The sequence below is a fragment of the Paroedura picta genome, chromosome 13, assembly GCF_049243985.1.
Source record: "Paroedura picta isolate Pp20150507F chromosome 13, Ppicta_v3.0, whole genome shotgun sequence".
NCBI lineage: Eukaryota > Metazoa > Chordata > Lepidosauria > Squamata > Gekkonidae > Paroedura > Paroedura picta.
In genome coordinates, this window is record NC_135381.1 from 8,706,847 (window position 1) to 8,828,742 (window position 121,896).

General features: G+C 48.3%; 3 protein-coding genes and 1 long non-coding RNA gene across 10 annotated transcripts; 1 reads left to right on the forward strand and 3 right to left on the reverse strand.

Moving 5' to 3' along the window:
• Positions 1-7,201: 7,201 nt before the first annotated feature.
• On the reverse strand, positions 7,202-17,537 carry GP1BB (glycoprotein Ib platelet subunit beta). 2 transcript variants are annotated; one of them, XM_077308207.1, is made up of 2 exons: positions 9,152-17,537; positions 7,202-8,616 (listed from the first exon to the last, which is right to left on the reverse strand). In XM_077308207.1, the coding sequence occupies exon 2, from the start codon at positions 8,606-8,608 to the stop codon at positions 8,018-8,020; it is 591 nt and encodes a 196-aa protein (XP_077164322.1). In that variant the 5' UTR covers positions 8,609-8,616; positions 9,152-17,537; the 3' UTR covers positions 7,202-8,017. The 2 variants fall into 2 exon arrangements, with proteins under 2 accessions (XP_077164322.1, XP_077164320.1); XM_077308205.1 differs by lacking the exon at positions 9,152-17,537 and adding an exon at positions 8,879-9,145.
• Positions 17,538-18,557: 1,020 nt separating this feature from the next.
• Positions 18,558-64,801, reverse strand: SEPTIN5 (septin 5). Of its 6 annotated transcripts, XM_077308200.1 has the most exons (13): positions 64,557-64,801; positions 64,372-64,382; positions 29,282-29,378; positions 27,517-27,603; positions 26,874-26,997; positions 25,946-26,080; positions 24,756-24,873; positions 23,964-24,065; positions 22,637-22,733; positions 22,293-22,428; positions 21,293-21,313; positions 19,887-19,989; positions 18,558-19,324 (listed from the first exon to the last, which is right to left on the reverse strand). In XM_077308200.1, exons 1-13 carry the CDS (start codon positions 64,597-64,599, stop codon positions 19,268-19,270), a joined length of 1,131 nt encoding a protein of 376 aa, XP_077164315.1. In that variant the 5' UTR covers positions 64,600-64,801; the 3' UTR covers positions 18,558-19,267. The 6 variants fall into 6 exon arrangements, with proteins under 6 accessions (XP_077164315.1, XP_077164316.1, XP_077164317.1 ...); XM_077308201.1 differs by lacking the exons at positions 64,372-64,382; positions 64,557-64,801 and adding an exon at positions 63,534-63,563; XM_077308202.1 differs by lacking the exons at positions 64,372-64,382; positions 64,557-64,801 and adding an exon at positions 60,980-61,002.
• On the forward strand, positions 37,710-40,944 carry LOC143822720 (uncharacterized). Its single transcript, XR_013226237.1, has 2 exons — positions 37,710-37,931; positions 38,885-40,944. It is a non-coding gene; the product is annotated as an uncharacterized LOC143822720 (long non-coding RNA).
• Positions 64,802-70,072: 5,271 nt separating the features above from the next.
• Positions 70,073-121,489, reverse strand: LOC143822717 (septin-2). The gene is made up of 13 exons (XM_077308204.1): positions 121,361-121,489; positions 113,540-113,591; positions 112,540-112,639; positions 110,345-110,431; positions 109,021-109,144; positions 104,203-104,337; positions 102,694-102,811; positions 99,533-99,634; positions 98,345-98,490; positions 95,076-95,159; positions 94,551-94,608; positions 87,229-87,319; positions 70,073-71,123 (listed from the first exon to the last, which is right to left on the reverse strand). The coding sequence occupies exons 2-12, from the start codon at positions 113,564-113,566 to the stop codon at positions 87,251-87,253; spliced, it is 1,050 nt and encodes a 349-aa protein (XP_077164319.1). The 5' UTR covers positions 113,567-113,591; positions 121,361-121,489; the 3' UTR covers positions 70,073-71,123; positions 87,229-87,250.
• Between the last annotated feature and the right edge of the window lie 407 nt (positions 121,490-121,896).

Below are 121,896 nucleotides of genomic sequence, written 5' to 3' on the forward strand. Positions count from 1 at the left end.
TCCATTCAGGTTTAGCCAAGTGGCAAGAGACATTCTTCTTGGCCTCTTGTGCTTCGCTGGCCTTCCGAGAGGGAATTCAGGAGGTCCGGGGTACTTGTCTTGCTGACCAGGTCACCGGGGGACACGTCCTTAACGCCCGGTCACCATGCAGAGGTCACTTCTAGGCCGTCCTCCGGGGCTTTGCCTACAGCCAGCGCCAGGGACATAATTTATAGCCCAGAGAGCCTTCTCAGGAAACTGGCCCATATTAGAGCCCCCAAATAGAATTTTAAGTCACAGGGGTTAAGCAAGCAGCATTATTTTTTTATTACAAGCCTCTGGCCTACCGCAGATGTCAGGAGGTATAAATTTCACCCCAGCCAGACTGTATCACTTTGTGGGGTTTACGGGAAGCGTAAGAACTCTGGAAAACAGGGCCTTTAAGGACGGGATAAAAAATTATTCCTTTGTATTTACACAGGGCCAGAGAGCCTGGGAGTTGTGTCGAACAGTTTGGACGCCGCGTTAAGCCTAAAGATGCCAATCCAAGTGGTGGCTGGAGGTCTCCTGGGATTACAACTCTTGTTTGGATGACAAAAATCAGTTCCTCTGTAGGGCAGGGCTTTCTCAACCAAGGTCCCATGAGACCCCGGTGTTTCTTGATGGCCCTGGAAGGGATTCCTGAATGCCTGAGAGCCAATTAATTGTTTAGACATTTTTTAAATGTGTTAAAAATTTATTGGGCGATATCACACCCCTCCTCCCAAAATGGCCTATGATGGGAGTCAGGGACCTCGAGCAGATTAGCATCTGCAGAGCGAAGAACCTTGTAGAGGGACAAAAGGAGACAGGTGGTTCCTCCGATAAAACAGGGCTCAAGCCACGCGCTGCCTTAAAGGTGAGCACCAGAACCTTGAACTTGATCCAGGCCGCAACTGGCAACCAATGCAACCAGCAGCCTTGGTCACCTGGAGATCCATTGTAGCAGTGGGAGATTTCCAGGTGGCACCTGGACCCCAACACTGCGTTCCCATCTCCATTTTTTTCTTCACAATATCAACCCCGTGAGGAAAGTTAGCCTGCCTAGCCAAAGGCCACCCAGAAAGCTCCCAGGCCAGAGTGAGTGGGGATTCGAATCTGGGTCTTCCATTGCCTAGTCCGACCCTCTGACTTCCCTTCCCATCTCGCCGCTCTCCCACCTCTTCATGAACTTCCTTTTCTATTCACCGCAGCTTTTGACGGCCCATATTTACTTTAGCAGCTCCAGCGGGCGAACCACAGAACAAGAGCGCTAAAAACGAGAGAGGGGCAAATGTCAAAGAAGACAGCCTTGTCCGAGGTTCCTTTTGTCCCACCCGCAGGGCTGAGATACCCTGAAAAAGAGCTGGCGGTTTGCTTGGTTAATCCCAAAAGGACGCGAGGGCCAACCGACGGTGACAGAGAGTTGATTTACAAGATAGGGCCTCGATCGCCAAAGGATTGCAATTACACGGAGGCTTCCACGAGGCCTGTCGAGCCAATTGTTTGGCTAAGGAAAGGCTCTTTATCCTGGCCTTCCCCTCACAGATAAGAAGAGAATGCCCCACAGTCATCGGTAAACAGAAGAGCTCTTCCTCCAACCCCTCAGGATGGCAGGCGGCCGCGGGCGCGACCCAGCCCTGGAGATTCCTCTGTCCAGAGCACACAATGGCCTGGATGCAACGGACATCCCTCCGACTGTCACCTTTCCAAAGGGCCTGAATGGCCAATGAAGAGATAACCATCGCCCAGGTAAGGGCCACCAGCCCTACGGACAATGGCCGGACTCAGGCCACAAAGCCATCCGTCATGCGGGGACAAAGCAGTTGTCAACACAGACGGCTGCGTCCTCCAGGCATGTCAGCCGTCGGCCGCGTTGGGTGACAAGCCGGCCGAGGCCTGAGAGGCCAGATGAGGTTTGGAGGAAGGTCTCGCGGTGGGTTTTCGACTCAAACCAGCTAGGGAGATGCAAGTTAGGAGTTTGTCAATGCTTAGATCAGGGGTAGTCAAACTGCGGCCCTCCAGATGTCCATGGACTACAATTCCCAGGAGCCCCTGCCAGCGTTTGCTGGCAGGGGCTCCTGGGAATTGTAGTCCATGGACATCTGGAGGGCCGCAGTTTGACTACCCCTGGCTTAGATGGTGCCAGGAGATCTCCCACTGTTTACAGTTGGTCTCCAGATGACCAAGATCAGTTCTCCTGGAGAAAATGGCTGCTTTGGGAGGGTAGATTCTATGGAGGAAGGAGAAAAAGAAGAAGAGCTGGTTTTTGTACCCCATTTTACATTGCCTGAAGGAGTTTCAAAGCGGCTTCCAATTGCCTTCCCTTTCCTCTCCCCACAACAGACACCCTGTGAGGTGGGTGAGGCTGAGAGAGCCCTGCTCGGCCAGAACAGCTTGATCAGGGCTGTGACTAGCCCAAAGTCACCCAGCTGGCCACATGTGGAGGAGGAGAGTGACAAATGTGCAGAATGTGCTTAAACGGAGCCGAGGAGGCATGCTGTAAGGGGCAGAGATCACCAGAGGAGGGGGACAAGGCAGTCCTGACTCTCCCTGCGCTGTGGAGGGTGTTAGACTAGATGACCCTGGAGGTCCCTTCCGGCTCTACGTTTCTTCGTAACTCTGTGCAGAGCCTGGCAGCAGGATCGGGGCCTGTTTACGCGAACATGTCAAGCCGGCCTCTCCGGTTCAGATTTCTGACTGCTCCCAGAACCTGTCATTTATTCGATTCCAGAGCCCGGTTGTGGGCCCAACTCACATTATGGATTCCAGGCCCCTGCTCCCCCCTCCCCGCCCCCCTCCTTTCCACTCGCCAGAGACTGGGAGACTTTTCTTTTCTGTGTCACATTTCGTGACTCGTTGCTTATTTTTCCGCAGTCGGGAGAGATGCCATGAAGTAGGCGCTGGGCCCTTCCACCCATTAATCAAAAGCCACGAGGAGACCCCGGCTGCAGGGAGACACAAGACCTCTGTGTGTTTTTCTCCCATATTTCTGAGGCGAGGTCAGCAGGAGGCCGGGGGCGGGGGGCCGCGGCCTGGCCCAAAGAACCCCCGCTAGATTAACATTTTATTCCAAAGCCTATTTATCAAAGTCAAGGGTGGCGTGAAGTGGCACCAGGGGAGAAAAATGGCTGGACGGCCATCCAAGGCCTATTTCCTTGTCTCCCCCCCCTCCCCGCCACCCCAATGCATTTGCTTCAGTCACTGCAGGATGGGCTGTGTCAGCTGCTACCTCCAAAGACTGAGGCCTCCAAACATAACATGAAACAGGCATGGCGGGCCAGCAGAGGAACAAAAAGTCAGGATCAAAAGCGTCTATCCTTGCAGAGTCAGCACGGTGTAGTGGGTAAAGAGTGGCAGCCTCTAATCTGGAAAGCTGGGTTTGATTCCTCTCTCCTCCTCCACGTGCTGGGTGACTTTGGGCTAGTCACAGTCCTGTCAGAACTGTTCTCACAGAGCAGTCCTGTCACAGCTCCCTCAGCCCCACTTACCTCACAAGGTGTCTGTTTTGGGAAGGGAAAGAGAATGGAAGCCACTTTGGGATCAGTGAGATCTGCTTGGTGACCTTGGGCCTGTCACTGTTCTCTCAGAGCTCTCTCAGCCACCCCCACCCCGCAGGGGGTCTTGTTGAGGGGAGAGGAAGTGGAGGCGATTGTAAGCCGCTTTGAGACTCCTTGGGGTAGTGAAAGGCAGACTATAAAATCCAATTCTTCTTATTCTAACAGTCCCATATTTCTGACTTATCATCAGTGTCAGGAATTTGCCCCCTCCCCCCCCCGAATTAAGATGAATTTTCTTTTCATAGAATCATCAACTTGGAAGGGACCTCCAGGGTAATTGAATCCAACCCACGGCAGAATGCAGGAAATTCACAACTACCTGCCCCCTCCCTGACCCAGTTCTACTAAATCCAATAAATTCTGCATCTTACAGATTTTAATACTTTTTTATGATGATAATTTTTAGATTTCTCAACCTCTTTGGCTCCTAGCTGACAACGACATAAAGGCCATCTTCCACAGCAACCATTTTCTCAAGGGCAGTTGGGGATCCACTGTAGGACACCTGGAGATCAACTGTAGCATTGGGAGATCTCCAGATCTCCCCTGAAGGTTGGCAACCCCATGGGAGATGATGCACAGCTCTCTTATCAAAGGGTGAGGGTGGGAAGAAGTCGGCTCTGCCAAAGTATAATTTCGGCTGCCACTGAAATATTGGGTTTTTTTCCGTCCCAAGAAGTCCCTTATAAAATAACCATCCAGTGCCAAAGGAAATACTGTACCCTCCGTCAGAGGCATGTAAAGCTTTTGTCATTTATCCCCCTTGTCTACAGGAATCCAGACAGCTGATAATGAAATATAAAAATTGTCATGAGAAAAGGCTTGTGAGACCAGCCAAGGTAAGTCCCTTCATTTTGCAGGCTGGGCTTTCCACAAAAAGACCGTGGCGTTTCATATAAGGGAGCCATTGTCTGGGAAATAAAATCTCCATTTCACCTTTCTTCCCTGGCCACGATCAATAGGAGGAAATTAAAGTTTCGTCCTAGGGGGAAAAATGAGTTGGCTCACATGGTGATGAAAGATCAGGTCATACAGAAGAGAAGGGACAGGTGAGGCTGGAGCGTCCTCTTTTGGATGGGGAGAGGAAGGACGGACAGCGAGCCCACTTGCAAAAACAGATTTGACATCAAGAGAGCCAGTTTGGTGTAGTGGTTAGGAGTGTGGACTTCTAATCTGGCATGCCAGGTTCGATTCTGCGCTCCCCCACATGCAGCCAGCTGGGTGACCTTGGGCTCGCCACGGCACTGATAAAACTGTTCTGACCGAGCAGGAATATCAGGGCTCTCTCAGCCTCACCCACCCCACAGGTTGACTGTTGTGGGGAGAGGAATGGGAAGGCGACTGGAAGCCGCTTTGAGCCTCCTTTGGGTAGGGGAAAGCGGCATATAAGAACCAACTCTTCTTCTTCTTCAACCCTATAGAATTTTCATAAAATCATGGAGTGGGAAGGGATCTCCAAGGTCATCGAGTCCAACCCCCAGCACAATGCAGGAAACTTACAACTACCTACCTGAGGGCCTGGAGGAAATTCGGCTTCCGAGACCAAAGTGGCAATCGGCATTTTCCTGGGCATGCAAGAGAAGACCGCAGAGCCAAGCACCAACACAGCCTTTCCTGCCCATCCTGCCCACTATGTTCACAGAATCAGTATTTCTGCCCGATGGCTACCTAGCCTCTGCTTAAAAACTCCCAAAGAAGGAGAACCCACTACCTCCTGAGGCAAGAGACATTTAGGGATGGTTTGCCACTGCCTGTTTTTGCCTAGCAAGGTGCATTGGTGGTCTCCCATCCAAATATCAGCGTTTGCTGGCAGAGGCTCATGGGAATTGTAGTCCATGAACATCTGACGGACCACAGGTTAACTACCCCTGCTCTAAAATATCCGTTTTCTCCGGGGAAACTGATCTCTGTATTCTGGAGATGAGCTGTAATTCTAGGAGATCCCCAGGTCCCACCTGGAGGCTGGAAACTCTAAAAAGATCAGAGTGGTCCATAGATGGGGGACTGTATTCTGCACAAGCTAATGAGAAAAGTAAACTCAAAAATTGCTCGGGATTTTAGAAAAGCACTGACTCTGCCGTTTGTGCCTCCCTCGTCATTAGGTCATGGTAAAATAAAGGATAAATCACACCTACCTGAATGAGAACTTTTCAAATCGGTGCCCCGTCCTGCCCCCACATGCGCCCCCCCCCCAATTCCGTCACAGGCCAATGAGCATGACAGATGTAGGACCGTGCACGCCCCATAGCCCAGAGATGAGTGGAGAAGTGCAGGCTGTAGATTTATGGACCGGCTGCCTCTTGGGGCTCGCAAATCATTCTGGACCCTGGTGTGATTCATAATCATGTCACTGAAGCTGTTTGGACTCCACAGGAGGTGAAAAGGGGGCCAAAAGGGCTTTTAACCTGGAATGCGCCAAGCTGTAATGATGCCAGCGGAAAAAGAAAGAGCGTGTTTTTGTGGGCAGAAGGTTTCCAGAACGGTGGGCTCTCCTAAGCTCCGACTATCCAGGTCTATCAAGGACTGTCTAAATCAGGGGTAGTCAAACTGCGGCCCTCCAGATGTCCATGGACTACAATTCCCAGAAGCCCCTGCCAGCGAATGCACAGGCCACTCTGAGGGCTACTGTGCACTGGGATGGCTCTTGGAGGCCCTGCAAACACTGAATGCCGACATCACCCTGGTTGTGGCAGAATGTGGCGTTTTCGGGGCCTCCGAGGACCGCTCCAGTGCACAGCGGCCAAGGGAGCAGCGTGCGCATGACAGAGCAAAACCAGAAATGGAAACCGAAACCAAACCTAACCAGAAAAGTTAGGAACCCAAAGGCTGAACTACAAAAAGTAATTTTAAAAAATCAGATATTTATTACCTAAAGTGCACTAATTCAACCTATTCAAAACATCGTCATCATAATTTTAAAACATCACCTTTCTAACTGCACGTGGAATGATCGGTCGCTTGGAGAGCAGCTGTCATCCCAGGACATCTCCAGCCATTACCTGGAGGTTGGCAACCCGACCTACATTGATTTTTAATGGTAGGGATTGTCATGTTTGAGTTATTTAGAACTCAGGTCGTTTAGGGCTTTGAAGATGCAAACCGGCATCTTTGTTTGGGCCTGGAAACTTGAGGCCCATAGAACTGATCCAGAGTCAGAATTGTTGTTACATGATCTTTATGCATGTGTCGGCTCTATGCAGACATTCGACTGAATGCATGCAGGTTAGGTACAGAGGCTGTTATTGCACACCCATTCTCCAACTCATGCATGTCCATTCCTTGTGGTTATGCCCCTTCTTGTTGCAGAGCCATCTTGGTGTAGTGGTTAGGACTGCAGACTTCTAATCTGATGAGCCAGTTTCGATTCCCCACTCCCCCACATACAGCCATCTAGGTGACCTTGGGCTCACCAAAGCACTGAGAAAACTGTTCTGACCGAGCAGGGCTCTCTCAGCCTCACCTCCCTCACAGGGTGTCTGTTTTGGGGAGAGGAAAGGGAAGGCGATTGGAAGCCGCTTTGAGGCTCCTTCAGGTAGAGAAAAGCGTCATAGAAGAACCAACTCTTCTTCTACTTCTTCAGAGGAAATGTATAACAACCACCACCACCCTAATCCTGATGCATTGCAATGGGAGGAGATCTTACACTCTTTTATTACTCTTTATTAAAATTGTTTTTAGGCCATCCTTCCATACAAAACTCATCCAGCAAACAGAAGCCCGGGACATCCTGTGTGCAACTCATCCCTCCATGGTCAAGACTTTCCCCAAACCTGAAAATGGTTGCCAGGAACCAGAAGTGCCGCTCTAGGAAAAGCCTTCAGCCTCCTCTACTGCTCTGCTTCAGCTGATGAATGCTTTCCCCTGGCCACAAAGAGAATCCAGAAGAATGAGTTGCAAGATGGCTGAGACCCATCATGGCAGCCCCAGGCAAAGATGGCCTCTGGCATACCCTCGCCCCACCCAGCTGCAATGCAATCATCTTCTGAAAACAAATCACATGACTTGCCCTCCCTGGTGGGCACCCATAATTTTGTCTCCCAAATTAGGAGGCAACAGATCTTCTAAGGACCATGAATCCTACCACCAGTCTCATCAGAATTCTCACAACTGAGTCCAGGTGCAGAGCCAACTTCCTGGGTAGAGAGAAGACTGCTTATGGTGGGTCCTGAACAGGGGAAAATCCATCATTCATTGGCCTTCCTGTGAAGACCCTTGGGAGGTGCCCACAGGGGACAAGCGCCAATCATCTTGTGAGCCCACAATTGCTGTTGAATTTTGCCATTTCACAACCGTCCCAGGGAAATCTGCCCAGTAATGGTTAACATTTAAAACCCAAAATCTGCCAGAACCTCCACAAAGCAAGAGGTTAGCCGGAAAAACAAATGCTTTCGTTCACGGGGAGAATTTCCTTTGTCAAGTAGCTCATCCACAGCTCTTCCTGTCCCCCGGCGTCCCCCGGATCAGTCGCTATGGGGTGCTGCCCACGGGCTGACATCCTCGTACAGTTCAGTGGTGGCCCTCCAGGCTGATTTGACCAACTTTCGGAACCTCCTCAGGTAACAGAAGATGGAGACGAGCAAAATGGCTTGCAAGAGGATGAAGATGAACAGGCAGATCTGGGCAATGAGAGCCACGCTGCAGTACCACGACTGGCACGTGGCCACGATCTCGTCTTCGGACAAATAGCTGATGATCCTGCCTTGAAGGTGGGGCGGGGAAGAGCACATCACGTTCCGGTAGAAGCTGCGGTTCTGTTGCCACTGCAGCCACGTGCGCAGGTAGAGGATGTCACAGTCACACTCCCAGGGGTTCCCCCACAGGTAAACCACCTGGAGGTTCTGTAGGTTGTCAAAAAGCCCATTGGGGATGGAGGTGAGGTAGTTGTTGGTGAGGTAGAGGTAGGCGGTGGAGGAGCTGAAGGAGGCGGGAAGGGCCTCTTCCGTGAGGTCTGATGAGCGGCAGTCGATGATATTGGAAGCGCAGCGGCAGGGGGGAGGGCAGGTGGGGGAAACAAGGGGGAGAAACCCGAGGAACAGCCCGAGGAGCTTCATCTTCTGCCCTGAAACACAAAGAGCCTTAGACTGCACCAGACAGTGTGGCATGGAAGGAAACGAGGGGAGGGGAATGGAAAGCGATTTGAATTATAGAATCACAGAGCTGGAAGGGACCTCCTGGGTCATCTAGTCCAACCCCCTGCACTATTCAGGACACTCACATCCCAATTGCTCATCCACTGTAACCTGCCACCTTCCCAGAATCAGCCTCTTCGTCAGATGGCTCCCCAGCCTCTGTTTAAAAATCTCCAAAGATGGAGAACTCACCACCTCCCGAGGAAGCCTGTTCCACTGAGGAACCACTCTCAATGTCAGGAACTTCTTCCTGATGTTTAGACGGAATTTCTTTTGCATTAATTTCATCCCATTGGTTCTGGTCCGTCCCTCCAGAGCAAGAGAGAACGACTCTGCTCCATCCTCTACATGGCAGCCAGCCTTGAATTTCACCGTGGGGAGTTGGCACCAGCACAGTAATTTGAATAGCAATCCCCACCACCATCCTCATTCTATCCCAACAAAGAAAAAGGACTCTGGACTTACTGTTTCCAGTGAGCTTCCCTCTGAAAGAAATGTTGCAGGCAGGCAGGCAGTGAGAGAAGCAGCTCCTGCACAGCTGAGCAATCCAGATAATGACCCAGCCTGGACCGGAGAGATAAGGGGCTGCCTCTTCCTACACACTCCCTGGCAATCGCAGTGTTGTCATGCAATTGGGGTTTTATTTATGTTTTAACCCCACCCTCAGGGATGTACACATCATTCTCCTTTCATCCATTTTGCCCACAGAAGGACTCTATAAACGAGACTGAAAGAGCAGCTCTAGTTCTCATGAGGATCAATAGACCTAGAGAATGGGGCCCGGTACAAATACGGGTTTCTGCTGCAGACCTGAGAGGCCATCCTCCCCAGGTCTGCAGACAAATGTGTGAGCAAAACAAAAGCCTTGGATGAAAACCTTCCAACGGAGGAATATTGTGCAACCTGAGTCTTTCAGACCCCCATCTGACTCCTAACCACACCACCAGGTTGGTGGTCACCAAGTTCTTACCAGCTGGATGCAGTTAGTTTACCAACTGAGAACAGGGCAGCAAGCCGTGACCTAACCACTGAGGCAAGGTTTATTGGCAATGTTATAGGACAGCAGCCTCTGAAGTTGGCTGAGAGCCAGCTTGGTGTAGTGGTTAGAAGTGCAGACTTCTAATCTGGTGAGCCAGGTTTGATTCCATGCTCCCCTACATGCAACCAGCTGGGTGACCTTGGGCTCACCACAGCCCTGATAAAGCTGTTCTGATCAAGCAGGGATATCAGGGCTCTCTCAGCCTCACCTACAGGGTGTCTGTTGTGAGGAAAGGGACAGCGATTGTAAGCCCCTTTGAGACTCCTTCTGGTAGAGAAAAATGGAATATAAGAACCAACTCTTCTTCTGAATGGATCCTACTTTGTTACTTTTTCTGAGTCAAACAAGGCTATGACACCTTCAAAAGTGCCTGTAAGGGATTCACATTGTAAAAACCCACACTGTGAAATCCTGCACTGTCTTCTGCAGAGATGCATTCAGGTACCAACCTCCACCAGAGCTTCCTTGAACCACTTACAACAACAGAAAAGAGAGAGATGCAATGAACACTCTTCTGTCCAAGTGGGATCACTGCAGAGCAGCCAGGCAGGCCATTGGCACTGGATGTTGTGCACTTGTGCAATTCCATATGGGAATTGAGCTTCCATGGTATTGCACAGAATGTTCCTGCTTTCCTCTGATAGATGCTGAAATGCTGACAGCCACAAAAACATGTTTCCCTCAGTTAAAAAGGAAGGTCTTGCCACATCTCAAGGAAGGAGGAAGCATGCTACAGAAAAGATTACCAGAGCTGTCCATCTCCAGGTTTAGCAAATGACCTTCTTTGGGCTTCCTCATGCATTGCGCATGCCTACGGGCCCACATGGAGACACATGCCCTCCCTTCTTGTTATGGAGTGGAATATCACTGGAGAGTTCCTTCAAGTCAAGTCCGGTCTGATGTGACTCCAAGGTGGTTGAGGGACTTGAACCACATGGTTCTGGGCAGCTCTCCAAAGCAGCAAAGAACTCTATGGCCCAATGGCCGCCATGACAGTGCATATCTCAGATCAGAGCATTCGCTGGCAGGGGCTCCTGGGAACTGTAGTCCATGGACATCTGGAGGGCAACAGTTTGACTAGTCCTGTCTCAGATCTAGCTGAATGGAACACCCAGGAAGAAATACCATGAGGTGTGCTCATCCAACATATTTACAATTTCATTTAGAGTGATCGTTTGCCCTGGTCAACAGGAGGAGCAGTAGGTCCTCTGAATCCCTCTGTGAGACCTCACCAACCTTGAATGTATTTGGAATGAACGGCCAAGAGGAGAAACAAGCGCAGATGCACCTGCAATATATTTCAGGACTGGGGATTTCAAAAGAATGAGCCCTTCGGACAATCCCAGGACAATAAGCTATCCTTTGGGATCTATCGGGGGGGGGGGGGCAGACAATATCCTGCAGCAACAAAAGGCAGAGGGAATTCAGAACAGGGGTGTGACCTTGATTCCTCCTCCCCACTTCAAAGAGAGATGAGCAGTTGCCAGTAGCCCAGTGACAAGGGGGTCCCAAGACTGATAAAAATGTTGGAGGGAGGGAGGAGGAAAGTGAAAATATCTGCAGAGAGAACTGGAGGGGCCCATAGCGTGAAGGAGAACGGTTCAAAACATCGATCACATCCTCACATCGTGTTAACATCTCCCCTCTCATCGGAGGAAGGAGGTGGCTGTAGAACAAATCGATTTCTTAACCAGATGGACAATGGATATCTTGTGATTTTAATGATTATGTTTACACTAGTAATCAAGCCCGCTGTAATTAAAATACAGCGGGCGCTAGGCAAGGGAGCCCCCGGCAGCCACGCCTCCAGACGCGTCAGGCCGCCGGCAAGGGAGCAACTGTGAGCTGCGCTCCGCGCAGCTTGCAGTTGCTTCCTTGTCGGCAAGGCGGGAATCGGCCAGGCCAACGGTCTGTCGGAAATAACTTTTGGCAATCTCACCTGGTGGGAAGACTGTGAGTGTTTGAGACACTGGAACGGTGTTAACCTGGAAAGCAGCCCTGTGTAATGTGAAGCATAAGGCTGCCTTTGAAAATTCAGTGGGTGCAGAACACAATAGCTTACCTTTCTGCAGGGATAGACCCTCAATAATATCTGATAGCAACATCCTTGTGTGCAGACCAACTCCGTAGCTTCGATCTGGTTCAGAGATGCTGCTGATAATGACTTTTGGCTTTTGAGCCAACCCCTTCCTTCCTATAACTGCAGGGCTGGTTTGTCCATGTAGCGCATGCCACAGGGCCCGCGCTTTCCAGGGCCTCCACAAGCTGTCACCCCACCCCAATGATCAGGGCTATAGCTTGTCTCTTCCCCTCTTTTCCCTGTTTAAGAGCACTTGGAAGGACACCTCTTTCCACTGTGGGGAGCCCCTCCGCCGCCAGTCTGGCTGCTCCTGCCGCAACTGTACTCTGCTAGGGCCCTGCGGATCCTTAAACGCACTCTGGTGCTAGGGAACCCGGAAATCCATAAACCGGTCCTGATAAGGAGGCCTCGTTGATAGACACAGCAGCTCACCGAGTTGGGATCGCAAAGCCCCGAACCGCAGGGGAGAGAAGTGAAAAGTTCGGTTACGGATATTAATTCGACAGAATGATCAACGACGGGGATGCCGCATTCGGTTGTTTTGATTTTTTTTTTTTAATTTACTTCATCAAACAGTTCAGGTAGTAAATGTTATTCATAATAATAATAATAATAATAATAATAATTTTAATAAAATGGATATGTTTCAAAGGTTCTGTCCTCTTCCATCACAATGACAAAAATGTTCAACAGAAATTGACCGAAGAGAGCGAGCAAGCGAGCAGCACGGAACAGCACAAGCAAGGCATGGCGAGGGTCACAGAAGCACTAGCAAGCCGCAGGGACGACATGGCTGCGAAGACGGAGGGCAGGGAAGGAAGGCGGAGAGAGGCGGGTGCCAGCATACAGCACGGAGAACGCGACTCCAGCACACACACGCACACACGCACACACACGCACGCACACGTGTGTATCACCCCCCCCCAGGGTGCAAAAATGCATGCGGAGCAATTAGTGAGGACAAGCACAATGCAAGTACCATGACGTGGCCATACAGAGATCACAGGCACCAAAAACTGGCTCGTGCGGTCTCCTCCTTGGGCAGGCTCAATGAACCTGGGGCCTCTCCTCCCCTCCACATCGCTCATGGACGCTCCGGGTGTGGCTCCCCAAAGCGATTCCAAACCACAAGAGCGCACCTTGGAGCATGTGTGTGTTTGACAGTGCAGAAGCACGCAGGAGCGATGGTGGGGAGGGGAGAAGGAAAGCAGCGAGCCAATTTGTGCTCTTTGCTCCGGGATCCTCCAACGGTAGGGCTGGGCTGGCCAGGCCGGGCGTTGGAACCTAACTCCAGTTACCGCAACTGACAAAACAGGACTTTCCCCTGCATGAAGCCGAGGGAGGGAGGTGGCGGAAAGCGAGCATGATGAGGTCTACGTTATCTCCAGGGCCACCGTGGTTTTCCTCCAGCGGACACCACTAGGTACAGGCATTTATTTATTTATTTTATATGCCGCCGCTCCCAGCCAGCTATTAAACCATCAACAGAACCTATTATTTCTTATTCCGCACGTGCTGGATAATCCACTTTCAGTGCACTTTAGAAGCAGACTTTCCTGTTCTGCATGGGAAAATCCTGCTGCTAAGCATATTGAAATTGCATTATCCAACTTGTGGGGAATGAGCCATCTTGGATTCGTGTTGGTATACAGGGAAGCGAAGCAGCATCCTTAAGGCAGTGTCCATCCATACCCATCTCCATCCCCCCCCATCCCTATCCCAACCACCCCAAAAAGCTACCACTGTTTCTTTGCTGACAGCCCTGCAAGTTAACCCTGCTACTTTACATGAAGGCCAAGAATTCAGATTCATGCCCTGTCCTGCACCATGGCTCTTTTGGCCTGCCAACCTCTGCAATTCCAGTTCATTATCACTTTTACAGAACGGCAATTACATCAGCGTTACTTTTCTCTTTTGGTTTCCCCCTAGCCTACCAATTCCACATCACAGTGGAACGAGCTGTGTGGGTTTGAATTAGGACGCGACTCCACAGTCCAAGGGCATGTTGGGTTTTTGACTTTCTATAAACCTGCCGGGATGGTCGCCAGGATCAGCTGTGAACTTGCAAGTCAAAGAAGGCAGTCACCGGAAGCATAACATTTCAAAAGTTGGGAGAGACTTAGCAGCTTAGCAAGGCAACACGCCCTCTACTGGCCACTCCCTAGAACCACAGGTGTCTCCAAAGAGGAGGGGCAGCTCCACCGCCCACTTAACCCGACTTCCTTTAAAAATGCCTTTTAAAAAAAGTTGAACTTTGTTTTCCATTTCATTTCGCTTTCTCTGAAAGACAATTGTGAACAGAAGCCAAAGGGATTACTTGTCCTGTGAATCATTCACATTTATAGACACTTTTTGTTGGGTTTGTAGACCAACCAAAGACCTGAACTCAAGGTCCGAGGCAGGATCACAATCCCGCTATCGAGACTGGCCAACGCACGGTTGGATCCCAACTGCCGGATCCTATTAGTTTGGACTGAAATTGACCAATAGCGCTCACTGGCAGGATATTCCTTTGTTCTCCACTGTATACACTGGCCATTTTTCGGTTTTGGTCCTCTGTACCTTAAAGCTAGGGTCAATAAAGAGCTGAAACGAACTCCCAGTGTCTCTAGCATAGTTTCCCCAGCATAGTTTAAAGTCTTTGTCCAAAAACAGGCAGACCTTTGCCTTTGTAAAATAGCATAAGGACTAAATAAGCGGGTAGTGAAAGCATCTCTCCTTTTTGTCATTCTAACAAAGCTATACACCTTCATGTTGTCCGAATGCCAGTTATCTGAGTGGTCAAGAGGCACAAAAAGGAAAACTGACTTAACTGGAATGTCTTGAGATCCATTACGTCTTCTTTCAGAAAAATCTGTGTTTAGTGTAGTCAAGTGCTGACTTTTAGACTTGGAGTTGCAAGAACTAAGGAGCCGGACAAGGAATAGATGTCCCCTCTGGTATATGGGAATTGTATTAAATGGACATAGTATAGTAACATCTCCTGCACATACTAGATCCAGATTTATGAAGAGCCTATATGCCTGCCCTTCTACAAGGCTCATGGTAATTGTAGTCCACGGACATCTGGAGAGCCATAGTTTGGCCACTCCTGTCCTAGCCGAATCCTCGCTTGGTTACCAGATGGGTCTCTGCAGGGCAGGTGGAGGAACCAACATTGGTGAAGACAAAGTCAACCAGGGTTTCTCAACCAGGGAAGTGTTTCCCAAGTGGGTGGGAGTTAATTTTTTAAAAACTTATTAAACATTTATCTGATATGATATATGGCCACGTCCACCTGCCCCCCCCTTCCCCAAATGGCCAATGATGGGCCTGGAGGGGCTGGGAAGGGGAGGGGCCCCCAGTGGGCGTGTCCACAGCTCAGCTTCCCAACCCTATTCTGCCCAATCGCACCACTTCTGTGGTTTCTCAAAGTTCACGGATTTCTCAAGGGTAAAAAAAGTTGAGGAAGGCTGAATAAGACTTTGAAGAATGGCCTCCAAACCGAGACCTGGTTTCACAAATTCATGATAAACCATGACATGAACGACCCTAAATAAGATTGAGAGTTTGAGCCTTGTGCCCGGGGAACTGAATTTCGGATGACCGGGAGCCGCAGACCCAATGTGGGCCTATTTCTTTAATCCACAGAGTTGCTCTCCCCAAGGACTGCAGTGTGGTCACAGAGGTCCCCTGGCCTCCCCCAAGTGCATACTATATTATCAGGGACAGCCATACTGCTGGTGATGTTCTTCAATAGCTGTGAGGTTAAACAAGCCAACAACCGGAGCGGCAAGTCACTGCCGCAGAAAGAACAATCCTTATCGCTGTTCAACAGCTCTCTCTGCTTTCCTGGCCATGAGGAAGGCCCGGAAGCTGCCACAAGATGACCTGTGTACTGGGATGGAGGCTGGCAGAACTGCGAAGGGCAGATAGCCATCCGTGAAGATTAACAAACAAACAAAACGGAGAAGGGCATCCTACTTGCAAAGCATCGGGAACAGTCATCCGTACATCCCAGGGGAACACAATGGCTTTCCAATGATCTATTCTGCCAGGGCTAGCTGCATGTCACATGTGAGCATTGGCAACTAAGTCTGTGCACACAAATGCACATATATCTTAAAAAAAACAGCTTTGAGGAGGGGAAAATGTGGAAGAGAGAAATGACAGGTGAGGGTTTGCTTAACCCTATCCCGACACCTTTGGCCATGTCCAACCCACTCCACCCTGCATGTGTACATGTTCCTGCAAGTGCCAACTGGGCACCTGGCACAGCAGGAGAAGAGGCTGGAGGTAGAGGAACTTGGAACAGAGAAAAAACAGGTTGGGGAAAAGGGTTCAGCACCAATTCCCTGCCATTCCTTGATCTTCCCCATCTGCAAACCCAGCGCCAGGACTCTGCTGTAGACAGCGGCGTGTGACATCAGCCCCTTGAAAGAGTCAAGGTTCTCAAAGTGGGCGGCAGGCCTCTCCGAAAGGGCAACCAGGATGCCTGGACTTATAACAGTTGTTGATTAACAGGCGGAGCTTTGCTCCTCCTTAAGGGAGCAAGCTTGGAATTCACAATGTAAGACTCCGTTAAGGCATCAGATGCTGTGTGGTTTGATTCTTTCACACTGCATCCAGATGGAACTGAGGTATGGGCCTGGATGCAGCTGACTTAGAATCAAAGAGGTGGAAGGGACCTCCAGGGTCATCTAGTCCAACCCCCTGCAGAATGCAGGAAATTCACAACTACCCAATAGTGACTCCAATTTCGTGACCAGATGATGGGACCCTAGAGACCCTTTGATCCAAGTGAAGAAAAGGAAACTCAGTATATTACAAAACCCTGCAGCACAGCTGGGTTTGAAACCATGTGGGCACTCCCTAAAAAATTCCAGACTATCAAGGGCAGGGGATGTTAGGCCTTACATTAACTCCTACGCCCTCCTCCTTCCCCAGTGGCCATCAGTCTTTCTCTGTTTGCTTCTCACTCCCTGTATTTCAGGTATCACCCCCATAGCATTTCTTGGAGGCACTGCCAAATTCTGTCTTCGAAAACTCTTAGGGTAAGGCCATGTAAATGGAGCTTTCAGTGCAAAATGGGAACACGTACGCATGCCGCAGCTGAACTGTGTGCAGCGTTTTGAGTTTTCTCAGTTCCAAATGTGATGCCAGTTGGGTTGACAACCTCCAGGCGGTAGCTGGAGATCTCCAGGGGTCACAACTGATGTCCAGGTGGTGCAGATTAGTCCCCCTGGAGAAAACAGCTGATTTGGAAGATGAACTCTCATAGAATCAGAGTTGGAAGGGACCTCCTGGGTCATCTAGTCCAATCCCCTTCACTATGCAGGACACTCACAGCCCTATCGCTCATCCACTCTAACCCACCATCCCCTTGAATCTTCACGGAATCAGCCTGTCTGTCTGATGGCTGTCCAGCCTCTGTTTAAAAATTTCCAAAGATGGAGAACCTACCACCTCCCGAGGAAGCCTGTTCCACTGAGAAACTATTCTGACTGTCAGGAACTTCTTCCTGATGTTTAGACAGAATTTCTCTTGAATTAATTTCATCCCATTGGTTCTGGTCCATCCCTCTGGGGCAAGAACATCTCTTCTCCATCCTCCACATGGCACCCTTTTAAATACTTGAAGATGGCTATCAGATCCTCTCTCAGTCCTCTCCAGGCTAAACAGACCAAGCTCTAAACCAAGGGTAGTCAAACTGCGGACCTCCAGATGTCCATGGACTACAATTCCCAGGAGCCCCTGCCAGCAAATGCTGGCAGGGGCTCCTGGGAATTGTAGTCCATGGACATCTGGAGGGCCGCAGTTTGACTACCCCTGCTCTAAACAGACCAGTCTCTGTAGAATTCTATCCCATTGAAGTCCCCATCACCAAGCTGCACCCCCAAAACAGCCAGGTATTTCCCAACCCGGAGAGGGCAACCCGAGGTGCAAGACAGAAACGATCCCTAGCTGTGGGATAGAGACAAGCCCAGAAATGGCCCCTTGCAAACATTTTCACGAGCCGGCATAGAAGATCTGCTTCCCTGACAGTGTTATTTGTACAGCAGTGTATCTAATAATTACAATTGCACACATCCAGTTACAGTCCCTGGGTGTTTTATGCATGTGCATTTTGCATCCCGTCTGACTGAGTGACGGGTGACGTAATCGTCTGCATGTCATTCTCACATCCCGTTTTGCTCGGAGTTAAACTGCGTCACGCGGTTTGCAGCGGACAAAGCTAACACAGACGTGTGCAGGCTTAAAAACTACAAAACCCATGATGCAACGCGACTGCGAGCCACGAGCCAAACAACACACCAAACATTTCCAGAGCGAATGTTTGTACCCGTGGACGTGACGGACGTAGTGCAATTCTCAGCCGGCCCCCTTTCCGTTCCACAGTGCGACTCGAGGCTAGCAGAACTCCCCGTTTTGCATCGATGTCCCCCCTAGGTGGAATTCAGCAGGAGCCCTAAAGAAGATCCAAAGCTGTTCCTTTGAAAATCGCCCCAAGTGAATACACTCAACAGCACAGGAACCAGTTGGTCCTTTTCCCCGGGAATCCAGTTTGTGCTACGTTTGGCAAGAGAGTGAACCCAGACCGGCATGACGGAAAGACACAAAACCCTCCGAATAACTCCTTTCTTACTATTAGCAACAACTGGTACCTAATTCCATTTAAAACAGGGGCCCTGGAGCTCTTTGTAGGAATAGCTCTCAGAAGCAGGCCTCTGCTGCCTTCCCCAAAGTGCAAAAGAGCCTTGGGGTTTCTTGGTGGGGGGGGGGGGGAGACACAATTTGGAATGTTTCTGAGACCCTTTGGAAAGCATCCCTCCCCCAGACCCAACCAGCATTCCCTTGGGGATCTGGACACCTTTCCGTTCGTCCCTTCGAAGTGGCAGGAAAACCAGAGAATCCCCCGGGGTGACACTCGGACCGGATCCGTCTTGTGAGCCCCGAGATCCGAGCGATTGATGGCCCTGCTTGAACTCAGAGAGGCAGAGGATAAACGGGGGGCGGGGGGGGGGTGGAGGGGGATCGCAGCACCTTGGTTAGGAGTAAACAAGTACGTGCCTCCACACAGCAAGTCCTCGACTTCATTAGCTGTCGAAACCGTGACTTTACAATACCGAGGCGTTCCCTAAACAGGACTTGGAGAACATCTGGGGGAAAGAGTGAGAAATGGATGGTTTTTCTTGGGTGGGGGGGGGGGAGGAGAGAGAGAAATAAAGTAGCCGGATGAGGTTGCATTCCAAACGTGGGAGGGGTTTTCGTCGACCTGACCTCCTTCCCCCCCTGTCCATCTCTCGGGGCAACCTGCCAACCACGGATGGGCTTGTTGAATACGAGAGAGAGAGGTGGGGCAGCTTCTGCTCACAAGTCCTTGGGGCACGGTGGGAAGTCCTTCCTAGAGCGCTCACGATTTCCTGCTGACCTGCTGGTGGCGGCGAGGCGGAGTCCCTTTGCCCTCCCAGCCTGCTTCCTCTCACTGGTCTTGCATCTGCTGCTGCATTTTCTGCAGCATCTCCTGCATTCTTCTCAGCTGCAAAAAGACAAGAGGCCGGCGGTGAGGCTGCTTCGGCCCGGCAAGGCATCAACGGCGACGGTATTCACAAATGGTCGGGGGGGGGGGGGGGAGGTAGAATCGGGCCGGGCTGATCCCGCATCAACGAAGGGTGCTTTGGCTCTCAAAACCTTGTCCCCCGAAAGGCAGAGGTATAGCTGGCCTCAAATCCAGCTGTTTAAATGCAGACCAGCATGGTAACACAGAAACCCCTCTTTTCTTCCCGGCCCCTCCAGGGATGCAAAGAGGCTTACAAGATCGTCTTCTCTTCCACCATTTAGGCTGAGCCAAAGGTCAGCCGGCCAGCTGCCATGGCCGTGTAGGGGATTCGAAGCTGGGTCTCCCAAACCTATGTTGCACATGCTAGACCAGGGGTAGTCAACCTGTGGTCCTCCAGATGTTCATGGACTACAATTCCCATGAGCCCCTGCCAGCAAATGCTGGCAGGGGCTCATGGAAATTGTAGTCCATGAACATCTGGAGGACCACAGGCTGACTACCCCTGTGCTAGACTGTAAACCCTCTTCATCCTTCATCTTACCTCTTCATCCTTCATCTTGATCAACTTCTCCGTTTCGGCATCCGGTGTAGGCAGAGGCAGGATCGGAATGGGGCTCTCTATCCTGTTGTCCTGAGTCAGCTTGCTAAAAGGATAGCGAAAGAAATATTCTCAAGAGGTGGAGGCTTTCGGACATGCTGGATCTTATCTCAGGCTCCAAATGGGTGAGCACAGAGGCATGTGCACCCGGGAGTGACAGACAGCCGTGAAGCAGACCGGAGACCTCCTGCCTGGAGGTCCTTAGAGCAGGGGTAGTCAAACGCTGGCAGGGGATCATGGGAATTGTAGTCCATGAACATCTGGAGGACCACAGGTTGACTACCCCTGTTCTTGAGGACAGGTAGAGGTCACTCTTACAATGAATCACACTTTTTACTTTGTTAATTTTTTTAGGGTTAAAGTCCGGAGGTTTAGCTTCAAAACACAAGGCCACATGCAACAGAAACCATTAGATCAGTGGTTCTCAACCTTCCTAATGCCGCAACCCTTTAATACAGCTCCTCCTGTTGTGGTGACCCCCAACCATAAAATTATGCAAGTGTTCTTTCACAGAAATGAAACCGAAACTGACCAATGGTGTAAAGATCCATTGTCCATGATTGTATATAAATTGTTTTTTTCCCGGGGTTTCTCAGTTCAGTTCTACCTCTTGTCCCACCATGCCGATCTCATTCTTTTCCGCTGCTCCAGACAGACGAACGCTCTATCTTGATCTACCCTGCAAGGCTGTTGTGTGGATGGCGCCCCCCCCCACCCCGGCCAAGCTGCCTGCCCTGCCGCAACCCCTGTGAAAGGGTTGTTTGGACCCCCAAACGGGTCCCGACCCCCAAGTTGAGAACCACTGGGTTAGGCTGACGGAGAACAACTGACCCAAGGTGAGCATCAGGGCAGACTGGAGACAAAAGTTTGCTAGTAGATATTTTCAGAGGAAAGGGGCTGTGTGGGAGGGGTGAAATGCCCTCCAACCCTCCTTTTCATGTGTGTTTCCTTATATCCACAGCCTTTTCACAGTCATTTCCCAATGCCTGTACCTTTAAATGTAAATCTGAGGTATCTAAAAACTATCTACTTCTATACGAATGTCCCCATTCTCTAGCTACAGAAGGCCCACCTTCAGGGTCTAGGTGAATTGTGGCCTTCTAATGGTGGCACCCCAGTTACAGAATATCCTTCCCGGAAATGTTTCGCCTGCTGCCTTCCTTGGTTTTCAGGCATTCTAGTGAAGATTACAGTATCTCCTTGTGGTTTTGAACAACTGGTTTGTTGGCTACTGTTGCAGCTGCTTTATTATAATTTTGTTAGTAATTTTATTTGGTTTTATTTATTTGCTGTTAAGGTTTTGAATGGAAAGCGGGGTTATTTAAAAAAAAAACAAATAAGTAAATTACCATTGATCTACTTCTCCAGTTCTAAAAAGAAGAAGAAATTTTAAAAAGAGATTTCAGAAGAAGCTCGGACAAGCAGAGTAGAAGCAGCACAAAGACAGTCTTCAGATGAAATTGTAACTCGGGGGGGGGGGGAAAGCTAGGGTGGATCATGTGATCCTCATTCATTGGCTGTATTAGACGGCACAATGAATAAGCCATCATAGATCTGACACTGGAGATAAAACTTTCACATCACCAGATATCAAAGCAGTGTTTTTCAGTGGAGGAGGGACGATGCTCGCGTTTCATGCCATTAACCGAGGGGGGTCAAAGGCCGAGTCATTAAGGGCTGCTTTACATATGCATGTCTGTCATTAGATTTCTTGATCACATGCACTCAGCCCTTGAATTACTGGCTGAAGAACTTGAGGGAAGACTCCACTGAGAAGCAGCACACTGGAGGGTATACCAGATGACGCTCAAGTTCTATCCAGTTCTCCGATCTGCAATGGCGCATCCGTGCATACCAATCAGCACATGATTTCTGCAGCCAAGGGGCAAACGTGTGTGAGCAGCCTGCTGAAAGCTCCTTCGCCCCTCCTGTTATGCTACATTGTGCCCTGCGTTCTATTCTACTTATGTTACGATAGCAGGACTTTTTCTGGGAACGTGATCTAAAAACACAAGCGATTTGACTGAGAACAGGAAGGCAAGGCCATTCATAACATGTGCTTTGGGAAGCATATGTCATTTCCCTCTTATTCTACAATGGCTAGATCCCATTAAGCCTGAACCAAGATCTCTGGGAAAGGCTTTTGCAAACCTGAACCCAAAAGCTGCTCATCATATTTTTCAGAAGGAGCTCCCAGCATAATATTCCCACTGTGGTTCATGCAAACATGGCCCTCTAGGTGACAGGGCCTGAGCCTTGGGACTCCCATCTAGAATCACAGAATCACAGAGTTGGAAGGGACCTCCTGGGTCATCTAGTCCAACCCCCTGCACTAGTCAGGACGTTCACCTTGTCATCTGCTGAATGCACTGTGCTCTGTAGTTCTCGTAGTGAACGTCACAGGTCACATCCTTCAAATCGTGCATGTGCGTCCGGATCAGCATGTTCCTCAACTTGACGAAGTCGCAGTGCGCTTGGTTTTCCACTGTGCAAAACAGAAAACAGACCACACAGGCAAGTGAGCTTTGCAGCCAGAGCAGGGGCTAAGTTTACCTTTCTTTCCGGGGACTGGCTACGGAACATGACGGCAGCGGCATACGTCCTCTGAACCAGGAGACGCTACTTCTCTATTGAGGCTAAAAGCTGTCAGGTGGTACGTTCCTCCATGAGTCTGGCCAGTTTTCAAAACGCACCTTCCACGATGCCCCAGGGGTACAGCCTCCCTCGTAGTCTCTGGCCTTTGGCTTCCACCACTGTGTTGCTGCCAATGACGGCAAAGGGAGCGCTCTCCTAGAATGAGAGGAATGGGGATTCAGCCTTGCCATGTATCTGGAGCAGTATCTCATTTCACGTTGGGACAGATATAGGAAGCAGAGCCCAACTTTCCTGATTTCCTTTTAGCCCCATAAATGTCAGCAGGGCCAAAAAGAATGTGAAAGTCCTCTTCTGCTTCCTCCTCTAAGAGGGGAGAGCATATATATATGTACATGCACAGTGAAAGCAGTGTCCTTAGTAGGGTGGCCACTAGAGGGCATATGGTCGAAGATCCTCTTAACTAGGGATGTGGGATTCAGCTCTGTTAAGCCTGATACTCAATACGGATTCTGGTATCTTGCAGACTTATCAGAGCTGAATTGCTCAACCCTTTCATTTAAATGTGCCAAATCAGAGAATTCTGGATTGAGTCAGGCTTGATTCGGCTGATTTATAATTCGGCTGATTGGTGATTTGGCCTCAGCTGTTTGTCAGGCTCTGCGCTACAGGGGGAGGCATTTACATTTCCCCCGTGATATCCTGGAGTGGATATAAGCCTCGATATTTGAATGACCATCATGAGTAAATGTGTAGATGGCTCCTTTTTGCAAATTAATTTACTGCTCTGTGGCAGAGCAAAGCAGTCTTCCCTGATTGGCCAGGGCATCAGTTCAAGGACTTCCTGGTCCCTGGTTGCAAGGCTTCCCTTAAAGTGACTGGGCTCCAGAAACCCTAACTTCTCTCAGCAGAGATTTGCTTCTTGGATTTATTCCCTCTCCTCTGCAGAACACTTTCTGTTTCAATGGGGGGGGGGGGGGGTAGAGGAAGACCCGAGTTCAAATCAATCTGAATTCAGCAGGATCCACACCAGAATAATCAAAGTAAGTGCAAAATCAGCCCTGGTCTGTCCGGCCCCTTATAGTCAATACGCCCCGATTCAGGACTATGTAGCCATGTTAGGGCTGCACTGCAGGAATGAACGGCAAAATCCTGAAACCTCTGCTCAATGAAAACAATCATTCTCTATTGTCTAAAGTTGCCCATATACTTTGCTCAGTATGAAAATTCAATTTTTTGTGTTAGCAAGAAGTCCAGACTGTGCATTGGGCTTTTGTGTACACCACCTACATTCATCTGAGCTGTGGCTATCTGTATCTATTTGAATTTTATGCTATTAAAGGTAATCTATATCCATAGCTATCTTGTTGCAAGCCACCATGAGCCCACTGGTTTAAAAAAATCATTATGGAAAATCTTCACTCCCACCTTCAGCTCCCTGTCTTGTTGCTTGAATTCATCATCTTCATCTGAGTCACACTCTGGAAACTGGTAAACTTTGATCCCAAATTTGTCAATCTCTTCCCGGATCTGTGTTGAGAGACATAGGAAGGCAAATGAGAATAGAAGCAGGACCATTGGAACACAAAACCCTGTTGAGGCCACAAAGGGGTCCCAGAGACCATCCCCAAAAAAATGAGGGGGCATTTCCTGTTCACTAATGGCTGACTCAGGTGGGCCCAGCCAAATGTTGCTCACATCTGCATATTTTGAGAACCATTATTTCAGTGAATTAATCTGAGACTCTCAACAAAGAAACCCTTCAAGAATCAATCCATTGGATGACTTGCTAAGTCAGACTTTCTCAACCAGGGTTCTGAGAAACCCTGGGGTTTCTTGACAGCCCTGGAAGGGTTTCCTGAATGGGTGGGAGTTCATTCATTTCTATGTATTTTTTAAATGTGTTAAATACATGGTCATGTTGACTCACCCCTGCCTCCCCAAATGGCCAGTGTTGCGCCTAGAAGGGTGGGAAGGGGAAGGTTCCCAGGTGGGTATGAATACAGCTCTACTTCCCAACCATATCCTGCAGGATTGTGTCACTTCTAGGGTTTCTCAAAGCCTGAAGAATGTTTCCAGGGTTTCTCAACAGTAAAAAAGTTGAGAAAGGCTGTGCTAAATACTTATCATGTTTCGGCTGATCCTGCACTGAGCAGGGGGTTGGTCTAGATGGCCTGTAGGGCCCCTTCCAGCTCTATGATTCTAGGATTCACTGCTCACCCGCTCTTTTAGCTTCTTGATCTCCGAAGGGATTAGGCAGTCGGCTTTGGCAATGAGGGGCACGATATTGACTTTCTCGTGGAGGGCCTTCATGAACTCCACATCCACTGGCCTCAGCCTGAAACAAAGAGAAGGGAGGTGAGGCTCGGGCCGGACTGGTGGGAAAGCAGACTGTCAGGGTAAAGCAAGCTCAGCCCTCCAAACAAATGGAGCTTCCACATTTATACCCACAGGTAAAGCCAGATCCAGGTTTTTTTTTGGGGGGGGTACCCCGGCAAGGCACCCTTTGTTGCCCATCCCATGATGCATGCACAGTGGGACTCTGACACACTCCATTCAGCCCCATCAGCAAAAAGGACGCCTCCGTAAGCCTCTCTCTCTTCATGAAATGGCAAATTGCCCCAGAGGTCACTGCAGAGGTCATCTTTCATCCCTGGAGGAAGCAGATGAACTGATCAGCAGCTGACCCACTGTAGGATGGGGTTCCCAGGGGATGCATCACCATGCCAACCCCCAGCACCGATATGGAAATCTATCCATTTCGGTCCCACCCTTCCTCCGGTGAGCTGAGGATGGCGTACACGGCAGCCCCCCACCCCTGCATCTTATCCTCGCACCATCCCAAAAGGTAGGTGAGGCAGATAGAGTAATTGGCCCAAGGTCACTCGGTAGGCAACAGCGTAGAAGGGAGATTTGAAACCTCATTCATCCAGCTCATAGTCTAGTCCAGGGGTAGTCAAACTGCGGCCCTCCAGATGTCCATGGACTACAATTCCCAGGAGCCCCTGCCAGCATTCGCTGGCAGGGGCTCCTGGGAATTGTAGTCCATGGACATCTGGAGGGCCGCAGTTTGACTACCCCTGGTCTAGTCACTACACTGCCCTCAGGAACCTCGGCATGCAAAGCTTTTCCGCTGAGCTATAACCCATTTCCGGTTGCACGCTAGAGTGCTCCACCCATCAAGAAGGCCCCTGCCATCCTGATTCAACCACATTCTTTTGCTCCTAAAGCAGGGATAGTCAAACCTGTGGTCCTCCAGATGTCCATGGACTGCAATTCCCATGAGCCCCTGCTGGCAGGGGCTCATGGGAATTGTAGTCCATGGACATCTGGAGGGCCACAGGTTGACTACCCCTGCTCCTAAAGCACCCCTAACAGCCTGATTGTGTGCGCAGAATGGAATGCCTCACCCATGCCCAAACGGAGAGATGAAGTAGAGGCAGCAGTGGACCCGGTTGTCCTGGATGTTCTTCCGATTGAGGCCGCTCTCGTCACGGAAGTACTGCTCAAACTGCTGGTCGATGTAATCCGTGATAGGCTTCCAGCTGGGTTCAAACATCCCCATGGGAAATGTGAGTTGTTTTCAAAAAGGTAGGTGGTTTTTCAAAATTATCACGCAGCATACGGAGAGGACTGGGCTATCATGCTAGCTATGTGCAGTGTTCAGATTCTGTGTTTCTGACAAAGGGTTCACACTAACACAGGAGGATAACTTATCCTGGGACCATCTACCTGGGACAGTAATATCTACTCCAGGCTTTCTCAACCAGAGTTTCGTCAAACCCAGGGGTTTCTTGACGGCCCTGGAAGGGTTTCCTAAATGGGTGGGAGTTTCCCAAAATGCAGCCAATTTATGTCAAGACAAGAGATTATGAGTGGTGGATTGTTACTGCCTGCCTTTGCACAGCAGCCCTTGACTATCTTCATGGTCTCCCATCCAAATGCTAACCAAGGTGGACCCTGCTTAGCTTCCAAGAGCAGGCTAGCTGATGCTATCCAGGGCAGGGACGTGATCAGCTACCGGGAGATGACAGGGACTGAACATGGGACCTTCTGCTTGCTCTGCCAATGAGCCCCAATCCTGTTTACCTTTCAGCCAACCAGGACCACAATTTCCTTGATTTGGGACGGGGATGGCAGGGGACAAGCCAGTACAAATATTTCCAGCTTAAATTTATATTGCAAATGGAAGAAGAGTAGAATAACAAAAAGCAGATGACTACCAAAAGGGAAACTGGAAGGGACAAAGCTCAAAATGTCCCTCTCCTTTCCTCCCACCTCCATCTCGCCTCTTCTCACCCTCTGGCAAACAGCAGGAACAGGGGGGTAACCACTCACCATTCAGTGTTGTTAACAGCATCCCCAAAACCCGGAGTGTCCACTATCGTCAGCTTCAGCTTCACGCCCTTCTCCTCAATGTCCACCGTGTGTTTGACAATCTCTACTGTCTGACTGATTCTTTCTTGATATACAAACATTTTTAAAAAAGAGAGAAAGCATATCATGCAGGTTAGGGTCAGGAATACCTTGCCTCCCTCCCTCAGCTAAGATCTGTTTGTGTAGGGTAAAGTTGGTGATGGCCAGAGAACAGGGATTGAACCTAGGACCTCCTGTATCCCAAGCCAATTCTCTACCACTGAACGATGGCCCCTCCCTTAAATATTCAGCCAGTGGCATTTCTGACAAAAGGAATAACATTAAAAAAATACTTTTTCAGGCTTGCAGCTTTCAAAGAAGAGATGGCACAAAAGGGAAAGGAAGCATTTCAGCAACAGTAATGGGAAAACAGGAAGTTACAGAGGTACTTCCTGTGGCAAAGAGTAACCGCTGCCATGACAGTTTGGGGCACCACAATCGCTCTTTTCCCAATAAAAAGCACGGCTGGTCCATCCAGACTAGCAGCAACGTGGACAAGGAAGCCATCTATTTGGTCCCCTCCTATAAAAAGTTATATTAATTCCTCACTCAGGATTCAACATACCCTCCGCGTTGAGAAGCTTCCGGTCTTTGTAGAGGTCTGTCAGGAACAAGCTGTTCACCAGTGTAGATTTGCCCAGACCTGACTCACCTAAAAGAACAAATCCATACACTGAATGAGAAGGACATCTTGGGACAGCGTTTCTGCGGCTGAATTCCGAAACAATGTTTTGTTACTTTTGGGGAACAAAAGGCATTCCATTATCTTTCACAAGCAGGAAATGTTCTTCCTTGGGATCCCCCGTCCTTGGTTGGATGTAGCAGCTCAGCTTTAACCAGCCAAGTTTTATCTCGCTTTGTCCCCATTCTTGATGGCCACCAAAACATCCTTATGTTGGCAGAGAAGGACTCGCATGTGTGTTGTCCCTGATGAGTCCTCCCTCTGAACAAAGGCACTCCAAGCTCATATTCACACAATCGCAATAAAGGGAGTTTCATCAAACCACAGTCAGTTGTAACAGAAATAACACACACCAGAGTCAGAGGGCACCAGAAATAGAATTTCCCAAACTAGGGGTTGCAGCTGGTTTGTTCACCAGCATTTGTGGTTTATTGTTGTGTTGTCTGTACCCACAAAACACAATTTTGGTTTATACCTGAGGATGCATATTCAGGTTTGATCCTTAGCCCTGGTGGTGGTTCTTGACTACTTTGATTTTTTTATTATGAGCTCTACATCTAAAATTATTACAACATATTTTGGGAGCTTCACGTTTTATGATTATGTTACCTACCAGGTCTTATTATTATATATACTATATGCATATAGTTTACTTGACCACTGATGAAGTCCGATTAGGTTGAAACATGTCTGGTTTATGATCATACCATGTGCAGCCATTATGTGCAATATTGCGCAGACTGTGATTTTAATTCTGTTTTTCACCTGCTTCATGTGCACTTAATGATAAATATTTGCCTTGCAGTTACCTGGACACAGAGCAAGTTGCTCATGGAAGGAGACCAAAAAGAGGCAAGGAACACACCACTTAGAATGTACACACAAACTTGGTTTCGTTAGTTACAAAAGGGAAACAAACCACAGTTTTTACAGCCTGAACAAGCCACAGTTTAGTGGAACGTCTGAATGAAAATTTCCCAAGCCTCAGCACAACAGCCAGAGCTAGGATTCCCAACCAAGGATCTGCAGACCCCTGGGGAACGCTGCCTTTCATCTCCTGCCTTAATGGACTCAGCCACAAGCTAAGAAACTAGCCGCCTCCACTGTTCCCTTCTCCTCTCTGAGCATGAATAAATTCTGAGCCTGGGAAGGGGTGGAGCCTACATACCTTAAACTGCCTCCTGTCTCTCTTTCCTTCCCCCCACCTCCTCAAGCCTGCCTGTCAACATGGGTGATGATGTCACTCTCGGTGACATGTCATTTCCGGGGTGTGGCAGGGAGGCGTGGCCAGCTGACATCACTTCCAGGGCTGTTCGAAACCTGAAAAGTTATTTCAGGGGCTCCTCCATGGTCAAAAAGTAGTATAGTATAGTATAGCATAGCATAGCATAGACCAGGGTTAGTCAACCTGTGTTCCTACAGATGTTCATGGACGATTCACATGAGCCCCTGCTAGCAAATGCTGGCAGGGGCTCATGGGAATTGTAGTCCATGAACATCTGGAGGACCAAAGGTTGACTACCCCTGGTATAGACCACAATCCCTAATAATTCGCCCAACTAACTTTGTGAATCGTTTTGTGTTGTGCAGCCTTGTGTACTTAGCAAAGCCCAAGAGGGATCCCACCGAGGTGCCTGCAGGTCCTCACCTGCCACCATGAGAGTGAAGTCAAAGCCCTTCTTGACAGATTTCCGGTGCACCTGGTTGGGCAGTGTAGCAAACCCCACATACTGCTTTTCGTGGTCCTGCAAGAAAAAGATAAGCAGCGGTTGGTTACACAGAACTGAAGGAAATCTCAAATGCCTTTGGAACAAGCCAAAGCAGCAGAACAAGGGAATTCAAGGAATTGGCAGCAGGCGGATGCTGGGACAATCATAAATTCAAGAGCAATAGTAAAACATGAGAAAGGAGGGGGAGGCCGCAGAGCTGATAATTTCCTGGCATCTCTCCGGGAAGCATATTAAGTTATCTGATGAATGGACGAGCTGAAGAGGGCCTTTGTCATACACATTGGCTACACTGCCAAGGTTAAAAGAGAGAGAGAGATGGATCGGTCCCTATTATCTCCTTTCGTAGCCTTGCGATGGGGACTTACGGCTGATTAATGAGAAACAAAGTGTTTCTTTAATCAGCTGTTTTGAGAGAGGTCCAAATTTAACAAGGTTCGAGAGTGACATTAATGAGTCTAAGTACAAGTTAATACGATAGAAATTATCCGTGCTAGGATCAGGATAGCAGAAAGCATGGGTATTTCTAGCAATGCGGTATAAGACAGTAAACTGGCTAGCCCCTTGTGTCCATGACAAAAGCCAAAATACTGGTCTATCCCTGCCAAGGGGATCTTTCAGGTATGACTGTGTGGTTTAGCTTAAAGAAAATGAGAAGGGAGACCACAAACATGGATAAGATGAGGGGAAGGAAGAGATGGAGGGGAATGACATCGTGCTGTTGGTGAGATGTCATTTCTGGCAAATACCCAAACCAGTTTTGCCCAAACCAAAGAGCATTGGATTGGCATCCTGTTGGTGACATGAAGTCACTTCCGGGTATTTGCAGGAAGTGACATCACAGCATCAGTCCGACACTCCTTTTTAAAACGTTTCTTGCCCTGCTGCTGAAGTGGCAAATCTGGTTTCCTTAGCGTCAAGCTTGGCCTAGGAAAGCAGCAGCATGATGGGACCAATAAAGGGATATAACATGCATAGTGCATAGACTTCCTTTTGTAAGAATTAAAGTTGTTTGCTTACATTCAGGCAAAGGTTTAAGCACAAAGATTTCACATTAGCTGTTTCCGCGGAGGTAAAATATTGTTCGGGGAAACAATTTCTTCCGGAGATACTATTTCTCTAATACACAAAACGTATACGCAGAGAGATCATTTTTCACTGTCTGAATAGACTGAATCATGAACAGAGAAATTCTCGTTTTCCCTCACTTTAACGCAAATGGCCGCTCATTGTCAAAAACTCAATTGCTATGGAATGCTCCCATCATGCACTGGAGCAGGGGTAGTCAAACTGTGGCCCTCCAGATGTCCATGGACTACAATTCCCAGGAGCCCCTGCCAGCGCATGCTGGCAGGGGCTCCTGGGAATTGTAGTCCATGGACATCTGGAGGGCCGCAGTTTGACTACCCCTGCACTAGAGAGTGCACATTTGAGCATTGCACAGAGAGCATGCAAGGATGTTAAGCAAAACTCCAACAACTATGCCAAATTATAAAGAAGAGACAATACGTAAACTAGACAGATCTGCAGGACTGGACCAAAGATTTCCCCCAGCCGAAACAAGCATGCTTCCCAGAGTCTTCGCAACCTTCACACAGCGGAGAAGGGCAAACCCACATCCCCAAAGGGGACCATTCCCCTCCGTGTTTACATTGGCTCTGAAATTACACCGGCCACTTCCTGTTGCCCTCCGGGAGACGGGAGATTCATGGGCCTCCTCATGCCAGTGGAATTCTGGCTCCACACAGGAGGCACCCTGTGAATGCGCCATTCATAGCTCATGATAACTCAAGAGGTCCTGTTGGCAGCTCTGCGCTCCGACGACACAGAGGCGTCTTTCTCCCGGGCCAGCTCCATCATCGCTTTAAGAACCGTTTCAAAAAGGGGAGGGAAAACAGCTCAGAATATCTTCCACGCTTGAACCCATTCAGGTGTCTTCATCCATCACTTCTCTCCTCGGTTCCAAAGCGGGGTGAGGAGGTGCGGACGCGAGGCCTCGGAAAAGACGCCACACCTCGCCTTCGCGATCGGCACCAAGAGGAAATGAGTTTTCATCACCCCCTGGAGCGCAAAGAGCATCGCCTTGAAAGGCTGCCTTTGGCTGGCAGACGCCAACAGCCAGGGTGCCTCGCCTCGCGCATAATTCAGCGCAGCCAAGGGACTCTTTTAGGCCACCTACACCCAGTCAATATTTTCAGCCATTTGGAGACAGCCGTCCTTCTGGCTCCTCGGGTAAATATGCCAACGACAGCCGTTCCTGCTCAGACGCAAGCTGTGGCAGGCACCCACTTCGGCTGCAGCTCCCGTCTTGTGACAAATCCTCCCCACCCCCACATTGCCATTGATAAAGGCCGCAAAACAAGCTACTGCAAATCCTTCCTCCACCCGTAGCAGACACCCTGTGAGGCAAGGCTGTGATGATCCCAAGGTCACCCAGCTGGCTACATGTGGAGGAGCGGGGAATCAAACCCGGCTAGCCAGATTAGAAGCCACCGCTCTTAACCACGATATAAGGCAGGCTCTTTTCTGGATAACGTAATGGCTTTTTTCCTAGGAGGGGGGAGAAAATCCTATCCCTCTGCATGTTGTAGAAGGGACAGCAAAAACAAAACAAAAAAGACATGCTCCAGGAGTTCCCCTTCTCCTGTTGCACATGGACCAGGCCACTCTGAATATGGGATTCTTTAATATTTACCTTCTAAGACAGCTGACAGCAATGCTGAGTGTATGTTTATCTGATATGCAGAGCATCAAGCTGAAAAAGGTTCATCGCTGGAGGCATCACACATCTAGACTTACCAGGCAATACAAAATTAGTGTATCGGGGTAGTCAAACTGCGGCCCTCCAGATGTCCATGGAATGCTGGCAGGGGTTCATGGGAACTGTAGTCCATGGACATCTGGAAGGCCGCAGTTTGACTACCCCCGGTATTGATGCTTGATCTTTTGAATCCTCTGTTCTACATGAGTCTTTGCTTGCTTCATACCTAGCGTCAGAAGAGCGCTGGGAGAAAAGCCCGATCTCACCAATTTATTCTCAAGAACTGTGATTCACTTCGGCAGGAAAGAATCTTGAGCAATCAGAAGAAACAGACCTTTTCCGGAAGAATGTATGTTAAGCCACTGGAAAACAGATTGTATGAAGATCCTCATCTCCATTTTCACAGTACCTGTCTCCAAACGTATCCAAGCATTAAAAATGCAAGGAGGAACCTGAAGAATTGCCTGGAGAAATTTCGATTGCAGTTTCTCTAGATGGAGAAGACTAGATGTTGCAAAGCCTGAGTAGATATTATTACTAGGGGCCAAGCCCATTGCATTCAGGAATACAACAAGCACTAGATTAGGTGGGTGGAGTAGAAGAACTCTGTGGGTGGCCTCCCCTTCTCTCCAAAACCTGGACAGGCTGCAGGAAGCTGTTATGGAACTCACGGGCAGGGGCAGCTCTCACGTGGCAGGGATCTGTAGCCTCCAAGCCTCAGAGGGAAGTGGGAGGAGGAGGGGGTGGTCAGGGATGGGGGATGGAAGGCGATTGGCTGGCTGCTGGACAGATAGGCAAGCCAGTTGGAGGAGGAGGCACTCAGGGGCAGGACAGCCACCCTGAGTGGCACTTAAGCCATGAGACACACTCCTCCTCCAAGGCCTTATGAGAAATAATGTGGAAAAGATTATTGGTGATGATGGTGATGATGGTGATCAATTTATTGACCACACCCTTCCCGCTAGTGGACTTGGGGACGTTCAATGCATTTAGTGCGACTGAGGCAGAATTTCAATACAATTTATGGAATTGTATCTTTTGAAGTGCTTTAGACAGAGTCTAACAATAAAATTACGGGGACAGTTCATCCAGGCCAGAGGATTTGTTATCCCCCCCCCAAAAAAAAATCATTACTGTTTTAACTTCCACAAGCAACATTTTTAAATTGAACGTCCATTGCAATTGGTTCCTACAAGCCGGTCCGGGAAAAAATTATTTGTTCAAAAGCCAAATATTTATTAAAGAAGATAAAAAAGGCTTTGTACTTGGAAGCATAGATCAGCAACAGGAAAAGTTTTATTGTGCATGCTGAAAAAGAATGCACTTGCGATCCCTGATATATGAGTTTATATTCTTCCTGATATCTCAAAAATGTTTGCTGTAGTCTAACTCCCTAGAATGTTAAAACCCAGGGATAGTGAAGCTGTTTTCAGATACAATATGTCTTCTTTTAACACGGTCAATAATCTCCATAGCACACAAGGGAAAAACAACCACTGCTTCTGAGACAGTAGCCTTAAATGCTGTAGAATCATCGAGTGGGAAGGGATCTCCAAGGTCATCTAGTCCAACCCACTGCTGAATGCAGGAAACTACCTGCCTACACACAGCGACTCTAATTCCATGCTCAGATGATACCCACCAAGCCCCCGCAAAACAACAGAATCATTGGTCAGTCTAGCCTGGAAGAAATTTGCCTCCCAATTCCAAAGTGACGATCGACATTTCCCTGGGCATGCAAGAAAGGGCCACAAGAGCCATGAGCCAACACCATCCCTTCTGCCCACCCACTCACAATCTGCCTAAATGCATATGTAAATGCTACCCTGAACACAGTTCTCTCTTGTTGCTATAGAAAAGCGTGCAAACGCCAGGGCTCTTTCCAGGTTTAGGAGCTGTCAGCAAGATGCTGTCCAGTGGTCCTCCCCCCCACCCCTGCAAGCTATGACCCCAAGACAGAAGACAAGTAAGAGGAAAACAGCTGCTGTTCTTGAATCAATTCTGATTCTTGCACGCTTGGTCACGCTGATTCAGTAAAGTGAAGGTAGGGAGCCCCTATTCTTGCAGACATTTTCAGGGGCATTTTTGATGGGGGGGGGTTGTTTCCAATTGCTCCTGCTCCACAATAGAAGTTATTCCTAAGGTCAGATCTGATTTTAAAAGTATTGATTATTTTAAATACATCGATAAATCAGATGACAGTCCTAAATACAATCACAGATTGTCAATTCTTGTCACAGATTAGGGCTGCCATCTCTGGGGTGGGAAATACCTGGAGAATTTAGGGGTAGAGCCAGGAATGGGCAGGATTTGGGGTGGGGAGACGCTGTGGTGTCTGTCCTACAAAGCAGCCATTTTCTCCGCGGAAACTGATCTCTTTAGTCTGGAGGTGGGATACCCAGGACCTCCCTGGGACAGCGGCCCTATCACAGATTTGATTACAGGCTTTGAATCCACAAAAATAACAGAACTGAATTTGTGTTACTGTCATCAGATTCATGTCTTCCCCCACCCATGCATTCTAAGAAACAGATCTATAGGGATATTGTACACTTGTGCTCCAGCACTGGATTAAGATTTTGGGGTATTTTCCCCCACAGAGCGTTCAGTCACAAAGAAGCAACCAGAAAAATATTTCTCTTGAAATCTTTAAGGTGCCACTAGACGCCTGTCATATTTTGCCGCTACAATGGCTACCCCTCTGGAATTATCTTTCCCAGCAGAAACCATTCCTGCCTCTCCACATTTTCTCTCACATTCATCTTTCACCCGACATCCCCTCCACATAGACAAACCATGCAAGACTCATGACCCCGATGTGCACCCACCCTGTCAATGTGAACACCCAAAGGCCATCTGCTTTACCTAATAATGCCATGACTTTGCATATGCATTTTCAACATTCCTTCGTATATTATCGCCACAATAATCCTCATTACAGTCCTGTAAAGTTGACCAGTGTCTTCATCCCCATATAGCAGGTTGCCCACTGAAGATAAAGTAAGTGAGCTGTCCAAGGTCACAAGCTGGTTTGGGGCAGAAGCACCAGCTCAACACACAACCTCCAAAATCACCGCTAATGCTCTTAATCGCTACCCATCTTGCTAATCCTTGCTTCTGTGCATATTCCTAAAGTTCTTCTGAGACAAAACCCATAATATTCAGAGAAAATGCTTACAGGCATCCTGCTTATCTCCAACCAACACCCTTTTCCTTCCCCGGGGGAAGCAAAAGATCTCCTTAAACTGGAAACCAAGGGCTCCAAAGGAACTGGCTGAGTTATAGGACCATTGTGCACAATCAAACATTTTCACATTACAATCCAAAGTGCTGGTTCTTACCTTCAAGGCCCTCAGTGGGTTGGGGCCCAAGCACCCTGTAATCCATTCTATTTATTTATTAACAGGCATGTCTATATAGCTCACGGGTTTCTAGACAAATACAAAGTTTAAGTCAAATTTAAACCCCACAAGCTGAGTAAACTCTTTGGCCAATCTCATGCTGACAAGGCATCCAAATGAATCCATACAGAGATGCTTGGCCCACCTCTTCCTGCAGTGTCCAGTCCACCAGCTGTAATTCGCTTTGCAAGCCAGCACCCCTCCCTACAGGGGTGGCACTTCTTGTCCTGGGGCCTCGCTTTTGGAAATCCCTCCTTCCTGTGCCGTACCTTCATGTCTTTTAGGCATCAGGCCAAAATGTTTCTTGAGAACCAGCTTGGTGTAGTGGTTAGGAGTGCAGACATCTAATCTGGAGAGCTGGGTTTGATTCCCTGCTCCTTCTCCACATGCAGCCAGCTGAGTGACTTTGGGCTCGCCACTGATAGAGCTGTTCTGACAGAGCAGGAATATCAGAGCTCATTGCTGGAGACATCTCTGATGCAGTGGGAGACCCAAGGCAAGTCAAATGCTCTCCGGACCACCCTTGCCACTCATCAGCAATGCCGTATAAGAATATTGGCCTACTTTGCCGGAATTACCAAATAACCTATGCCAGGGGTAGCTGAACAGTGGCTCTCCAGAGGTCCATGGACTACAATGAGCTGGTAATTGCAGTCCATGGAGAGCAACAGTTATTTATTTATTTACTTATCTATTTATTTACTCTGGGATTTATCTACTGCCCTTTCTTCAAGAACTCACATTCCTTGAACACTGAAACCAAGGTATATAAATGTGAAATATTGATATTCACAGCTTAGGAAGGGTCGACTGGGGGTTCGTCTCTTGCCGTGACTTGGCCAATCAGCGCTTGAATTACTGAGGCTTAAAGGGCCTTCACGCCCCTCTCCCCCACCCACACACACACATACACAGGGTTCTTCCTTTCTTTCAAAACCAGAAAGCAGAGTGACGACACAACAAAACACCCTTGTGCAACGCGCACCACGTCTCCCAGCTGCCTGCCATCTGCCTTTGAACCCTGTTCCAACACGACCTCTGGCTGATTGTCGCCTGCCAGACCCAACAAGGTCTTTAAGCAAAGCTGGACGGAACGCAGGAACGACACTCCCGACTTCACACCCGAAGCCATGCGCAAGGCCGAGAGCGTGGGAGCAATCCAATGCCTCCCGCTTCCCCGTTCGGCACTCTTCTTTGGGAGAACATAATTTCTATATTTAAATCAAACGGAACAACACGAAGAAATCCACCCACCAGAGCCAGGGGAGGAGACTGCAGTGGTCTCAGAAAGGCACTTCTGCAGCAGCAGCAGCAGCAGCAGCAGCAGCAGCAGCAGCAGCAGCAGCAGCAGCAGCAGCAGCAGCAGCAGCAGCAGCAGCAGCAGCAGCAGCAGCAGCAGCAGCAGCAGCAGCCCCCCCCCCAACCCACACTCACCATTTGCACATGTTCTGTATTCAGCCCCGCTATTCAGACAGACATGAATCCAGGCAGCCGGTCAAGGTTGTCTCCCTCCCTCCCTCCCTCCCAGGCCAGCAGGAAACGAGGTGGGGGGGGAGCAGTAGACAATCCCCCAGCGTGGCAGAAGGAAGGGACCCCGGTCCAAAACCGGACCCGGGGCAGGCCCACATCTAGCGCATTCATTCAGTCAGCGCTTCCCCCACCTCCACACCCACCCAAGTCTGAGCAGCAGGGAAGCCACAGCTAGCAACGCGGAGGCTGCAAGACGCCCAGATTGCAGGGCCGGCCTTCTTGTCCAGCCTGGCCGCCTCTCCGGCTCCAGGCTGCGGTTTCCGCCTGCCCATCCCTCGGCCCCCCTTACCGGCTCTCTGCTCGGGCTCCAGGCTCGTCCCCGGGCACCCTCCTCCCCTCCCCTCCCCTCCCCTCCCCTCCCCTCCCCTCCCCTCCGTGCGCCGGGGCCGCTCTAAATATACCTTCAGCTTGACGGAGTGGCTCCTCTGGAGCGGAGGCCGGGGAGAAAGCAGCCGCTCCACCAAGCGCTCCTGGAGAATGATTGAATCCATCCGACCCCACGGGCAGGCGAGGCCGGCAGTCAGCGCCGGCCCAGAGGAGCCAGAGCCCAGCCCATGCCTGCCCGGCCGCCGCCCACACGGAAGGGGGAGAGGAGAGGAGAGGAGGCCGAGCCCGCCGGCCAGGCCAGGCCAGCAGCGCCCACGGCAGCCAGCTGGAGAGGGTTTCCTGCGCCGCTCTCGCCGCCTTCCTCGCCCAGGGCGGAGCGGGCGGAAAGGAACGCTGGCAAAGGCGGCGGCGGCGGCGGCGGCAGCAGCGGCTGAAGAGGCGGTTCACACGTGACGCGCCTGCCTTACGTGTCCGTGCGGGGAACGAAGGGGGGGCGCGGCCCGACCTGGGTTCGAATCCCGGGCAACTCTAAGCCGGAGTCCTTTTTTTGAGGTAGGTAGGTAGGTCCTTTTTTGGTGTAGGTAGGTAGGTTTTTTGTGTAGGTAGGTACGTAGGTAGGTAGGGGGTTTTTTTGTTTCTTTAGGCAGACATCAGATGTGAGGGGCAAACAGACATCAGATGGACAAATAGACAGGCAGATGGCAGATGACTGACAGACAGACAGATATCAGATGAACTGACGGATGGACAGACAGACAGATGGCAGGCAGATGAAAGACGGCTGTCAGACAGATGGATGGACGCACAGACAGACACATAGATACCATAGTAGTCATGTCAACCTGCCCCCCTCCTCCCAAAAGGAGGGCCTGGGGGAGGAGGGGAGGGGCTGCAAGTGGGCGTGTCCATAGTTATGCCTGCTAACCGTAATCTGCTTGATTGCACCACTTCTGGGGTTTCTTGAAGTCTGAAGAGTGTTTTGGGGGTTTCTCAAAGCTAAAAACGTTGAGAAAGGCTGATTTAGGTTTCATGTAAGTATCAAGAATATACTGGAGTTCAATTTAAAGTGAATAATTTAAAAAGTGTTTGCATGACACTGTCCCCCGCACATCCAAATTTTGACAGGGAAACAATTTTTTCCCAAGGGGAAAGAAAAGTGAACCATCCACTGATTTATAAGCAAAAAATTACTGGAACAGCAACAAAATCAGATCAGTTTTTGAGGCAGGATGAAAGGGGATTGACCCTGAAACCGGGTTTTACTCAGAATTAGAGTCTTGCCAGAATACTTTCTACCCAAAAGAGGAGCATATTTACGGTTCCAAGAGGAACAAGAGTAAAGAACCACCGGGGCTACTCAGGATGTCAGAGGAGATGTATTCTTGCAAAGCAGGCCAAAGCTGGAACAGCCAAGAGCACCGGTTTTAGCCTGTGAAAGATTTCCATTATGCTATAAATCGAAAGGGTGCAGACAGCTGTTTAATCTTTCATAATGTTTCCGTCAGGTAAATCTACTTTGGACGCACTCCTGCGCCTCTGTGGTTTCATCCGACTGATCAGCAACCTGGCAGGACTGGAGCCCTGAAGCCGAGACAGCCTGTATCATCAATTCTCATCTGAACAATGAAGTTACTTTCATGACAATTTTCAGATGCACAAAGCCCACTCAATCTGTCTGCATGGAAGCCTCAAGAGGCATGGGGGGGGGGAGAGCGATCAGCTTCAGATACGAAGTAATATTGATTACTGACAGTCTAGCACAGTGGTTCTCAACCTATGGGTCGGGACCCCTTTGGGGGTCAAATTTCCCATTTCACAGGGCTCGTGGCAGGACAAGCAGCTTGAACAGGGGAGGGGGCGCCATCCACACAACAGCCTTGCAGGGTAGATTGAGATAGAGCATTCATCTGTCTGGAGCAGGAGAAAAGTGCGAGATCAGTGTGGTGGGACAAGAGGCAGAGCTGAACTGAGAAACCCTGGGAAAAAAGCCAATTTATATACAATCCTGAACAATGGATCTTCACGCCCTTGGTCAGTTTTGGTTTAATTTCTGTGAAAGAACACTTGCAGAATTTTATGGTTGGGGGTCACCACAACAGGAGGAACTGTATTAAAGGGCCGTGGCATTAGGAAGGTTGAGAATCACTGGTTTAGCAGGAAACCAGTTGCCTGTAGAACATAATCTGTAAATATAGTGACCTGTTTAAAAAGAGAAAGACTGAGAAAGAATACACCAATATTCAAAAAGGCCTTGTAGAATTGCCTTGTGCAGAGTTGGAGCATCTGGTCCACTATGAGCCAGTGTGGCGTAGAAGTTAAAGAGCAGCAGACTCTAATCTGGATGGCCGGGTTTGATTCCCCCCTCCCCCTCCCCCTGCACGTGCTGCCAGCTGGGTGACCTTGGGTCAGTCGTACCTCACCCTGTGAGGGAGGCTGAGAGAGTCTCAAAGTGGCTTACATTCACCATCCCTTTCCTCTCCCCAAAACAGACACCCAGTGAGGGAGGTGAGGCTGAGAGAGCCCTGAGATTACTGAAGAAGAAGAGTTGGTTCTTTATATGCTGCTTTTCTCTCCCCGGAGTCTCAAAGTGGCTTACCATCGCCTCCCTTCTTCTCCCTACAACAGGTACCCTGTGAGGTAGGAGGGGATGAGAGAACCCTGACAGGACTACTGTGAACATTGCTCTTTCAAGAGGATTGTGACTAGCCCAAGGTCACCCAGCTGGCGGCATGTGGACAAGTGGGGAATCGAACCCAGCTCACCAGATTAGAAACCCCCGCTCCTTTGTAACTGTGGCAGCTCCTGCAGGGCCCGCATCTCTTCCGGGAGCTCATGCATGAAGACGGCAGAACTGTCCAGCACTTTTCCACAAGTCTGTTCATCATGGGGAGTTCTAAATTTCAATACTGTCGAAGAAAGGCCTCCGCAGGGATATGAAGAACAGAAAGTCAGGAGGCCAGTAAGTTGTCTTGGTTGACAAAAATAGATTTCCCCCCACCCCATAGAAGCAGAGCAGACGTAAGAGAGAGGGGAACTGAGAGATGTGCCAAGAGCTAGAAACTTCCTTTTGCATGACAGCTGTTGCATCACATAAAAATCACCCTTGCCTGGTTCACGGCATCCGACAGTGTGCTTGATTTACAGTTCTGTTTCACCCCATAAGTTGGCCTGAAATCTGCTGAACTACACGATGCTAGTGCCTGCCTTTGGGGATGGTCCGAGAGGCAGCGTCTTCGGAACCAAGTCAAAAGATAGACAGAGATTGGGGGTATTCCCCCACCCTTGTCTTCTGGGGTAGATATCACAGACGGCTCCATCATCTGGCAGAACTAGGTCAGGTTTGTCCTTTATAAAGACAGCCATCGCACCAGAAGTGAGAGCCTTTGATATGGCCCGTTTACAGACGATTTAGAAGATGGCAGAATATCGTCGTGGCTTGTTCTGTGCTCTCCACAAGGGGACCATCTTAAGGCTGCCTTCTTCTATTTCAACCTTCTCAGCTCCTTAATTTGTTCATATGTCCCTAAGTACCTTTTTCTTCCGATAAATCACTATATTTTATCTACCTTTGGGGGCTTCTATCATTTGAATATGTGTGAGATACTACAGTTGTTCTTTAGAATCTAGTGCCATCCCCAGTTCTGTACTATATTATGATCTTGGCTCTCCCACCAAACATAACAGGAGAGTACTAGCCCACAATCCTCCAATTCTGTATGGTCACCATTTTTTGCAAACAAAGCCAAGTAGCTACCTTTCAGCTTTGGGACATGCCTGTCACCTTTCAGCTGGGCAACAGGGGCAGGAGGACGCTGGGGACTTACCTTTTCAGCTGTTAAATGAAGGAATTGGCAGACAGGAAATGATGTCATAACAATAGTGCACCACTGAAAAGGTAATCCCCTATTCTCTCACCTCCAGTGTTTCATGAGCTGGCAGAGTATTGACAATGGAGGGATAGAATGACAGTTCAGGGTAGATGAAAGAGTGCTCATTTGCTGGCAAAACAATGGTCAGTTTTGACTACTGAGATAGTTCCTTCCTTCCTTCCTGTCTCTCAGAGTTGCAGGAACAAGGACCTGACAAGTTCTAATATCTCGGTTTCAGTCATGCTAATTAGGCTGATAAAAGGGAGCCATGGAGGACAGTCCATGTGGGAGCAACCGTTCACTCACACTGCTCTGCAGTTCAAGTCTCTTGGTAAACAGTGCTTTACTTCTGCCTTGTTGTTAACTCTGTGCTTGTTTTTCAAAGAGGTTCCTGTACCCTGAGTCCCTCCCTTTCCCAAAAACCATCCTCCTCAGTCTTCACCCCCAAAACCTCCAGGTTTTTCCAAACCTGGAGCTGGCAACCCAACCTCCATACCATGCCACTTTCCCTCCTCTTATATACACTGTACATAAATTATAGATATTAGAAGATTACTCTCTGTGCAAAATTGCATCCTAAAGCAACCAGGAAATTGAGTAAGATTGAGGAAGTGAGAGTTACACACTTCTCAGTGACAAACGACAAACAACTTAGCAGGTTTTGGTTTGCCCAAAATGGAGTTTTAGTTCTTTAACACGGCTGAAAGGGAACCCCACCTGGACCCATGGCAGGCTCTGTTGACCAAGGAGTTATTTTGCTCTACCTGCAGTACTCAGATTAACTGGCTCTAATTTTTGCAGAATGTTGTTCTTCCACTAGAGGGATGTACAAGACTACAGTACAAACAGCTCCTGCCTTTCATGGGTGGCAAATTGGCCATTTGCGGGATTAGCTGGTTTGGAATTAAGGATTTCCTGGAAGAACAAGAGGAACGGGCCAGAATTCCCAGTTCTTGTGTGTAGTGAGCCCGGGGGAAAAGATGAGTTTTTAAGATTTGTCATTGTGACAGGAGTACTATATAAATACTGCAAAGATAATCATATACCACAGACATAGACTGGCTCCCCTTTGGATAGATCTCTGGCTAAGTATACAATTCCTGCCGGCATCCCGTTTTGTTTTCCCACCGGAAACTTGGCCACGGTCCCTACGGCAAATCCTTCCAGGCCTCCTTTGCTGCAGCATTTCCGGTTATCAGGGCTGTCCTCAGATCTGATTCACACGTCTCTGAACCTCTCCCGTTTCAAGCTCCCCATTCATTTCTGCCTCAGCCCATCCCCAACAAGCCACGCAGTGGAGGCCTGAAGGCAGTTAATTCATTCAAGTTTCTGCTGCAGAGAAGCACAAAATTTTAAACACTTGCTGAGCCCCATCCAGACCTCAAACTGAAGCTGCCCTTGACCTCAACAGGAAGAAAATCTGGTACGAAGTGACAAGTATTATGGTACGAAGTGACAAGTATTGAGATTCCCCGTGCCAGGGATCTCAAAGCATCAGAGCGACACAAAAGACACCCTCTGCTGGGATGGGGCGCAGAACACAATGGCGATCCTCCTCTTTAGAGCTACTGTCATGCCCACCCTAGCAGGGGGAGAAGAAAAACCATTCCTTTGTCCGGTCTTGGCACAGCAAAATCAAAGGACCCCCGGAGGTGCTTTGTCTTCGGTTGACATGTGGAGTGGAGGCACGATTAAAGAGGCTGTCGCTGAATGAATGAGTGGATTATTACCCAGCCAGCCGTGATCAGCTGAACTGTACACGCGAGGATCTTATTTTGGGACATGGGCTGGGCCCAAGAGTTCTAAGCTTTTACCGGGCATCTCTAAAGGCTGTCATGGAGAATTCTATATTTCAAGGGCTAAAGGGAAAATAGATTCAATTTTTAGCAAAATACAAACATCTTATAAACGAACGCATGCTAGTAACAGACTGGATTGTGGCTTTATAGGACTGGGGAGTAGAATGTTGGCTGGCAAATGTAATATTAAACAAAAATATGATATCTTAGAATCATAGAATTGGAAGGGGCTATACAGGGCATCTAGTCCAACCCCCTGGTCAATGCAGGATCAGCCTAAATCATAGAATCATAGAATCATAGAGTTGGGAGGGGCCATACAGGACATCTAGTCCAACCCCCTGCTCAGTGCAGGATCAGCCTAAAGAATCATAGAGTTGGGAGGGGCCATACAGGCCATCTAGTCCAATCCCCTGCTTAACGCAGGATCACCTTAAAGAAACATAGAATCATAGAGTTGGGAGAGGCCATATGGGCCATGTAGTCCAACTCTCCCTGCTCAATATTGAGTTTATTTGATTTATTGCCCACCACTCCCTTATGGCTCATGGCGGGTTAGAGTAACTGGATAAAACCCCAACTAAAACCCCAATTAAAACCCCAGTATAAAACCACACACAATTAAACAGCTCACAAAAGATACAGGATCAGCCTAAAGAATCATAGAATCATTGGGAGGGGTCATTTGGGCCATCTAGACCAACCCTCTGCTCAATGCAGGATCAGCCTAAGGTATCATAGAGTTGGGAGGGGCCATACAGGCCATCTAGTCCAATCCCCTGCTTAACGCAGGATCACCCTAAAGAAACATAGAATCATAGAGTTGGGAGGGGCCATATGGGCCATATGGGCCAACCGCCCTGAGCCTCCGGGGAGGGCGGTATATAAGTATGATAAATAAATAAATAAATAATAAATAAATAAATAAATCCAGGATAAGTATCTGTCCAGCCGCTGTTTAAAGACCACCAGTGAGGGGAAGCTCACCGCATCCTTAGGAAGCTTGTGCTGTAAGGCAGGAGTAGTCAACCTGTGGTCCTCCAGATGTCCACGGACTTCAATTCCCACAAGCCCCTGCCAGCATTTGCTGGCAGGGGCTCGTGGGAATTGTAGTCCGTGGACATCTGGAGGACCACAGGTTGACTACCCCTGCTGTAAGGGACGGCAACCGGTCGAGCTCAAGATGACGGTTTCATCGTGGGGCCAAGTTGGAATTGCTCAACCTACATCACTTTGGTCTCGACTCAGTACCCTTCCCTCAGTGGTTAATGGTTCCTCTTTCACTGGAATGCAGGCAAATGAGAAGTGATCAAAGAAAGTCAAGAAAATGTGCTTCCTTGCAGATAGAAATGTATGCGGTAATATACGTACTGATGTAATATACCTATTGGTATCATGATGTAGCGATGGCAATTCTTGAAACGTTAGCTGCATGCCAGGGCTCATCATGCTGCTCATCATCCAATGTGTGCATAAAGGGCCCAGGTCTGATAGAAGCAGGTTCTCAGGCATCAGCAGCATAAGCCCTGCAGAGTTGCAAGAGATGTCGTCAGCAGGCCATGGCCCAGGAGTCGACCACAATGGTGCAGTAATTGGCACCAATTTCCATGTGCCATTAAAACAGACGGGTGGGGTGCGTTTCTCTTTTACGAGACCTTGTGTCGCATTTGAGCCATGCTTTTGCAAGCAACTGTTGCATCACTTGAGTGCTATTTTTCCCCAGTCCTGTTAACAGGCAACCACGGGGCCTCAAGAGAGTTTCATCTCCTCCCAGTTCCTGCAGCAGAAATAACATCTCGCCGCCACCCCCACCCCCCTGAAAAAGGGATTTTTTAAAACATGTTTGCAAGTCCCCTCGAAATCCGGCCTTGCCTTTTAAAATGCTTTGACAGAAAAGAAATCAGGGATGCACTAAGTTGTCAGGTTCCAAAGCAGCAAGAACTGAGGCAGCAGAGTTCATGGAAATGTCATCCCCGAAAGGAGGGAGGTGAATCTTTTTAAGGTCTTCTAGATAAGTGAGACCCAAAAGGTTTATTAGAGTAGACAGCTAATGGCACAGCTAGAAAGAATGTTGACATTCCGGAAGACAATCAGGGTGTCTCAAACAGGGCTTGGAAGACTGCGTGTGAAACGCAGAGGGGGGGGGAATCTATTTTTCTACACCGCGTTTCCCTTTGGAAGCAATCCTTGGGAAGGGTCAGAAAAATTGCCACGCTGCCAGAGGGAAAGGACCGCCAGGGGGCTGGTGGGGACAGTTAATTGGAAAAGATCTCTGTGTGCCTCCATCACAGACGATCAATGTTAAGTGACAGAACCAGGCTCAGAAGACTGGGGGAACAGGTCACATCCAAGCACTAATTCCCTCAAGGAACTTCTCTGAGCAACCCCAAAACTTTTGAGGAAACCTGCAAGAATTCTCTCATCGGATCTTGTCCAACACCCAGCCTGTCTGCACTCGCCTCCTTCAACCATCCCTGTTGCAGACACGAAACTACGTGACCCATACCTTCCCTTCCACCGACCGACCAATCACCGTTTCCAAGTCCTAAATGGAGAGCGTCTTATAACAGCTCAAGGCAGATTCCTCTACTGCAAGCGTGACAAATTTGGCCTGGCTGAGTAACAGAGAGGCCAATGTGACGGGCAGGTTAGTCTTGAGTTCGAGCCATCTTGGCAAGAGCTACAAACACCCCTTTTGACTATGTTCTTTGGCAGGGGGACGGTTGTTCCCACCCCACGCTGTCAATGAATGCATTCAACCCAAGTCCACGGCCTAGCTTGATGGAACTTCAGAAGAGACGCTGGCCCCTTATGAATTATTTTGCTCCATTTCCCGTTCGCTGGAAGCAATCGCCTTTAGAGACCCGAGATGCATCCCCCTTCGTTCTTGAGCATAAGGCAGAGTTATCCTGGAATAGCAGCTGAAATAGAAACATTGTGTGCATAGTAAATTGGCCTTAATTATGACTCGGGGAGCAACAGAAACTTCCTGGGCTTCTTCGTGGCATAATCTCTCTTGGATATGCTCTGGGGTCCTTCTCTTATTTGGGCCAGGGCCTCTTCAGCCCTGGCCCCAGCCTAGTAGAATGAGTTGCCATCTGAGATCAGGCCCTCAATGGAGTTATCATAGTTTCACAGCGCCTGTAAGGCTACACTCTTCCACCAGGCCTATGGTTGAAACCAGAACAGCCTAATATCACATGCACCTTCTGCCTCTCCTCTCCTTTTAGGCTCCCCCACCCCTTTTTTTTTCTTGCCTGGGCATAGGATGCTTTAGGATGCTTAGGGCTGATCCTGCGTTGAGCAGGGGGTTGGACTAGATGGCCTGTATGGCCCCTTCCAACTCTATGATTATATGATTCTATATATTCCTGACCTACAGCCAACCCTGCAGGCCAGACTGAAGACGGCTGGGGTCGGTGAAGTGGGGGTGAGAGATTGTTAACTGTTAACGGCCGGGGTCTCCTTGTGAAGAGAAGCGGTCCAGAAATCAAATAATATATATATAAAATGTGAGCAGCTCCAGCCTCCCTTTCCTGGCCATGCTTGAGCATGACACAAACAAAAAACAGAAACAGGGCGGGCGTCCCAGTGCATATACAAATAACATGCAGAATGCCAACAAGCCAAGCTGCCATTCCATAAGAGTGAATTATTGCATGCCTCTTTACTGATGCTCGCTTTCTGCACACGTACGGGATTGTTCCCGGCTGTAGCTGGAATTCCCACACCCTGATGTACCATCCTCCGTGCCACTTGGCTTACTGCGGACCAGGATTAGAGGATGACTGAATCGGTTTTCCAACGAGGCTTGAAGATCTTATAGATACATGAAATAAATTACAAGGCACATCAAAGGGGGAAAGGAGGAATATGCAGGATGTCACATTCCTGGGCATTTCCATAGTGCAGTCATTTCATGCCTCGTTACACGGTGCCACCTTGTCTCTCTTTCTGTGTCCCATTTGAATTACCTTTTTATTTTATTTTTTTTTAAGTCCTTCCTTTGGAGGAGCACAGGGCTGCCGGGCTCTTTGTCCACAGTGCAACCCTGCAGAACAGATTACGTGAATTCGAACCCAGATCTTCCCATTCCTTGTCCAGTCACCACAGTGCGCTGCCTATCCATCATCCTTAGGCTCTTGTTACCAGCACATAAAATAAAAATTGAGTCCAGTAGCACCTTTAAGTTGGTTCTTATATGCTGCTTTTATCTATCAGGAGTCTCAAAGTGGCTTACAATTGCCTTCCCTTTCTCCTCCCCACAACAGATGCCCTGTGAGGTAGGTAGGGCTGAGAGAGCTCTGATAGAACTTCTCTGTGAGAATGGCTTTAAGAGAACTGTGACTAGCCGAAGCTCACTCAGCTGGCTGCATGTGGAGGAGCTGGGAATCAAACTCGGCTCACCAGATTAGAAATCTGAGCTCCCAGCCATTACACCGAGCTGCTACTGGACTCAATTTCTGTTGCACCATTTCAGATCAACACGGCTACCCAGTTGAGTGCATAAAATAGTTCTTGTTACTATTTTCAGGGCTTGTGCATTTTTTAAAGGCATTTCTTTATGCAATGAACAGCACTAATCCTACCAACATTTTCCTGAGTGTAAGAGGCATCAAATAGACTTGAGTGGGTTTCTGAGTAGACCTGCTTAGAACTGCTGACAAAGAGAATTAGGCTTGGTGCACTGGTTAGGAGTGGTTAGGGTTTGATTCCCCGCTCCTCCACATGCAGCCAGCTGGGTGACCTTGGGCTACTCACAGCCCTATAGAACTGTTCTCATACAGCAGTTCTATCAGAGTTCTCTCTCCACCTCCCCTACATCACAGGGCGTCTGTTGTGGGGAGAGGAAAGGGAAGGAGATTATAAGCTGCTTTGAGACTCCTTCGGGTAGAGAAAAGCAAAAGAATAGCATTGCGATTTATGCAGTGTACTTTCAAGGAGGTCAGAACTAAAGGTGCATAGGCACCACAAAGGTTTGTGTTTTTAGCGAGGGGTATAAAAAGGGGGACTGAAAATGTATTCTATTAATCCCTCTTCCCCCCCCCCCCTTGTTGGCATCGGTCCTCAGGGGCATTTGAGGATCTGGCCGCAGCTATCGTGAGACTTCTCACTGTGGCATTTCCTGCATTCCTTAAATGAATGGGGGGGGGGGGATATCAAAAAACTGCTCATCCACCAAAGCATCAGTCGAGCGATTATAGCTCCAGAGGAGAAACAGCGACTGTCAGAGGACGGTGGGATCTGGTCGAGCATTTCCCACGATACATGCCTGGCAAGTATTATTAATGGCCATAATTTATGTATCCCTTTTAACATATAAAGGCCCTACATTCTCAGTTTGGCATTCTTCCCTAGAACAGTCCTATGATTGTGATAGGACATGTCCTCATCTAGAATCATAGAACCATAGAATTGGAAGGAGCCATTCAGGCCATCTAGTCCAACCCCCTGCTCAACGCAGGATCAGCCCAAAGCATCCTAAAGCATCCAAGAAAAGTGTGTATCCAATCTTTGCTTGAAGACTGCCAGTGATCTGATGCAGGCTTGAGTTAAACAGACATTGGCTAAATCGAAAGCTGTTGGAACTTTGTGCTCACGCAAATGTTATAGCCACGCATACAGGGAGCTCGCCGAGAACGTGCAAACGCCAAGGCTCCCAAAACAAGAGCTGCCTGGATTGAGGGTAAAGCATGACTCTCCCAGGTGCCTACTCTTGCCGCTGGTGGACTCCCTGTACGCAGGATCATAAAACGTAGAAAGGGTGACCGTCCTCATGGAAACTAGGTCGCCACCGGTACATTCCATGTCATTTACACCTTAAAACAGTGGTAGTCAAACTGCGGCCCTCCAGATGTCCATGGACTACAATTCCCAAGAGAATTGTAGACCATGGACATCTGGAGGGCCGCAGTTTGACTACCCCTGCCTTAGGTAAAGGTAAAGGTATCCCCTGTGCAAGCACCAGGTCATGTCTGACCCTTGGGGTGACGCCCTCTAGCGTTTTCATGGCAGACTCAATACGGGGTGGTTTGCCAGTGCCTTCTCCAGTCATTACCGTTTACCCCCCAGCAAGCTGGGTACTCATTTTACCGACCTCAGAAGGATGGAAGGCTGAGTCAAGCTTGAGCCGGCTGCTGGGATTGAACTCCCAGCCTCATGGGCAAAGCTTTCAGACAGCTGCCTTACCACTCTGCACCACAAGAGGCTCTCTTGCCTTAAAAGGATGCAAATTGGGTGACAGGTGATCCTGAGCGGGCGGGGAGGGGGATTCCACAACCTTTCTCAACCAGGAGTTTGTGAAACCCTGGGGTTTCTTGACAGCCCTGGAAGGGTTTCCCAAATGGGTGGGACTTAATGTTTTTTATATATATTAAAAAAATGTGTTAAACATTTAAAGGGTGATAGGACCATCATCACGGGTGGCCAAAGCGTTGCTTTCTGGGTCCACAGCACGCTTCCTCAGACCGATTTCACTGTGTCCGAGGAAGCGTGCTATGCCCACGAAAGCTTACACCTTGAATGAAATTTTCTCGGGCTTAAAGGATGCCTCCGGACTCAACTTCGTTCCACTTCCAAATCGGGTTGCCAGCTCTGGGCTGGGAAATACCTGGAGACTTTGGGGGTGGAGCCAGGAGTGGGGCAGGGAGGGGCCTCAGTGGAGCATAATGCTCTGGCATCCACCCTACAGAGCATCCATTTCCTCCATGGGAATTGACCTCTGTCACCTGGAGATGAGCTGTATGTCCAAAATACCATGCTTCTGCCATAATTCTTATTAGCGTTTGTTCGATGTGTATATGCAGAGCCCACGGCCAAGTTTGTTGCTGTAGCTGTTTCCTTTCGTTTCCTCACCTTTCCCGCCTCCCCGCCTCCCACCCATCTCCTCTTGGCTCCAGAATGCGGTGACTTGGCCTTGAACGCTGCACTATCTGGCCCTTTGAAGATCTCCTGTTTCTCCGATTCTCACGGGAGGGGGAGGGGGTTGGGGCGTTATATGCCTTGTCTATCCTGCCAAAGGTATTGCCGGGTTAGCTTGCTTGCTCTCGATAAACCTAGCTTCTCGGTAAACCTAGCCCGTCACACCCAGGCAAAGACTTGTGTTTTTGAGTCATCTGCAGAAACCTCCCACAGTAAAACCAGGGGCAGGAGGATTCCCAGGTCCTACCTGGGGACTGGCATCCCTCCGTCCAAGGACTGGCAATGTTGATGGGTGTATTTTGGGCAGAACGAAGACAGGGCTGGCAGGAGTGGTTTGAGTGGGGATTTCAGCTCCCCCTTGATTTGGGAGGAGTGCGTGAGCTGCCACGGACTATCCTCGACACAGAGATCTTTATCCTCCAAACAGGCTCAGCCTCGCTCTGTACCTACCGCCACTTGTTTACCAAGGGAACAATCCCGCTATTGATTGACATCTCCCCTCCCCAGCGCAGAAGCCAGCAGAAGAGGGAGAGAAGCTGGGGAACCCATCAGCAATTCCAAGCAGGAATGAGCAATAAAAGGTCTTGGTACCGGCTGGAGCCTGCAGGCAGCTGCCCAAAGGGCCAGGGCCCGCTGCCCCGAACAGGAAAGCTTTTCAGAAGGCGCCAGCAAGGACCGGCCTCAAATAATACGATCGCACAGCCTCCCAATGGCCTGCAGCAACCTATTCACACGCACAGCCCAAGCTGAGCAAAAAATAATAATAATACAGTCCAGAGGAGACAGCCAGGAAAGTGGTGCGCTGGGAGGTTTTCCTACTGGGCTTTGTTTATTTAAACAGTTTTGATATGTGAAGTCAAAACTTGGGCGCTTTCCCAGGGCTGGGAGTGCATCGGGGAAGGGTGGAGGTTTCACCCAAGCTGCACTGAGGCTGTTTTTTTCCCCAAAGATGACAAGATGATATCTGCTCTCTTCTTGATGAGTGAGAGTTTTGCATAGATGCGCACGAACACAAAGGATTCGGAAATCTAGGAAGGGCAAAGTCCGCGGTGGATTCGCGCTCGAAATGTCCGGCTGGGTCATGTTGCCAAACCCTCCGATGCCTTGCAACTGGGCTGTGTTAGGCATGGTGGCAAACGCTGGTAGGGGCTCATGGGAATTGTAGTCCATGGACATCTGGAGGGCCGCAGTTTGACTACCCCTGCTCTGGAAGGTAGACTCGGGCACTGCAGCCCGCCGAAGCACCTCCCCTCCTCAAATTCCTTCTTCAAATCTCTAGGACTTTTCAAACCAGGATTTGGCAATGTTACCCTCATTCCCCGCCAATGACCAGGGTATAATTTCCAGGATAAAAGAGGCTCTCCAAAGTTCACACCCAGGAAAACTTGTTTCATTAAAGTGCTGCTGGAGTGGAATCTTGCTTCCTAGGGTTAGGCCTACAGCTGAGGCCTAAAACGGTGTCGAAGTCCTGGCCTCAAGACCCCAGCCAAATTTATACTAGAATGTGAAATCTAGACTTACCGGTGATCTCCAAATCATAGAATCACAGAGTTGGAAGGGAACTCCTGGGTTATCTAGTCCAACCCCCTGCACTGTGCAGGACACTCACATCCCAATCGCTCACCCACTGTCACCTGCCACCCCCTTGAACCTTCACAGAATCAGACTCTCTGTCAGATGGCTATCCAGCCTCTTTTTAAAGATTTCCAAAGATGGAGAACCCACCACCTCCCGAGGAAGCCTGTTCCACTGAGAAACTGCTCTAACTGTCAGGAACTTCTTCTGGATGTTTAAGAAATCATTCATTCATTCATTCATTCATTCATTCATTCATTCATTCATTCATTCATATCATTTGTTCCACTTCTCCTGAGAAATATGGCTGCTTTGGAAGGTGGATTGCAAGGCATTATACCCTACCAAGGTCCCCTCCCCCTCCCTGACCCACCCTCATCCAGCTTCCAGCCTCCAATCTACAGGTATTTCCATACCTAAAGTTGGCCACACTAACATAGAATCATACAATCCTAGAGTTGGAAGGGACATCCTGGGTCATCTAGTCCAACCCCTGCACTGTGCAGGACAATCACATCCCAATTGCTCCTCCACTGTCACCTGCCACCCCCTTGAACCTTCACAGAATCAGCCTACATACTACATACCATGATGTCTAATTCTGCCCTTTCAAAATACTTTAGATACATCAAGTTTCTCTGTTTGTTAACAAAAAAGGGCTGACTGAAAATCAGAATAACAAGGGAAATGTAATGCATTATAACCAGCCCTGAGCTCTTGTGCGGGGATGGGGAGAAACCTGGGTTGTGTTTGTTTACCTCAGATTTTTCATCTGGAAACCAGGAATAAAATGACCGCCTAGCTTTTTTTTCTGCGCCCAACCCCAGGCACCGAGGGACAGAAAGACAGACAGGAAACAAAATAAGGACCAGCCTGCAAAATATGAAGACTAATTATGGGACCGCCCTAAATCTTCTCCTCCATTTCCTCCTCTTCACTTGACATTCTCTTGGGGATTACTGTCGTGTCGCTCCAGTCACACCAGGCCAATTCTTCACCCTTGTCAGTCGTCACGCCCTTCCATACTCCTGCAAGGTTGCCATGAAGCTCCACACCCCACAGTCCATCCCTCTGTGCCCTGCCGTTGGCCCTCCAGAGGAACCGGTTGGCAGACATTCATGAATTCTCAACCCCAACATTTAAAAAAAAAAAAGGCTTATATCTCTGAAATCCTTATTGGCCACCTCCCCTCAAAAACTGCTCCGGGAGGTTCAGCTCTTAACTTAAAAACATTTGCTAAACTTGATCACAAGCTTCAAATACGACAAGAACAGAAAAATGGATATTAAAATACCCTTCATAAAGCTGCAACAGAAACAGAGCTGCCAACTACAGCCTGGGAAATTCCTGGAGATTTGGGGGTAGGTCCTGGGGAGGGCAGGGCTAGGAGAAGGACATCAGCAGGGGATAATATCACTGACCTTCAAAGCAGGTATTTTCTCCAGGGAAACTAATCTCCATGCCTTGGAGTTCCGTTATAATAGCCAACGATGGGATTGGAGGGGAGGGGCCCCAGGTGGGCATGTCCACGGCTCTGCTACCCAGCCATATTCTGCATGATCACGCCAGTTCTAGAGGTTTCTCAACAGTAAAAAGTTGAGGAAGGCTGTTTTGACACAATACACTGTCAGCCCTGTCATAAATTGGCTGTGCACTTGCTGATATTTTACACACAGTGACAGAATAAGGCCTCAAAATGGGAGTGGACCATAGCCCACAAAGGCAGATTATTCAATAAATGTGCAGTCTTTCTGGTGTTGCAAGACTCCTCCCTGTTTTGGTAAACTCAACAGCAGTTTTGGGGCCTTGGCAGCCTGGATCCTGCATTCACTCCCTGCTCTGTGTGAATTGCATCGAGGCATCCTGGGCAGTCAAGGGAGATTTCAAAATCATTTCTCTAGGAGGAATGCATGAGAGTAAACAGGCAACATTTTTTTCCCCTGGTGCTTCAAGGCTAAACATAGTGTGGATGTTTGGGAGAGGAAAATCAAAGAAGCCCAAAACCACAGAAACCCATAGCAGTGACCGCATGGGAAATGCAGTACATACTAAGGAACTCTCTGACAACATGCGTTAATGCAGATCTCAATGGATTTTTTTTTTGTCAGATGCTGTTCTGCTTTCCGAAAGTAAAATGAAACGTGGCCTGCACCACGTTCTCATGTCCGAGAGACAACCTTCTGAACCATCCACTCAAAGAGAACTTGAACTCTGTCAACCGTAATGGAATCTATGCAGATATCACATCAGTCTTGCTTCCAAGATCTCATTTCTCAATGGATTCATGGCTGAGAATAGATTTCGAATACAGATTGCTTCAGCTCTTGTCCTACAGACTAAGCCAGGGATTCCTAACCAGGGTCCGCAGGAGTTCCGGAGAGGTTCTACGGCCTAATGTCTCCCCCCTCCGTAGTCCTTGGGCCTGCCTGTTAACATGGGCGGTGATGTCACTTCCAGGGGCGTGGCAGGGAGGTCTGGCCATCTGACATCACCTCGAGGCCTGATAAATTATTTCAGGGACTCCTCCAGGGTCAAACAGTTGAAAACGGCCAAGCTAAACGTACCTCCATCCTGCCTCTATAAGAACATTTCCCCCATTTCCCTCAGTGTACAAGCCAAAGCCAGGGTGGTATTGTGGGTAGCATGTCAAGTTAGGATCTAGGAGACCCTGGACTCAAATTTTCACGCTGCTGGGTGGCGTTGAACTCTCAGCCCAACCTACCTTGCAGGGTTGTTGTTGGATTTTTGCATCCTTGTATACAGGCACTCTATATACTGGAAGGAGGAGTGGTGCATGCTGGGAAAATTCAACCTGTACGGTTTTGTCAGTTAGTGGCAGTTAGAGTCAGTTAACAGAATCTCAGTCAGTCAGTGCCTCTGCTTCTATGTGACTGTGTGTTTGAGACAGAGTCAGTTACTGTAACAAAGTTTTCCTCAGACAAAACATATGAGATTCAGTCTGTGTTTGTTATTACAATTTAACCAACTGAGAAGAGTCAGCTGTATAAGAAGCCTTCTTGTGTTTGTTTACTGTGGATGTAAGCAACAGCTATTGTCAAAAAACCAAAATCTGAATGGCTATTTCAAGAAAGGGATAACTGCCCCAGTGAAAAACAAGCCGATCTTAACCAATGCACCAACAATGTCTCCAAACAAAAGTTCCCTACTTTACTCCACCTGAGATTCTGTGATGTCTAAAGGGAACCTCACAGATTTAGCCTCATGCACAAGGATATGGCTTTAAATAACGAACCCAGCCCAAAATCCAATGTTTACATCATTTGTGAGCAACTCAGAGGATAAGGTGGGAATTAAAAGGTGCCAACATTTAAAATAAACCCTTCCTTCCCAAAAAGAAACCCACCAAACCTGCCCCACCATCCCGGATATATTATTCATTAAACTATTGCCCAGTGAGCTCAGGTGAGGGGCTTTCCTCCCAGTATTTTCTCACACAACAACCTTGTGAGGTAGGTTAAGCAGGAAGATAATTACTAGCTCCAGGTCACCCACTGGCTTTTGCGCTTCCTGGGGGGTCTCCTGAATCCTACCCCAGAATTGTTACTTTGACATCACCCCGGCTCAGTGAACTAAGGGTCTAAGTAGGCCAGGATTTCTTGACAGATCTGGAAGGGTTTCCTGAGTGGGTGGGAGTTAATTTGTAATATATATATATTTTTAATTTGTTAAACATTTATCGGGTGATATGACCAGATACAATCATGTCACCCCCCCCCAATGGCCAATGATGGGCCTGGAGGGGGTGGGAAGGGAAGAGACCCTGGGTGAATGTGGACACAGCTCTGCTTCCCAACCCTATTCCGCACGATGGCACAACTTCTGGGATTTCTCGAAGCCTGAACAATATTCCCGGGGTTTCTCAATGGTAAAAAAAGTGGAGAAAGGCTGAAGCAAGGTGTGAGGCAGCAGTTCACAAGAAGCTGGAGTACCGAGAGGAACAAAACTAATTTTGCACTTTATATTCTGGAAAAAAAGCTGGACTCTCTTGAAGTAACCACGCGCACGCCCACAAGATCCCCTCCGCTTCCCAGCTCGCCGTTTTATCCATTTGTGGCATGAATAATTCAAGAAGCGAGAGACCAGCCGGGGCCCTGTGGAGCCAATCCGGGGGCTTCGAGAAGCAGGAGTCCAGCTGCTGGGAGGCACATCTACTGACCTCATTTTGTTATTATTTTTTTGCCACCACTGCAAAGCAAGGAGCAGGCAGATACCGGCAGGGTACACTTGGTGGAGGAAAGCCTTTCCCCCTCCAAGGGGCCATCTGTCCAGCAACACCTTCCGGGATGGTTCCCCCTCCAAGGGGCCATCTGTCCAAGGGGCAACACCTTCCGGGATGGTTTCCACAGGTGCGGAGGCACGAACCCTGGCCTCCTCACCCTGACCCAATCTGAGCACACATGCCCAATGCTGGTCTGATCAAGTATAATAGTGCCAGAGGTCAGCCACATTTTACACCAGGCTTTCTCAACTAGGGTTTTGTGAAACCCTGGGGTTTCTAGAAAGCCCTGGAAGTATTTAAAATACATTTATTGGGTGATATGACTATATATGGTCATGTTGACCCTCCCCAAATAGTTAATGATGAGCCTAGATGAGGTGGGGAGGGGAGGGGTCCCAGGTGCACAACCATGTTATACATAATTGTGCCACCTCCGGGGTTTCTCCAAGCCTGCAGAATGTTTCAGGGGTTTCTCAATGGTAAAAAAGTAGAGAAAGGCTGTTTTACAGTCCCAATGATACCCCACAACAGACCCCTTGTGAGTTGGGTGAAGCTGAAAGAGCCCTGATATTACTGAATAAGAGGAAGAGTTGGTTCTTATATGCCGCTTTTCCCTACCTGAAGGTGTCTCAAAGCATCTTATAGTCACCTTCCCTTTCCTCTCCCCACAACAGACACCCTGTGAGGGAGGTGAGGCTGAGGGAGCCCTGATATTACTGAAGAAGAAGAGTTGGTTCTTATATGCCACTTTTCTCTACCCGAAGGAATCTCAAAGCGGCTTACATTTGCCTTCCCTTCCTCTCCCCACAACAGACACCCTGTGAGGTAGATGAGGCTAAGAGAGCCCTGATATCACTGCTCGGTCAGAACAGCTCTATCAGTGCTGTGGGGAGCCCAAGGTCACCCAGTTGGCTGCATATGGAGGATGAGCGCGGAATCAAACCTGGCTCACCACAAGTCTGCACTCCTAACCACCACACCAAGCTGGCTCTCAGGAAGGTGCCACTTCTACAGCAGGGTGGTGGTGAGGATACCCTAAGCCATGACAAATTGTCAGCACCCAGGTGTTGCATTGGCACATCCTTATTTAGCCAAAGACTCCCCAAATTGCTACAATAAAACACAGCTCTCCCTTCGCTTGGTTTGATCAGAAACAGGCCAAGGCTGTGTTGAGACATCACAAACCTAGAGTGAGGATGATGCTCATGTTTTGCCGGCTGCTGTTCTCTGGACAGATCTCGTGTCGGAGACCTAACATCTGTCAACACCAGATGTTGAGGGAATCAACACGCTCGCTGGTTCAGCGGTTGTCTCGTTCACATAAAGCCCTCAGCAGGCTGTGAGGCTTCCCGCCCAAACCTCCTGACCCCTTTTTTGCAATTGTTTCCTTAGCTCATGATACAAGCACCAGTTAACACATAAATCAGTCCTCAAGTTCCCCCAAGAGGTACTGAAACAGGGCAGAAAGAAGGGAGTTCACTCTCCTTTTTGTACCTATCACACACCACACCCTTCTAATGTTATTCCGGGAGTGTGGGAGTTCCTGCAACTCAACTTATCCTGGATGTTTTAGGCTGATATTGTTGACTGGGGTTTTTAATGGGTATTTTATAGGGTTTTATTGTTGGATTATTTGTTGTTACCCGCTGCGAGCCAGTCTCCGAGAGCAGCAGGTTACAAAATAGGTGGGTAGATGGATGAATGGATGGATGGATGGAAAAGGGCATTACTTGGCAAATTTGGGGTTCAGCAGTTACAGCAGGATCGGAAAGATCCCAGTTCAAATCCCCACTCTGCCATGAAAGCTTTCTGAGTGATCTTGGGCCAGTCATCTTCTCAGCCAAGCCTACCTTACAGGGTTGTTTTGAGGATAAAATAAAGGAGACTCGTGTACTGCAGCTTTGATTCCCCTGTGGAGTGAAGTGCGTGGTATAAATCAGGGGTAGTCAAACTGCGGCCCTCCAGATGTCCATAGACTACAATTCCCAGAAGCCCTGCCAGCATTTGCTGGCAGGGGCTCCTGGGAATTGTAGTCCATGGACATCTGGAGGGCCGCAGTTTGACTACCCCTGGTATAAATAGAGAAAATCAATGAATAAATAATATGCGCCCTAGCCAATTGGAAACAGCCTGGCTAGGGACAGCAGTTGCCCTGGAAAACTCTCAGAACAGGGCACAGTTCTGGTGGCACCTCGGTCAAGGCAGCTTGTTTGACAGTAAACACAAATAAGTCGCAAGCAACACGGGACCAGCATCAAAACAGCAGCGATCCACCCACTGTGGGTGTGGTCCCTGAAACTTGCCCTGGGCTAGCTGGGTCATGTAGTCAATGTTTCCTTCCACTGCCACACAATGCCTCTGAGTGTGGGATGTTTGGCTAGCACTTGGGCACAGCGCATGGGGCCAAGCCCAAACATGTACAGTTGTGTTTCAGGGTCAGAGTTAGGCCAGATCATTTCAGGACTCCCCCATCCTGTCCAGAAGGTTCACAAGGGCCCTGAATCATTAGAGAGGGCATAGGGGAGGGGGGTCAGTCCCAGTTTAAGGATTTGCAGGGCCCATAACATCAGAGCCAGTTCAAGGATCCGCAGGGCCTTAGCAGAGAACAACTGGTTCGGTTAGTTGTGCCGTGCAAGGAACTGCAGGGCCGCTCTCCCAGGGGTAGCTGGAACTCTGGACGCAGCCGACAGCTTAATTCCGCTGAAAACATTTCTTGAAGTGGGAGGTGCAAGCATAATGCCCCAATATCTAAGGGCACCTTCACACTTAGGTGGGTTGTGGTGTGCACACATGCTCAATGAGCGATGTACGTGCTCAGTTGCTAACAGAGCACTCACACTTTTTTTCGTTCTTGCAGTCCCTAATTATTATTATTATTATTATTATTAAATTTATTTCCTGCCACTCTTGAGACAGGCTCGTGGTGGGTTACAATTGTCCTTAGCTAAAACCCCAATAAATAACTCATTAAAATACAGGACATAAACATAACAACTGCAGCACATGGCAGTATGACTTAATCACCCATCCCCCACAAAACATCTAATAACATAGGGGGCCATCGATACCACATGGCCTAGGTGCTGCCTAACACCAGGGGTGGGGCCCAACCAGATCGTCCTCACCGTGCTGCCCTCAACCGTAGACCTGGCGGAAGAGCTCCGTTTTGCAGGCCCTGTGAAGGCCCCCGAGCCATACAGCACTGCAGGGGCCCTGGAACCGTGGGTCCTGGAGCTACTAGGATAAAATGCTTCTGTGGGGGGTGCCAGACCCCATTCACCCTTTGCTTTTGACGACATACGATTCTCCCCCACCCCCGACTTCTCCTACATTTCCACCAAATGCACCACACGCTGCGGTAAACAATTCCGCAAAACTTTCTACTAGATGTGCGTGCCAAAAGGCCCTGGGGGAGAGGGGGCTCCACATGGTAGCTGTAATATACAACATTGCCCCTAAGATAATTTCTTCTGTAGCTTTTTTTGTTAGCCATCGCCTGGTTATCTTCACTGCACATGTGATGTTATCTGTTTTCATCACACACTTCCCTACTCCTGCATTTGCCTACGCCCCGAAAAATTATTAACAGCTGTCGGAGACCGTTGTGGCTTCTGACAGCAAGAGAAATGATTCAGCTATTTCCTGGGACTGCACGAGCATGAGGAAATGCTCCTAATTTCAGAATACTGGCCAGGATCCACACAGTCGTACACACATTTGCGTACCCCGCGAGGCTGTGAATTAGAGATGTGTGAAAAGAATCGCTTGCTTCTCCTCCTTTCTTGTTTTCCCCACCCACAGGTTGTCTTTGATATCCTTCTGCAGATTCAATTTCTCCCCTCCCTCCTGCCCAATAAATTACGCATTATCAACAAAGAGCTAGCACATGCACGCTGGTGTTTTACATGCACAAATGCATGCTGAATATCAGGACGTTCTCAGGCTACGATCTGATTTTCAGCGATAGTTGGGTATTCTCCTTGGGAAAACAATAATGGAGCGGACAAGCTGTCCTTTATCACGCAACCAGTGGGACATCAGCCTGGGACAGGAGAAGGGAAACACACAATGGTGTTGAAACCTAGCCGGTGAGGTGAGGAGGTGCTGTTTCACTGCTGCTGTTTGAGTTTGTGCAAGATGTCAAGGCAGGGGTCAACATGGGGACCACTAAGTGATTTTCGATTTTCTGGTCTTATTGGTTTTCCCCACCATAGGAAAAAATGGAGGTAAGGTGGGAGCACCCTCTTTGGGTTCCAGCTTGGTGTAGTGGTTAGGAGTGCAGACTTCTAATCTGGCGAGCCAGGTTTGATTCCTCACTTCCCAACATGCAGCCAGTTGGGTGACCTTGGGCTCCCCACAGCACTGAGAAAGCTGTTCTGACCGAGCAGTAATATCATGGCTCTCTCAGCCTCACCCACCTCACAGGGTGTCTGTTGTGGGGAGAGGAAAGGAAAGGTGAATGTAAGCCACTTTGAGACTCCTTCGGGTAGAGAAAAGCAGCATATAAGAACCAACTCTTCTTCTTCCTCTTAGAATTGGGCCCCCTGGTCCAATCTTTTGGAAACTTGGGGATTCTCTCAAGGAGAGGCTCTTGCAGCTATACGGCAGATACAGTTCCTCTGTCTCAACCCCCCAGACCACAGAATACACCAGGGACGGACCAGCTGTGACTCTCCAGATGGCTGGTAATTGTCATCATGGTAACTGCTGATGCCAATAAAGGGACTCTGACTCTAATAATGGTAGCTGCTTTGACGAGTAAACCTCATGGCATTCCATCCCACTCTCAAAGTAGCCAAGTCCGTGCTCGGAAAAACCTGGAGATTTTGTGACTGGAGCCCAAGGAGGGGATGGATTTGGGGAGGGACCAGCTGGCAGTGGGGCGGGATGCCTCCCGGTGCATTCTCCCAAGCCACCATCTTCTCCAGGGCAACTCATCTCTGCAGTCTGGAGATGAGGTCTAATTCCGGGATATCCACAGGCCCCACCTGGACCGGACTGAGATCCCATCCCCCTCCCCATGCACACACACACACACACACACACACAATCCCATCCATCCCTAAACCCCCAGCAGCTTCCACACCCAGCATTGGCCACCCTGTCCCTGAATTCGCTAGCACTTGCTCAGAAAAAAACATGCCATGGACGGGTCTACACACTCGTTCGCGCCACGGCACATTTGTGGAGGTTTACCCTCATTTGAGCAGCTCAGATTGTATTTACGGTTTGCTCTCCTTCTGCCAGTAATGAGGCTGCCAGGAAATCCTCCGCTCGTCAGGCTCCTCCACGCAATCCTAGGCTCCCAGCGCCGCAGAAGTGTGCATATACATACACACATACGGCCTGCTCTTACAACATGGCTGAGATCGCTTCCTGGAAAGGCTCGGTGTTGCCTAGCGACCCTGGATGCAGAAGCAGAGTCTCCATCTCTTCAGCATCACTACGCCTATTCTTAGACAAGCGATTTCAGGACCCTTTGCAAGGCACCAGCAACCCCTCCCCCCCACACACACCAGGCTTGGGATGCCTCTCCCACTACTGCTGGCTAAGAAAATTGGTCAGAGATGTTTCAGAGGAGATGGGGTGTGCTGGATCAGAGCAATACATCTAATTCAGGGTTCTGCCCAGTGTTGTTAAGCATCTGACCTCATCCATTGGACCCAGCATAGAATCATAGGGTTTCAAGGGACCTCCAGGGTCACCTAGTCCAACCCTCTGCGGAATAATTCAAGTGGGTAGCCGTGTTGGTCTGTAGTATCACAACAAAATCAGAGTCCAGTGGAATCTTTAAGACCAACAAAGATTTATTCAAGGCGTGAGCTTTCAAGTCAGGAAGAGTGCTTGCACTCGAAAACTCACGCCTTGAATAAATCTTTTTTCCTGATCCCTTGAAATCAGTTGCACTCAAATTCTTCTCTCATAAGTGTTGTTTACTAACGGTAACTCAAATGTTAGTGAAAGTTAAGAAATACAGTTAGGAAGTAAAACTTAAGAAATATACATGTTTACTTTCCTGGGTTAGATCATGTTTCCAGTAGCCAAGTAACTGGAATATTTGATGGGGAGGGGAAATCAATCAAGCATAATTAATGTAGTTTAAGTATTGGGTGTAGAGCAAATTGGGACATGGTTCCTAGAGAATGTTTCCTTTTTAAAAAGTGAATTACAACTTTGCGACGGGCCCGTCTTCCTGATATAGTACTGATCTGTTTGTGAAATTAATTTCAGGAATGAAATAACACTGTTATGGACACAGCAAATGTTCCATTAAAAAAAAGAAAAACCAGGAGAAAATTTGCCATTACAGAACTTTTTCCGCCCTGCGTCATTGCTCTCAAATGACAGCTGTAAGAAACGGATTACTTTTATTACAGGAACAAGACTGAATGTAGAACCCTTGTTATTTCTTCCAGTATACCCCCCTAAATAACCCCATAACGCACAGGATCGGACTGCACGAACGCAATATGCAAAATACAGGCGACCTGAAATCGTTCCAGTCTTGAAAAGATGGGAGCAGAAGCAGTTTGGACATGCAGCCGTAAACGTACTTGTGCCTGCGTACAAGGAGGCTGCCAGAAAGCAAGATTAACCAACAGGGCTGCATCCAGACAAGCAAAATAAGAGATAAAATAACCACACATGCTTATCTGGAAAGGGGCTGCACTAGAGCAGGGGTAGTCAACCTGTGGTCCTCCAGATGTCCATGGACTACAATTCCCATGAGCCCCTGCCAGCAAACGCCAGCAGGGGCTCATGGGAATTGTAGTCCATGGACATCTGGAGGACCACAGGTTGACTATCCCTGCCGTAGAGGAAACCCTACAATAAGAAGCTTCCATAATGGTTCATGCTGACTTGGATAGCCCAGGCCCACGGAGGTCATTTTCTTGTGTTTGTCCCTGTTTCACCCTCTTCCCCACATACATAAACCCACAATATTTTACCTCTTTCCTGGTGTTAGGCCTACTGCAAATTCAAAACACATTACGTTGCCTACACTTCCTGTTTGGTTATTGCGCAGTGGCTAAATTTTAATGTGGGGAAAAATATATCTTTGTAAAAGATTCTTCAGGCTGATTCAGAGGAGATGGGGTGTGCTGGATCAGAGCAATACATCTTCTAATTCAGGGTTCTGCCCAGTGTTGTTAAGCATCTGAGCTCATCCATCGGACCCAGCAAAAATCATAGGGTTGGAAGGGACCTCCAGGGTCACCTAGTCCAACCCTCTGCGGAATAATTCCAGTGGGTAGCCGTGTTGGTCTGTAGTATCCTGGACTAGATGGACTAGATCCTGGACCAGTCTGATCCAGCAGGATTCTGCTTACGTTCGTATCTATCCCCAAATATATGACAGCCACTGCTGTTTGAGGCAAATCCATACAATTCCCGTTTTACAGACAGAAGAACTGAGGCAAACCGCACACAACTTCCTGAACCCACAGAGGCCGGCGGGGACAACACTGCAGGCTAGTCAGCAAGAACTGCAAATATCCACCACCACCACCACCACCCCGGCTCCTATTCTTGTTCTGTATTCTCCACTGGAATTCACACAGTCCTGTTTACTCCCTCCGCAGACATTGACGGGTCTTTGCAGAAGGCAAATCCTTATTGTCACAAGCACATACGAGCGCACCCTGCACAGACTCTGGCTGATTCTCTCCAGCCAATGTTCCCTTCCTCTCTCGCTTTACTGCATTCTCCGTCCAACTGATTTGCTCCCACCGCCAGCTCATCCCATCACCTCTGGCCGCTGCATCTCCCATCAGGGATGAATCACACCAGCCGGGCATCCAAACGCAGCAGCAGCAGCACCCGTGGTCCACTCCCTGCACAGATGCCTCCGCTCCTCGCCAGAGAGACTCCAAAAAACGCTTCCCGTTATTAAAACAGATGCCCCCTCGCAGACGGCCAGGCCCATCCGCGCCTGCCTCCGATCCTCTCTTCAGACAAAATCGCTCCCCAGACAAGGCAGAAACCCAAAGGGACACCGAAAACAAACACAGGCCAGGGCCGAAAATCCCTCTCGGTGCCGTCTCATTACATCACCCTCTCCCAGCCTCATACCAACCGATCTCTCCCTCCGGAGAGCGGCACGCAAGCGAGACAGATGCCTCCCGGCAAGGAAGGAGGATGCTGAAGAGGGGGAGATCACCCACAGGGAAGCCGCCAAAGAGGCCAGCCGGAACGTGCTCATAATACCGAAGCGGCTGCTATCGGCTTGGCCTGGCCCAGGCCTACCAGCAGCATCAGCATGACAGGGGACCACGATGGCAGGCAAGCCTCCGGTCTGACAAGCCGCTGGACAGCAGAGAAGACCCACCTGGGGGTGGGTCATCCTAGCTGTGCTAGAGTCCGGACGGAGGTTTTCCCCTGTCCCAATTCCCCAGACGGGGCTCCCCAGCAGGGATGGGCGGTGCGCCACTCACCCACCCACCCGCCTCTCCATCCACAATAGAGGCACAATTCAGCACCAGGGATGGGCCTGCGAGCATCTTCGGCTTCAGCAGCCCCAGCGAGCCAGCCATTGCCAGCCCCCTCCCCCATGCCCCCTCCCCTCTCAAAGCCACGAGCCTGGGTACCTGTTTTTCTTCTGCCGAGGACCCAAATCCGACGGGGAGCAGAGCGAAGATGCCCAGCGGGAGATCCAGGAGGAGGGAGGGGGAGAGAAAGAGAGAGATCAGGAGAGTGGATCGCCGCACGCAGAGCCCCTCTTGGCCAGCCCCACCGCCCCCCCCCCCACCGCCCCCTCCCCACCGCCCCTTACCTGGGTTGAGCAGCTTGCTTTTGTAGCGCAAGCCGGTGCTCATGGCGAGGGCTGGCCCCGGGAGGGCTGCGCCGGGCTGCCGCGTCCTGCGCCCGAGGAGACCCGCCGTCCTTCCCGAGGGATCCTGCCTCCAACGGGGCTCGCCGCACGCCGCTCAGCAGGACCACAGTGCTGCTGGATCCCGACGCCGCCGCTGAGGCTGCTGCTGCTGCTGTTGCTGCAATTCACCAGCCCGGCCAAAGGGAGACGGGAGGCGGGGCGAGGCCGAGCCGAGAAGAGAAGGGGGCGGGAGGGACGCTGGGGACGCCCCCGCCGGCCGCCAATCCGCGCCCCGCCCCGGGCCAGCCCCTCGCTGGAAAGACCCTGCCATTGAGCAGCCGCCGGAGCAGAGCAAAGCGAGGCGCGCCTGGGGAAGCGTCCCTGCCTTTTCCGCACGCGAGGATCGGAGGCGCTTTGCAAGTGGACTTCCCCGTCCCGCGCTGGAAAGAGCCTGCTGCAGAAGCGCGCTAGAAAGGGCTGATCCTGCGCGCGCGGAAGGGGAGGCTTTCGGGAGCCTGGGCTCGCTTGGGCTGCGTCCCGAGCGCCTTCTTCGCCTTTCCCCTCCCGCCAGTGGCATACAAAAAAAACCCAGCTCTAATTTACTGGCTTGCTGTGGAATGGAGAATGTGGCCAAAGGAAGCTGAATTGGAGAGGGAAACGGCCAGCATGCATCGCTCCACCAACGCTGACCTGGCCGGAGGTCCATTTAGGTGGGCATCCAGGTTCCCACAAGGGCTGAGATCTGAGAAGCCCAAAACCAGACGCCCTTTCCCACTGTGAATACCTCTACTGACTGGTATTCAGAGATATACTGCCCCTGAACATGGAGGTTCCGTTCAGCTATTATGGCTTATACCTACCTGTTAGCCTATCTTGCATGAATGTACATTGTCCGCCCTGCAAGGCAGAATTTAAGCATTCCCCCATGTGCACATCAACTCGGTGTCAACAACATCTCTTGTAACGCACCCAGCTTTATCCTTTCCAAAGGGGGTTCTTCATAAATCAGGCTTCGAAAGGACCACGTCCATTAGCTGAGCATTTGTGGGAGCCAGACAGGTTTGGTGCAAGAGGTTGACTCCGCACTGAATTCATCTAGAGGATTTATTACTTCGAGAGGGGGGCGAAGCCAGGCAGCTCCAATTTCGATAAGCTGCGATAAAAACCCACCTGAGTTTACCTATGAGAGCCCAGATTCAGCAATAGCAGCGACAAAAAATTCAACCACTAATATTCACCCTAGGGCCCCAGAGTATGTGCAAAGGGCATTCAAAAGACCTCGACACACAGCCCTTGTGCCACACCACCTTGTGACTCTCATAATCTTCCCTCTTCTGTATCACATGACGGAAACGGAGGCATGTTTTTGAATGCGCAGACACACAATCGAGAGAAAAAGTAAAGGAACACAGAAGACTGCTGTATGCCTGTTCTGTTCTTGGTGTAGTAGTGAAGGGCGGCCGTTTCTAATCTAAAGAGTCGGGTTTGATTACCTCCTCCTCCACATGCAGCCAGTTGGGTGACCTTGGGCTAGTCACAGTCCTGATAGAGCTGTTCTCACAGAGCAGTTTCTCTCAGAGCTCTTGCAGCCCCATCTATCTCACAGGGGTGAGGAAGGAAAGGCGAATGTCGGCTGCTTTGAGACTCCTTCGGGTAGTGAAAAGCAGGGTGTAAAAAACCAACTCTTCTCTGTACAGTCCAGAAAAATCAAAATGGAAATTCAGGATCAGAAGTTCCCAAACTCAGTGAGGCACCAACTCCAGCAGGAACATTAAAAAAAACAAAAACACCATACTAACATTTTTCAAGCTTGTATTAATTTAAATTAGACTGTTTTCTGTGGACTCTGGCTAACACAGCCTATATTGTGTCTGGTGCAGAGCCACTCATGAAAATAAATGCTATTTGCCCCATTTCTACCCCCATCTGTCCCCCTGCTGGGGATCCAAAGCAGCTGATGCTGTTTTCCTTCCCTCCATCTTATGCTCACAAAATCCTGTGAGGTAAGATTAGGCTGGGAGTGTGTGACTAGCCGCAAACCGTCAAGAAAACTTTCACGACAGAGTGGGAATTTGGACCTGGGTCTCCTCCTTTCTATTTTGGCGTTTTTATTTTTTCCTTTCTCTCAGCTGGGCCTATTCTGCACACAATAGATAATGCACTTTCAATGCACTTTAGAAGTAGATTTTCCTATTCTGCATAGGAAAATCCAGCTGCCAAAGCACATTGAAAGAGCATTATCCTCTGTGTGCAGACTAGGCCCTGGAGAGACGGTCTTGAATAGCAGCAATGCCACCGACCAAGTAGCACATTTCGAAATGATTAACCTAAAACTAAGGCATGCTAATATGCCACGACTTCTCCTGAAAAATCAATGCAAGTAAGCCTGCATGTTTCTTACACTGCCAGAACGTTTTCTCCATATTTGAGCAGGTGACTTTTAAAAATACCAAACCCCCTTCCCCATGGCCTCAGCAACCCTCTGGTCATACAGAACCCTAAATCCCATATGCTGGCCATTAGAATGGTTGCTACAGCCGTTACCTGAGGCTCTTTGCTACCTCAGCAGCTCAAAACATTTTCCCCACAAAACCACAAGGAAAGCAGGCCTGTGAAGTTAGTGGTCGGTCCTGTCACAGCTCACACATGTGACCACATCGGCTTTAAATAATTTCAGACTCTCCAGCTGACTCAATCAGGAGTGGGGGGGGGGGAGGCTCCAGTCAGTAATGCATTCCAGTTTTGCACAGTTTGGAAAGGCTAGACAGCCACAAAACCATTAGGAGTCCACCACACAATCAAAGGCACTGGCAGCGTAATAGCCGGATTCATAAACGGTTTGACGGTCTGCCAAGGAAAATTTAAACCCAGCACGGACGGAACGGGCAATGCCAGTGCTCACCTGGACAACACGAAAGCATCAGCGCATAACATCCCATCAAATCGAGCACCATGTGCGGTGCACCTTTGTAATCCAAGTCCCTTCTTTGTATTATCATTCCCGCTTTCTGATTGGGATATAAGGACCATGATTTCCAATCCGACTTGTATCTGACGAAGGGAGTTAGGACTGTCAAAACGTATACCCTGAACATTTTGTTTGACTCAAAGGTGTCTCTGGACTTGAATCTAGTCTTCTACCTAGCAGTACGTAACATTAGAAAATCCTCACATTTGATTAGATATATACTGCAAGATGACAGAGAGGTGTAAGCTCTTTACAGACTCTGAAATGATATAGCCTATTTTACCCCCTCAGAATTTTACCATCTCCTCCTGAACCCTTGCTAAATTCTGAGGGTCTTTTTCAAGAGCTCGATTCAATGCATTTTTATCAGCACTGCATAGGAAACATCAACTCTGCCCTTGTGGTTCGGGTACAACTGAATTGATGACTCTTTTCTACTGTGTTGTAATTTTGACTGGGATAGCAGAAGTGGTCTAATTTCACCTTTATTACTGCGGTTCTCTAAATATATTGATGATCTGTTAGTTCAGGGGTCATCAACCCCCGGACCGCGGAAGCTGCCGAACTGCGCAAGCCTCGGCAGCAGGCAGTGGGGGCTACGCCTCCCTCTCCCCGCCCCCCCCCCCCCCGCAGCGAGAAGCTCACCAGGCCGTGAGCAAGTCAGGCCGCATGGTAGCTCCCCACATGGGCGTTTGCGCGGGGCTGCTGTGCATGCGCACCGCTCCAGACCACCCTATCCCCCCACCCCTCCTAGCGGTCCACAACCAGGAAAAGGTTGCGGGCCGCTGTGTTAGTTAACATAGAATGTGGAAAGAATGCCAGTAGAATGTGGAAATCCTTGGTTGTGGTTCGTTGTTAATTTAAATGAGGTTACTGGGATTTTACCTATGGGATGATGCTTGTCAATAAATGAGAAAAAAAAACCCATCTCATTTTGCTGCTTTGTGTAGACCAAATTTCCGTCACGTTTATGAGGTTGCAACAGCACTCTCCCCCCCCCCCGACCCCCATCCAGGCAATGACCAGGGTGTTTCAGGTCAACACAAGCAGCACCTTGGAAATATAATTTTTGATGCTGCCTTGCTGACAAAGCAACAACTACTTCCATGGAAGGCTCAGGACGGGTAATGAGAGGTTTTAAAACAGTCACAGAGGGCAGAACACGGTAGAAGGATCTTCTTGCAGCTTCAGAATTTTACTTGATAATGATGTGGGATCTGGGGAGGGAGGGAGTAGATAGAGGATTCCATTACCTTTCCAGATTTGTGAAGAGGAAAAGACCACTGAGAGAAAAACAGTAGTAGTAGAAGAAAAGTTGATTTTTATATGCCGCTTTTATCTACCCAAAAGAGTCTCAAAGCAGCTTCCATTCGCCTTCCCTTCCCTCTCCCCACAACAGACAACCTGTGAGGTGGGTGAGGCTGAGAGAGCCCTGATATCACTGCTCAGTCAGAACAGCTTTATCAGTGCTGTGACAAGCCCAAGGTCACCCAGTTGGCTGCATGTGGAGGAGTGCAGAATCAAACCCAGCTGATCAGATTAGAAGTCTGCACTCCTAACCACTAACCCAAGCTGGCTCTGCAGATCACTAAAGCTAAGCAATGGGCACATTCCCTATTCCCAAGAGTTGGGTTAAAATTTGCTGGCATTCTGGAGCTGGCAACGTGGGCCATGCATCTGGACTGTGGTGAAATGAAGGCCTCTTGGCTTTTATTGCTGAGTATGCCAGGGAGTATACCTGCTCCTTAGAAGGCCAGATCCTGAAGATGAAACTCAAATACTTTGGCCCCCTCATAAGAAGGAAGGACTCCCTGGAGAAGAGCCTAATGCTGGGAGCGATCGAGGGCAAAAGAAGAAGGGGACGACAGAGAATGAGGTGGCTGGATGGAGTCACTGAAGCAGTCGGTGTGAGCTTAAATGGACTCCGGGGAATGGTAGAGGACCGGAAGGCCTGGGGGATCATTGTCCATGGGGTCGCGATGGGTCAGACACGACTTCGCACCTAACAATGCCAGGGAGGCTGTTTTCAAGCCTGCAGATTGCGTGTTCAAACTGACCTCACCTTCTCTAAGCTTTCCGGAGTATCAGCCCATTTGTGTTTTATTGCAGGGCCAGATCATGCTTTGTCCTGTAACAAATCCGACTTTTCTACTTGTCCCAATGCAGGCTGAAGATTTATCCTCGTTTCCTTCTCTGGTGACAGCAATCCCACAACTCATGAGATCATGTTTTGGGATGACAGCCAAGCAGTACAGAGACTCAGGAATCGTACCGTAACTTGACCTTCAAACTCCAACGCCAGATTGCAAAACGTGCACCAAAACAAAACACTGGTTCGTTTCCCAGAGGTATTCCTTGGAGGCTCCCAGCCCATGCGAGCAAGGAGGGGTCCCTCTAGAATGCCACAAGCACGATACTTTCCTTATTTCCAGAAATGTCATTATTTCTTCTTTCCGCTGACTCGTTTCATCGGCGCGCCCCCAAAAATGAAAGGCTAAACCCACAGAGGTCATTTTTCTTGTGTTTATTCCATTCATTACAAAATGCTAAGGGAAGTTAGTGTCCTGGCGTGTTGAAAACGTTTTTGAGTACAGATCGTTGTACTCACAGCCAAGGGAACCAACATGGCTTCAGAAAAAACTGGCTGACTAGTACCCGCAAACCCAAATTGGGCCTTTTAGGAAGTCCCCGTGAACCGTTCTGCCAGGCGATTTCACTGATTTAAGGCATTGTGGGCAATCCCTCAGTCCGGTACCACCGTCGTTCCTGTAGCTTTAGTGTTCCGTACCTGTCCCTCATCTTTTTATCGAAAGCGCCTGAGAGAATTCTAACCTAGCAAAGCACAGCTTAGAGACACAGACAGTTTTGGAAGAGAGGGGGAATAAAATCCTACCAAGTAGCGACAAGCTATGCCATCATTCGACTAACTAATCAAAATGCAATATGGTCAGGGCACAAAGCACGCACATACATTTACGCGAAACAACTTGCTGGTCTTTAAGAAACCGAGGGACAAGAGCATCCGTAATTACCCTAAACGAGAAAGCCATGATTCGTCGCCCTGTCCCCTCAAAGCTTGCGCACGTATAGTGTGAGCCTAGCAGCTTTTGGAACGAAAACAAACACGTAGACAAAAAGAAGTTAAAAAGAATATCAATCCGACATTATATGCGGGAGAGCATCGTTACCTAGAGCAGGGGTAGTCAACCTGTGGTCCTCCAGATGTCCATGGACTACAATTCCCATGAGCCCCTGCCAGCATTCGCTGGCAGGGGCTCATGGGAATTGTAGTCCATGGACATCTGGAGGACCACAGGTTGACTACCCCTGACCTAGAGGATGATTTAAAAAACAAGATATAAGCTGACATGATTAAGGGACGAGTATACATATATATCACAAGAGGGAGAGGCTACTTTCCAATCGGATCTTCTGAGACTTTCGGCTGCATCTCGCAATATCCAGGGCCGCGTCTGAGCATTATTCCATTGGTATTTGCTAGCGTCGGGATTCAGTTTGAAGTAAAGCATCGACCCATTTTTAGGAGGACTGCAGAACGGCTGCGGAAGAGAGAAAGGCAACGGTTTAGAAAGCAGACAGGGCCTTCTCGGGGTGGCACCAAAACTATGGAACTCCCTCCCCCAGGAAGGTTTATTTATTCATATTCATTCATTCATTCATTCATTCATTCATTCATTCATTCATTCATTCATTCATTCATTGGTTTATACCCCGCCACTCTCAACAATGTCATCTCATGGCGACTTACAACATAAAAACAGAATACAAAGTGCCCCATAAAACTCCCCCTAAAACATTAAAACCAGTCGAATCCAGTAAAATACCAATCAATAGTAAACCGCCCTGTGCCCCCAGGGAGGGCGATATTAAAATAAATGAAATGAAATGAAATGAAATGAAATGAAATGAAATGAAGAAAAGTGGCATATAAGAACCAACTCTCCTTCTTCTTCTTCTATGAAATGGGATGGATGTTCGCATCCTACCCACCCAAGTTCTTCACAGTTAACAAAGGCTGAGATTTGGTGTTTCCCTTCTTTTCTCACACAGGGACTGTGGTACCAAGCACAGGCTGAATTAGTGTGGGAGTGGGCGAAGTGAAGCTGCCTTTTCCCAGGAGCACAATGCAAAGTTCTGGTTCAGAGTAGAGAGCAGGCTCCTTCAGAAGTTTTGCTCTCCAGACCACAAGGCTGTCTAGGCTCCAGAGCCTTGGAGGAGCTCCTTCTCACGGAAGTCAGCAGGCCCCGTGCCAGATGATTTCAAGGCTGAATGTAACTCCCTTAAACTCAAAGCTTTACGACGTTTAACGAGAGCTGAGGAAGGAGGGCTCAGATCTATTTTTAATTCTGTTCTCACCCCCAACTCTTCACTCCTGCCTGATTCACATGCGCTGCCTGCCCTTTTCTTCCCCAAAACAAGACCCAGACGATTGCTCCGTTAATACAACCTAAGTCCTTCTGGACATACAGAATTAACAGCTGTGGGAGGCAAAGGAAGGAGGAGAAGAGTTGGGTTTTATACTCTGCTTTTCACTGCCCAACGGAGTCTCAAAGCAGCTGACAATCGCCTTCCCTTCCTCTCCCCACAACAGACACCCTGTGAGGTAGGTGGGGCACAAAGAGCTCTGAAAGAACTGACTGGCCCAAGCCTTGTATGGTTCAAAGCAGCTCATAATCACCTTCCCTTCCTCTTCCCCCAACAGATACCCTGTCAGGTAGGTGAGGCTGAGAGCGCTCTGATAGAACTGTGACCAGCCCAGGGTCACCCAGCAGTTTTCGTGTCGCTCAAAGCAGCTCACAATCACCTTCCCTTCCTCTCCCCACAACAAACACCCTGAGATATAGGGGAGGCTGAGACAGCTCTGACAGAACTGCTTTGTGAGAACAGGACTATCAGGACTGTGACTAGGCCAAGACAGGGGAGGCTGAGAGAGCTCTGAGATAACGTGACTGGCCCTAGTTCATCCAGTAGGCTGTTCTTAACCGCTACACCAGCTGGCATCGAGAAGTCTTCGAGGGCTTTAGCAGAGGATTCAGACAAGCTCATGTATAACGGACTGGTTAGATTCAAGTCCAGAACAGCCTTTACAGCAGGGGTAGTCAAACTGCGGCCCTCCAGATGTCCATGGACTACAATTCCCAGGAGCCCCAGGGGCTCCTGGGAATTGTAGTCCATGGACATCTGGAGGGCTGCAGTTTGACTACCCCTGCTTTACAGGCCAAGGAGAGTTTCAGAACTGTAGCTTCTGAGAATCAAAGCTCCCTTTGCAGGTGACTGTCAAAAGACACTTTGACTTTGGAAAGCTTATACCCTGGAAACTCTAGAACAAAAGTTTGATCCCCGCGGCACCTTTAAGTCCCACCAAGTTTCATTCAAGGTATCAGCTTTTGTGTGCAGACTGGCTACAACAGATACTCCAAAACGCTTGTTAAGTCTCAAAATTGCTATTAGACTCCACTCTGTTTTACTGTAGTTCAATGTGGCCTCCCTCCGCAGTGGGAACAGACCAGAGTTGCTGTCAGCCAGAGGGGCGTAATGGTTACGAGCGGCCGCCTCTAATCTGGAGAACCGGGCTAGATTCCCTGCTCCTCCTCCATGTGCAGCCGCCTCGATACCGGTCTGTTATGACGCCTGAATCTTGCCTTCAAGGAAACATTCCAACCCAGGATAAACAGGAAGTCTTCCAACGCTAACCCTGCGGGGTGGCTGCAGAAGAGCTCGAAGACTTCCAGAGTTTGTTCTCATAGTAAAAATACTGGTTTGTCCTTACACCTGGCCCTGGTGGTTATTTTGATGTGAGGCCACCAGGAAAGGCAAGCCACCTCTGTTCGTCTCTCGCAGTTGAAATCCTGACAGCAGGCTTTCTCAACCAGGGTTCTGTGAAACCCTGGGGTTTCTTGATGGCCCTGGGTTTCCCAAATGGCTAGGACTTAATTTTGAACTTTAAAAAAAAATTATTAAACGTTTATCGGGTGGTATGACCATCTACACCTGAGTGCTCTGCTGTTTATTAAGGACAAATGTTTTACAGTAAAAAGGAGGGGGAATTGCACATTCTACCCGTGGGTAACCAAAATGACATCATGCCGGGCAGTCGAGGCATGTAAACTTAAGCTGAACTCAGGTAAGCACGAGTATATGTTACGCGGAGAGTCAAGAATATTTAAACTCTTGAACTGTAAAAGCTAAGCGAATAAATGGCTCTCTGGGATGCTCATGTCAAGGGAAATCGCTGCATTCAAGCAAGGGAGGCTATTAGAGCAAAGAGTACAAGGTAGCACTGATTTATTTTTCTTTGAATGCTATAGATAGCTAGATAGCTAGATAGATAGATAGATAGATAGAGAGAGAGAGAGAGAGAGAGAGAGAGAGAGAGAGAGAGAGAGAGTAGGAAAGTTAATATATTCTGCAGTATGCAGGCTTCATTCAAAAAATGATTTGCGTGTGTGTGTTTTTACACAACATCTACAATGGAATACTCCTTAGACTGGGTGAATGCAACCTCCTCTTGATATTTTATTTAGTCCACTACATAGATCCCGCTCCTTCCACCACAGGCTTTCAGACAGCTTAAAAACAGCGGAGGTACTACAATACAAACGACAGGTCAACAGAGAAGCAAGCCAACAGAGTAGCAGAAAACCAACTATGGACCCAAAAAAAAAAAAGATCTCAAATGCCAAACCCTCCCTGGGACAAAGTTGCCTTGGTCACTCATCCAAAAGCCAACGATGAAAGTATCAAATTTCCCTAGAAGGGAATTCCAGAGTTTTGGAGCCACTGCTGAGAAGGCCCCATCAGACGTAACCATCGGCTGTGATTCAGACAAGCATCTAAGGAATATCGAAAATCTCCTTGGGACACAAACTCTTTAGGGCTGCTACTCGAATTTTGTAGCTGGTCCTCCCTCAGAGGCGGCTATGGTTGCTTGAAAACAGCTTGCATTGCCAAACTATTCCGAAATAGCTCCACAACTTAACGTTTTCCGCTTTGACTCTTTGCTAGTTTCTTCCCAAACACACTTAAAACATCTACACAAAACTGCTGACTCAAAAATCCTTATTTTGTTTCTCCGTCTTGTGAAACTGATTTACCAGGCCTGGCTCTAGCTCGCCCCACCCACCGGGCAAGGCATTTCAGTTTTGCAAGGACACAGAGATTTCCCAACCCATGTTCAGGCTCCTGACAACCATTTTCAAGGCTCCTCTGGGAAGGGAGGGGACGGAAAGGCACTAATGCGAACACAAAACGTAGCCACAAATCAATGTGATGTTTCTGGCTAAAGAATAGTGGGGTGGCATCCTTAAAATTTCCTGATTATTAACTTTTCATTTGTATGCTGAGCAGACAGCCTGAGCAAAATTATCTTTGACATTCCTTTTTCGAGTGAGTTATTTCTTAAAATCAGGCTTCTCCACTGAAAGGTGCAGGAAAACCAAGATCTTCAACCACCAAAATGGGCCTACAACGATGTTCGTTTAACTTTAAGCCACTCCAGAAGCTGCGGGGGATTTATCTCCCTCCAGTTTTTGATCCAAATTCATTAAGGGTTTTAGAACTTGGGCAGCTTTGGTATGGAATCCTAACAATAAGTAGCTTTATGCCTCCTCTGTTGATGCAGCTGGGCGAGAATTAAAAATCCAGCGCTCCAGGTAACAGCGCAGGAAGATACTGAAATATTTGGGATGCTCACTTCAGGGGAAATAAAACAAAAGACCAAGGCTCATAGCGTTGAGTAAACAGAATATGGGAGCAGCTTTTCTAAGGATTCCCAAGAGATGTCTTTGATAGAGCCCTTACCTATAGCTTTTCTTTATCTCTGCCAAAGCAAATTCCCCCAAAGATCCAGGAGGCAGCATAAGATCTCTTTAGGGTAGGAAAGAGTCCATGTCTCAAGAAAGGCATCAGCAGTCCAGGGTGGACCAAAACATCTCCACGCATCTGAGGCAGAATAACCAACCAGGAACTCCAAGAAACAGTTCCTTATTTAAAATATTTATAACCTGCCTTCCAGCTGAAAGAATTTTAAAGGCTGCCACCAAGTACAATCCAAGTGATAGCTGTAACGCCAGAAATTGATACTCAAACCAATCGGATACAGCTAAATAGGAGGCAGGAGATATCTGGCAGCCGCCTCAAAATCGATCAACAGTTAAACGCTCAGGAAGAGGAAATTGGACACTAGGTCAAAACAAAGGTGAAGAAGGAAGACAAGGATTGCTGGGGAGGGCCCAACCAGATGAAAACCACCTCTGTAACCTTTGAAGATGGGACACCAATAGAAGGGCCATATTTAAAGGTCTGGACAAGGCATGATCCAGAAGAGTTCGGTTTTATACCCCGCTTTACACTACCCAAAGATTTCTCAAAGCAGCTTACAATCGCCTTGCCTTCCTCTCCCCACAGCAGATGCCCTGGGAGGTAGGGGAGGCTGAGAGAGCTCTGACAGGACTGCTCTGTGAGAACAGCACTATCAGGACTGTGAGTAGCCCAAGGTCGCCCAGTGGGGGATCAAACCTGGGTCTCCAGATCAGAGTCCTCCGCTCTTTAACCGCTACACCACAGTGGCTTTCTGACTGAACATGACCTGCATGCTCAGGTGTCCCCCGGGACATACGCCTGGCCAGCCCTGGCCCCAACCTGGTGGAATGAGCTCCCGGAGGAGCTATGGGCCCTGCAGGATTTGTCAGCTTTCCGCAGGGCCTGCAAGACAGAGCTCTTCCGCCAGGCATATGGTTGAGGCCAGGGCGGCTCCCGGCGCTTTCAGCTGGATCTCTAGCCGAAACCAACTAAGTCCCTCGCTCCCAGATAGAGAGTGATAGATCTTTGCTGGACGGGGGGAGGGGAGTGGGTTATATATTTATTATCCACCAACGTGATATTGTTTTTTAATTATGCTTTAATGGGTTTTTACAGGATTTTATTGTTCTTATGAATCTCCGTAAACCGCCGCAAGACATTTGAGAGCAGCAGTATATAAGTATAAAAATAAATAAATAAAAACCAGTGAAGCATATCGCACCCGTTACTCATCAAGGAAACTAGTATCTATCACTCAGGGTGGCAGGATCTGCTGCATAAATACAGGTTCTTCTGCTGGGAGGGGTGTTTCTTAAAGCAGGGAGACAATTTTTTTCCTTCTGTCTCAGAGGTTGAATATATATATGGAGGCGCAGATGGGCAGGGAGCTGAAGTTCAGTGGCAGAACACATACGTTATGCATAGGCGGTCCCAGGTTCAATCCTTGGTATCCCCAATCCCAAATCTACTGCAAGTTCCAATTTATCTAGTTGCCTTCCAGGTCTAAGGCATGATGCACCTAGCATCTTGCTGATTCCCTATTTGGAAGCAACCTCTAACTGAACAAGAATAAAAAAAAATTTAAAATTTTGATGGCAAGACAGCCATCGTTGCAGTACTGCCTGCCTTCCTTTTTACAAAGGCAAATATTATTCCTTGGCAAATTGCAAGAACAAAAAAGGAAAGAGCCATTAACTGTGATCTAAATCTAATTGTTCAAAAAATAATTCGCCTGCCAGGCTGGTGGAAGAACATGCCGAAAAAGGGTAACTGGCTGGAGCTACGTGCCAGGGTCTCAAAGGTCTACGAGCATTTTGGTTGGCTGAGGGAAGCCAAACCAAAGCCCAGATCACAAGCTGCAGGATATTAGCTCAGTTTGGGGGGGGGAGCAGGGGGGGGAAAAGTGTGTTGGGTTTTGCTCACTTTTAACCTTACGGATTAGAGGCTTAATGTACAGTAAACCCCAAATCCCGTTTTAGCTCAATATTAAACATTGTTCTTTCAAACTAGACGGCACCGTTCTTACTAGCAAGGCTAAGTTTTAAGAACATTAATGTCTCAGCTGCTCACATACCATGCATGCGTACAAATAAAGCATGGAGCGCAGTGCAGTTTCCTGAGAATATCAGAGTTCAATTATTAAAGGGAAGGCTTTCACAGAGACCACAGCAGCCTCCTCATCCCTTCTTGCGTGGCTACTCATGGCTAGTAGCAATCCGCATTCACTCCTTGACTTGATTGGGAATTGGGATCTGAATTAAAACCTGTGTTACCGGCATCTCGGCTGGATCCTGTTCAATGAGGGTTTATTGCCAGGATTCAGCCCTATTTCATTCATATAAGTTAGAGGATTTATATGTCACCTCTCCAGACGCCTGTCCTAGGGTGACTCACAAATGAAAACCATCATAGAAATCCACAGAAAATCAACATAGGTTATCAATATTAGAAACAAGCCGTGGATATCCGAGCAGCATCAAACGCCCACAGTGTGGCCCTAAAAGTAACACAGGCCTGAAGCTAGAAGAGAGCCAGCCTGGTGTAGTGATTAGGAGTGTGGTCTTCTAATCTGATGAGTCACTCTTCCCCCACATGCAGCCAGCTGCATGACCTTGGGCTCCCCGCAGCACTGATAGAGCTGTTCTGACTGAGCAGTAATATCAGGGCTCTCTCAGCCTCACCCACCTCACAAGGTGTCTGTTGTGGGGAGAGGAAAGGGAAGGCGACTGTAAGCCGCTCTGAGACTCCTTTGGGTAGAGAAAAGCAGCATATAAGAACCAACTCTTCTTCTTCTTCTAGAAGCAGATCATGAAACATTTCTAAAAGATTATTTTGGCCCAGTGTCAAGATGGCCGTAAGGCGGCGCCAGGTAAGACTCAAGAGGAAGGAAGGCTTTACGAAGGCTTCAAGGATACCGGCTGCTCCGGTTACTATGACAAAAGCTGTTTATAAGGCTTCATTCCTTTTTCGTGGATTGCATTTGTATCGCCGGAGATCTGTAAACAGCACAGGAGGCCAAAAGGCCTTTAAACAAATGACTCAATAAGGACCTGAGAAGACCAAAGACGATTCCTGTTCGGGGGGGGGGGGGGGGGAGCCACGACCTCCTTAAGAAAGCTCTCTGCCGCATAAATGGCATGCGTGGTCCCCATGAGCCCTCAGCAGCCAGGGTGGGTGGCAGGACTTCCTCCTTCAGATCGGCAGGGATCAGCAACATGCAAGATCAGCATTTTTCTTTCCGTCTCGCCCATCAAAGGAGAAGAGGGCTCGTTTTGAAGCAGCCGAGCGAACCTGAACGAGGCAAATCACAACACGTCCCTCCCCGTGCTCTGGACGTGACTCAGGGAAGACAATGAGGCCAGGCAGACGATCCAGACTTAAGTTAGAACGGGGGTTCCCAAAATGGGTGGTGTGCCCCCCTGCCATGGGCAGTGGAAGGATCGAGAGGGGCGGTGAGGAATTTGGGGGGCATCAGTCTGACTCTTCCTGCTTAGGCTGATTTTTTTCCTAGCGAGAGACATTCCAAGGTGGTCTGCCGTGGCCTCTGGGGAGTAGGGACTCTGGACTTCCTTGGTGGTCTCCCATCCTAGTGCTGACCAGGGCCAACCCTGCTTCACTTCCTGGAGGAAACGACAGCCTTGGAAGGTGGGCTGGGTGCGATCATATTTCTGCAGAGCTCCTTCCCTGCTTCAGGCCTGCCCAGGCTCCCGGATCTCCAGGAATTTCTTAACCCAGCCAGCCCTTCCCCAAAAGTCTCCATCTTTGGGAGGCTGGAAAAGCCTTCTCCTGCTTGCTGCTGGCCACGGGGTTTCCCATTGCTTGTCGGCCTGTCTGTCTCTTTCTCTGTCTCTCTCTCTTTCTCCACCTGCGTTTCTCGCCAACGAGGACCCAAAGTGGTTTCTACAAATGACTTGTACAAAGAACTTGTATATATTTTTGCCCAGACTAAAATGTGGCCACTGCAAAACCAACCCCAAAAGAAGCGTAGGCTGCATAGTATGTTTTGAATTTGCAGTTGTTCTGACACCAAGAAAGCGGAGTGTGCTCCTAGGAGCGGAGGGGCGCAAGGGATGTGGCCCGGGAGCCAAAGGGGCGGCAGCCCAAATAAGTTTGGGAACCACTTAAGTTATAACAACATCCTACCGGCTGCACCAGGTGGAGACGCCGAAGACCCAAAATCCCGCCTAAGCTTTGCATTCCAGCTGTCAGGAGCTGCAGGCGCCAATGCATTTCCACCCCAGATGACTTTTCTCATCACATCAGTTTGGCAATGGACCATGATTAAAGTCTGGTTGCTATGGCGACGCAGCGCCTATTTTTCTTCTGAAATCCTGCGTAACCATTCTTGCAGGGAGCGGGCCTTGTTTTCAAATCCTTTGTAATATTCCTGTTAGGAGCATGACTAACCCGTTTTAAGGGCAAAATAAACCACAGGATTGGTGGGGAGGCCGCTGCAGCGTGAGACTTTTAAGAGCATGGATCCTCGCTCTCCGTATTTAGCATTCTTGAAAATGTTGTCTCGGACCACGGAGCAGGGAACGAAGGCAAATAATAACGGTTCAAGCCGAAACTGAGGACGAATCGGCATCCCCAGACGCCCAGCACCCAACAACCTCATCGGCCAAGAAAAAAAAATCCAGCAGTTAAACACAGCGTAACAGCCGAAAAACGTTTTGTTCCGATTTATTTGCTCGCTGGGATAATTTTTGTCCCACCTTTCTGCCACGAAGATGCTCAAAGAAGCCAAACAGGTACCATAAAGCCGCTTCTTTAAAACATTCCGAGAGCTTTAAAATATAGGTAGTCAACCTGTGGTCCTCCAGATCAGTGGTCCCAACCCCCGGTCCGGGGACCGGTCCCGGTCCGTAGATCAGTCGGTACCGGGCCTCGGCTCCTCCTCGTCTTCCTTCCCAGCTGCTGACTTGGGGGCTGCCCTGCCACTCTGCCGCCAGTTCACCTTTGGTGCTCTCCAGCGGCCGCTGTGGCTGAGGCTCCCCCTTGGCTTGGCACTGCACAGCTGCTGCTGGCAGCGCCCCCCAGTGGGTGGAGGGAATTCAAGGGTGCCAGCGGGAAAGCAAGTGGAGTAGGCGCTCAGGCACTGGTGACATCCCTCGGCAAAAGACTACCCCCCTCCCCGGGCCTCAGTAAAATTTTCAAGCGTTAACTGATCCCCGGTGATAAAAAGGTTGGGGACCACTGCTCCAGATGTTCGTGGATACTTTGACCCAGCGCATCCTCACACAGTCAGATGGATCAACAATCTAGTTTACCAGAGAACGTCAGAGGTTGAATCTGGCCCATGGAAATGTTACACGGTCTACCACAGAGGTGGGGGAGAGGGAATTATTCTATCTGCCAACAAGGCTAATCAGGACTGCGTTTCGTGCTTCATAAAGTCAACCTGACAGAGGCGTTCTCGTGGCATGCCAAACGGGGTAATGGCTGGCCAATCCCTTTATCAAACATTCCACGAGCTCTCTGCACGACGCGCACCGTCTCCAGCCAAACATCCTCCCTAACCAACAAACAAAGGGTCCACCTATCTGAAGACTGCTGCTTTGCTGCTCTCTGTCTTTTCGTGCGCCGGGTTTTTATCTTGTGAAATGCTCAGGCCGCAAGCCTCCTTGCGGTATCTCAGAGCCTCCGAACGTTCGCTATCTCTTGTTTATAAAGCTGAGGGCAAAATATATGGAAATTATGAGAGGAATGTGACCACATTCTAGCAACCCAGGAACAACGCAGTGTATTTGGTCTAGCGCATTAGACACACGCCCAAGACAAATTTCAGCAGACAGTTCAGTATTTTTCACGCTGCAACAAATGAAAGACAGGCAGACAGACAAAGAGAGTTCAGCTCTCAGCTAATACCGTTTGTATCATCTATTCTACAGAAAGATTTAGGACTCTCCCAGGGCTAAATCAAATCAACCCTTGAGATTTGCATTACATAAAGTGCTCAGAGGCCACAATTATCTCGTCGCAGAGACAGAGCACTTGGCATGCAGTTTGCGACACTTAAATAAATTATCTGGTTTTGTCAATTCGAAGCACAGCCAAGTGTAGGGTCTTTGCATGCCTTCTTTCTAGTTCACACATGAGGGTGCACGCTCAGGGTTGACCCTTGGCCCAGGACAGAATGGTGGTTCTTGACCACTTCGGTTTTTGATTGGGAGCTCCACATCTGAAATTGTTATTATTGTTGAGAGCTTCATGTTTTATGATTCATCTGTGCCACTTAATATTTCTGGAAAGGCCTAGGAGGAGGAGCTAGTCTCGTGGCTTAAATCTATTCTCCCACTCCTGGGTGAACTCCATGACTGCTCAGAAGAGACTTGCTTAGATAAACTATTGAATGGCAAAAACCTGTCTTTTCCCAAGCCGAACGGCCAAATTCTGTGCTTATTTGTGCAGAGCCCGAAATAAGATAAGTGACGGTAATTATGCATATTATGAAGTTTTGGGCTTAAGTTTCCTATTCTTTTATGCCATTCTGGTTTATTCCAATGCCTTTTTCCTGTTGTTATCTATCTCTGATATCTGATGGGCTGTGACTGCAATAATAAACTACTATCACTAAACAGATACCTAAAAACAAATACCAAAAAGATGAAACGCCAAAAGGTGCTTCTATGTATCTGTTTATAATTATCGCACTCTACATTTTTAGACCTTGTCTGGTGAAGAGCGCAAAACAGAGACTTTCTCCGGAAACTCTGTCCCTGCTTTTTTACAAGGTTTTAATAAGAATAAAAGAAGTTTATTCCCCCAAGTTTCCTTGCATGAATTTTATTGCATGTTTAATGTATAGAGCCAACACAGGTCCTTGTTTTTGTTGCTCCAGGCACGGTGTTCTCCGGATCTTTTTGCTATCACATGGCATCTGCCAAGGCCCGGTTGGGGGCCCTCCATGGACCAGAGATGCTTGGTTCATTTGGCCCCATCAATAATGGGAGGTTGTCCCAGAGGGCCCAAGTAACATCCCAGGGGCTATCGCCCTCTTTGTAATGGGAGGACCCTTTGGAAAGAACAGGGCACAAGTCTTTCGTGCTCCTTCCCAGGAGCAGCAGAAACAGGAAAGGGTCACCCGCTGCTTCCAGCATTGGAAGGATTTGCACGAATGTGGAGGGACCAGCAGCAAGTCTAGCAGACGGGGGAGCACTGGAGATTAAGGCTAAAATATGTGCCTCAGGTTTCCTTTGGGCTTAGCCAAGAGGCTCCCCGTGCCTGTGCTTGGAGACGGTTCCCGTGCTCTTTGTTTGCAGGAAGCTCAGCTGACTTAAAACCAGGGCTCTGCTCCTGCAGAGCCTTCGAAGAAAGAAAAGCGCCACTGGAAGGCAGCAGTGGGAAGTCAAGCCAGCTATGTGGCTGGGGAGGTGGGGGGAAAGGATGATTTAGGCCAGGGGTAGTCAACCTGTGGTCCTCCAGATGTCCATGGACTACAATAACCATGAGCCCCTGCCAGCATTTGCTGGCAGGGGCTCATGGGAATTGTAGTCCATGGACATCTGGAGGACCACAGGTTGACTACCTCTGATTTAGGCAATTTGAGATATTGCATTGAAAGGAACTTAACGGTGGCTGCCGGGGGGGGGGGGAATGCTAACTGGGAGAGAAGCAGAAATCTTCCTACCTGGGGTTAAGGGGGAAGAACCCGGACCCAAAAAAACCTGGAACAATTACTCCCTTCGTGGTGCCACGTAGGTAAGGAATATCTGTTTGGTCCGGCAGTGACACTAGGGCAGAGCTGGCCAAACGGTGGCTCTCCAGCTGTCCACGGATTACAATTCCCATGAGCTCCTGCCACTATGTGCTGGCAGGGGCTCGTGGGAATTGTAGTCACGGACATCCAGAGAACCACCGTCTGGCCTCCCCTGCACTAGAGCATCTCAGTCAGAGGTCTTTCATGTCAGGCGCCTGACATGACTGGAGAGGCCAGGGATGCAATTCTTGGGCCTTCTGCATACAACGCAAAGGCTCTATCGCAATGGCATTGGGACGGCTGCGAAAGGAACAGCCTCCATCTCTGGCCAGCATCCCTCCGCGTGGCCATTCTGCAGGAGAGGGAGAAGACCCTCCCGTTCAGTGAGAAGCTGCCAGGAGGAAGAGGAGGAGGAAGAGGAGAAGCAGGAAGAGGAAGAAGAGGAGGACAAGGAAGAAGAAGTGCCTGCACGTGAAAGCTTGTCCCCAGACTTTTCCTTTGTTGATCTTAAAGGCGCTACTCGGCTGGAACTTTGCTCTGTTTCTACGCTGCCACCCTAGTACCTTGTTAGGTCTTAATGTGGTTTTATTCTTGTAAGCACCTGGAGAATGGTGTTGGGTTTTTGTCTTTAAAAAACCCTGAAAGTGCAGGATGGAAATACAAGTAAGTACCGTGTGGCACTAATGATGTAGGTGGGGAAATGTCTGGAATGCTCGGCATCTGTCGCCATTCCACTCCAGCGAGGGCACGGTTGGGGGTCTGCTGCAACCTGACCTGGGGGAATCTTGCCAAACGTCAAAAGATAAGCAGGGTCAACGCTGGTTAAGTCCTCGGATGGGAGACCACCCAGGAAGTCTAGCATCACTGTGAAGAAGCGGGCAGTAGCAAACCACCTCTCTTGCTCTGAAAATGCTACAACAGGGATTTCCACCCGGGGTTCCAGGAAACCCTGGGGTTCCGCAAGAACCTCCCAGGGGTTCCACGGCTTGGATGGCTGCTGACGTCACTAGTCACCACTGGATAAATGACCCATTTCCACAGCTGAAACCCTGGCTGATGTGATTCTTCCGAGGAAAAGGCACACGCAATTTCACAATAGGTCATAAATATATAAGGAAAATGTTGCACAGTTGATTTAGTGCAGGGGTAGTCAAAACTGCGGACCTCCAGATGTCCTTGGACTACAATTCCCATGAGCCCCTGGCAGGGGCTCATGGGAATTGTGGTCCATGGACATCTGGAGGGCCGCAGTTTGACTACCCCTGATTTAGTGCCCTGGTACGGATCTGGGCACCGTTTGCATTTCAATTACTGGCAGCCATCTTCTCCCTTTCTGCAAAGCATCTCAGAGAATTCCACTAGCCCCATAAACAGATCTTCGTCTCCCATTCCCTTCACATACTGGTTATTCCAAGGCTCCAGTGAGCCCTCCAGTGTCTCTGTAAGACTTTATTTTCCTTTTTCTTCCAGAAGACATCTTCGCTTCTGTACAGAAGCCAAACCGGGCTCTAGGAACAGCTGCAGGGCCCTGCAATAAACCGCAGCTCCAGCTATTCCGGTAGCAGGCATGTACAAAAGATTTCCTTTCAACGGCTGTTATAAACATTGCTTTGAACAATAGTATATTTTACGTCCCATGCCTGCAGCTCGAGAAAGCGTCTTCCTCCTTCACGCCGGCCTTGGCCGTTTCCTTTCAACCACCACTGCCCCCCCCATACTCCCTCGATGACATGTCTTACAAACGCAAACCAAAATTATTTATTTTTATATTTATACCCTGTCTGTCAACAGACAATGGCCTCTCAAGGTTGATCAGCTTCGCCAATGTCAGGTACTTTAAATAATTTAGCAGCCTCTGGATTGTGTTTCAGGGCAGCAACGCCAAACACCCGCAACTTCCCCCCCCCCAAAAAAAAAGACAAGAAAAGGACAAGCTATTGTTGGTTCAAGTGTTCATGGCTGAAATGAGGCCTTGGGTAAACCCCACCCTGACTTCCACTGTAAAGACTGAAGGTGACAAAGTGGTATTTGACTGCTAGAGGTAATTTGGAGGGGAGGATTAGCCCCTGCTTTTAGCTTTTAGAAGAAGAAGAATTCTTATATGCTGCTTTTCTCTAGCCAACGGAGTCTCAAAGCAGCTTACAATCGTCTTCCCTTTCCTCTCCTCACAACAGACACCCTGTGAGGTGGGTGAACCTAAGAGAGCCCAGATATTTCTGCTTGGTTAGAACAGCTTTCTCAGTGCTGTGGCAAGCCCAAAGTCACCCAGCTGACTGCATCTAGAGGAGAAGCGGGGAATCAAACCCGGCTCGCCAAATCAGAAGTCCACACTCCTAACCACTACACCAAGCTGGCTCTCTTTAAGAGTTTTAAAGATTCCCTTAAAGTCAAGTTTCAGGGACAGGCGGACTCAAAACTATTTTAACAAAACAGTTAAATAGAACAGTCACTTCTATTTAATTTTAAATGTTAATTTTTAAAGAAATTTTAATGAACCATTGTCTTATTGTGGTGCTTTTGATATTATGGACATTGCTCTGAGCCGGCTTGTAAAAACTTACAAAAATAAATAAGTTAGCTTGTTCTGTCCAGAAATAACACGTTTTGACATTGTTTAGCAGTTTCATTTCCCTCAAGAGCCACCTCTGCATCCTAAACGTGTGGGTACTCTTGGAGAATTGCGAAGACACATTTTAGCACAAACGCTTCCAGCTTTTAGCAGGGGACACTTTCGCAGGTATGGGGTTTTTCGCTGTAGGCACTGAAGAACTAAAAGACTTCCTTCTAAGGAAAACACTCACACGGACTCGTGAATTCCAACACTAACAATGTCACAGATTCCTCGGTCCTAGCAGAGGCTGGAAGAAATTCACCTCCTGAGCCCAAAGTGGTGATTGACACTTCCCTGGGCACGCAAGAAAGGGCCACAGGAGTCACCAAGACAGCTTGGTGTAGTGGTTAGGAGTGTGGACTTCTAATCCAAAAAGCTGGGTTTGATTCCGTGCTCCCCCACATGCAGCCAGCTGGGTGACCTTGGGCTCGCCACAGCACTGATAGAGCTGTTCTCACAGAGCAATCCTGTTTGATTCCCCGTTCCTCCACATGCAGCCAGCTGGGTGACCTTGTGCTTGTCACAGCCCTGATAGTGCTGTTTTGACCGAGCAGTGATATCATGGCTCTCTCAGCCTCACCTCCCTCACAGGGTGCCTGTTGTGAGGAGAGGAAAGGGAAGGGGATTGTAAGCCGCTTTGAGACTCCTTTGGGAGAGATAAGCAGCATATAAAAACTAACTCTTCTTCTTCTACAATTCCTCCTGCCCACCCAATTACAATCTGCCTAAGTTATTTTGTAGACCCCCATCTCAATTCCCGCACCCCAACATGTTTCATGAATTTTAGTGCTTCCATCTCTTTGGCTACTGCACTGTTATGCAATTCGTAAGGACCAAGTAGATGCCACGGAGGGACAAATTACTGCTTATGAACCTCCACTGTTCTTGCACCCACTAATTTGAACGACATTAAACTTGTGGAAGTGTCTTTCAGCCTGATGCAAAACGGGAATTTGGCCTGGAGCAAGCTGAACCTTTCAGACTAGAGAGAAGATTCGTCATCTTTTTTTTTTGTGTCTTTTTTAAAGCAACAGGAAAGGTGAAAGGTCAGCCACAGTCCACAAAATCTCCTTATTTTAAGGGCTGGAAGGCTGCCGGCTGTCGCAAAGTCACAAGGTATAATATAAACCATTTCGTTCAGGCTTTACATTCCAGCTAATCAGCAAAGCCCAGCCAGTGCTTTAAACAGAAAGGACCAGAGGCAAACAGCAATGTCACGTGCTTCTGCGTTTCTGTGGTTCCCATCAATCAGGAAAAACCCGAACTCTCTGCTTTTCCAAAGGCGGCACGAGCAAAATATGGCTTGCATGAGGGACCCATGAGGAGCTTACATTAAGAGACCCATGCATCACTGCAGAAAGCTGGGATCTCCTCTATTTTTACCGTTTGGCTTGTTCAAGTCCACAGAACCCACCAAGCTTGGCACAGCTCCTGACTGTCCTCAACGATCGGTCAAGAGCTGCACCCCAATTCTGGGGAGAAAGAGAAGAGCGAGACGTTTTTAAGGCACCCAAGAACTTGAGCATGCGCCTACCATCGGCAGCCTGGTCTGCTCCTCATTCTTCTCCGGGTTTCATCCTCATCTGAGCTTGCATCTGGGCGATCATCTCCTGCATGCGACGCAACTGAAGGGGGAAAAATTAAAGTTACAAACGGCCCGTGAGATGCAAAAATGCCCACGTACGGCTCTGTGTCTTAGACTGGGGCACTGCCTCTCTTGTATCTCGCAAGTGTCCTTATTCACATCCATGGAACAGCTGAGAAAATGGTTCCCGACTTGCTAGCAGGGCTGCCAACCTCCAGGGGGAGAGGCCTGTGGATCTCCTGGGCCTAGTCTGCACACAAAGGATAATGCACTTTCAATGCACTTTAGAAGTAGATTTTCCTGTTCTGCACTGGAAAATCCAGCTGCCAAAGCACACTGAAAGTGCATTATCCTTTGTGTGCAGACTAGGCCCTGGAATTACAACTGGGTCCGCTCCCCTGGAGGAAGTGGCAGCTTTGGAAAGTGGGTTCGATGGCATTACGTCCTGCTGAGGACCCCCTCCACTCTGCAAACCCCTCTCCCCAAGTTCCACCCAACTCCCAATCTCCAGGAACTTCCTAACCCAGAATTAGGAACCGCATGACCCTCTCCTGTCATTTCTCTTTAACAACCAAGTGGGGTTATTGATCCATGGGGTGTGACGGATCTAAAAAAGGAACTAGGGGAAGTCAGGCAGTGCGAGAACGGCGATGGTGATGAGCCATGGCAGCCCGATGATGCCTCCAGGTTTGGACGCAGGAACTAGAGTGAGCAAGGGGAAAACCAAGCAAGGGATGCTGCTTTCATGTTCGGCTTCATGCCCCCCTTAGCTTTTTAACCCTACTTTTGCAAGGTATGATATTTCAATGGTCTGCCATAACATCCACCTCGTCCGATGAGGCAGGCTCTGGACCACTAGAATATTTTTTAAATCATCTTTAAGACTTATTTCTTTTTATTTAATATCATGGGTGGCCAGCCTGTAGCTCTCCAGATGACCACGGACCACAGTTCATGACAGCAACAACGGGCGATTACGTCTCTCCCTAGTTTCAATTAACGCACACCTCCAGTGGCGGAGAACCCCCCCCCCCATTCTTTCTTTAGGCCTCAGGAATGACAGCCTATTTCTAGATTAGTGTCCCTTAAGGCATGGCATGTGGACACCAGTGGTGGGATTCCTTCGACAGCCCTGTAAGAAGTACCCAGTACTGGACCTGGAAGCACAACCACAAAGGAGTTGGCTGTGAAGTGTCTGAAATGCATGGCACTGTCTTTTCTCCTCTCTCCCTGCTGAACTTAGCTTATCCGATCTGAAATGACTGGTAGGCTGTTGGGGAATTCTGACCCTTCGCAGAGTGACTCCACGGTCACGGAAACCTTCGGATCGGAGTAACTCTGCACTGATTCAGCGTCCTAATCGCAAAGCTGGCATTTCCATCCCTCGAGGTCACGGTGTTACTGCGCAGCCACCTGATGCCAGTGGACTTGCACGACCTCCAAGACCTCAGTCCAAGATCGTTTCGCGAAGCAATTCTCAGCTGGCAATAAACGTGGTGAACGCCAGGAAACTAACACCATGAGATCAACACCGAGTAAAGGCTGGCCTCCCTGCTCACAAAACGTCAACCGCCCGACGGAAATTGACTCCCGTCTTCGTAGGGTCCTTAAGGAGGTGGTTTAAATAATATAATTTAATGAATATATTTTAATTTAAAGCATGTAAGGATAGTCTATCCACGTAAACCGACTACATGTTCCGCAGCCAATTAGGAAGAGTGGACTATAAAAATCAAGTTACTATTATTCAGGCAAACATTTCAGAACAGGCATACAAATTATATTCGCTATACAGCAAGAGAGAATATGCAAACTGGCTAACGCCCTGCAGCTCATGACCAAGGGCCAACCTGGCCCGTCATGCTGTAACCTGAGCATTTCATGCAGGTCTCCAAGCGGGCCACTGCATCACTGCACCAAGAGCAGAGTGTAGTATCACCTGGGGTAAGGTAAAATATCCTGCTAAACCAGGCTTTCTCAACCAAGGTTTCCTGAAACCCTGGGGTTTCTAGACAGCCCTCAAAGGGTTTCGCAAATGGATGGGAGTTAATTAATTTTTAATATATTTTTTAAAACATTTACCTAATCTTGTCAACCCACCCAGCCTCCCAAAATGGCCCACGATGGGCCTGGAGGAGGTGGGAAGGAGAGGGGTCCTGGGTGGGCATGTTCACAGCAATGCTTCCTAACCATGTTCTGCACGATCGCACCCCTTCTGGGGGTTCTCGAAGCCTGAAGGAGGTTTCAGGGGTTTTTTGAGTTTTAAAAAACTTCTAAAAGGCTGTGCTAAACGAAGAGTGAACATGACAGCAGGAAAGGAGAGCTGCACCATATAAGGAAACTGATAACCGTTCTTGCCAGCTTCTTCCTTTTCCTCTAAAGCCAGGAGCAAATTTAAATTGCAGAGCAGTGCATAATTGCCAGCGCTGTAAGACTGAATACACGTTCAGCCAAAAAGCACACAGTTCAATGCCTCGGATGTACTTCTGCGTTTATACCCTGCCCTTCCCTCCACGGTGCTTACGGCCGCATATGTGGGTCTCTCATACAACCCTGAGAGGTAAAGGAGTTGGAGAGAAAATAAGTGGCCTGAGGTCACCCCAGAGGAGATCTGGATGAAGTCCCTCTCCCCACCCACCCCAATCTTAATCAGACGCTCTGAGCCCTTGACCGGCGCTTTCCAGTAATACGCTCAAAAAGAAGGCAAGACATTTCTCATGTTTTAACTGTCTCTGGACATGAGAGCTTCCTCCGCCCAGACCTCAGTTTAGACAAGAGGAAGGGGAAAGGACAGAACGCGCTGTGACCGCTTTTCAGCCAGCTGGCCTTTTTGCCAACTAAAACGGAGAGACAGAAATAGCTGCTGCTCCGCTAATAAAAATACAACAGGCTGCCGCAGAGTGGAGAAACAGGATAATTCCCGGCCGGGGCTGGCCAGTAACGTTCCCACGACGTTAAACATGCCCCTTGCTATTGGAAGGATTTTTAAGCCACCCACTCATCTTGATTGACACAGGCCAGAAAGAAATCCATCAATCAAGCTAGGCGTGACCGGGACAAACCAGTTGCAGCTTTTAAAGAAAGAAGCTCCATCTGGAAATTCTGCTCTGCCTGGGCATAAAAATGGGACACCCTGTTACACCTGAGCTATTGATGTTGCATCAATAGCTCAGGTGTAACAGGGTGTCCCCATCTGAGAAGGCGAGTGGGAAGTGGCCCCCTTAAAAGACTGAAAACTATTACTGATACAGAAACACCCTGCCAGAAACAATGTGATATGGGGAGAGAGCAAATTCGGAGATCTGACCTAGACCCACCCCCTGCAGGATCAGCCTCAAGCATCCAGGAGAAGGATCTGTCCAGCTGCTGCTTGAAGACGGCCAGTGTGGGGGAGCTCCCCACCTCCTCAGGCAGCCCGTCCCACTACTGAACTAGACTCATAGAATCCTAGAGTGGGAAGGGGCCATCCAGGCCATCTAATCCCACCCCCTGCTCAAGGTAAAGTCAGCCTCCAGCATCCAGGATAAGCATCTGTCCAGCTGTTGCTTGAAAACCATCAATGAAGGGGAGCTCCCCACCTCCTCAGGCAGTCCATTCCACTGGTGAACTACTCTCACTGTGAATTTTTCCCCCCTGATATCTAGCTGGTATTGTTTTACATGGGAAAGGGGATTAAGTGATAGATGGTGACTTTTCAGGGGTGCCTTTGTCTTTGAGGGTGACCCTGCACCCTGAAAACTTAACATGCACCAAAAATATTGGAGGGCTTGTCTTTTCGCGGAGCTAAGTGCTTTCCACTCTGCATCAGGGGCTCATGGGGATTGTAGTCCATGGACGGCTGGAGAGCCACAGTTGGGCCACTCATGCACACTGTCATTCCTGCAGGGAATAAAATTAAATCCCACGCTTTCAATGACCGATTATTCCAGGAACTCTGTGGATGTTTGCTGCTTCATACTTCATTTGTTGGTTATCACAAGACAACTGACTGCGAAACTTTTATGACCATTTTGATGTTGCTGTGGAGTTTTTGGAAGACACGAATGCTTGGCCCACTGATGAACTCCGAAAGATCAGGCATGATGCCGCTGACTTGCAAAAGCTCAATGAAATGAATTTGCAAGCAGCAAGAAATTAGGTCAATCTTATTAAGGCCAAATCTGTCATCTACATGTTCATTTCAAACCGAACTCTGAACGCAATACAGACTGTCATGAGCTATAGCAATTTCCGAGCTATACCGGTTTCTACCTGACCAATCTGGAAAAATAGGATACGAAATGGTGCTCCGGAAGATCGGTGCAACCAATCGGCTATGCTGCATCGTCTGAGCAATTTGAGGATCTTCTTTCGATGGAAATACCAGTTTGGGTAATAAATCTATTTTCAAATATTGAGGACATTGGGGTAGGGGTGGAAGAACTGGCTGACCTACAAAATGACAGTGAGCTGACGCCAACATTTAAGAAACTGTACCCAGAGCTCTGACTGCAAAAGGAGATTTCTGATCACAACCCAGCACTATAGACAGTGGCTAAGAAACTCCTTGTTACATTCCCAACCTCGTATTTGGGGGAACGTCCTTTTCGTGTGGTCGTCCGACTCCTCTCCAAGCAAAGAAATTGGCTCCAGATTATTGAATGTGGTGATCTGAAAACTCCTGCTGTGTGACTTTAGAGCAAACTCGGGGGAACTGGTATTATTTCACTAAGCCCATCCATCACATTAAGAATTTACTGAACAGTGAAGGAGCCACTACATAGGGCATCTAAGATTCTTTGCCAAATGACTATCAGGCTTGGATGGATCAAGTTCATCAATTTTGTTTAATAACACAGACAATCATTTCACCCCGTATTAAGCTGTACGATGACTCCTTTGCTCAGCCTGAAATGAGATGCTTCCAGGCTCCAAAAGGCCTTCTCCTTCAACCAGCCATGGGGGAATTTAGAAATGATCAAGTCCATGCTACAGACTGCCCTCTGATGGCTTCTCGGTTTAACGGCATTTTTCATGGGGAGGATTCCAGATTCGGGGCATATGTTAATTATAGGCTGTTTGTTACTAAGGCCGACTTCTTTGCACAGTACAGCCTTCCTCGAATTTTTTTACCATTGAGAAACTCCTGAAACATTCTTCAGGCTTCGAGAAACCCCAGAAGTGGAACGATCGTACAGAATAGGGTTGAGTTGCATAGCTGTGGACACACCCTCCAGGGCACATCCCACCCCCTCCAGGCCCATCACTGGCCATTTGGGGAGGGGGAGGGTGGGCCAGCATGACCATATATGGTCATATCACCCAATAAATGTTTTAAATTTTTTTTTTAAGTTCCTACCCATTCCAGAAATCCTTCAAGGGCCATCAAGAAACCCCAGGGTTTCACAAAGCCCTGGTTGAGAAAACCTGCCTTAGTACAGAAGAAGAAGAGAGATTTTCAAAAGGTAACAGATACTAGACTCTACATTTGTTCTGCAACAGATACGACTGATTTCTCTCTCTCTCTAATGACCCTGATGCTTCAAGAGGCGGTTTCACATCCGGAGAAACCCTGTAAACAGACTGCTGTCAAAAAAACAAAATCCATCTGTCTGCAAAAAGGATGAAATAAGCATACGCCGGTCAGAAAGGCTCCTGCAATGAGGCTGGAGAAAACAGGCAAATGAATGGCTCTAAGTCAGGGGTAGTCAAAACTGCGACCCTCCAGATGCCCATGGACTACAATTCCCATGAGCCCCTGCCAGCGAATGCTGGCAGGGGCTCATGGGAATTGTAGTCCATGGACATCTAGAGAGCCGCAGTTTGACTACCCCTGCTCTAAGTGATCAAGGACAGGCTGCTTGGATAAACGACAGAATTATCTTTTGAATAACGGGGAGCCCTGCCCCCCCTCCTCCCGGCCAGGCTTTCATCCCCCTCCAAGGTTATGTAAATCTTGCCGGTCTGTAAATAGAATTTCCAGTGGACAGCGCTGCTCAGAATGAGAGCGCAGAAGGGGAAATGGATGTTAGTATTCTGAGCAAAGGCCAAGGAATGCAAGACCATTTCCTCTGCACCCTCAGAGATTCGGAGATTCCGTGAGACTTTATCAGTGCAAGACTAAGCAAAGGCTCTTTTATCTCGAGTGGGGCAACAAATGGTAGAAAGTTCGGCCCCGTTTGTTCTCCTCCGGTTTCAATCAAACCATTTTCTTTAAAAACTATTTCACTCGGTTCCCAGATACCTATTTCATGCAGTTCGCGGATACTTCTGGTTCATGGTACCAGAAGCACCAATCAGAAGGCTGAAGCAAAAATGTAACAACCCTGACCCACGAGATTCCTGCTCCTGATCTACTTGCGTACAACTTCACCAGACACTTTTACAACACTTTCGAGAACTGCTTATTGTATGTGTGTTAAGTAGACAGGTGATCCAAAGATTGTTGGGCAACCAGGTAAGAGACATTCAGAGGTCACCTGTCCCCGTGTCATGGCCCTGGTATTGCTTGGAGGATGCCCTTCCAAGTGCTAGCCAGGGATAACCTGCTTAGCTCCCGAAATCCGATGGTATCCGGCTTCCAGGTCAGGCATAAATTAAAGGAAATAAACATAAACTGCGTAAGCTGCCTTGGGTTCCAGCAAGAAAATCCAGCTTAAATAAAACAAAGTCTTCTGGAGCACTGCACAGCATCCTCTGCTATTTAGGATGGTCCCAATAAAGAGCTCTGTTTGGGAGTTTTTGCTTTGGACCAATTCATTCCAGTTATCACTCATTTCTGTCTTTTTAAGGATTGACTAACACCGTTGAATTGACTGGAAAGGACCAGCAGGGGGAACTAGAGACTGGGCTAACAAAACACAAGATGGCTGAGCTGAAGGGCCTAGGCTAGCGATGGCAAACTGTATGTGCTGGCAGAAGCTCATGGGAATTGTAGTCCTTGGACATCTGGAAAGCTACAGTTCAGCTGTGAATTGTGATCCATGGACACCTGGAGAGACACAATTTGGCCTACGCTGTGAGAAGGGCAACAGGCTTGGCTGCTAAGAGTGAGAGACCTAGAATATATCTTTAAGGTGCCACAAGACACTCATCTGTTTGCTGTTGCAACAGAATAACAATATGGCTACCCCTCTGGAATGGAAATATTGCACTCAAAAGGATTTATTTTCATGCTGACTTCTGCGCCAGCTATTTAGGGATCTTGATCATAATTAATGGCATCAACCATCTCCCTCATTCAAGGGACCTCTTCTGGTTCGGTTCTGACTAAGCTCAAACAACCACCTCACCTCCGCCTCTTTCTGCTGAAGGATCCGATCCTTGTCCACGACTTCTTCTTCAACAGGCCTGCCAGGTACAAAAAGGACACATTTTTAGGTACAGTTAAAGCAAACGCCTGTGGGTTTCCGCAGGGTCTTCTGGACTCGGGTAGACAAAAAGAGATTGAGAAATAAAACCGCCACATATCAGTTCAACATTCTGATCTTTGGAAGAGACGTGCAGACAAATGAATTAACCGGGGAACGACGGAGATTCCCACAAAGCCTTCAGCTTGTGCATGCATGCACCATCCTCACGGGATCCGCCGTTTCCTTCTTTTCATCAACACGAAGGAAGCAATTACAGAAGAGCGCATTCTCTTTTGAGGCGCACCATTTCCCTCTTGTGTTTTCAGGCTCGGGTAAAGGAAGGAAGGGGGTCCCAGAACAGGCCTTGCAGATATGCGACTTAAAGAGCTACACAGGATCTGCAGCTACGGCAAGAGAAAGAAAGCGGGGCCACGAGAAGGGGAAACAGACCGAGGAGGAACTTACTTGCCAGTACGCTTTAGCCTCTCGGACCGGAAGTTTTCGTAGTGCAAGTCTTGGGTTACTTCTTGTAGATCCTGCATGTGGGTTCTGAAAGAGATTTATTATTTATTTATTCGATTTATTCGATTTATTTGATTTATTTATTTCCCGCTGTTCCCGAGGGCTCGTGGCGGGTTACAATTCATTAAAACCCCAATAAAATCCCATAACAATACGACACATAAAAACCAGCAATCAATAAGAGGATCCGGCGGAAAAACCTCGTTCAAATTTAGTCCACCCATACTATCTCAAAGGGGGAGGGAAAGAGAAGAGGAGAGGGAAGGAGAGGGCGTTGCTGGAATACGCTACCACCGCTTCTATGGGAGGGGCACTGATCTACCTGGCCACCCAGGCTCACCCATGGACCTGGCGGAAGAGCTCCGTTTTACAGGCCCTGCGGAAAGGCAACGTGGCACTCAGTGCTCCCTTGCCAGGGAACAGCTGAGGACAGAGAGTTGAGTCCGATGGGTCTTTTGGCTGGTGAAAACAGGAGGAGGAGGAGGAGGAGGAGAAGGAGGTCCCCTTTATGATAGTGCTGAAGATCATGGTGGGACCTCTGTAGTAGAAAATATCTAGCCAAGTGTGGCCCTGTGGCTCTCTCTTATAAGCTTCAAAACTGCCTCCACTGCACCAGCTTTGTGGAAACAATACTGTCTGTTTGGTATACTTAAATTCTCAGAAGATATCGAGGCCTGGTGAGGCCTGGTGTGACCCTAGGTTCTTTGCCTTTTCTGGTATGCAGTTTCTGATCTTTGCCGGGCCGCTCTGTGTAATGAGTGCCTTGGAATACCTGCAGGCCAGAGGTACTCTGAACATATCCAGAGTGAATCCCTCCTAGACATTGCCATCTGCTCTGGAGTTTGAGTGGCACAGAATTATTTTCTTTCATCCTCCAAATCGGAGCAGAATGCAGTGATCAAGAATGTGTAAAAAGGTCCTGCATCTTCCTTTCCTGTGAACAGGAATAATAGAACTATGTCCCCTATATATATAATATACTACAAGCAATATACATGACTGTCAGTGATAATGCCCAAAGTCCAGGCTCACAAGTATATCCTGCATCGTGGAGGGAGTTGGACTAGATGGCCCTGGAGGGTCCCTTCCAACTCTATGATTCTATGATTCTACCTGCATGGACAAAAGCCACTTCAGATTGGGGACTGTATTAAGGAAAGGAACTAGGTGCGGTTGGCTGAAAAGAGCTGGCTAGATCCAACCCACTGTCTTATCCGTATAGGGTTTTGTGAAAGCTTGGGTTTCTTGACGGTCCTGGAAGGGTTTTCTGAAAGAGTGGGAGTCTCTGACACAGTTCAGTGGGTTTGATTTCACATGCACAGAGGATTGTTCACAGCCTTAATTCTTACACCACTGTCCAACGGTTAAGTGTGAATGTGTTTGTCCTTGCTTGCAATCCAGAATTAATTTCTACATATGTTCCTTGCAACATGCTTCCTCCTACTCCGCATGTGTTTCACAAGCTGTCGTAATATATTTAGCACTTCTTGTTTTAAAAATAGAATGCTAATGCTTCAGATGACCAGTCACAAAAAAGGGAAAGAATTACAGTTGACTGTACATGACACACTGAAATCACTCCATTGTGAACGTCATAAAAAGAGCCCTGCTGGATTAGACCAATGGTCCATCTAGTCCAGCGTCCTGTCTCACACAGTGGCCAAGCATCTCCTCTGGAAGGCCAACAACCAGGCAGGGAGGCTGAGGCCTTCCTAAGAACATCAGAAGAGCATTGTTGGATCAGGCTAGAGGTCCATCTAGATCATCATCCTGTCTTACACAGCGACCAACCAGTTCCTCTGGAGGGACAAAAGAGCACAGAGGTCACGGCCTTCCCCTGATGTTGCCACTTGCCTCTGGGATTAATTCATGAGAGACTGGCTCAGGGCCTTGGAATAAAGATGGTACTTTTAAGGATGATTACCATGCTGGGACTCGCCTGAGGTCATCCAGCAAGTTTCCATGGCAGAGTGGAATCTGAACCTGTGTGTTCCAGATCCTAAGCTGACACTCTAACCCAAGGATGGCCAAATGGTGGCTCTCTATATGTCCATGCACTACAACTCCAATGAGCCCTGTCAGTGTGACATCTAGGGAAGCACTGTTTGGCCACTCCTTCTCTAGTTATTATTCCACACTGCCTATCAATATATTTATGGTTCTCTGTACATCCTGCCTCTTCAAACACATGCTAAGAAGTATCCCAGCAGTCCCACTTTAAACCACCTGAAGTACCATTGTACTCACACAAATAATCTGCTATTAGTGCAAGCAAACTTCTATAGCAGCTTTTCTCAACTTCTTTACCATTGAGAAACCCCAAAAACATTCTTCAGGCTTCAAGTAATCCCAGAAGTGGCATGATTGTGCAGAATGTGATTGGGAAGCAGAGCTGTGGACACGCCCACCCGGGGTCCCTCCCCTTCCCACCCCTGGCCATTTTCGGAGGCCATTTATTTTCAATCACATACGGTCATATCACCCAATAAAATATATAATAATATATAAAAACATAATTCACATAATTAACTCCCACCCATTCAGGAAACCATTCCAGGGCCTTCAAGAAACCCCAAGGTCTCACAAACCCCTGGTTGAGAAAGCCTGATCTACAGGTATCTTGGTGTGTGGGGGGGTGTATGTTAGGTGGGGAGAGAGGGGAATAACCAATAAATTTAGGAAGTCCTGATGGCTGGAAACAAATATGCAACAGTCCAAATTCTTATTTGATAGGAAAATAACAGGACATTCCTCCTCCTGATCCAAAGAGCTATGAAGTCTGCGAGAACTTTGAGGAAGACCCACCTCGGCTCATTCCAAGTAGTTTAGGAATCTTGCCTTCTACACACAGCACATTTTAACTAAAAACAAAGCAACCCCGCCCCCTCCCCCATTAGCAGCAACTTAAACCTAAGAACAAAAAGCGTATTATTATCATTATAGTGTTGTTATTGTTACTGTTGTTACCACATTACTACAAACTGAGTTAATTGTATTGTTCCCGTTTCATGTACACCGCCTTGAGCCTTCGGGGAGGGCGGGATATAAATAAAATAAAAATAAAATAAATAAAAATAAAGCAATTTTCTTCCAAGCATTAGTCCAGTGCATTAGTCTTTATAAACGGCGTTTGTGGGAGATAGATGCAGGAAAGCAGCTCCCAGCACAAAACAGTCTTCAAGGCAATGACGCAACCCGGGTCTGCTACTTACACGAGCATGGTGCGCAGCTTCAGGAAGTCATTGTGCTCCGGATTCTCGACTTCCACCACTCCCCAGGGATACAGGCGACCTCTGATCTTTTTCCCTTTCACTTCAATCAGCTGGTTGGAGCCAATGACCGCAAACGGAACGCTGGCCTGCGTGAGTCAAAGAAAGCAGACTTTCCATTTGGTGGGGTCATTCATGAGGAATGCCAAAAGGGTGGGGGCAATTCTTCCTGAACGCCTCCCACGTCCATACATAGTACTGGGGAATGTTTCCATAAAGTATGGATGACGGCTAATAGAATACGGACAGGCGCGGGCAGTTGGGCAGGCCTGTTGTTTAAATGGGGCAAAATGCCAGGTCCCAAATGTGATTGTGGTGAACCATTTTCAATCTATCACAGGAATGCGAGCATCGTGTTTTCCAGGGAGATGTGGTGGAGCTCTTTCTACTCTCTGCCGGGCCTATGATTGAGGCCAGAAACATATTGCATAATGGCTGCCCCCCCTGCCCCCCTGGGTGAAAACACCTACTGAGCCACCAAAGATCCACCAATCCAAGGAATGAAAGCCCTCCACATCCCCCAAATTAATTGGTGGATGTATGGAGAAAGTGGCAAACGGTTTTAACTTTTTTTAGTGTTATTTTAATTTACATTGATAACTATATTCTAACGGCCGATGTCACCTGTTCTGAGCCTCATGGGACGGGCAGATTATAAAAAACAAAGTTTAATCCATTTATTTTATTTATCTAGGAACCGGCCCCCACAGTTATCGACGTTAAGATTTCAGCAAAGATCTGAACTACAGCAACTAAGCCAGAAAAAGATATATGGGGATTTGGGAGGAAACCTACTATTTACCACCCGTTCCCCAAAGGCCTTGGAAAATAAGAACACTGTTATTCAGCTCTTAAGAACCAAAAGAAAAGGGAGGGCGGATACAGAGAGGGAATTCCAACAGCAAGATATCTGACTATGCAGCCACTTCTGGACCCAACTCGTTCATCTATTGTTTCAGAGGAAGGAAAGTTGTGACACTTGACACCCACCCATGTGATGAATGCCCTCAGAATAAACCCCCAACGGAACCTGCAGTCAACGCTAAAAAACTAAGAGATTCACTGTGAACTTTGTCTCAAGTTTGCCATTTCAGACAGATGGCAGGTTGGCATAGCCGGCCCCAAATTCACCTTCAGCACTCGGGTCTGTTCCTTGAATTCCTCGTCTTCATCAGAGTCTGCATCCGGTAACTGGTAGATCCTGATGCCGTGCTCGGAAATCTCATCTAAGACCTGCAGGGAAAAAGAAAGTGAAAATAGAGACAGGGCAGCCTGTGTGAGTGTGTGTGTGTGTCTTACACCAGGGGTAGTCAACCTGTGGTCCTCCAGATGTCCATGGACTACAATTCCCATGAGCCCCTGCCAACATTTGCTGGCAGAGGCTCATGGGAATTGTAGTCCATGAACATCTGGAGGACCACAGGTTGACTACACCTGTCTTACACTACAAAAGAGGCACATACAAATAAGAGACTGCCTTCTGCTACGGTGGCCCAGCTAGCTCAATATGGCCTACGCCAGCCTTTCTCAACTTTTTTTAACCTTGAGAAACCCTTGAAACACTCTTAAAGCTTCAAGAAACCCCAGAAGTGGAAGAATATGGTTGAGAAGCAGAGCTGTGCACACGCCCACCCGGGGGGGCCTTCTCCTCCCCACCCCACCCACTCCAGACCCACCATTTTGGGGGGGTCAACATGACCATATATAGTTCTATCTAAATGTTTTAACAAATTTTAAATATATAGAACAATTTAATTAACTCCTACCCTCGCAGGGCCACCCAGAAACCCCAGAGTTTCACAAAACCCTAGTTGACAAACCCTGGGCCTACATCGCAGGGCCCTCAGGCAGAGAAAGTTCTTTCCCAGCACCTTCTCCCAGGCAGTCCTTTTATCTGAATGAAATCTGGGACCTTCTGCATGTAGATCACATGTTCCCCCCAAGGAGCTATGTGTACTTCCTGTGGAAGGCAAACCTCGCACTTTCAAGTGAGAGTACATGGTGTCTCTAGGAATACTCTAGCGGGAAAGTCCAACTCCCCCCAATGGCAGGACAAGGAGAACCACCCAAAGGGGTGGTAGATATTGCACCATGCAGGCAGTGGGCCTTTGGCCTCATACGTGGGACTGGGCAAAGATCACGGCGATAAAATTCGCAACAATGGCGGGAAAGCCAGCAAGGGTGCTGGAATAATACATCACAGCTGTTCCGGAGAGGAAGAAAGAAAAAACGCAAGGAAAACAAACAGCATATAACGCTCTCAACAATGAAGCCGTGTTTTCTCCCCCTCCCTATTCAAGCTCCAGTTTTATTGGCCCCGGGAGTTTGTGTGTTCCTCAAAGATTAGCCTTCCCCAGGGAAATCGGCAAGGAGTCGGAATCTTAATTCTCCTCTTGTGCGATCATTCTTTTGAGCGACCCTCCGCCCATGGGCCCAGCTGGCGAAGCGGCCTTACGGTTCTTCCCACTCTGGAAGTTGGTTGGGTGTTTCTTTTTTGCCCGTCGAGTCAAAACAGGAACGACTCCAAGCTGGGTTTCCGTCACAGAAAACCCCGCAACTGAGCTTTCTGCTTATTCAAGAACCCTCCAAGACAAAGAGGAAAAAAAGCCCTTCCCTTACCTTAGATGGATTGCCAAATGGCAGAAGCATCTAAAAAAACTAGCAAAACTTCAAAGCCGTGCCCGAAAAGCCAGATTACAATCCTTGGCCTCGGTTAGGGATTTTGTATTAAATGTTTTCAGTTAGAAAAATATACAGTAGCAAGAACGTTTTCAAAGCGCTGGACCGACATTAAACGTTCCGTCCTGTTAAGCCATCCGTACCGACGGATGACCCAAGTGGATTAAAAAAAAAAAAAACCCAAAAAATCACAGCAAAGATGTTTATTTATGCTTTAGCTGCTCCTTATTAGGCAACATTTGTCACTCGTTGTGTGCACTTGAACTGAGAGGGAGCAGCAACAACTAGCAAATCTATGAGGTAGCACTGGTAGAATGGTGAAACAGAAGAGCCAAGTTAGAGATTTTAAGAGACCTACAAGATTCCCAGGGTGTTAGCCAAGATTCCGTGAAACCCTGAGTTTCTTGACGGCCCTGGAAGGGTTTCCCAAATGGGTGCGAGTTAGTTAATTTTTAATATAATTTTTTAAGTTCAACATTTATCGGGTGATATGACCATACTAGGGGCCAAGCCCGTTGCATTCCGGTGCTAGATTGGAAGGGCGGGATGGAAAAACTCTGCGGATGGCCTCTCCCTCTGCCCAGGACCTGGAAAGGCTGCAGGCTGGAGGCCGCTGGGAAGAGAACTCACCGGCAAGGGCAGCTCTCAGGTGGCAGAGGTATGCAGCCTCTGAGCCTTGGAGGGAAGTAGGAGGAGAAGGGGGTGGGGGGAATGGAAGGTGACTGGCTGGCCGCTGGACAGACAGGCAAGTCAGGTGGAGGAGGAGGCACTCAGGGGTGGGACATCTGCCCTGATTGGGTCTTAAGCACTGAGTGGCACTTAAGCCATGAGACCAGCTCCTCCTCCAAGCCCTTACCAGAAATATTAAGTGGAAAAGATATGGTCATGTAAAAAAAGAAACCCAAATGGCCAATAATGGGCCTGGAGGAGGTAAGAAGAGGAGGGGCCCCAGGTGAACATGTACATAGCTATGCTTCGCAGCCACATTCACCACGATCACACCACTTCTGGGGTTCCTCGAAACCTTGATGAACATTTCAGGAGTTTCTCAATGGTAAAAAAGGTTGAGAAAGGCTGGTACTAGTTTTCGGGAATCAGTACTCCCTGACTCTTGTGCAACAGAAGACAATCTTTTGTCTGCATCAAAAAGACCAAATTAAAAACAAAAACAAAACAACTTAAACCCTTCTTCCTTTGCTATCTACTGGTTCAGTGAATGGATACAAGATGAAGCAGATGTGCGGTCATGACATCTTCATCAGAGTGGTGTTTTTTGATGGATTTTTATATAAAATATATATATATCGCTGAATCGTGCTGTTCTCAGCATCCACTACCTCCCATGTTTAAATTCTCCTCTCAACCTGTTGATTCACTTGTTAGCTTTTCGGAAAAGAAATCCAGAAACGCAGATGCTACGGTCAGATCCTCTGCTGATAGTACATTGCCAAAAAAAAGCAGTCATGGTTTACGGTAAGATATGGTGGCCCACGGACAAAGAGAAGCTCTCCAATTCCTGACGCAAGGTAATCGACCTACATCAGTTTGGCTTCTGCTGAATCATGTAACAAATTTTGTCATTTTAATTTTTTAAAAAAAAGACTTCTGCATACCCTTCTCTTCAGTCTCTCTCGCTCTTTCAGCGTCAAGGTGTCTGCCTTGGCGATGACGGGAACGATGTTGACTTTCCCATGAAGCGCTTTCATAAACTCCACATCCAAAGGCTTCAACCTATACGAAATGACCAAAACTTAATTCATCCCCAAGAAAACATCAGGCAGGATGCAAAGAGCATCTATCATGAGCCCAAGGGGTCCCTTGGAATCCGATCTTGCACATCTCGCACCAGAAGCACACACCCACACACCCTTTCGCTAATCCTAACGGGACGGGATCTGGTTGCAGATCTGGACTATATTGTTAGAGTCCGTTACCTCTGTTATAGTTTTAATGTTAATATTATTTATTTATTATATTTATTATATATACCGCCCTCCCCGGAGGCTCACTCAGGGCAGCTTACATGGAACCGGTGGGAAAAACAGTACAAATAGCATGCGAAATTAAACAAAAGTGAAAGAGTCATAACAGGAGGACAGTAACACAATGGAACAAACGTGGTGAGAACATCCAGTTTTAACTGTAATATACTGATTTCCCCGTGGCATGGACATGTCAGTGGCGGTTTTCATGGGAGGGGGGGCTCAGGGGCCAATGGAAAGTGATTGAATTCAGGTCGACCGCAACCAAAAGCCTGGCGGAAGAGCTCCCTTGTGCAGGCCCTGCGGAACTGTTTAAGCTACTGTTGTTGTTATGAAAAACTAAGTACCATGTACTGTTTTCTACGTTTTATGTAAACAGTCCTGAGCCTCAGGGGAGGCTAGTATATAAATATTTTTAAAATTAAAAATAAATAAATACATACATACATCTATTCCACAATATTTCTGGTAAAGGCTAAGAGGAGGGCTTAAGTGCCACTCAGCGCTTAACACCCATTCAGGGCAGCCGTCCCACCCCTAAGTGTCTGCCTCCTCCAACCGGCTTGCCTGTCTATTCAGCAGCCAGCCAATCACCTTCCATCCCCCACCCTTACCACCCCCTTCTCCTTCCACTTCCCTCCAAGGCTCAAAGACTGCAAATTGCTGCTGTGTGAGAGCTGCCCGTGCCTTCCTGGGGGCCTCCAGCCTTTCCAGGTCGTGGGGGGAGGGAGAGACCATCCTCAGAGTTCTTCCACCCACCCCAAATCTAGGAATTCTGGTATTCCTGAATGCAATGGGCTTGGCCCCTAGTATAAATATAAAATCCAAATTATTTCATGCATGAGGGGGGGAGGCCTGAATAGCAATTCAACTTCCCACACTCACACCAAGACTTTGGCTGATCATCTCTTTCATATGTTCCCTGAGAAGTTTAACATTAAATCCTTTCTGAAAGGGAGGAGGGGAAAAACCCACTAAAAAAAAAAAAGCCCCAGCCATTAATCCCAAACAGATTATTTCAATTGAGTCAGCGAACCAACAACGTGAAAAGTAGCTCCGTTTTAATCCCTGGCGCAAAGTCGACAAACACGTTTTCTTTGGGGCGAAAAACGTCTAACTCAGAAAACCTCAGTTTCGTACCCGTGTCCGAAGGGGGAGATGAAGTAAAAACAGCAGTGGACTCTGTTGTCTACAATATGGCGCCGGTTGAGGCCGCTCTCGTCATGAAGGTACCTTTCGAACTGATTGTCGATGTAGTGGATAATCGTCTTGAAACTGTAGCAGAGGAAGGAAGAGGGCGAAAAGGGAATTGGTGAGGGAAGCCAGGTACTCAGGCCAGGCCTTGGTGAGAAATGTCATTTCCCCTGATTGTGTTTGGCCAAGGAAGGAAGCACTTCTCGGTCACTGAAGAAACACCGTCCCTCTCTTCCTTTAAGAGCCCTCCCTCGAACCCACCTCCTCTGGCTTAACCCTTTAGCCCAGGGGTAGTCAAACTGCGGCCCTCCAGGTGCCCATGGACTAGAAGAGTTGGTTCTTATATGCTGCTTTTCTTTACCCTAAGGAGGCTCAAAGCGGCTTACAGTCGCCTTCCCATTCCTCTCCCCACAACAGACACCCAGTAAGGGAGGTGAGGCTGAGAGAGCCTTGAAATTACTGCTCAGTCAGAACAGTTTTATCAGTGCCGTGGCGAGCCCAAGGTCACCCAGCTGGCTGCATGTGGGGGAGTACAGAATCGAACCTGGCACGCCAGATTAGAAGTCCACACTCCTAACCACTACACCAAATTGGCTCTCTGGCGTGGGGCTCATGGGAATTGTAGTCCATGGACATCTGGAGGGCCGCAGTTTGACTACCCCTGCTAGCCCTTTGTCCCCGAGTGAAAGGAAGGCTTTGGCTGAGTTTCTGTCCAGATGCAGTCGTCCGAAGGCTGTGGCTCAGTGGCAGACCATCTGATTTCTACAAAGAAAATCCCAGGTTCAATCCCTGGCAGCTCTCCCGGAACTTAAATCCAGGATCGGGTTGTCCCGTGTCTGAGAAGCTGCCGCCGCTAGACCAAGCAAACAGTTCTGACCTTGAAACCTCGAAGGCCTGAGTTGGTGTCTGAATGCAGGCATGTCTCTCGTTAAGCTTTTGTTAAGTTCAACATTTAAGTCCCTCCATTCAGAGACCAAGTTCCTGCATTGGGAACTTATCTTTTTTCCTTGCTTTACCCTGGAAAGGGCCACATAAGTAGACAAGCGCTACGGAGGACGAATCGCAGGTTACATGAAGACTCACTAACAAAGAGAGCCAGCCGTGATGTTGTGGCAAAAAAGCGGCATATTCTAATCCGGAGAATCGGGCTGGGTTCCCCACTCCAGGTGGGTGACCTTCGGCTAGTTACAGTGCTCTCAGAGCGGTTCTCACAGAGCAGTTCTACTTCTCCCGGCCCTATCTCCCTCACAGGCTATTTGCTGTGAGGTGGGGAATGGTGTTTGTAAGCTGCTTTGGGACTCCTTCAGGTTGTGAAAAGTGGGGTATAAAACCAACAAACGCCATGAACATCTGGAGGACCACAGGTTGACTACCCCTGCACTATAGTCTTTCCAACTGTACCATCTCTTGTCATCCACGTAACTGATTGAAGCCAATGGATTTGGTTTTCCTGAATATTCCAATCAGTGTAGCAAAGCCAGACAGGAACGTTAAAACAAGCCTTTGCACAGCAGTGACTGGAGAGGGGAGGGATTGTGCTTGAAGTTTCTCCCGCACTATAATTTGCTTGTGTGCAATTTTTGTGCATTTGTAATGCATTGTACCTTTTTCCAGATTCCGGGAAACACCTGCTTTCCGCCCCTGTCGTTATCTACATGACATCATATCCTGTTCGGCACGTTACAACAGCAAACAAGGCCATCAGTGTTTTGTTTTAAAGCATCAATTTCGGGGAGGGGGGGGTGTTTGAAACTGGAAGCGGTCAAAACACAGAAACACCATCTAGCAGGGCTGTGGTTGTCAGCCCAGAAAGCTGAAATAAAGCACAGTGGGACAAAAAAAGCTCTAGACGGAAGGGAAAAAGGTTCCTCCTTCTACACACTGGTTGGCAAGATGGGTTTAATACAGGCAGTTGGCTCCTAGACTTTAAAATGACTCCACTGAGTAATAAGTACTGGGTTTTGTACCCCGCTTTTAACTATTGGAAGGAGTCTCAAAGTGGCTGCCCACAATCTCCCCACAACAGACGGTCAGTGAGGTCGGCAAGGCTAAGTGAGTTCAGTGAGGACAGCCCAAGGTCACCCAGCAGGCTGCGCAGGGAGGAGTGGGGAATCAATGCCGGTCCTCCGGATTAGAGGCCGCCACTCTTAACCACGACGCCAGGCTTTCTGAAAAACTAACAGTTTATATAATGCTTTCTTGTGGTGCTTACATGATCCCAGGGGGATTACATTATCTCATCCTTCCACGTGGGATAGAAGGATCAACGTGTGTTTATTCACGTACACATAACCGCCTTTGAAAAGCGCTCAGAAACGTCAGTTTGTGCAGAATGCTACCGACAGCCTGTTGACTGCAGTGAGTCGCAGGGGCTCTAGCACTCCAGGCGTGGTCTACCAGCTCCTAGACTGTTTCGCGGCACAATTCAAGGTGCCGGAGTTGATGTTTGAAATTCTATACAGTGTGGGACTAGCTTATTCCCTTACAAACTTATTCAACCACTATAGGCCACCTGGGAAAGGACCTTCTCATGCGTGGCACCAACATTCAGGAACATCTCAGGGGGACGTCCCTTCTGTTGCCATGCTCCACCAGCAGTTGGAGTCTTCTGTTTCATTTGGCATGCCATCAGGGATCTCTCCTTCATATGTTTTAATTGTTGTCTGGGCAATACAGTCTAGACAACTCCCAGAGACAACGGCTCTTTGAGGTCTCAGAAGCCTTTCACATAACCTCATATTTTTAACCGGAAGTTGTGGGGAATGAACGTGGCAGCTTTCGTATGCAAAGAGGACGTTAGAGCACAGGGTAAAAACAAACCAACAAAAAACCCTTAACATATGAACCCACCTTATACTCATGGGACAACAGAACCCCCTGGACTTAACAGAGATATTGGCTTCTTATCTCCCTACATATGCTAACATCATTCAGTTCTCACATCCGTTGTGGTTTTTATTGTGCTGTATACTAATTTGCTGTTATTCACATGTCTTATTGCCTTCATCCAGTCTCAGGTATATTTACTGCTCAATTACTGATGCAACTGGACTCTAATTGACCCCTCCTGGTAATACCCTCTCCACGTTCTACCTCCATGCACTGGTTTGGTGACATCTCTTTCAATGTATCCAAAGAACTGGGCACGCTCACGAAAGCTTATGCCCAGAATAAAACTTAGTTGGTCTTTTATGTGCCACTGGACTCAAAATTCGTTCTACTCCTGGGTGGAGGATCCAAATTAAAAAGAAAAGGGTCTCAAATTTTATGAAGTCCTTTGTATTCTTAGACGGAGCGCCAGCAGCGATGCAAAGGAACCCGGCAGAACCACCTAGCATCCTCTCAGCCTCCCTGCACCCCAGGAAAGAATGGGTGGAGAGTCAAACACAGAGGACTTCAAGTAACATTTCCAAAAAATAAACACAGAGCAACAGCAACACACAATCAACAGGAAACCCTTCTTGCAACACAATAGTCCAGTTTAAGGACTCTGAGATCCAACACGAGGAAGTTCAAGTTTACGGAATACGAAGAATGAACTCCATTGTTGAACAATTGGAGAAGTACCTGTGGGGAATCTACATTATTGTAAGTCAGGATTAACAGTGTGTGGGCCGGAATAGTAGAAGACATATAACTCCTAGCTGAATCACGTCTTCCGATCCAACATCTATCAAAGTAGCTCCTAGTCATTGGTGTCCGATCACATGAATGTCCATCCACAAAAGAAAACAGGATCTCCCGCGACTCGATTACTGAAATTATTTACAACCAGTTGGGGAGCCCGCAAGGAACTGCAGCTAGGAAAAACAAACAACTGCTTCCCTCCCCAACCCAATTCCCCTCCCTCCTAAATACAATAGAGCACTGGGGGGGGGAGCGGGCTACGTTCCCCATCCTCCTCTCTTTTCCACTCTCTTTTCCAAACATTTTGTGCCTCCCCAGGGGCAACAGGAGCACTGTCGATCCTCATTCAGGGGGGAGGGGGTTTCCAGGCTTTTAAAACAAATTCCAATTATTTTTCTATATAGATGGGGAAATCCCCAATTGCATAGAAACCATTACGTTGAGGGCTGTCCATCAGGCACTCGCCCATCAAGTTGGCTTTCAGAAGAAATAATGATGATGAAAAACTTTGGCAGTTCAGTAACAAGCTGCTTACGGGACATTCCAAGACACCTGGAACCCAAAGAGCTCTTGGGAGGACATACAAGATCTGGCTCACACCCAAATTGGCACTGTGTATGGAAGGGGCTATCTTTGAAAAGGAAATTCCAACACTTGTCATCCCACTGCCCCAGCATGACTATGAGCTGCCATCTCGAAGGTGTTATCTCTAAGGGGAAGGAGCCGTACTGTACTAGGTACAGATCCGTTCTGCTAACATTTTGTGCCAGTGCAAAAGGCTCATCCACTGGCAGAAGACCTTCAGCTTAAGACTTCCTGCTCCGTGCAAAAAAAAGCACTGCCTTTCGAAGAACCTGATCTGGCTTCCCAGGGTGTTCTAAACCACCCCATTTCTGGCCTGCTGCTAGCGACTGTCTCAGTACCTAAACGAAGACTTGACCTCTTCTTCTCCATAAGTCTAAACACAGAGAGAAGAACATCTTGGCCTGGCTAAGAGCATGCTTTGTGACTATTAGGTGACTATTAAAACCAACGTACTGTTATGAAGCCTAGTTATAGCGTGCCCCTCTGAACACCAGAATATCAGCAAATGAGGATAAATCGGAAAGATTCAGCACACCCGTTAAAGAGACATACCAGTCTTGGCTGTTGATAGCATCTCCATATCCCGGCGTGTCTACCACCGTCAGGCGCAGCTTCACCCCTCGCTCTTCTATCTCTACGGTGGAAGCTTCAATTTGGACCGTCCGTTCTATCTTTTCTGTGGGGAAAGAAGACACTGGAGGTGGAACGGTTTCTTGCCTGGAAAGCCAGACACGTGAGCAACGGTTCATTTGAGGTTGTTTTGCTCAAACCACCAGCAACCGAGAGCCTTCTGGGTTTAAAACAGAACAGATGAAACCTGCTAAACTTGAAATTTAAAGCAGAAAAAGAAAATTCAAGAGGAAAACCATCTAGAACAGGGGTAGTCAACCTGTGGTCCTCCAGATGTCCAAGGACTACAATTCCCATGAGCCCCTGCCAGCGCTTGCTGGCAGGGGCTCATGGGAATTGTAGTCCATGAACATCTGGAGAACCACAGGTTGACTATCCCTGATCTAGAAGCCCCACACGGAGAACCGTTTCATGCGGAATAACAATCAGTGCAGCTACTCTAGTGGAATAGCGAATGACGGAGTGAACTGTCCCATTCATTCTGTCTGCTCTGGAGGAAAGCAAGAAGGAAGAGCGCTCAAAGGAGCAGCAAGTCTCCCAAAAGCTAATCAGGACGCTGGAGGAGATTATTTAAAAAAAAACCAGGAAGTTCCTAAGCTAACTATGCTAAATACCCATCTCCTCTGATGCCCCCTGCAGGGCCTCTCTGTGTCTGAATTATGCACACGACAGATCTTCCATATCCCAACAGCTCTGAAATCCTAGAGAGGACCAAAACCATGTCTGAGATTGAAAGCGACATCACATCCTCACCCAGTGATTTTTTACTTTAGTTTTCTTCCACCCGCTGTGGTGGCAGGAAGGAGGGGAAACAGGGACTGGGTACAGGGAGTCCCTCTGTGATGCTGTAAGGCAGGGGTAGTCAAACTGCGGCCCTCCAGATGTCCATGGACTACAATTCCCATGAGCCCCTGCCAGCGTTCGCTGGCAGGGCCTCATGGGATTTGTAGTCCATGGACATCTGGAGGGCTGCAGTTTGACTACCCCTGCTGTAAGGGGACACTACACTTGTTGAACCACTCAAAGGGGAGTAGCAGAAATAATGTTGTCATCGAGGGGAGACACTGAAGGAGACAGACAACAATCTGAAACAAGCTCCTCATATTGTACAAAATACAGGACACAAAGCTAGAATGCTATTTGCTGAAAAGGTCCATCACTGTCAAAATATAGGGACAGCCCTTTGGGGAAACAGAAGCAGGTAAGGCAAGCAAAGTCAGAAGTGGGCTAGCCCAGCATGGTTTACCTGCAGCTCCGGGAATATAGCGTTCAGGATAGAGGTCTGTCAGGAACAAGCTGTTGATTAAAGTGGATTTTCCCAAGCCAGATTCACCTGTGTACAAAATTATTCCGTTAAAACACAAAATTTGTGTCTGTTGCAGTTCATCACGCAGTGATTTTGCCTCCCAACGTCCACTCTAATTTCCATGGCAACAACATCAAAGGCGTTCCTAAAATGGACGGAACAAGAAAGCACGGAAGGCAATCCTGCATGTCGTGGGTCACCAAAGTTTCAAATGGAAACACCCCATTTTCAATGAGCAAACGGGAAGACAAGATTAAGATTTTCTTCCACGAAACCTCATTGGTCATATTAATTAGACAGGCACATCCATGCATCAAGCCAAATGCTGGGGGAAATCATCATAGCTGATGCCAACAGGTGAACAAGTAAACTTACTCTGTTAAAGTCAACGCATACCTCTCTTACAAAAGACATCTAATACTGGTCCTTTTTAATTAATTTATTTATTATTTTATATTTAGATTTATATCCCACCACGTTCCAGAGACTTGTGGCGTATCTCCCATATTGTAGCGTTTTTAGGCAAGACTTTTAGAATTCATTCCTTGTTTTCCACGAAACTGAGTAACCTTGTTTGATCTTTAATTTTATTACTTTGTATTTCCTTACTTGTATTGCTCATTATGCCAATAAAGGCTTCTGTATCTGTATCTATATATGCATTGATCATTTTTCTGTTGTGGAGAAAGAGACTAAGGCCTGCAAACCAGCAGGGGAAGGGGGCTCCAGTGGCATCTAGTAATGCCAGCAGCCATCTGAACTTCTGGTAAAAGCTGTAGAACCCCAGGGGACCTCTTGCAGAACCCCGGATGGGAACCCCTGGCTCAAAGCATGAGATCTAGCACTGCTATGGCCTTTTTTTGTGTTCATTCGTGTTTTGAGTCTTCTGGACCAAACAGTTTCCCCGTATTTCCCAGTTCTCGGCCCCCTTTTGCTTTGGCTATAAAAGATACTTTGGAAAACAGGACTGACCCTTGAGGCCCTTTACCGTAATCCTGAACTTCTGGGGAGCTGCATACAGTGAAAATGAAAGACAGAATTGAGTGCTGTGGTAGGGAATTCAAGTGTGCCTGGAAGAAAGCAGGGAGGATTTGCTCCTCCCTCCACTGCGCACCAAGGAGGGAGGGAGAGAAAGACCAAAAGCAGCCCTGCGATCGGCAAGGGCCCATAAAAAAAGAACCCTTCGGTGAGTGCGAACCTGACTCAATGCTTGATGGAAACGGACAAGTCAGGTGAGCTTTTGGGGATACGTTCAAGAGGAACAAGCAGCAGGTGGGTCCGCGGGGAATGAGACGTGGACACCATCACGGCAGTCAAAAGCTGGCAGGCCAGAGCCATGCGCGCTCCACACAACACATGGTGCATGCAACCCCCACTTCAATGACGGCCATGCCAGCACAACGGTCACCTGGCCAGAGGAAGGAAGGAAGAAAATTCTCGCAACTGGCCTCTCTGCTCGGAAGAATCCCGTTTCCTCTTGTAGGTAGAAAGGTCTTTTCCTACATGATAAAACTTCTTCAGAAGCCTATCCGGGGCTGAGGAAACATCTCAGAGCTGACTAAGGGGAAACGAGCCAGAGAAGGTTTTAGCGACGGTGACGGAACGTGCCGGATCTGGCTTTCCGAAAGCAGCGTGTCAAACAAAGCCGGCATCGCAATCTCCAGGAAACGTCCTCCCATTAGCATCTTCCCTAGGTCAGGGATTCCCCAGCATGGAGCTTCCAAGCTGTTGCCTGGTGCCCACTTAGAGAGAGAGAGAGAAGGAAGATATGGGATGTTCTTTCCATCTAACTAGTAAAGCGTGGCGTTCATCCCAGGCTGGAACATCACAGCCACATCACCAGGGGGGCTATGCCGGGGGGCAAACCCTCCCCTTCCCCTGGAAACTGAAAGCAAACAACATCTCTTTCCCAAAAGAAAGAACGGATCCTGCCCTCCGATGACAGCCATTTTGCGGATGGTCCTTCCCTTAACATTGTGCATACACTTAACATTGTGCATACATTTTGCGGATGGTCCTTCCCTTAACATTGTGCATTCGCTGGCAGGGGCTCGTGGGAATTGTAGTCCGTGGACATCTGGAGGGCCGCAGTTTGACTACCCCTGGTCTACAGAAAGCAAAAGAGAGACACTTACCCACCACCATTAGGGTGAACTCAAAGCCCTTCTTCACCGACTTCCTGTGGACTTGGTTGGGGAGGTTAGCAAAGCCAACATATCCTGCGGAATCGGAGAACTGGGGAAGCAAGGGGGAGGGGGGGGGAGACGGTAAACCCAAAAGGGAAGTTCACAGAGCCAAAGCACGCAGGGGCTTAAAGCACATGTAACAGATCAGGGCACCAACAGAGACTTCAAAACAAAGGATTGCTTTGGGTATTCGAGAGCAGCCACAACAGGAGAAAGTAAGCGGCACGTCTTAGTCCTTCGTTTCTGGACCTCCCGCAAAGGGGCATCAAGCAAATGCCCATCTCTCAGTGGGAGATGTGTGCACCATTGTTATTTATTGGATTGAATGGATTTATAAACCGCCCCTCCGTTTGTGGCAGGAATTCCCAACCAGGGTCCACAAGGGTCCCCGAGAGCTCTAGAGGGGGTCCACAGCCTTTCCCCTCCCGCCTTAATGGATTCAGAAGCTACGAAACCGGTCGCTTCCATTGCTCCCCTTCTCCCCCTCCCAAACATGAGTAAGTCCTCTCATGGTTTCTGCACTCCTGATGTGGTTGCCAGGACAGACACTGAAACGTAGAAAGCTAACCACACCAAGGAGTGCTAGTACTAGGCATATGGAACAGAGGTATGCTTGCTATGCAGCAAGGATCAGCTCTGGATTTTTAAGGGGCATGGGGATGGGGATACAAATTGGGCAGTGACGGTGAATTGGCAGAGCATATGTTTCGACTGTCCAAAGATCTCGGGCTCACTCCAGGATCTTCCCATGGTTTATCTATCTCTTGCAAAGCTCCCTTCTGCCTGAAAGCCACCTCCTGTCCGTCTGACTGGCTGTGAGGTTGCTTTCTGCACTCCTATTTATGCCTGGAACTTATATTGCGCCTTTCTGCCCAATTGAGGATGACGGCTTATGACGTTTCAATGTGCAGAACCCCATTGTTCCTTTCTACATTTTCTTTCCACTTACCTTGACTTTTTCCCCAGACTGAGACATGATCTTCCCCTGAAAAGTTCCGAACCTTGGGAGGGGGAGAGGAATAAAGTCAGTTCAGTGGCTCATTACTGGAAACTGAAGACGTTATTAGAAGGTGATCCACGATCCCAAGGAATTATCCCACAATTGGCTGCTGTAGCTTAGGGAGCTATGAAAACACACAGTTTGAAACTACTTATTATTGACTGATTGATAAATTGATTTGATTTTTAGCCCGCCTCTTTTGAACGGGCTGAAACCTTAACACAAAGCCTTAGCTTAACAAAAGTGGTTATGGGTATTGGCTAATTTGTGGCGCAATAAAATGAAGGATTGTCTTAAGCCATTTATCTGTATTTATTTGTTTACTTTTCTATTTTGATAACACCCCCTCTTTGTCTCTTGACAAAGCTCTCCCATACCTGCGAGCTGAAGACCGGTGCTATAGGAGTAGAATTCATGCTACAACTTTGAGTGGGATATATAGTAAAAAGACGTGATTGCCAGCAATATAGAATAGGAAAAATATTGGAATATCAGAAACTTGCAAGGAGAATTTTGACAATTATAGGAGGAAACAATCACTGACGAAAATTCAACTTTGAAAACGGCACAAATCTAGAGTCCGTTTTGATTGCTTCATTCATTATTAAAAGAGAGATAAGACACATTTTGATGCTTGACTCAATATTTTATTGACGTGAATTGTATAATTTATACTGTATACGGATTTTGATAGCCTGGGACAGGTTCCTTTTTTCTGTTGGTATCCTCAGAAGCTAAGCAAGGTCAGCCTCAATTAGTACTTGGGCGGGAGACTACCAATGAAAACCTGGGTCCTCATGCAGAAGCAAGCAATGGCAAAAGACCACTAACCGAACCAGAGCAAAGTGGTACCATCACCTCCCACGATCAGGACACGATACTCCGTTGGAGACAGCTCAAAATCCCATTTGCCTTTTTAGCCACCGGGTCACACTGCTGACTCATCAACAATGTATGGTCCACTAAGACCTCTAGATCCTTTTCTTAGTTCCCAGCTTGCAGCCACGACAGAAAACCCAAAACAAGCCATCCCTGTGTACATGTCAGACAGTAGCAATGACGTTTAAGAGGAACTGCAGATTTCTCCTTCCCCTTTCTTTTCTAAGCTGTCGATTATAGGTTTCCATCGACCTATCCATTCTCCCTTTCTACATTTAGCCGACTGTTTGCAGCTCGCTGTATCTTTGGCCGTTTCCTGCCACCAGTGGTGACAGAAGGCATCAGGGAAGCACCTGCATCTGGAAGTCACAGGTGCCTCTCTCGAGGTCACTTCCCCCCTTTCAGACTGAGAAAGGCACTGCCAAGTAACCCAGCAATGACACTTCCCCCTCCCCACCTTTTACATTCATGAAGTTGTTCTAAATAAAGCAGCCGTTTGATGCGTATTTGGAACACATGGGAAGGCTGATGGGATGGCCAGGACCGGCACTAAGGACAAAAGGAGCATGAATGCCATTTATTTGTTCACTCATTCATTTGACTGTCTTACTCAAATTAATTTCATTTGCCTATTTTGGCAAACCTGGAAGGTACACAGTCCAATCACTAAAGTCAGAAACACAAGCAGGCCGAATCTCCATGATCTTAAGCCATGGAGCAAACAGGCGCTTATTTACCCTAAACTGTGGTTTTCAAAGGAGACGGCAGTTCCTAGAACAATGCCGAGGACAAATGTTTGTGAGCGGGACTTCCGAGAGCCAACGAACATGACTTTGCCATGACATAACATGGCCAGCGATGGCTCATCAAAGAGGCGTCCCAGAACGACAAGTGCTGTGCCAGTGCGCTTCCGATCCCAGGGAAGCACAGGCTTTTGAAAGTGACACTCAGGGTGCACACAGAGATCAGGTTCAGACGCCACTCGGTCCAGGGCTTAGACCCCCCTCCCCCCAGGAATGTCATCCTATCAAAACCCCATTATGAAAAGAGGGCCCCTCTGGAAGAAGCAGGAAGGAACCCGGGTCATTTCCTTTTGTTACTTCAGGATGTTAAAAAAAGTAAACACTTCTGTGGGCAGCGGAGCCCTTTCTTCTCCTGGCATCCCAGCAAAATGAAACCCTTTCCGTAAAGTTTTTAGGCATGTTGTGTGCAGGAGAAGAATCCACAGAGTGCTTTGGCTTGTAACTAGCTTGACCCAATGAACGTGAAATGAGCAAGGACAGTCACCAGGCGTCTACTAAACTGCTTGCACCATCAGAAGAAGAATTGGTTTTTATACCCTGCTTTTCACTGCCCGGAGGAGTCTCAAAGCAGCTTACAATGCTAATATGCAATTGAGCCCTTTTCTTTTCTCTATGCTAGGAAAAGAATTTATGAAATCCATTTATTTAAAGTTTGTAAGCTGCTTGGGGTCTCCTTCAGGTTAGTGAAAAGCGGGGTATAAAAAAAAACAGCCTATACAGAGGAAATACTCCACCTGACGTGAAAATATGTGCTTGTCCTTTGGGTGTGTCAAACAGGCACTAGGAATTGTGAAATGCAGGGATGTTAGCCATCAAAACCAGATTTCCCACATTGCGGGGGAAGGACATCTGACTATCCCCATTTGGATCAAAGTAGGAAATACACGCCAATACAGTTGTGCAAATTTTGTAAGGGGAGTGGTCATGTAACAGGGCCTGCTTATTTTCTGATTTCAATTGAATTTCTGATTTTGAGGCCCCGATGGACCGCCAAGAAGAGCTGCCCTCACTGCTGATACAGAGGGAAGATCCACTCTCTAGGCATTGTACCCCCCTCTTCTGTCTAAACTAGTTGGGGGCTACTTCCAGGACAGAGCGGTGTGAATGGCGGCTTGCAGGTTCCATCTGCGCCCCTTTTCCCACCCCCCTATATGAGATTTTTATTGGGGGAATGATAGGGATTTGAGTTACGTTCCCCCCCCCCCGCTGTATCTCCTTTCTTATCGTGTTTAGTTGGATCTGTGTTATGTTTTTATGCCTGCAGGTTTTAATGGGGGTTTTACTGGGATTTTATGCAGACCGTTGTAACCCAATCCACTTGGGAGTGGTGGGCAATAAATTGACATAATGGGGTATTTATGTAATTTTATGTGATTTTACTTTTATTTTATATTTTATATTTTATTGTGAACCGCCGTGAGACCTTTTGGCGAACGGTGGTATATAAATCCAATTATAAATAAATAAAATAATAATAATAATAATACTGAAATACAAAATGTTTTATGGGCAATATTTATGCTGTCATTTCATATATTCCAAATAATTTGTTTATTTCAGGTTCCCATCTGCCCTTCAAAGAAGGGCAAGCTACAAAAATACTGATTGAATTAAATTGATTCTCTGGAGTGGTGCTAGCAGCAGAGCCCGCAAATAAAGACATGCTGGTGCGAGAGCTGTAAGCGATGCCTGACAGACGGCAAGGTCCCCCCCCCCTTGTAGCATCTGTCATTCCAAAGATCTGCTCACACATCCGAATGACATCCTTCCAAATCCTGCCAGTCTGGGATCTGCAAGAGCCATTACGACGGCTGCCGGTTTTAACTAAGCAAACAGCCCTGTGCGGTCGAAATGCCAAACCAGAAGCGTTTGGCAGGCCCGAAAAAGAAACGCAGTTGAACGCAAGCCACAAAGAAGAAAAGGAAAAGAGAACTCGATGAAGTCTTTCTTTATCACTGTTTTAAGACCAAGGCAAAAAAAAAAAAAAAATGACACGAGAACTAGAGAACGGCCAACTTTGTGGCAGGGCGTGAAAGACCTCCAAATTTTGCTGACAGGCTCTCTGTCCTACGGCTCCAGTCAGAAACCCAGGGAGCAGATGGAAGCAGGAAGTCTCGGATCCGCACCACATTCCTAAAATGCCTTCGGAACTGCGGAGCCAAGCCAAGCGGGATCTGGGATTAGTGAGCAAAAGAAAAGAGAGTGGGGCACGATGCAGAAATACAGAGCCAGTCAGCTAAATAGCAAGCATAACAGGCGGTTAATGAATCAGAGCGGGACGCCTTGGCTCCCGCCGAGGTCGAGCAGACCAGGGCAAGAAGCAGCAAGTGGCTTTTTGAGGTATCTGGGCAACTCCTCTGCAGTTCTACAGCAGTCTTACAAACTCGCCACTGGTCCGCAGCACGGCGAGAGCTTCTCGACAGCCCCAGGATAATGATGGGTGCGACGTAAAAGCCAACAGCATGTGCGGTTTTAACAAAATAGTCTGATAAATCGCGTTCTGAAGGGCAGGTCCATGGCTGAGCTGCCAAACAGGGCTAACATCATCAGAAATCACATGTTGCTAAAGCAAATTATGAATGAACAGTTGTCTTACTCTCTCTGGGCGTGGGGATACTGGAGGTCAGGTTTAGAACTTGAAGACTCCAGCATCAGTACAGAAAGAATTTGCCAGCTGACTACTGGTCGACTGTTTGATGGCTTCATGGCTAGATGGTTTTCATAGAGTTTTTAAGTTAGTTTAATTATAATGTTATTTTAAATGGCTTTCTTATGAACTATTGCATTTGTCATTTTATGAACTATCATAAAGGTAACTGATTCTGTTGGAAACCGCTCTGAGCCAGCTTGCCGGCAGGGGTGCTCAAGAAATCCCAAAATAAATTCAATTAATAAAAGCAATGGATGTTTTTCCATTTTCCCACATCAGAAAACAAAACGTAATTGGAATGAAACTAGGCACAGCCTCCAGCAGGAACCCAAACCTCTGACAGGGAGCTAGACTGCTGACAAACCCTTGAAGCATTCTTCAGCCTTGGAGAAAGCCCAGAAGTGGAGCAATCGTGCAGAATACGGTTGGGAAGCAGGGCTGCAGACACGCCCACCTGGGGGCCCGCCCTGTCCCACCCTCTACAGGCCCATCACTGGCCATTTTGGGAGAGGTTGACATGATCATATATGGTCATCACATCACCCAATAAATGTTTAACACACTTAAAAATATATATAAAAATTAATTAACTCCCACCTATTTGGGAAACCCATCCAGGGCAGTCAAGAAGCTCCAGGGCTTCACAAAAACCTAGTTGAGAAAGCCTGAGCTATAGGAAAGGAAAGCCTAGGTTGTAAAAGGAAAATGTAAAAGAAAGCATGCGTCCGCATTTGAGTATTTTTACTCCCAATCCCAGCCTGCCTCCCCTTCTCGGGGCTCCCTGTCATTACAGATTCCCCCTGTAAAAGACACTCTGCCCTGCTCCACCAGGATGCTCCACAAAAAGCAGCTGCACTCCTTCCAAAATATCTTCGTAGGAGCTAGCCAACTCAGACAACTGCAATTTCCTGCCATGCAGGGAAGGAGATGGAAAAAACGAACAGGAAGGACAAGTTCCTCACAGCAGCCCTACGCCCTCAAAACTTGGAGCCTTCAGGCTTTCCCATAAATGAAACCAATTTCTGAAGCCAAACACAGAGCCCCATTCCATCCTCCCTTAGCAAAGAGAGCAATCTCAGAAGGTTCCACTCACACCAAGATCTCTCCCTGCAGCTCAGATGATGATGGGAAAGCAGCCGAGCAAAAGACCGAACGGCAGCTTCTTATCCCCGTACAATCTGGGAGAGGTTCATTCCATTTGCTTTCTCCCTGCTGGTATTATTCCCCAGTCACCCACCCAGGTCAATGATGTCAATGTTTTTTGCTGCTCAGGACGGCAGTTCTTCAAGAGTAATCACAAAATGCATCATGTATGTGAGACCATCAGTTCCCCTCTGCTTCGTGGCCCCTATCATCTGAGGCTAGACAGAGGGCAACCTACACAAAGGCCTTCTCGGCTGTGGCACCAAACCCATGGAATTCCCACACTGGGGGAGATTTATCCCCCTACACCAGGAGGTGAAGACTTTTTCTGATTTGCTTGGGGATCCCTTATTGACCATCCTCCCTGTTTGTTTGATTTTTCATGAATGCATTATTTTTAATGTGGATTTTACTGCCTTTTTCACTTTTTCCTGAAGGCCCAAACTGGAGAGAAAATAAGTGTTTTAAATTAGTCAACTACACACCTTTAAATGCAACTGTTTCTTAAGCTGTACAATGGGCAAAATGAAATTCACCTGGTAAAGTTTTTTATTACCACCACAAATTTCAGCCTGTCTGTGGCAGGGGGTTTCCTATACCACCCCTACCCTAGTATGCTTATAATGCTTTACCTATTTCAGAAAATGAATATCCTATTATTCTGCTACACAAGACTCAAGACAGCTAGCAGCATAAAGCAGTTAAACAACAGACTTGAAACAAAACAATTCAAAGCTTGTTTGGTCTCATTATGGGATGCTAGGCGTGTAACAGTTGCAGAACAAGAACAAATGAATAACTCAGAAGAAATCACAACAGAAACACCACCTGTTGAATCTTTGCCTGATGGAAGAAATATGTCCCTCCTGACTCCAAAGCTGGATTTCAATAGTAGTGCAACAGGCAAAAATTCAATAGGTGAATTTTTTTTCTAGCACCCCATCCCTACCACTGCATCTTTCTGCCATGGTGTAACGAGACTACATCTGGTTCCTTTCACCTTGACCCAGACAGACAACAGTGGAGACCAATGCCTACTTCATCTGTTGAATTTTTGCCTGTTGCACAATATACTGTCAGCTACCCCAATCCTGTTTGCAGTGAAGGACAGCCTATCCATTAAACTAAATAATAATAAATAATAATAGCAATATATTTACTTAAAGAAACATTTGTGCCTTCACCAGATGGCAATCCTGTTGAATATTTAGCCACACAGATACAATTAACAATACAGTCTGACCAATTTACACTGACCTCACCTTTAGAGCCATAAAAATGGAGATTCTCAGTCTATTTTAACAAAAAAGAAATTAAAGATGTCAAGCCTTCCATTTGAATTAGCACCAGCTCTGCAGGGGGCAGGGAAGGCACTCCAGGTTCCCAGGTAACAAACTCTGGAACGCTACAGCAAAAAAATTTATTCTACAATAAATTTTGTCATGGATTTCTTGCCCAAGAGACAGCTTTGCAAAGCCACCTCAGGGAAACTGGAACCAACCGTCTTCTGGCATCTGAAGGGCAAGGCAATGAGGATCCACTCCTGCCATCTGCCCAACAGATCTCTATGCCACCCAAACCATTCTGGAATAAGCCTTTGTGCATTTTCTAGTTCCCAGGGGGTTCTCAGCCAAGACAAGAACGCAACAGGCAAAAATTCTACAGGGGAAGCTTTCCAGCTCTACCACCACACCTCTGAGCCAGGGCTCCAAAGCGGATTCCCACCTGTATATATTTATATATTTTTGTATATATTTTGTATATATTGTATATACATTGTATATACATTGTATATATACAATATATATTGTATATATATTGTTTATTGTATATATGTATATATTTTTTGCTAATTCTTTCTCCAGGAGGGAGAAACACATATATATACACATACACACACACATATACATATTCACACATATATAAACACACACATGCACATATGCGTATATATATACACATACATATATACTTACTTATGCACATATATACACATACATACACATGCACATATATACATATATACACACAAGTGTGTGTTTGTGTGTGTGTGTAATGCAATGCGGGGGGGGGGGACAGGCTCTGGTTCCTCCTTCTCCCAAACCTCCCAGACCAGTCACCCATTTCCCCAGCCAAGCAGGCAGGAAAAAAAAAGGGGGGGGGGCTTGCCAACAGACAGAAATCCCACAGGTCGAGCTCCCCACCTCCCAGGCTCTCCCGAGACACCGAATGCAAGCTAGCAGCCCCGCACAGCCCTGCACGAGTGGCACCCGCCACCTTCCCCTTCCCTTCTACCTGCTCTCCGGCCGGTCGCCTCCCAGCGCCTCTCTCCGCAGCCGGGCCCAGAAATCCGGAACCGTTTCCTGCAGCGCTCCTCCCGTCTCCCACAAAGCCGCAGCGGCCGCTCTGGCTCCTCCGTCTCTATGCCTCCTCCCCTTCAAAGAAGCGGGCGCGACGATAGAGAGGGCGCGTGCTAGAGCGGCCCCTCCCGGCCCGGCCTCCTAATGCCCCTGCAGGGAGGCCAGAAGCCCGGGTCGCGTCTGACAGCTGAGGCGGCGCCCTGCCACCGCTGCCCTCTGGTCCCCCCTCCCTTGACCAAGTCCCCCCTTTGCAACAACCAGAAGACGTTTTGAAATGAAACTCATGAAACCCTGTTTTTAAAGCCACTTTCCCCACAAAGTAACAGTCCCCGCAAAGCAACAGTCCTCAAAAAGTGTATTACGGCTGCAGTGGCCTCCTTGCCCCTGGGAGCTGCATTCCACACTGATATTAATCGACCCCGCTAATAGCTCTTGTATTTATGGATTTATGCATTTATTTAAAATATTCAT

Bases quoted from the DNA above. Each gene is read 5' to 3' on its own strand.
- SEPTIN5 (XM_077308198.1), bottom strand. From the start codon at position 37,543: ATGGATTCAATCATTCTCCAGGAGCGCTTGGTGGAGCGGCTGCTTTCT. The intron at 29,379-37,453 runs GTATATTTAGAG...TTTTTCTTGCAG, and splicing joins GCCACTCCGTCAAGCTGAAG to GACCACGAAAAGCAGTATGT. The intron at 26,081-26,873 runs GTGAGTGGTTAC...GTTTGAACCCAG, and splicing joins GCTGTTAACAACACTGAATG to CTGGAAGCCTATCACGGATT.
- LOC143822717 (XM_077308204.1), bottom strand. From the start codon at position 113,566: ATGTCTCAGTCTGGGGAAAAAGTCAAG. The intron at 99,635-102,693 runs GTATGCAGAAGT...TTTTCCCTGCAG, and splicing joins GAGAGAGACTGAAGAGAAGG to GTCTTAGATGAGATTTCCGA. The intron at 87,320-94,550 runs GTGAGGTGGTTG...TTCCCCCTTCAG, and splicing joins TTCAGCAGAAAGAGGCGGAG to TTGCGTCGCATGCAGGAGAT.
- GP1BB (XM_077308205.1), bottom strand. From the start codon at position 9,116: ATGAGGATGGTGGTGGGGATTGCTATTCAAATTACTGTGCTGGTGCCA. The intron at 8,617-8,878 runs GTGAGTTCTCCA...TTTGTGTTTCAG, and splicing joins ACAGGCTTCCTCGGGAGGTG to GGCAGAAGATGAAGCTCCTC.